Genomic DNA, 135,340 nt, shown 5'->3' on the forward strand with positions numbered 1-135,340 from the left:
TTCTATACAGTATAAATAATAAAACTCATACATTCATCATCTCACACAAGAAATAACACATTACAACTATAATTATATCCCTTTATCTACCTACTCCAGACCCAATTTGTCCTCTCTCCTTCTCACAAAGAAAATTTCTATCTTAAATTTAGGGGTTTGTCACTTTCATTAGTATCATACTTTTATTCTGTTTAGGCCATAAAAAATATGTAATACTGTTTTGCACATTGAAGCCATACAAATGGAATCCTATACTATGTATAGCTTGTACAACTTGCTTTTTATCGTTCTCTGTAATGTTTGTGAGACTCATCTATGTTGATATATGTACCATTTTATTCATTTTTGCTTCTAGAGAATATTCCATTGGAAGCATTATATCAGTACTTCATATTTTTAATGGTTTGTGTTGTCCTCCATTTGTTTTTACCTTTTCCACTTTCTAAATTTTTCACTGTACCAATGATCAGTGTACATTTTCATGCTATGTGGTTGAGTATTCCTAATATATGTACCCAGGACTGGAATTACTTGGCCATAGGATATATACAACTTCAACTCCGCTAGATATTGGTAAATTGATCTACAAAGTGGTTATCTCATAAATGAGATATTAAATGGGAAATTTTCTTTAGCAAATCCTAACTATCAGATCACTTAAATGAGAATCATAATGAATGGTATTCTCATGATATAAAACGTCACTGATGCTCCACTACTAAATTTGGATTTTACACTCTCTGAACCTTTTAAGGAAAGGCTGGAGTGTGGATATTTTTAAAAACACAAAAGCATTTTACAAATAAGTAGGATATTAATTTAAAGTAGCCATGGCCATAGGGATAACATTTATAGAACAGCTTTTGGTGATGAATTATGACTAAGGCAAGTAGGTACAGGATTAGAAATACCCATTCTGTGTATTGGGCATTAAATTTAATGATTGGAATAAACTCCACCAAATGCAAATGCTTTTCCTTTTTTTTTTTTTTTTAAACTCAGAGAGAAAGAAAGGGATAAAACCACCCATGAGTGAAAGTCTGGTTTGTATTGAGTGGTTTTCGAGTCTGATAGGCATCTACTCAGACGATGAAAGTTAAAAGTTAATGGCATGTTTAATTCTTTTTGATTAAAATTGATGTGTATTTCTGGAGTCCGGCAATTGTATACCTAAGTCATAGCACAAAACCAGCCCTCAGGTTCACGAGGGAGAAAATTGATCCCTTTGTTTGCTTTTTCATCCTCACTCCAAAAAAATTATTTGTGGAGAACCTTTTACCAATTGTTGTTTATGCAGGCACAGGGAGAGGCCTGAGGAGATCTCTGTGGATGCAGAAATTGATATTGAGAAGCACAGACATATTATTTTCTGGTGTGCCGTTATCTACTGTGGTGTCTCCGTGTCCTGGGAAATCTCTTTATTCGAGGGCTGATGTGCTTATTAGCTGATGGAGGAAAAGAAACAGGATAAAAATCTCCAGAAACCAAACGACACAACCATGAAGCTGCTTGTGAAAGCCAGCCTCTAAAGGACCTCCGGTGATTCTCGCCTCCTGCTAGTCACACCTTTACCAAGTCCCCTCCCGCAGCGAATAGGCTGACATGAACAACGAATAGTGCATTGAGAAGAAACATGTGTGACTCTCAGGACTAGCTTAAGTCTGTTCTCTTGGATCACTTGCTCTGAAGGAAGTCACCAGCCATTTTGTAAAGATCTTCCAACGGCCATGCAGAGAGACCCACCTGGCAAGCAACTGAGCCCTCCTATCAAGATCCAGCCTCGAGTGGCGCCTGGGTGGCTCAGTGGGTTAAGCCTCTGCCTTCGGCTCAGGTCATGGTCTCAGGGTCCTGGGATCGAGCCCCGCATTGGGCTCTCTCTCGGCGGTGAGCCTGCTTCCCCCTCTCTCTGCCTGCATCTCTGCCTACTTGTGATCTCTCTCTCTGCCAAATAAATAAATAAAATCTTAAAAAAAAAAGAGAGAGATCCAGCCTCGACAAGCTGGCCAGGTGAGCGAAGGGCCTTGGAAATGGAGTCTCCAGTTCCAGCTCCAGCTCCAGCCGAGTCTGTAGGGGACTGCAGCCCGGCTGACGTGACAGACCCCATGAGAGTCTCTGAGCCAGGATCATGCATTTAAGCGGGTCCTGAGTTCCTGACCCATAGAAACTGTACGAAATAGTAAATATTCATTGTCGTTTTAGGTTGTTAAGTTTTGAGACAATTTGTTATGCAGCAAGAGATAACAAATACAGCGCTGGAAAGAGGAAATGAGAGCAACTCTTTTTCTTCCTTTCTCCAAAACTTACTACATACTTCTGTTTATTTATTTATTTTTTTACTGAAAGAATTAAAACCATCCCCCTGCGAGGATAGGAGTGGGAGACATCTAAGGCACCATCCCTTAGGAAATAACCTAGCATAGCAAAAAGAAAAAATAGCAGCACTTATTCAACAAATATTTACTGAGCAGACTCTATGTCAGATACTGGGCTAAGTTAGATAACTTCAACTCTACACAAGAGAGCTATGAATGCTACCTCATGGGATTTACATTGTCTTAACCAAGAGGGACAATAATCAAGGAAATAAGTAATTCAAATGCTTCTAAATGCCCTGAGCCCAGTAAATGAAGTATTGCAATATGTTGAGGGGAGTAGGATAGGTCAGGCCTCTTCAAGGAGATGACTTCTAAGCTAAGATTTGAAGGACAGAAAGAAAACCATCATTGAAAGAAAGTTGGGAAGGGCAATCCAGGGAGAGAAAAGAGTGTATCCAAAGGTCCTGAAGTGCAAAGACGGGATGAATGGACTGAGGAAGGCCAGAATTAAGAGAATCCAATGTGTGAGGAGGCGAGTAGCAGGAGATGAGACAGGAGTTCATCCACGTGTTTTCAAAATTCTGGGAAAAACACATCGTTGTGAGGAGACCATAAAAACGATTTCACTCACATACAAGGCCTAATTCAGATAGTCGTTCTCCTTCCTTAAAGAAATATTTACAATTTGATAGAAGAAATGAGTTCAGGGGCATCTTTGTGGCTCATTTGGTTAAGTGTCTGCCTTTGGCTCAGGTCATGATTCCAGGGTCCTGGGATCAACCCTCAAGTCGGGTTCCTTGCTCAGCAGGGAGTCTGCTTCTCCCTCTCCTGCTCTCCCAGCTGTGCTGTCTTTCCCTATCAAATAAATAAAGAAATAAAATCTTTTAAAAAAAAAGAAACAAGTTCAAACCAAACATCAAACTCGAGCACTCTGAGCCTGCTGGTTCCTCATTTCTCCCAGTTCCAACCAAAGGTCTTTCAGGCTCCCTGCTCAGCGGGGGTCTGCTTCTCCATCTGCCTCTCTCTGCAAAAATAAAATAAATAAAATCTTTGGAAAGAGATACCTTGAATTTTTAGACTTGTAATATCGATGTGCGGCATTATGGGTTTTCTTTACAGACACACAATGGCAGAGTCTAGTCTCGAAGCTGGGAAAACATACAAAAATATGAATACATCTCAAAAAAGTACATTGTAGGAAACACCGCAAGCATATTGGATTTAACAATTATTCCAGACAATAAAGTTTACTTGGCAAGTTTCTGGCACTTCTCAGGGGATTATGTGACTGCTTTGGAGTTTAAAGACCCAGTGTCCTCAGTGTCCAGACTTAAAATTCTGTCTCTGTGTGCGACCTTTCAAACTTGTTTGCCAAAGAAAGAAACTGCAATGTAATGTCTTAAAATCACATTGTCACACTGCTGGCTGGCGAGGTGTTGAGGGACCTCATGCTATTTATTTAGTCCTGTCGTAATGCCCTTTCCAACCCCAAATTCATTCTTGCCTCCAGAAGATTATTGAGATGGAACTTGTGAAATATGCAGCCTATTTCAACAAACAGCAATCGCCTTCTTCCTCTGCGGTTTCCAGGGAAGGAACAAAACTCACTTTTTCAGCCAGGACACAGGCTGTTGTACACCGAAGCTGCAAAAATCCTAACTGACAAAAAGGCACCGAGGGCATTTTCATGCATACAGTGTGGATGTGTCAGAAGATGCATTTTATGAGGAGTTTAATCTGTGCATTTGAAAGACAATGGCAGGAACTGTCCCATGGGTCCTGCCTCCGGGGCAGACAGTGTTTTCATTCTGTAAAGAATCCCGCTTGATGAGAATCGATACGTGTTGTTGGTCTCGACTACAAATAGTTCATTACAAGCTGAGAAAAGGGCCTCTGCCACCCCATTTGCTTTCTGCCCTGCTGTAATGGTCTCAGCTCTCTCCTATGTCGGAAAAGCCCACAATTACTTGATATAAAAGAATGTATCGGGCAATTCAAAGGCTAGAAATCTCAGGCTGAGACTTATAATGACAGGAGAACAGGTGTCTTGCCTTTTTTTAAGTCCTGGTGTCGGTTTACAGAGGGACAAGCATGCCCTTTGTTCTGTCCGCGCCTCTAGAACTCCTCCAAATGCACGGACTGAGGCTGCTGGTCCCTAGAGAATGTCTAACGTGCCACAGTGTGGCTTCCCTGGAGACATGGATACTCTCCCGAGCCTGAATTAGAAAACCTTGACCAGGACTAGAAGAGACAAATGCATCGTCAGCCACGGGCTATTCCTGTCCCTGCAGTTGCTGCCCATCCTCAAAGTTGGGAGACAGCTACGCTCATGCTATCCGAGGCTCCTAAAACAAGCTTAAAACAGCACCCCTCTGACCCTTCAATTCCACTTAATGTCATGCATTCTAGTTTGGAGGATAGTATTACATCTGTCCCTGATTGAATTTTTTATTAAAGTATGACATACATTTGGAAGAAAGACAAATCCTAAGAATACAGCTTGATGAAATATTACAAAATGAATATATTTGTGTAAACACTGGCTTCTTCACTCTCCATCTCTAGCCCACGCTCTTCTCAGGAGTAATGCCATCAGTCAGATTCGCTGGATTTTGAACTTTATATGAATGGAATCATAGAATACATATTGTCTGGTTTTTTTTTGTTAAAGTTTTTATTTATTTGACAGCCAGAGATCACAAGTAGGCAAAGAGGGAAGCAGAGAGAGAGGGGAAAGCAGGCTCCCTGCTGAGCAGAGAGCCCAATGCGGGGCTCCATCCCAGGACCCTGGGATGCAGATCCGAGCCGAAGGCAGAGGCTTTAATCCACCGAGCCACCCAGGTGCCCCACATATTGTCTTTTGATCTGAGTTCTTTAACTCAGTACCAAATGACACTGATCCGTCTCATTATATATACTTGTATTTTGTCCATTCTTATTGCTGTGTAATATATTATCATATGAATATACCACACTTCACTTTTCCTTTCCACTGTTGGTGGACATGGGAGTTGTTTTGAGTTTTGTGCTATGAATAATGTTACTAAGGATGTTTAGGTACATCTTTATAGGTATACACAGACATTTTTGTAGGGTATATGCCTAGGAGTGGAATTACTAGCTTTTAAGGTATGCACACATTTAGAAATTGTTTTTAATGCTTTTGTCCTAAAAGATACTTTGTACTTTCTTTCCCAGAAAAATATCAACTCCCAGGGCATCCTCTGCCAGTTTCTTCCTGGAGCTCTACTCTCTGTCACAGAATGATAGCGGGCTACGGGGACGATCATTGCCCTTGGCCCTTCTCAGGAGATGACCAAGAGGCATTCCTGAACAAGAGTCTGACCAATCCATGAGTGTCCTCTTGGTGCCACAACCCCTTTCCTTGAGGTAACATCAATGCCCTATGCCCTTCCATGCCACCGTCTGGGATTTTCTGTCCCCTTCATACTCTCCTCTTGCCAGAATCACATACTACAGTATCAGAATTACACAATGAAGCAAGCTCTGAGCAATTTTAATCACTATAAATGTCCTTCCTTGAGAAACCCTATACCCCCTGCCCCTCCAAGGGAAGCAGCATGCTAACCATGTAAAGAATCACGCTGACTTCACTTCCACATGGCTCATCTTCTCTCTCAGAAGACAGGGTTCCAAAGCATGGGTCCTGGATTGCCCTGGAAGTGGCATGACCTCTAACAAGGCAATTCTAAGAGCAGAAGGAGGAAAGTAATACCTGTCTCCTACTTAGACAAGGATGGGATTTATTGAGTGTGAAAGAAATAACACTGCTTAAAAACTTAGTGATGAAAGAAGTATAAATATTTTAAAAATTATCTTTATTATCCACTTCAAGTCCCTTAGCTAGCTTGCACTTAAACACCTATCTATCCTAAGAGGAAACAGTTTATGACATTTCAGAACACTTTTGGAGTATCTCATAATTTCCAGTTGGTAAGTTATTTCTTTCTAATGAAATATTTTCACTCATCCCTATTAGTCTCATAATAAGAATAGCTGATGACTCTTCTCTTGCTATGACATTTTACATAATAAAAATTGCTTTTAAGCCATTGCTTTTCCTTCCTTTCAGTAAATAACACCAAAGCTTTCATCTTTTCAGAACAGGTTCTAGCAGTCCATTCCCTACTCATGGCCATACTCCTACTCATGGCCATACTCCAAACTCAAATTTTGGAGTTCCAAACTGTCTTAGGTCATTTAATTATTGGCCAACATCGGGACGCCTGGGTGGCTCAGTTGGTTAATTATTGGCCAACATAACTGGCCAATTTGCCAACACCAAAATACATAACATTCTTTCATTTATTTATTCATCCATTCAATAACTAGATCATTGTTTTAAGTTTACTGTGTGTAAACCTTGTGATTCAGTTTAGAACAAGACAGATGAGTCCCTCTCCTCTCCTCTCATGGAGCTCACTTCCTAAACGTATTGAGGGAAAAAAAGTAAAAATACACAACTTATTAAGACCATGAAAAAAATAAATCCAAATGCTGACCTCAAGAATGACTGGGACAGGAGCTACTTAAGATTGCATGATTGGGGAAAGGTCTTTCTGAAGAGGTTACTCTTGGACTGAAATCTAAATGATCTTGGGAGATGCCATGGAAAGGTGTGTGAAAAGTGTGTGATACAGCAATGACAGGACCGCATAGGGGACATCACTGAGACCACAGCATGATCTGCAGAGGGAAAGGAGATGTGTGGGGAGACTGGGGATCCAGTCTTGTTCGTCGCCATTAGGAGTACATCATGCATATCTCATAGGTAATAATTCCATTGGCAAATGGTCATATACCTAAGTTGTTCTCTGGATAATAAGCCCAAGAGTATGATCCTATCACTATTGTATGCATTACTCCACTTTGTGGTTCCTGGGATTCCCATGGTCTCTCTGCCATTGGCACTGCAACCTCCTTTTCTATCTTAAAGCCTCTCTTTTTCTGAAACATAATCTTCAGCTGAATCCTTTTTTACAAGCTAAAATTTAATTCTGCCATACCTGAAGAGCTGAGACATAATACACTTAGTTTTTCACATGTAACTAACCCCCCCCCCGCCCCCCAACCCGGCCAATAGGAAGCAGCAGTCAAGAGCTTAGGCTTTAGCTTACATCAAAACCAGGTTCTATTTCTGGAGGGTTTTTTGGACACTTTTAGTGTGTGTAACTAGCATATTACGCCTACCTTCCTGAGTTTTTTTATCTGTAAAATGGAAATTACTTTTTTAAAAAGATTTTATTTATTTATTTGAGGTAGAAAGTGAGTGATAGAGAAAGCAAGGGTGGGGAGGAGAGGCAGAGGGGGAGGGAGGGACAGGCACCTTCCCCCATGCCCCCACCAAGCAGGGATCCAGACCAGAGCTGAATTCTAGGACCCTGGGATCGTGGCCTGAGCCAAAGGCAAACACTTTACTAACTGAGCCACCCAGGCACCACTGAAAAATGGAAATTAAACACCTACCTCAGAGTTGTTGAAAGGATTGATGGAGATAATATACATTAACCCCCAAGAGATGGCCATTAATAATGATGCTATTCAAAAAGCAAAAAGCATAGAAATTTGTAGTAAAATGAGAAGTTAGATCTTACTCCATTTATTCTCTCATTTTGTGTTTAAGCCTCTGTGAAGCTAAATTAATTGTCAATGGTCACATAGTTAGTCAAAAGTTCACCAAATTTCCCTAGTCAATAGTCTAGTAGAGGAATAATTCAACCAGTCATAACTTGCTTTAGCTTTGAGATTGGACTTTATGAACTACATAATCATTATTTGAATAAATCACAAAAACATTCTGATACCTGATGTGGCAAATTATTTTTGGAATACTGTGTGGCTTAATAAATCTTATTTTTTAGGACTTGAGAGATTCAGACCCATGCATGAATTCTACTTTTTATTCTATTTGGTAAGTGGAAAAAGTCAATAAGAAGATATGGTTTTTATATAGAGTATATCTACAAAATGTGGATTGTAATTTGTAGACAAAGCTCCGAAAGAAAATAAATTGTAGGTTATAGCCTAGCTCTTGTAGGCAAATTATTGGGCATAGTGGATATGTCAACTAAGGATGAAAATCTAGAGAAGTAGCTGTTCTGGCATGGAATTATATGAAACCCACTTATTTCAAGTGCCTCTCATTGGCAAGTTTTCATATAGTTATCACACAGACATGAACTGAGCTGTGTCAGTGTGACAGAAGTTAAGTCTAAGTCCTAAACCTTAAGTGTAAGTTCAACAAGTAGACTTTTACGTGAACTCTGCTTGTTGTACTTCTATTTGACCTTTACCATTGGCTTTAAAATAATTTTATTGTAAAAAAGATCCTTATTGTTTATTTATTATGTAAGTAAACTGCAATCACAGAAGAAAAATGGGAAATAGAAATAAGCAAAGGAAATTCATCTATAATTTTACACTAAAAATAACTATTAATATCTTGCCATCTACACACACACATACACACACAGATTCTTCACATATCTAAGTTAATTCTTATTTTATCTAGAGAGATATATCAGTGAAATTGACACAAACTTTTTAAATGTAACATACTGAAAAGTGATTATTACAGATGAAAAAAAATTCATATGAAGAACTTCAAATTTTCACAATTATTGTTTATTACACCTAATTAATCAACAACCCCCTTTTTTCAGGAATGTATAAGGGAGTTATGGCAACAAATTCCATTCTAATTCAATAAGATTTAGTTCCAATATTTAGAGAAATACAAAACAAGTGTCTATGTTTTTTAAGAAATTATATCTGCAAGGAACACATAATAAATTCAGTTACTTGAGCAAAATTGGAGGTGAAAAACAGGGCTAAATACCCCTTAAAAGACACATGGTATCAGATTGGATAAAAAGCAAGACCCATCAATATGCTGTTGGTAAGAGACTTGTTTTAGACCCAAAGACACCGCCAAATTGAAAGTGAGAGGGTGGAAATCCATTTATCATATTAACAGACATCAAAAAAAAGCTGGGGTAGGAATCCTCATATTGGACGAATTATATTTTAAGCCAAAGACTGTAATAAAAGATGAGGAAAGACAATATATCATAATTAAAGAGTCTCTCCTACCAGAAGATCTAACAATTGTAAATATTTATGTCCCTAACATGGAAGCAGCCAATTACGTAAGCTAATAAACAACAAAATTAAAGAAACACATAGATAATAACACGAGAATAGTAGGAGACTTTAACAGCCCCCTCACTGCAATGGACAGATCATCTAAGCAGATCAAAAAGAACACAAGGGTTTTGAATGACACACTGGACTTCACAAATATATTCAGAGCATTCCATTCCAAAGAAGCAGTATACACATTCTTTTTGAGTGCACATGGAACATTCTCCAGAATAGATCACATCCTGGGTCACAAATCAGGTCTCTATCAGTACTAAAAAAGCAGGATCATTCTCTGCATATTTTCAGACCACAATGCTTTGAAACTTGAATGCAATCACAAGAGGAAATTTGGAAAGAATTCAAATACATAGAGGATAAAAAGCATCTTAGTAAAAAATGAATGGGTCAGCCAAGAAATTGAAGAAGAATTAAACAAATTCATGGAAACTAATGAAAATGAAAACATAACTGTTCAAAACCTTTGGGATGCAGCAAAGGTGATCCTAAGCAATACAAGCCTTTCTCATGAAACAAAAAAGTTCTCAAATACACAATCTAACCTTACAACTAAAGGAGCTGGAGAAAGAGCAGCAAATAAAGACTAAACCCAGCAGGAGAAGAGAAATAATAAAGACTAAAGCAGAAATCAGTGAAATAGAAACCAAAAGAATAGTAAAACAGATCAGCGAAACTAGGAGCTGGTTCTTTGAAAGAACTAATTAGATTAATAAACCCCTGGCCTGACTTATCAAATAGACAAGAGATCACAACCAAATAAATATAAATAATTATAAGCACATATTATGAGCAACTATATGACAACAAATTAGGCAATCCAGAAGAAAATGGATGCGTTCCTAAAGATCTATAAACTACCAAAACTGAACCAGGAAGAAGCAGAAAACCTGAACAGACCCATAACCAACAAGGAAATTGAAGCAGTAATCAAAAAATCTCCCAACAAACAAGGATGGGATGATTTCCCAGGGGAATTCAAACAAACATTTAAAGAAGAATTAATACCTATTCTTCTGAAGCTCTGTCACAAATTAGAAATGAAAGGAAAACTTCCAAACTCTTTCTATTAGCCAGCCTTACCTTGAAGCGAAAATCAGACACAGACCCCCAAAAAAAGAATTACAGTCCAATGTCCCTGATTAACATGGATGCAAAAATGCTCAGCAGGATACTTGCCACTAGGTCCCAACAGTACATTAAAAGGAGTATTCACCACCACCAAGTGGGACTTATTCCTGGGCTTCAACATCTGCGAACCAATCAATGTGTCATATCACATAAATAAAAGAAAGGACAAAACCACCTGAACCTCTCAATAGATGCAGAAAAAAACATTTGACAAAGTACAGCATCCTTTCTTGATTAAAACTCTTCACAGTTTAGGGATAGAGGGAACATACCTCAATATCATAAGAGCCATGTATGAAAAGCCCACAGCAAATATCATTCTCAATGGAGAATAACTGAGACACTTTCTTCTAAAGTCAGGAACATGACAGGGATGTCTCCTATCATCACTGTTGTTCAACATAATACTAGAAGTCCTAGCCTCAGCAATCAGACAACAAAAAAGAAAAAAATGTATCCAAATCAGCAAAGAAGTCAAACTCTCACTCTTCACAGATGACATGACACTCTATGTGGAAAACCCAAAAGATGCCACCTAAAATTTCTGGAACGCATGCAGCAATTCAGCAACGTGGCAGGATATAAAATCAATGCACATAAATCAGTTGCATTTCTATATACCAACAACAAAACAGAAGAACAAGAAATTCAGGAGTCAATCCTTTTTAAAGTTGCACCAAAAACTGTAAGATACCTGGGAATAAACTAACCAAAAAGGCAAAGAATCTGTGCTCAGAAAACTATAGAACACTCATAAAAGAAATTGAGGAAGACACAAAGAAATGGAAAAACTTTCCACACTCATGGATTGGAAGAACAAATATTGTTAAAATGTCTCTGCTACCTAGAGCAATCTATACATTCAATACCATCCCTATCAAAATACCATCAACTGTTTTCACAGAGCTAGAACAGATAATCCTAAAATTTGTATGGAACCAGGAAAGACTCCAGATAGCCAAAGAAATTTTGAAAAAGAAAACCAAAGCTGGTGGCATCACAATGCCAGACTGCAAGCTCTATTACAAAGCTGTCATCATCAAGACAGTATGGTACTGACACAAAAATAGACACATAGATCAATGGAACAGAATAAAGAACCCAGAAATGGACCCTCCACTTTATGGTCAACTAATCTTTGACAAAACAGGAAAGAATATCCAATGGAAAAAAGACAGTCTCAGTTGATGAGATGATGAGTCTCATTTGTTGAAATGGTATTGGGAAAATTGGACAGCCACATGTAGAAGAATGAAACTGGACTATTTTCTTACACCATACACAAAAATGGAATAAAATAAAAGTGATATATGGAAAACCCACAGCAAATAGCATTTTCAATGAATGAAAGACCTAAATGAAATGAATGAATGAAAATACCTAAATGAAATGAATGAAAGACCTAAATGTGAGACAGAAATCCATCAAAATCCTCGAGTAGAACACAGGCAACAACCTCTGTGACTTCGGCAGTGGCAACTTCTTGCTAGCCACGTCTCCAAAGGCAAGGGAAACAAAAGCAAAAATAAAAGTGAACTATTGGGATTTCATCAAGATAAAAAGTTTTTACACAGTGAAGGAAACAGTCAACAAAACCAAAAGTCAACTGACAGAATGGAGGAGGTATTTGCAAATGTCTTATCAGATAAAGGACGAGTATCCAAAATCTATAAAGAACTCACCAAACTCGACACCCAAAGAACAAATAATCCAATAAAAAAACAGGCAGAAGACATGAACAGACATTTCTCTAAAGGAATCATCCAAACGGACAAAGGACACATGAAAAAAAAATACTCAACATCCCTCAGTGTCAGGGAAATACAAATCAAAACCATGATGAAATACCACTTCACCCGAGTCAGAATGGCTAAAATTAACAGGTCAGGAAACAACACATGCTGGTGAGGATGGGGAGAAAGGGGATACCTCCCACACTATTGGTGGGAATGAAAACTGGTGCAGTCACTCTGAAAAACAGTATGGAATAGAACTACCCTATGACTCAGCAATTGCACCATTGGCTATTTACCCCAAAGATACAAATATAGTGATCCGAAGGGGCACCTGAACTCCAGTGTTTATAGCAGCAATGTCCACAATAGCCAAACTATGGAAAAAACCTAGATGTCCATCAGCAAATGAAAGAATAAAGAAGATGTGGTATATATTCACAATGGAATACTACTCAGCCATCAAAGAATGAAATCTTGCCATTTGCAACGATGTCGCTGAACTAGAGATATTATGCTAAGCAAAATGAGTCAGTCAGAGAAAGACAATTACCATATGATCTCACTCACATGTGTAATTTAAGAAACAAAATAGAGGATCACAGGGGAAGGGAGGGAAAAACAAGATGAAGTCAGAGAGGGAGATAAACCTTAAGAGATTGTTAATCAGAGGAAACAAACTGAGGGCTCCTGAGGGGGTGGAATGGGGTTTGGGGTAACTGGGTACTGGACATTAAGGAGGGCACGTGATATAATGAGCATTTTGTATTATATAAGACTGATGAATCACTCTACCTCTGAAGCCAATAATACATTATATGTTAATTAATTTAAACTTATAAAAGGAGGAAAAAAGAAATTTGAACTACAAAAAAAAGAAGAAAAAAGTTCACTAAGACCAGAGATGCTATTTTATCCTCTCTCTTATTTTTATCTTTTTTTTTTTTTTTTTTTTTTTTTGAGAGAGAGAGTGTGTGCATGCATAAGCAGGGGTGAGGGGAAAGGCAGAAGGAGAGGGAGAGAAAGATTCTTAGGCAGGTTCCATGCCCAGCATGGAGCCTGATGCAGGGCTCCATCTCATAACCCTCAGATCATGACGTGAGCTGAAATCAAGAGTTGGACACTTAACATACTGAGTCACCCAGAGGACCCTCTTTCTCTCTTAATAAAACAAAAAACAAAAAAGGGGCACCTGGGTGGTTCAGTGGGTTAAAGCCTCTGCCTTCACCTCAGGTCATGATCCCCGGATTCTGGGATAGAGCCCCTCATCGGGCTCTCTGCTCAGTCGGGAGCCTGCTTCCTCCTCTCTCTCTCTCTGCCTGCCTCTCTGCCTACTTGTGATCTCTGTCTGTCAAATAAATAAAATCTTTAAAAATTTAAAATAAATAAATAAAAATAATCAATAACAATTTGATTGTATTCCTGATTTGTATGCAGGACTCTACACAAGGTAGATGTAGTGTATATTAAACGCTTGGCATTCAATGAGTAGACACTTGGGAACTCTATTACACATTTGCATTAATATATATCTTTTTCAAAAATCATAAGTAAGATACTTTTTCACCCATCCCACATCTAAAGTAAGTAATCCCTCTTTAATAAAAACATCTTGCTCTAAACATAGCAACACATACAACAGGCCCTGTATACTGTATTATCACCAATACAGAAGCATAGAGCTAATCTATAGGCTCTGTCCAGCAATGATTCATCTTATACCTGAAAAATAGAAGTTCCAAGTCAACTCACAGCCCTGATATTGAAATAGAAATTTAAAAATTCTATTAAAATTTGTTGCCAGTTATTCACTTGTCATTTGACACACTTACTTTTCTTAAGTCTTGCTTTTCATTGTGGATTCAGATAAAACTCGTTTTATTTAAACAATTATGTGTCATTGTCCAAAATGATCTGTTGATCATAAACCCTGGGAAGCAAACATAACTCAGCCACAACGCTGAGTGTTGTGACGATTAAAGAAATCCAGGAGCGGCCGGGTGGCTCAATTGGTTAAGCGTCTGCCTTCGGCTCAGGCCATGATCCCAGAGTCCTGGGATTGAGCCCGACATCAGGCTCCCTGGTCAGCAGAGAGTCTGCTTCTCCCTCTCCTTCTGTCCGCCACTCCCGCTGCTTGTACTCCGAGACATTCTCTCTCTCTGTCAAATAAATAAATAAACTCTTTTAAAATAAATAAATAAAAGATAAAGAAATCCAGCCCAAAGTGGAGTTTACACTTTATTCACCTCTTTCTCTCTAAAACATCAAGAAAGTCCAAGAACTTAGTCCACTACAGCTCATTATAATTTCCTGTCATCTCTTACTCTATAGCACTTCAAAATGCCCAAGTCCACCATCTCTTGGTTTACCCCTGGAGACCTCCACCCTGTCCTGCCATCTTGGTTCTCCAACAGCACTTGTATCCCCCACAGGGAGCTCCCCAAAGCTCTCACCTTCCTTCCTAGTAACCCCCGAGCAGCGAGCAGTGTCGTTCTTTGTTAAATTGCATTCCTCACAGCAGCTGATCAGAAGATTTCCTAATTCATCAGAGGACAAATGCTGTGGGGTCAGGGGAAGCCGTGAATCTACATATATTACTATTTTCACATCACAATTGTCAGCATGCAAAACTCACCTCATTTGATAAATAATGAGAAGCTCTTAGCATGATCTAATTCTCCAGGGCTATACTTGGTTTCCAGGGAAAGATGTAGCTATGTGTGTGCACGCCCATGTGCATACCGATGAGACCATGTGTCTTGTAGGGTGTGTGTGTCAGTAAGCCTGTAAGTCCTTGTAGTGTGTTTGTGTGTGTGTCTATGTAAAGTATGTATCCCAGAGATGCACAAATTGGGCACAACTGAGAAAGCAAGGCGAGGAAGAGAGTGCCATTAAAGGGAGAGCATAACAATGACTGAGACTGTGAAAGTGAGGACCTGTACCTTCTCTTTCCAGATCCCAAGCCATTTGCAGATATCACCTTTCCACTGCAACACCCTTAGCCATGACCATTTTAGGAAACGTAGTGACATCATTTTCAAATTCATATCCTAAATCTTGACATCATGCTTCATTGTTCTGAGGCATAATAGGAGGTAGTCTTCCTAATCTTTCCCTACTGTCCCTGAATCTACAGTCAGGTTGGATCTTTCTGAAGTTCCCATAACTCCTTTTCTCACCTATCTGAACAGTAGCCAACACAGATAGGCATCATACATGCATATAGAATTACATAGATTTTTGTGAATATATTTATACATATGATACCAAACTATACATCATATTCTGCAACTTGTTATTTTCATGTCTTACAGATCTTTCCATACCAGAATATTTTGGCCAACCTCATTATTCCATAGAATTGTATAGGAAAAATACACACAAACCATGTCAGTTTTGGGGGTTTTTTTAAAATGTTTTATTTATTTATCTGACAGACTGAGATCACAAGCAGGTAGAGAGGCAGGCAGAGAGAGAAAGGAGGAAGCAGTCCACACGGAGCAGAGAGCCTGATATATGGCTTGATCCCAGGACCCTAGGACCATGACCTGAGCTGAAGGCAGAGGCTTTAACCCACTGAGCCACCCAGGTGCCCCCATACCGTCAGTTTAACCAAATTTATTGACAAGCATTCATGTTGTGAACTTCCTATTAGAAACAATACGGTACTACCATCCTTGTTCAGACTCTAGGTTCATAGGTGTGAATATTTATAGTCAGTGTTTCCTAAATCTAGCTTCACATTTAAAACGTGTAGAGAGCTTTCAAAAATACCACTGCCCATGCTCCCCAGCCCCTATCCCCACTAGACCTAGTTAAATCAGAATTTGGGAGTGAGCCCAGGCAGGGGTATTTAATAAAATCTCCCCAAGTAATTTTACTATGCAACCAAGGTGGAAAATCATTACTAATTATGAAGAATTGGAATTGCTGATTTGTAGGGTCTATACATTTTACTTTTCTTTTTTACATTCTACATTTTGAATGCATTTTGTAAATGGCTAAATAATACACCATTGCAAATTCTGTAATATCATTGCTTCTGCTCTAAGTAAAGTTCTCAGGAAATCTGAAAGTATAAAGCAAGTACCTTCCTTTACAGAGTCTCTTTCTAAGCTGAAATGGCAGCTTCTCTGAAATGCCTACATATAAAGTTAGTGTCCCCCCACCTCACGTCATTACTTTCAAAGCATTGGACTGGTTTTCTTTGTATTACAGGCATAGCTCCGAGATGTTCCTGGTTTGGTTCCAGACACCCAAATAAAGAAGACATCACTACAAGTGAGTCAAATGAATTTTTTCTGTCTCCTGGTGCATATGAAAGTTATGTTTACACTATACTATAGTCTATTAAGTTTCAATGGCCTAATGTCTAAAAAAAAATACACATCTTAATTGGAAAATACTTTATTGTTAAAAAACTGCTAACTATCATCAAAGCTTTCAGCAAGTTGTAATTAGTAAACACAGATCACCATAATAAATATAATCATGAAATATATTCTATTTAATATATAATATATAATACTAATATTACATATTATATATTATATATAAATATAATAAACATGAAAAGCTAAAAATATTGTGAGAATTATGAAAACATGACACAGAGACACAAAGTAAATGCTGTTGGAAAAAATGGTGCCAGTAGACTTGCTCAACACAGGGTTGCCCTAAACCTTCAATTTGTAAAAGAACAAAACAAAACAAAACAAAACACACAATATCTGTGAATCACAATAAAGCGAAGCACAGTAGATTGAGTATGTCTGTCCTTGTCACAATGTGCAATCATTTCCTGAGGTTGATCATGGTCTTCTATAGCCCCTAATCTCCAACAGAAGTGCAAGAGAACACTTCTGGGTGTCTTGTTCACCCAGTAATTCTAATGCCTATTATATAACAGGACCTAGAGTATAATCAATGTCAATATGTGGAGAATCAATCAGTCCCTGTGGTTGTCCAGTCAGTGGTTAAGCATGTTAGGCTGTGGAAAGGATCAGTAAAATGAAGGAGAAATACTGGTGGTTCTCATTCCCCAGACCTAGCATTTCCAAACATAAAACGAGTATTTCTTTTTCTCTTTATTTATCATTTAATTTAATTTTAGTTCCAGTATAGTTAACATAAAACAAGTATTTTACCTTAGCCAAAAGAACCTACAAACTCGCACTATCCTACAAGAAACAGATAAATGTGTGACAAGCCTTGACCATGTGGTTAAAAAAAAAAACAAAGAAATCAGAAGGTAGACTATGATGAGCCACCTTAGTAATAAAGGCCATCCTCCTGCTTTTTTGGAGAACATCTAAAAAAGCTTACACAGCAAGTATCACGGTTAAGCATGAGGAACGCTTGGAAGATCTGGGCATGGAGGGCATCAGCTGTCACTGAGAACAGGATTCCTTAGCTGTTCCCTTTCTTTCCCCTTATAAGTAAGCTTTGTCAAATAGTCCTATAAAAAAGGAGGGGCCAAGACAGCAATTTCCTTTTGATCGTGATTATCACATTAAATGGCTCAGGATCATAGTCTCAGAAGGCCTTTAAATTCTTCTTTCTCCACCTATCATTTCTGTGTATAACAAATAACACCTCACCAAACACCATAGACAGTATGTCCAATAGTACTAACCATTTTTTAAAAGGACTGTGAACATGTTTGACTTTCCTTCTATATCATACCTGACTAAAACACAAGGAATGTCGACTTAGTGGGAATGAGATCTTACATTTCTTATATTTGAAGTTTCAGGGTGACTTGTTTTTACAGTTTTTAGACTTTTTTTCATTAATATTTTAAAATTTTAGATGGTTCTAGATTTATGGAAAAGCTGAGGGAAGCTCCCATGCACTCCACACCCAGTTTTTCTACTGTTAGCAAGTGTATGGTACACTTGTCACAAGAAGCCAATATGGATACACTACTTTTTTAAAGGATTTGATTTTATTTATTTGACAGACAGATCACAAGTAGGGAGAGAGGCAGGCATTGAGAGAGGAGAAGCAGGCTTCCTGTTGAGCAGAGAGCCCAACATGGGGCTCGATCCCAGGACCCTGAGATCATGACCCGAGCCAAAGGCAGAAGATTTAACCCACTGAGCCACCCAGGTGCCCCTATTGATACACTATTAATAGCATAAAGAAAAGTCCATGCTTTATTCATATTTCTACCTAATGTTCCTTTTTTATTCCAGGCTTCCATCTAGGACACCACATTACATTTACCCATCATGTTACTTTAGGCACCTCTAGCCTAAAGGTTTCTCAATCTTTCCTTGTTTTTGATAATCTTGACAATTAAAAGTACTTGTCGGGAATTTTGCAGAATGCTTCTCAATTTAGACTTTATTGATGTTCTTCTAATGATTAGACTAGGTTATGGGTTTGGGGGAGAAACCTGTCAAACACTACCTCCACAACATGATCAAGGTTAATGACAATAGTAATATTATGTTAATACCATATACCCTTGTATAACAAATGAATGGCACCTGTACCTTTGTGAGCTCTACTCTTCAAACAAAAAGTGCAATGCCAACATATCTACTTCTGTGAATTCATAAATCCAAGATATATAATTGATAACACAAAGGGATTTAGATACATAGTAAGATCAAGCCATTTCCCTCTTCATACGAAATAAAGTATTTTTATTTCAATTTTTCTTTTTCCCTTTTTTTTGTTTTTGCTTTGTTTTGATTTTCTCAGAACACAAAAATCCCTTTTACATGTATATCTGTCATAGATTTTAAGGAATTTCTTACATGAAGCGAAGTATTAAAATAGACGTCAAATTAAGGTAAGAGCTTACCCATCACTCAGTAATTGAAGAAAAACCCCATTTATCTTTTGATAGTCCAAAGGAAAGCAAATTGGTGGATATATTTCTGCTATTTAAAAAAGTATTTCTATTATAAAACATAGCATTATTTTAAAAATTCTAATTATTTACATTTGAAACAAGCAATGTACTTAGAAAAATATGTTTGGATTCTTCCTGACTGTCCTATATGTGAGAAACAAGTACCAGTAGCTAATGTAGGTAATGACTGAGTCCTTGGTGTAAGGCAGCAAAGGAAAGAGCTAACAAAAACAGTTCTTCCGGGGTGCCTGGGTGGCTCAGTCGGTTAAACTGCTGCTTTTGGCTCAGGTCATAATCCCAGGGTCTTGGGATGGAACTCCAAGTCAAGCTCCCTGCTCAGTGGGGAGCCTGGTTCTCCCTCTGCTGTTCCCCCTGCTTGTGCTTTCTCCCTCTCCCTCTCTCTCTCTCAAGTAAATACATTTTTTAAAAAATCTTAACAACAACAACAAAAAAAGCTTCTTCTGGACATACGTGGATAATATAATACAGTACAGTCTAGTAAAGAGACTGTTCTTGGGGCCAGATGTAACTTAAATAAACTATTGATAATATGAGAGTCTAAATGTAACTTAGTTGTAATATATGGAGAGGAAGAGTGACCTTCTCCAAACTGGGGAATGCTTTTATATCAGACCAAAACAAAATGGAAAATGGATAATAAATCTATATCTTTAAACACAATATTCAACAACTAAAATATAAATATGTATTTACATATTTACACTTATATATGGATGTGTATATAGGTGTATGTGTGTGTGTGTATATATATACATCTATGTGTATATATAGATATACACCATATGCTCTTATATATCTAATTATCTAATGTATAAATATGCTCTTTTAAAATCCCAAACTAGCTACTGGGTTTTGGGGGGAGGTTTTGTTTTGGCTTATTTTGTATTTTTGGATTTTTTGTTTTTACTAATTAATAACTACTCATGAATTAAATACCCCACAAGATAAAAGAACAATGGTTAATCTTATGCGTCTTTAATATGAGAATCTAGCTTTGCAAACTGAGGAACCTAAAGACAGAAAAAGAAAAATTTTCAAGTTACTCACCAAAACTCACACCATATTGATAATTTAAGTCCTTTTCTCCTATATTTCTCTGACCGCTTAGATAAAAAGGATATCTTGTCTCCCTGGTATGGATAAAAAAAAAATTCAGGAGATCAGTAATTAGGCTTTATGCCATTTAGGAAGTAAAATAAGTAACAACTTTGATTGACAGTCATTTTACTATTAGAAAAGCTTTTTGGCAAGAAAGTAAATCTTGCTGTCATTCCATTCCATTTCATTTTATTTTTTTCATTATAGAAAGAAAATTAAGTTATATGAAGTAATTTTGAATTATTTTTCTTTAGCATACAGTTAATTACAATTAAAAAGAGAGAGAGAGAGAGAGAAGCAGAATTTGTACTCCCTAGAAGGGAAAGCACTTTACTATTTGATGGGCTTTCCTTATACGTCTGCCTTTTATTTTTAAACGCCACCACCACCTCTTTGCTGACCAACAACTTCTTGCAAATTATGGCAAGGGGTGGGGGTGGAGCATGAGCAAAGGAGCTGAGTGAAAGTTGGTGATACTCCCTGCCAAAATTCCAAGTTGAAATCAAATCCTTCAGTCAAGTTTCTTAGGCATGAAAAAAAGAAAAAGATTTACAACTTCAGCAGAACTGTAATTCTACCAAGAAAAAGTATCAGTCAATCTACTTTACTGTCACCAAAGGATCTGAACCTGACTTGGTCATACTTCTTTCTCCTTTATATATGGAGGTGGGCGGGGGGGGGGGGGGAGGCAAGAGGAGTTTAAAAAAAATTGATGAAGCCCTGACCCTTTAGATTCCATTTATAGTCTGAGCCCGAATGCCATCCCCCTTGACTAGCGAACTGTCCAATCCAGCTGCATGTGTCTAGATTCTATTAGGCACTAAGTGAAATATATATGCATGCCCTTACACCGTTTAACACTCTGGGTCCACCTTCAAAACACTGGGCTGTGGATCAACTGAAGCGCCACTCCTCTTCCAAGAATCATTTTGACAGGTTCTTTTGGAGGTGCTCCTTTTCCTTTTTTTTTTTTTTTTTTTTTAACCCATCGTTTTAAACAAAATGGCACCAAAGAAGGACGTGAAGAAACCTGCTGCTGCAGCCGCCCCAGCCCCTGCCCCGGCACCTGCCCCAGCCAAACCCAAAGAAGAAAAAATTGACCTCTCTGCCATTAAGGTAACTAAAGGGGTGAACAGTTTGGTCACTGAAACATCTTTCAACAGTCCGAAACTCTAGGAACTTGCAAAGGGGTATGTTTTTCACCAAGAGAGACAGCGTTACTACATGGGCTGGTAGATTGGAGGAGAAAAAAATCCTGATTAGAAAATAAACTCCAGCATATAACTTCAGTTAAATCCCTATGAATACGATATTGTCTACAGAACCTGTATTTGCTCTCATTTTTTGTTCTCTGGTTTTCTTTTGGTATTTTTCCCTAAATGGTCAGAGTGCAATTTAGGGATAGTAAGTGCAAAGGTGTTTTACCAATACTTAAACCAGCGTTTTGTTTCATTTTGTTTTGTTTGAAATAAAATCTCTGTGGAAACTAGATCCCTTACCTTAATACTGCATCAAAAGGACATTTTTCACCCCTGCTTGTTTCCAAAAGTTTAAAAACAGCTGATGACCCAGTTGTCCTGGCTGCATTTATTGGACAGCTGCTGTATTTCTTCTGAAAAAGAGAAGATTTTTGCAATTCAAGTTAATTCCCCCTTCAGCTTCGCTTAATAAAATTTGATACAACACTAAATTAGATCTCAGTGCAGACAATTATGCACTCAAGTGTTTCAGTGACTATAACTGTCATCTTGTTTATTTATATACAGTATTTAATTCAGAATGTGTGAGCTGCTTCTAAATGAAACTAACCCCCCCCCCAAATACTATAAAACTTGGTTATATGGGTTTAAGCTTATGTCTCTGAGCTCTTGTATACTGATCTTTAACTAAGGAGAATGTGATTGATTTTTGCATCCACACTTTGCTGTGATCAAAGTTCTCAAATGCCAAAAGATGATCTACTTTTGGGAAAATGACACAGTAGATGTGCCTGTTACCCCTCAGTGTTGTGATCTCTCAAATGTGCACCTTCTCATTCACTGGGGCTGGACTGGTGGATGACAGTTTGAAAATCTTTATCTAATGAATTCTGCCTTACATGGAAAACTAATGGGTAAAAGGACCTATTAGGTGATCTTCTCTCGAAAGCCAAACGTTCTGTACATAATAAATCTAAATTTTGCTAACTTAATACTGTTTAATTGTAAAACCAAAGCTGACCTATAAACAAATGTTTCATTGAGTATTTTAGTATAATCATGGATTTTTAAAAATACTTCTGACCTAAATATTGACTTGGATCATACTTAGATATATTTCATGACATTAAATACATTCATAATTTTTATAACATTCTAGTTAAGTATGAAATTTTATGTTCCAAAGTGGGAGTGGATTATCAAATATCTTATCTTGAGTTTGTAGGTACCTACAGTCACATTTGAAAAAAGTTGATCAGAGAATCTAATATTGGTTAGGAACTATTCCTAATGAATATCCACTTAGGAGAAGAAATGTATATCAGATCTTCTAATAAATGGTTTTCTACCTAAAAGGCTGCATATAATTCATTAAGAGGAAACCAAATTTTTCATCTCCAGCAATTCTAGTTAATGTATCTTTATAGATGCACACTGACTACAGTATACAGTGAACGTGATTACGGTCATGACAATAAGTCCAATCATCTGTATTATTTGACTCTCCACTCTATCCTAAGATTAGATACATGAATCAGCGTCAAAGCTGTTCCTCTGTATTTACTGTGATTTATAAGACAATATTACCTCTTTGCATCTAGGATTACAAGCATCTGTAATGGGAGAAAAATGTGCCTTCTTAAGAAGAAAAAGAAATTTCCCACTAATGAATATAGGCATTAACTTTCTTCCCTGAAGAAATACTAAATACTATATATATATTTAGTTTGGCAGTAAGAAGTCTCCAAGAAAAGACAAAATATCACTTTTTTAAATACAGAAACTAAACTGATTAGTTGTTCACAGTCAGCAGAGATGCTCTTTTAAAACTTGAAAAATGGGTTTATCCTTTAATCTGTATGCTGAATGAGTTCCAGCATGGCTAATGTAGCTAGCACAACTATACAAAAGAAGAAAACACTCTTAGAATGTCTCTGTAGTGATGAGACCAGTTCATTACAGAATGAGAGATGGGATGGATCCTGATAAGGATGCAAAGTAAAAGGAGCAGTTAAATGAATGTAGAAGAAACAGGAGGAATTTAACCTTTACCGTTCACTCATATGGTTCACCTAATATGGTTCACTCATATGGTTCATATTCACTCATATGGTTCACCTAATAGAGAGAAAACGAAAAGAACAAGATTGAAGTTAACATATTTTTGTAAAGGAATTTAAATGCCTTCAATGATTTGCATTCATCAATATGAATTCAGGGCACATTTATAGGTATTATAACCAAAGAATGTGGTACAACTTGAGAACCATATAAAATTTAATTTCATCCCAGTAGGTAACAAGGCTAATTAAAATGTACATTAAAACATTTCATATTATGATGCTTTTAATCACTTAATGATGTTTCTAGATATATTACCTCATATAAGATATAAACTTTTTTCAAGCAGAGAAAATGAATTTTAAAGAAATTAATAGAGCTGTTATATGTGTTCATTAACTTTCTGAAAACTCGATAAAGAAAAAAATTTAATTGGATTTTAAGCTTTCTTTTATAAATCATATAAGATTAGAAATTCAGCTGTCCTTTAGACTTTGAGTAATGCTGAAGTGTAGGGGTGACTATCTTTGCATAGGACTACAATCTCAGGAATAGTAATATTTAATTCCTCAATACTATTCCTAGCTCATATCTGTGCTCCATCATATATACCGTGTTTAATAGTCATATATTTAACCATAAACTCTGAACAATCTTTAATATTGTTAATTAGTTTTATCAATTTCTTTAATGTGCTTTCCTACCCATTTTCCTAGTTTGTTGGTTATTTAGAACATTTATTCAATTGTTCTAACACAAAAACTTTGATATTCATGGAAGGAATGCTTACCTGATGTCCCATGCCCATGGATGTTCTATGAGTATTTTCCAAAAACACAAAGACTGCTGATATTTGAACATTAGAGTTGCTGTCCTGGGTGGCTCTAAGCACTCTTCGCTTTCAGAGAGCTGACACTTCCAACCATTATGCCCAGGATAAAGAAAAATGCCTGACAAAATCGCCAGTGTAGGAATTAAAATCCACCATGAGTATAGTTGCAGGTGCAAACACAAGAATTAACACCTGCTGCCCAACACTTCAGCCGAGTGTTGAAATAATGAAAGAAAATAAGTAACGAGATGTCTGTGTGCCTAGTTTTTAAAAGATCTTCAATGTGTAAGTAAATGTTTTGCATGATGCATGTCTTAGGTGATATGTCAGGATTGCTATGAAGTGATGAGATCTGGAATCGTGTCTTTTCTTATGGTGCTTAAGTTCTAATTCTTGCTGTATTCACTGTAATTCAATCAGGTCATCTCTGACTAGATACTGCAGGCGATATTACAAAAAGTGGTAAAGGTACAGAATGCATTGACAGAAACTCGTCCAATAACAAATCTCAACAATTTACCATACAGTCGGGGAGATTTAAACTTTCAGTTTACTGGGTAATGTGGAAATAGAGCATTCCCACTAAATATATATGTTTACTGATGGATATCCAGTGGAGGCAAATATTCTGTATATATTGCAATACCTGACTTGTTCTGGTCCAGGTATAGGGTTGTTTGTGTTAATCTACAAATTCTTTTTTCTTGGCTCTAACAAGGCTAATACAAACCCAGTCCCACTTTGAAGAATTCTTGGGAAAATCAAGTGAGGTCATGGTCCATGAAAGGCTTTGAAAATTATAAAGTTATTTGTAATATAATAATAAATATTCACTGAGAATTAACTCTGCCTTATTACTTTCTTTAATCCTTAAAACATTATATTGAGGGGTACCTGGGTGGCTCAGTGGGTTAAGCCTCTGCCTTTAGCTCAGGTCATGATCCCAGGGTCCTGGGATCCAGTCCAGGACCATCAGGCTCTCTGCTCAGCGGGGAGCCTGCTTCCCCCTATCTCTCTCTGCCTGCTTCTCTGCCTTTTTGTGATCTCTCTGTGTCAAATTAATAAATAAAATCTTTTTTTAAAAAGCCAAACAAACATTATATTGAGGTTGTTTTTAGCCTCATTTTGCAAGAAATGAATGAATGAATAATGAATTTCAGTAGTAACTATAACTAGTAATAACTAGTAGGTGATGGAGCTAGGATTTAACCTCTCAGGCCAAATCCAGAGTCAACTGTAGTAATCATATCCTAAACCACCTCCTGTTTATGAAGAGAAAGTTACTATTAAGAATGCGTGAAGAAAGGGTGCTTGGGTGGCTCAGTTGGTTGAGTGACTGACTTTTGATTTCAGGTCAAGTTATGATCTCGGAATTCTGGGATTGAGCCCGCCAAAAGGCTCCACCCTCTGCAGGCAGTCTGCTTGAGGACTCTCTCCCTCTCCCTCTGCCTGTCCTCCCACTTGCATTCTTTCTCTCTCTCTCTCCAATAAATAAATAAATAAATAAATCTTTTAAAAAGGTTTGTGAAGTGGGGGTGCCTGGACAACCCAGTCGATTAAGTGTCCAACTCCTGCTTTCATCTCAGGTCATTATTTCAGGGTTGTGAGATCAAGCCCCGTGTCATGTTCCATGCTGGGCATGAAGCCTGCTTGGGATTCTCTCTCTCTCCCTTAGTTAAAAAAACCAAAAACAACAACAAAAACCCTAATGTGTAAAGAAGCCTTTTTTTATTCAGAAGGGTGTGAGGTAGAGTGGATCTCGCATCACCCTGCACCACCCTGTGTAGCCAGTGGAGGGAGTCACAGGCACATGTCAGAGCAAGTTCACCTAGACTTTGACCTTGGCAGTCCACTACTCTCCCGTTCTCCACAGCTCTCCCCTGCCTTTGCACATGTTGCTGACAGGTTGAGTGTTCTCTTTTACAGCTAGAAGGTGGGAAGATTAGGAACCCAGAAAGACTCCTAGTCACTTTGCTCCAGCTTCCTATAAAAGGTTGAACATGGAGCATGGATATTTAAAAAAAAAAAAAAAAGTTGTTATGAGAGTAGATTAGTTAGTAGTTGCCAGGGATGGAGTTGGGGGTGGGGGAAATGAGTGAAGGTGGTCAGAGGGTACAAACTTCCAGTTATAAGATGAATAGGTTCTGGAACCTAATATACAACATAGTGAGTATAGTTAACAATACCGTATCATATACTTTAAAGTTGCTAAGAGAGTAGATCTTTAAAGTTCTCACCACATAACACACACACAATTTTTTTTAATTTAAAAAAAAATGTGACATGATGAATATATCAACTATCTTTATTGTGGTGATCATTTCACAATATCAAAATCATCAGATATCAAATCACGTTGTACACCTTAAATTTACTGTTATGTCAATTATATCTCAATACAGCTGGAGAAAATAAAATAAAATACCAAAATAAAGTAAAAATACCAAAGCATTTTTAAATGATCTTAAATGTAATGAAACAGACTGAATTTTTAAAATAATTTTCATTTTTTAAATAAAATATACATCATACCAAAACTGGATCTCCAAATTTTGCCATCAGGCTAATATTTTAACAAAGGTTAAAGATTAAAGGGATCTTTGGTTAAAGGGATCAAAGGTTAAAGGTATGGGATCTCTATTTTGCTTACAGATAGATAGCATGATTGAAACTGGGAAGAAATATCAACCATATGTCATTTAGAGTAATATGTAGGAACATAATGCCACATGTATAACAATTAAATCTTAACCTTAACTAGCTAGAGGAAAAGAAGTAGAAAAATAATACATATTGTCAATTTCTGATTAGAAAGAATGGGCAAAAGCATTTATAAGTTGTCTCTAAGTTTTCTTTATGTAATTTTAAGAGTTTGTCTTTTTTGAGGCACCTGGGTGGCTCAATCAGTTAAGCGTCCAACTCTTGATCTCAATTTAGGTCTTGATCTCAAGGTCTTGAGCCCAAGCCCTGCACTGGGGATTGTGCAGGGGGGTTGTGCACTGGGGGTTCTAAGCTGGGTGTGTAGCTTACTTTAAAAAAAAAGAATTTGTCTTTTATACCCTGGCCTTTCAATAATATGAATTAATTTTTACTATAACTATAATGTGACAAATTGCAGTATCAATCCATTTGCATTGTGAATATGACCTCAGGAGCAAATAAAAAAAAATTATTTGAGACTACCACTAGTATCAAGTTTCCACTCTCAAACATCTATGATGTACAAGAAGAGAACAGGTGGAATGGAGTGGGAAAATGCTAAAGGACATTCTGTAACTCTCTAAAATTATATTTTGAATTACATGTAACTGGATAATGTCTTTGCAAAGTAAAATGCAGTTTAGAAAGGAACAGATACGCTCGCCAATTAATAGTGAATAGCCCTTTTAATTTTAAAGATAATGAAATCTTTGCAAGACAAGGAGACCACAAAGTGACAGTGCCAAATTTAGACTCTTGACATTTTAATGTTGCAAATGAACCCTCTGGCAAGTTGTCTTTAGAAGTCATTCCATAATTACCCAGCATTAAGCACCATCTGACTCATGGAAATTATGGAAAGGATTATATTTAGTCTGCTGATCCTACACTTCTGCTTCTCCTCATACTGAAATAGTTTTTGTATGAAAATAAGATCTGCTACAGTTTGTTTCTACATCAACTTCTACAGTTTGTTTCTCACTCCAAATCAGAATTTGGAGGGCAAAAATTGCAATATACAAGTAGTAGTGGCTTTAATTATACTAGTTAAAAATTTAAATTATATGGACGATAAATCTTTGCTTTTCTGGTCATAAGTTAATGATAGTGAGTCGAAGCCAGAGGACAAAAATATACACTAAAGATAAAACTATATCTTATACAACTTTATATTCCTCCTTCCACTGGGGCAAGTGAAGTCTTTATATCTAAAAAGTGCTCAATGGTACATTGTCTCTTGTTTATAAAACATCTGACTCACTTGAATATAGTGTTATGAAATTACATTTTAACTCCTTCTTATCTAAATTGCTTCAAAATAATGAAAAATATGAAGATGTATAGACTTAGGTCACATTTTAAAATTTTTATTAAAATTTACTTGGGCTTCGCATTAATTCTTGTAGGTGTGAATTGTGTTATTTTAATAATTCAGCCTTGGTCCAATGGGACCGAATTCAGTTGACTTGTCCACACTTTCTGAGCACAGAATTACTCACTTCCCCTTTCTGTTCAGATCAATGTATCCAAAACAGCCATCTATTCTCTCGTATAATAGATAGGCTGAGGTGGTATTGTATTCTTAATTTCTTATTGTTCTTAATTTCTCCTTTTTATATCATATTATAGTCACGAGCCTAAGTATATCTTTTGTTAAGGTAAGAAACAGAAATTCTATGAAAAATATGTATCTCCTTTAAACTAAATGAGTTATTCTGAGGCACAGAACTCTTTATTTCCAAAATAGTATTTCTGCTGGCCTTTTATGGTGAGTACTGGAAACTCTGAGATTAGAGTGAAAATTAATAATCTAAATTTTCTTTAGGATTTGTATACATCCTAGGTCTTTAAAGGCCTCTCTTCCTGGTATTAAATTAGAGAACATGCCTCAATGTTTTCTTACATGAATACTAGCCCTGGTGAGATTAACTTCTTTAACTTAGCCTTACCAATCATTAGCCTCATTCTGTCTTGCAGGCAAGATGAAGTTGTTTAAAGACTACAGTCTTTAAAGACTACAGTCTGTGTCCCTTCACTCAGTATTCAATGTCACAGATCTCCTAGATGCTAAAGCTTAACCTACAGCAATTTCAGAGCCTATTTGATTAAATTAATTTTAATATTTTCCCTATAAATTAATTCCTTCTATATACCAGAAGCTTTATCTTGTTTTTAATCAGTTAACCGGACATCATGATTACTAATAGAAAAACACTTCTCAAAGTGAGGAAAGATCTGTAAACATTGCAATAAAAAATCCTTTTCAGTACCACCAATAAACTACTATTTACCTAAATCCAATACCAAAGAGCATATGAGTCACAAACATGTGAAATGTAGTTATTATACTAACGGTCTAATATAGGTATCAAGCTAAATGGAAAACCCCATGAAAAAGCAAATCAAGTGTTGGCAAATTAGAATTTCTGATCATAAACTTTATATAAAATGGAAGGAAATATATATTACTTTATATAAAAGTAATAAAGGCACATATATCAATAATTCAAAATAAGCAATGGGTGTGTCTAGTATGTGCTTGGCAGTTCTAGGTGCTGGATGTGTAGTACTGGGGGAGATTATATGCACCTTCTGCAGAACGGAAGCTCTCTGAAGGAGATAAAGAAGTTTCTTCCCTCGAGGAACAGATATAATATCCTAGAGGAGAGCTCATGTTTGAAGGAGGAAGTTACTATACATGCATTCTAATGATTTTAATTTATTGCAAATCTGCTGAACTAATATAGGCAAGGTATTTTTTAGCTCTACGGGGAATAAAATATAAGAATAAGGCAGGGACAACACTCTAGATGGCAGGAACATATTGGGGTGGGCCCATGTCCAATTTGCATCACGGACAAAGATAAATGGCTTTCAGTAATAGCCTGGCTTTCCGGAAGTTTACAACCAGGAAGGTTAAACATCCTTCAGCTGGAAGAAAAGAGCTGAGTAAATAAAGAGAAAAAGTTCTTTCAAGAGGAAAGTCCTTTTTACCAGGACTTTGGAGAGTTAATTTCTAAGAAACAGAAATGAGAAGAGAGCATTCCAGATAGAAGAGCCTTGAGTCTAATTTTTAAAACTAAGTGATGGCACAGCAAACTGAGTCCAAAATCAGCTGACATTTTGTATTTATATCATGCCTTGTTCAAAGAGCTGATGACTTCATCACTACAACACCAAGAAAGGGATGCAAGAGAAACTTTTCATCCTTTGTGAGTGTACCAGAGATAAAGTAACATTTCCCATTTATTCTTTGAGCACAGCATTCATGTTTTTTATTTAAAACTATAGTTTATTCTCTAGGATGGACTACACTATAGCCTTTTGTACTGTTATCAATAACTTGCTTACATGTTTACTTTGATTTTCAATAGGTACAAAAAAATTTAAACTCTGATCTTCTCTATGGTAAAGATATACAGAGAAAGTAGAGTGAGATAATATGACAACTGCTTGCCACTTCTATTTTAATAATAGCATACCTTTACATCATATCCAGGTGGTTAGGAATAGCTTATTTATAGCATAAATACAACTTTTTAAAAATGACTTTCTAGTTTACTCCATAGATTTTATACAAATTGTCCATATTTATACAAATTCGAGGACACACTTTTCTACTCAAAAAAAAAAAAAAAAAAGGAAAGAAACAAAGAAAAGGAAATGAGCATTATGTAGGGCAAATTATAGGCATTCTGTAGGGCAACTTTGATGGATTTATTTTGTATTATTTGTAGTTATTAATTCTACTAAAGATCTGTATTAGTTCTCAATATTAATCATAGGACAATTCAAATTTAATGACACAATACATAAATGTAACTACAAGTCTAAAAAGAACACAAAGAAACATGGTCTGCTTTCATGCCTTGAATTTGAGCATCAAATATCGTGAGACTCCAGGATTGATGGAGGGAGGTGGGCAGGGGAGGGGCTAAATGGGTGATGGGCATTAAGGAGGGTATGAGCTCTAGGAATTACACGTTAAGTAATGAATCACTAAATTCTACACATGAAACCAATTTTAGCATATATGCTAACTAACCTGAATTTAAACAAAAACTTGAAGGAAAAAAATCATTAGACTCCAAGTTATACAATTATCAAAGTTGACAAATTTCTACTTTTGTTCTTCCCTTCCATTCCTCGTAATAACTTAAAGCACTTACATTTTTCTATTAACTTCCATTTCTCATAAACTCTCAAAATGTCTTTTTATGAAAATACATTTTCCTAGGCAGTAATATTTTTTAAGTCATGTTTTTAATCCTCATTTTGACCCAATGAGATTTTTTTCACTACTTGTAAACTTTGGACAAAAAGTAATATGAAAAGAAAAAAAAAAGAAAGTGATATGCATTTCAATATTGATTTCTTCCTAAATGGCTTGAGGGAAAGCTGCAAAGCATTCTTCTGCCCAGCAGGGAGAGACTTCATGCTTGTGGTGACCATTCCTATAAAAACAATTGCTGAGGGTGCCTGAATGGCTCAGTTGGTTGAGCAACTGCCTTCGGCTCAGCTCATGATCCTGGAGTCCTAGGATTGAGTCCCACGTCAGGTCCCCTGCTCAGTGGGGGTCTGCTTCTCCCTCTGACCCTCTCCCCTCTCATACTCGCTCTCTGTCATTCTCTCTCTCAAATAAATAAATAAAACCTTTAAAAATAAAAAATAAAATAATTGTTGAGATAGCACTTAAATCAAAATTTATCTCCAACATTCTTTATACTTATAACCTGCTTTAGTTATGAAGAACACTAATAAACATGTCGTCTGAACATTAGTGGACCTGCTAGGACTGATCTTCCTAGGACCACTTTTCACAGTACCATTCTAGGAAGAGAGTTGCCTCCTATTTTCAAATAAGCAGCCATGAAAACCCCTGACCAGCCAATTCCTTAGACATCTTTAAAATCCTCAAGTATAAGTTGACGTTTGACAGCCGCTGCTTTGGGTCTTTCTGGAGACCAAGGGTGGAGGAAAATACCCACCCCTCATGTAAAGAAAGCTAAAGGAGAATGGTGAAAATGGAGTCCTAAACCACTGCTGGCTTAGATACACTCTCAATGCCTCAGAACACAACTTCCAAAAGAGTGGTCTTTAATGAGAGCCTTCAAGAACAGACCACATTTTCACATGGGTGAACCCTAAGAAACACAAAGAATATGCATGGCCTTTTCAAGTCTTCTGCACTTGACCACAAAGGACAGATCTCCAGAGGATGTGCCTTCTGTAGTCATTGCCATCTGAAACCCCAAACCAGTCCCATCCCCAAAATTCCATTAAATACCAAAACTTGCTGACTTGTGGTTTGCAAAGCCCATAATTCACCAAAAGAAGGGGTCAGCCTGAGTGTGAGGGAAATTCTAAGCTCCTCTGCCACTGAACAAGGAAGAAGCTTCTTAAAAGAAGAGGCTCCAAGAGACCATCTCAGGGATGAAGACCATAAAAGTACTGACCGGCTTCGGTCTCATTATGGCTGTCCACTCCCAGGTTCTGGTTGCCTAAAAATAGCCCTCGGGGTGCAGAGCCCTCCTTCCTTTTGCCCTAAGAAAGCTAAAGAACTCTCCAAGAGGAGTGGCCGCTTGTCTCTGAAACCTGATGCTAGCTCTGAGGTCACACCTTTGCCAGCAATAAAGGCAGCCTCAGCAAAGGCGTCCCCACTCAGGGACTGGAGCGGCCCTCAACTCACTCTTCAGCTTCGCCGCTGTTCCGCAGCCCAGAGGCTCTGCCATGGTGGGTCCTAGGAGAAAACGGTTTGTCCGTTAGAGGAGGATATAATCGTGCATATGATCTTACTGAGTAGAAAGGCAGTCAAGGAACAGAATTGAGGAGAGAACATATTCGGTATTATAAGTCTATAGAATCTGCGTTTGGGTTTTTTGTTGTTGTTTTTTTTTTTTTTTTGAGGTGGGGTGAGGACAGAAGACATTAATTCGAGCTGTGATGCTAACTGAAAATCATACACCTTACTCTCCAAAGCAGTACTTTATGCTTCATTAACTTTTGCTATATCATGTAAGGTTTATTATATCTAGTTAGGGCGTGAGGGGAGGAGTGGGAAGTGGAAACTCCTAGTATAGCAAAATAGTGTACCTTTAAAAACAGTCTGATGAAGGTAGCTAAAATTAAGTAACCTACTTCCGACACATCAAGCAAAAATCTACTAGTCAAATAGAAGAAAGACTTAAGGAAATCTTTTTAATGCAGTGTATCTGTATTTCTGAATGCATTATCTGTATTAGACATATCTTAAATACATCACAGGCTACTATATTATTCCAGGAAGTTATCTGACTTAGCATTTGTTGAATCATTGATTCATTGATTAAGTTACAGAGAGATGTTCCCTAACTATCTTTTGCAATAGTGGTTTTCCTAGATTTGAAAGTATCCTAAGGCAACCTTCTTATTCTATGACACCTACATGTCTTCCTAAAAATCTCAGAACAGAGAGCACTCATTCTTCTGTCAATGCATTCGAAAGAGTACTAGTTGTTTCTTTCTTTCTCCCTCTCTCTCGCCACTGCAGTCCTTCAGTGCTGACCAGATTGCTGGTAAGTGAATTGAGCTTCTCTACTCCACATGTAGGCAGAACACTGCCTAGTTTCTGAAATACTTATAAGTCCAAGGCATGTTACTGCGTGGCTCAACCTGTTAGTGTCTAAGCTATGCCTGAAGTCTGAAAAGTCGGCTTACTTTTGGAGCTTACTTTGAAGATTACTCAGGGAATGAGCCTGGATACACTTAAAAACCAGGACATTTTTGTTTGGTTAAAATATTCTTTGTGGTTAATTTCTTTCTAACAGATCGAGTTCTCTAAGGAACAGCAGGATGGTAAGTTTAAAAGATACAGTTGTTAATATGTGCACACTCATAAAGATGGCATGTGAGAAAACTGACTCCTTTGGGATGAGATTAGCTCTTCCTAATTATCCCCACTGGTGTTGCCACTCTAAATATAAATGCTCTCGATCATTCTAAGTTTTCTCAATGTGAACCCCTTGCTTATAATCAGTAATCAAAGGTTTAAGCCAAAAAAAGACAGATACCATAAATTAGGTCCTTGTGTTCACTGATTTCTAAATAAAACCATTTTGATACAGTAGCCAATACCATATATATTACCCCGAAAAATGTTGTAGGTTATGAATGGCTAATCTGTTCATCAAATCCCTAAAGAAAGATTTGGCAGGTCTGAATTGTTCAATTTAGAAAATAATATTCATTGTGAAACTGCCCAATTACCAAACCTACAAAATTTCATGGGCATGATAGTGAGTTGAGAGAAGCAGATGAAGTAGATAAAAATAAAAATGAATTCAGAAACAAAGACAGAGGAGTAGTTTATCATAAAGCTGCAAGGAACATTGGACATCTCCTGGTCCATCTTTAAAGATCAAGACAGGCTCTCGAAGAGCTGATAAGCTGATAAGCTAATACCCAAAGTATTAGTAACAGGATTGGCATTTGGTATAAGTTTAAACTAATGAGAAATTTCATAAAAACAGTTACTAGCTGGAAGACCTCAAACTCTTAAGATTCAAGAGAATCTGAGTGGTTTCCCTAACATTTTCACTTTTTTCTCCTTCAGGCCTTTGGATCCAAGAGATCCCGTGCCCCACAGGATGTGTTAATTCTCTAGAAGTGTAGGGGAGAATGTTTTGTTGAGCCAAAGTGGCCCAAATTTGAAGAAATGGAGACAAAAATACATCTCTAGAAGGGAGGGGGAGAAAAAATTTAGTTAAATGATAGCATCTAAATTAGGATATTAGTCATAAAAATTACTATGTGTATATATATATATATATGTTGTGATATATAATATATAAAAATTATAAATATAGGTGTTTGATAAGTATGTATAGAAATACTCAGTTCTCTACCTAAAAAAATTCCACATTTTTAGTTTGTTTCAATGTCTATAATATTCATGTTTGGACATCAATTAAGGAAAAAAGGGATATTTGCTGTAGTAGAGACTCACATTTATCTACATCATAGGTGATAGTCTCATGTCAAGAGATTAGGTGATTTGATGGCTCAGAACTCAAGAGCATTTGAAATTATACTACAAAGGGCTTTTTTTTTATATTGAAACCAGTGGTAATTTTAGTATAGTTTGTTTGACTCTTACTGCATTTTTAACTAGTAATGCTGCTACATTATCAGCTACTGCAACCCAGTCCTCTTAAATATCTCAATTATAGTGCCATTTTGACTACGAAACTATGGTGGGACAAAGCAACAGAAGACTTAAAAACCCTTGCAGGGACAGAAGGACTCACCATTGACCATTAAACCTATAACTACATATATGAACTAGGTTTTAGGTAGAGAGGTTCAGGAAATGTTGGTGTGGTAGACTGGTTTTCTCTTGTGCCAGGAAAACAAAAGGAAGCATTTAAAATGTATATGTAAACACAATGCTTTCAGAAATGAATGAAAATTTCCTCTGTTTCCTTCCTTGTTCAGTCCTTAAAGAATTTCACTCATGGCTGCTCTATTTGAAAGTATCACAGATCCCAAGGAAAGGGAAAAAAAAAAGAAAAAAATATCCCATTCTAAATGTTTATGTCCTGTGCTATCCCGTAGAGTTGCCACTTGGCCACATGTGGTCATTTAAATTTAAATTTTTGTTAATTAGAAATAAATACATTTAAGAATCTATTTTCTCCGTTGTGCTGGTCATATTTTAGTGCTCAGGAGCCACAGGTGGTTTTTGGGAAACCCACATCTAGAACATTTTGATTGTCATAAAAAGATCTAGAACAGTGTTGGTCTAGCCAGGGACTGTCAAGTTTTTTTTTGTAAAAGGCCTACTTGTCAAATGGTAGACTTTATTGGGAATACAGTCTCTGTGAAAACAACTCAATTCCATAAAAACAGCCATAAACAATACATAAGAGAATGGGATGTTTTCCAACCAGCTTTATTTTACAAAAGCAGGTGACCAGCCCCTAGGTAGTAGTTTGCTAATCCATTATTCTAAAATCTTCAAGAGAATAAGTCTTAAAAATCTGAGGTAGGAAGAGCAATTATCTTTCTGTCGTAGGTGTTTAAATCAATGAAGGGTTAATGTCAGAGAGATTCTGTTACAGCCCATAAAATCCTATTTCTATATCTGCATCTGACCAGGGTAATAGTGAGCCCGCTGAGCAATCTGCATGGAAGCCTGGAGCCAGTAACAAGAATAGTTCAGTTTCACATGTCCCTTAGAAAGATGAAAAATAATATTTGAGTAATGAACCCACCATGTCTACAGCATGCTTTTTAGTTTAGGGGGATGATCTTTTATAGTCAAATTGCATAGAATCTGAAGGGGAAATTTTAGCAAACAACAACGACACAATCTATAGTTGATTGTGAATATAATGTCTGTGCAACCTTAGATCAAGGGATGGACAGATGCTAAAACAGGGTGCTGAGAAATCTATCTAGATGGATCTTTGGATCTGAGGCCACTAATGGCCTAAATACATTGCTTTCAGCTCTACCAGTTCCTTCACAAATGGTTTTTTGAGTGTTGCTGGGATTAACTCCAACAAGTTGCCATCAGTACTCTTGGGTTCCCCAGAAAACTGAATTATATTAAGTTAGGAATTCAAGTTGAAATGTCATTTCTGGACCCTTAATCCATGGTAATATCCTTTTCTGTCTCTTTGGTATATACATCTTAATTCTTGGTTAACATAATTGTGAAAGGCCAAAATTGTTCCATCAACAGAGAAGGACAAAAATTAGGGAAAGTTAGCATTAGAGTAATTGTGATAAAAATAGACAACAGTAAAAATATGTACTTACATGTACACACATATAAGTACTATGAGACCTAGAAAAATCTGAATGAAATTCGTGGAGTCTATCAATGTGAACATTCTGGTAGTGATAGTACACTACAACTTTGCAAAATGTTACTACTGGGGGAAACTAGACAGTATTTAAGAGATCTCTGCATTTTTTCTTAAAATTGCATGTGAATTTATAATTGCCTGCACAAAATTTTAATTAAAAAATATATAATTAAATTCTAAAGTTAATATAGCAACACGTTGTCATATGTATTATCTGAAAAAAGAGTAAAGTTTAAAGAGATTATCATCATGATAGATCCAAACAAATATTTCCCCTTCTGAAGTGATTATACTAGGAGCCTATTAAAGTCATACACTGGTTAAATGACCCTCTAAAACTTAGAAGTTTGTTTCTCTTTTCTAATTTTTTTTTCCTGAAAAATGAAGTTACTCCTGAAGATAACTAGCAAGGGGAGAGTCTAGGAAATTTGTATTTTAAGAGGAGGTTTTCCTAAATAATTTGCAAAATCTGGGTTAACCTCCTATAACACAATCCTGATAAAACATTTGTTTTCTTTAGATTTTATTAACTTTTTTTTTTAAGTTGGAAATGGTTTTAAATGGTTTTAAAGCAGTCCCAAAAAGAAATGTCAAAAAGGATGGTCAATGGCAGTTTGAGCTAGGAAAAGGGAGAGTCCAAAGATAACTTGAATCATTACAAAAGTTGGAAAACAGAGGAGAATATGAACTGGATCCTTGATGAAGTTAGGGTAATTTATAGTTCCAAAGGAGAAAAAAAAGCATCCTAATGCTTCTTGCTTCTTGCAGAATTCAAGGAGGCCTTCCTCCTGTTTGACAGAACAGGTGAATGTAAGATCACCTTAAGCCAGGTCGGTGATGTCCTTCGAGCTCTGGGCACAAATCCCACCAATGCGGAGGTCAAGAAGGTGCTGGGAAACCCCAGCAATGAAGGTAACGAGATTTTCCACGCAGCTGGGAAGCAAGCTCATGTACACACATGAGAGAAAGAGAGAGAGAGAGACAGTGTGTGTGTGTGTGTGTGTGTGTGTGTGTGTGTGTATGTGTATGTGCCCATGCACATGTATGTAAGAGAAAGAAAAATTTATTGAGAAATAAGGTCCACAGAAGAGACTTTAATTTGCTCATGATGGTAAGTGTGTTTCTTGGCTGTCTAGAGTCTCAGTTTTTTCCTCAGAGAATAAGTTAACCTTCCTTTGAAAATTTGTAAGCATGATAAAATTTTGTGCTAATGGAATAATACCTAAAGCTAACATTGTCATCATCATCATCCTACCTATGTTCTTCATTGAAAGATTAATGACTGAAATAAGATCCAAATCTGCACATTTTTTTTCAAACCTTCAAAGTCAAAAACACATTTTGACAAAGATGTTAAATATCGCTAAAACACAACACACTTTGTAAGCAACTCAGTAAATTACAAAGACACGATGACAAAAGCCATGGAAATAAAATCTCAGTGCTCTCAGGAGGTTGAAAATACCTGCTGACCTGGCCCCGTGCTCTGTCTGTGACCCTCTTAAAAGTAACTTAGCTCTTTTAATTAAGCATCGACAGGATGCCGTGGTAATTAAGAGTATTTTCTATTTCCCGAGAATTACAAGAAGACTTAAAAATCTAAGTCCAAACCTGCATTCAGTATTCCCAAGTAAATCCTGGGACGAAAAGAGAGTGAGATATATAAGTGGTAACACTGTAGCAGTCATTTGCTTGATACAGTAAACCAGTTATTAGTCTTCAAAAAAAATGTTCTGATTCCAATGGTTCATGGCAAAGTGTAAGCGTTTATTGGAGAATACCACCCTGAATAAAAAGGATGAGACAACACTGAAATTTTTTCAAGTAGATATTTGGGCTGTTTATCTTTGCCATGAGGGAAAAAAAGAGGGGAAAGCAAAAGGCAAATAATCTCATTTTCCCCTTGATAACTGAAAAGACTTCTCCCTCGTTACCAAAATTTGGGGAGAGGAATTTGATTTCAAAGAAACCCACCTCTTAAATCAATCTGCTGGAATTTTTCTTTAAAGGGAAATGTCCAGGTAAATCACGCAAAAGTTAGCTGTGAGCATGAGATAAAGCGAGAACAACAGCCAGATCTTATTCTGTAGACGCCACTTCCTAACTTACCAAAACATCCATCTTTTTAGAGTTATTAAGTAATTGTTCATTTATTCAGTGGCCATATTTGATCTTTTTAATATCATTCCATTTTTATTCTATGAGGAAAGACTAATAAAAGGGAATTTTGGTTTTAGGGTAACTTAACTTTATCCATTCACATCCATCTGGATAGTCTGCTGGATACTTTTGCTGTGAACACAATTTACTTACCATACTGAAGAAAACCTTGCCATCCCCAGACCTCTAAACTGCAAAGAAGTCAGGAAATCACAAGGAATTTGACATGCATACTCCCCTCATAGCCCTCTTGTTAATGTTATTTAAAACTTAAAGAAATTGAAGGCTCTACAAAAGCTCAGGAAAAAAGGAGGCATATATTTTAAAGTTAAGTTTTACTGTATTTAATGCTTATGGATTTGTTATGTCAGTATATATTTTCCATTCTTTCCCTACTATTTATAGAAAATATTAAATTGACAATACTAATAAAAAGTAGCTAACACTTATTCAGCACTCAGTTTGTCCCAGGTATTATAATAAATTTTGCAGGTATGATCTCATTTAGTGCTCACACTAAAACTATGAGGAATCTCTATTTTACAGATGAAAAAGTTGAGGTACAAAAGGATGAAGAAATCTGCCCATGGTCACATAGTTGTAAATGGTGGGTTGGGGATAAAAGCTTCAGCATGAGGACTCCAGAGCTCATGCTATTATCTATTATGCATTTTTTGTCATCAGCAATTTACCAACCAAAATTTAAGCTATATGAAGATATTTTAGATCCTCTAGAATGAACTTTCAAGTTTAATTTGTGATCCAGAAGTGACATTTTATGGTAGCTAATACCTCTCCAAATTGCAATTTCTTCCAGAGATGAATGCCAAGAAAATTGAGTTTGAACAATTTCTGCCCATGATGCAAGCTATTTCCAACAACAAGGACCAGGGCACTTATGAAGACTTTGTTGAGGGTCTGCGTGTCTTTGACAAAGAAGGCAATGGCACAGTCATGGGTGCTGAACTCCGCCATGTTTTAGCCACATTGGGTAAGGAAAATTTATTTCAGTGGACTAAATAGGGCAGAATATATAGGAAAGGGCATGACATAGGGGATCAAGCTCTAACAAAATAGGTAGGGGCCAAAGCTACAAGATGAAAAAGAACAGTCCAAAATTAATGACCATGTCCATTGGCCTCAGTGTCAATGAGTTTGTTTTGGGGAAATGGTTAGCTTAAGATACTAGAAATGAATAAGTAAAGTAAAGCATCTTAGTTTTTATAGAATAGAGTTTAGATGACCAAGGATAATATGTATTTAATTTATTCACTTAAAAACAATCCACTGACAATGTACTAAGTACCAGAGGAACAGAATGGGCTTGATTTCTATCCTCCAAGAGCTTATTCATAGCCTCTAGGAACCCAAAACTGATCACTTATGATGGAATTTAGAAAATAGCCTCTGACCTTTTTTCTGAAAAAAGAGTTTTATTTCCTCAGGTGAAAAAATGAAAGAGGAGGAAGTGGAAGCTCTGATGGCAGGTCAGGAGGACTCCAATGGCTGCATCAACTATGAAGGTACGATTTCGCATGCTCAGTGCTTATAGCAACTCTCAGCTGATTGTGTTGCTGATAGACTCCTTCTGATCTTGAAACAACTTCCTTGTCTCTGCCTCTTTTATTGAACATACCCATGTTCTTTTTTTTAATCATCAATTACACAATAACTCTAAGAAGATATCCTCTAAGAATCTGACTATATACCTAAGATTTTTATTCCAGTGGGCTTTGACTCTCCTATGCATTGTGATACAGCTTAAAATGTGTTTTCACATGTATTTTTTCTTGTTAGGTCTTTATAAAATCTCTGTAAAATAGACAGGGTTTGGTTCAGAATAAAGTATAATAGAATATTAAAGTTGGAGAGATCTCAAAATCCTTTACAGTAAACAATTATGAAAATGAGGAAATTGAGGGCTAAAGAGGTCTACTTACTGAGTGAAGGCCAAATTGTTAATGAAAGGGCTGGGACTAAAATGTCACTAATCTCCTTGTCTGGTTTTGCTTAAATCAAAGTCATCTCGTGGCCGACCATCTATGTCCTGCTACCGAATTACAGCAGGTTCACCGAGAGGGTCTGAAAAACAACACACCCACAAAATAAAGATGCAAAATAAAATTACATGATACAATTTATGAATTTTTAAATTTCCAATAAATTGAGAAACTTATTTATCCTCCCCAAAAGACTAACCTGGCCACTTTTCAACAAAGCTATGCTGATAGCTTTGATGTAAATGTAGACTTATGAAGTCTAATGACTTGGGAAAAAGTAAGAAAAGAAAAGCAGAGAGAAGAGGAGGGAAGGAAAGGAGCGAGGGGGGGAAGAAGAGGAAAACAGTCAGCTAAGCACATCTTCACTGCCGATCTTGATTAAACTTTACTTTTTCCCATAAATAACATTTTACATTTGGTTATTGCTATAAATACATAAAAGAAGAATCATCCAATAAATATTGTTTAGACAAGTGAAGAGTCATCTAGAAAATAAAATCAGACCTGGATCTCATATCAGAATAAATTTCAAACGGTTCAAAAATTTAAATGTAAGAGCTAAAAGCATAAAAGCCATAGACAAATTATTTTATAACTTTTGGAGTGGGAAGGTGTTTCAAACACTGATAAGAACCCAGAAGGCATTACAAGTTTTGATAAATGCAACCACATAATTTTTTTAAGTTCCATATGGCAAAAGCCACCAGAAGCAAAGTCAAAAGACAAATAGCAAACCATAAAAAAAAGCAATCAGGATCAGCAAAAGCTCATTATCTTAATTAAAAAAAAGCTATTGTAGATTAATAAAAAGACTACAGCCCAATAGAAAAATTAACAAGTACATAAACAATTTGCAGAAAAAGAAATAAAAATATCTATAAATATAATATGCTAAACTTCACTGCTATAAAAAAATGCAGATTTCTACATGGAGATACCATTTTTCAAAAAGAGAATTGCCAAAGATTAAAAGTTTGACAACACTTTGGGTTGAGGAGAGGGTGTAAAAGCAGGTTATTTCATGCATTCCTGTTGGGAATATCTATCATTAAAATCCCGATATGCCAGGCGCCTGGGAGGCTCAGTGGGTTAAAGCCTCTGCCTTCGGCTCAGGTCATGATCCCAGGATCCTGGGATAGAGCCCCGCATCGGGCTCTCTGCTCTGCAGGAAGCCTGCTTCCTCCCTCTCTCTCTCCCTCTGCCTGCCTCTCTGCCTACTTGTGATCTGTCAAAATAAAATAAAATAAAATCTTAAAGTAAATAAATAAATAAATAAAATCCCGATATGGTGGTATAGTATTAATAATTCTAGCAAATCTACATCATGCAATGTGGTTTTTAGATGTGCTTGCACTCAAGTGAGATGAGTGGTTATTCATTATTATAATAACTGTGTATTATTCATATATATGTGGTTATTCATTACTGTGTGGGTAAATATTCGAACAATTTAATGTCCACCAATGTAGGATATATCAAAGAGATATTGGTATACCAACAAAATGAAATTCCCTACAGTGCCCACCCCCCCCCACCCCCCACCCCCCCCCCCCCGAAAATGATAGTCTTGTTTACGGTCATTCAGTTAGAAAGCAAATGCAAAAGAGTTTGTAGAGTATGCCACCATTAGGGTGAAAAAGAGCTTTAGAAACGGATATTTGTATTTTCTTATACATGCATATTAGCCTCACCCACTTTGCTGTAAAGAGAAACTAGGTAGATGGGAGATACTGGTGAGGAACATTTCATTTTTGGTATAAGCCCTTTCATACTCTTAAAATAAATTTTATCCATGAGAATGTACTACTTCTTCAAAAAATGAAGTTTACAAAGTCAGGGGAAAGGCTATGAACCCAGGATGAAGAATAGTGAACTGCACTGAGCTTAAAACAATAAATGCTCCTGTTACAGCTAAGAAAAATTAAGATTGAACTTACTTGCTAAATCTCTCTTTTATTAAACTTGATGGTCGTTAACTTAAACTGTCTGTATTATGCCCACAGCTTTTGTCAAGCATATCATGTCCAATTAAATGGAGCTTTCAAGGTAAATACCCTTTTGTTTTTTATTATATAAAGCTTTCTCAATATTGTGTTTTTAAAAAATTCAACAGCTTCACTTTATGTGCTGGAAACATAATTAGTACTAGTTTTTAGTTAAAATTTATTTACATTAACCAGAAAATATCAACTCCTTTCAATTCATTTCATCTCCTGAAATTGGTTATTTGGAAATAGAGTATTTTGGGGGCACCTGGGTGGCTCAGTCGGTTAAGTGTATGCTTCGACTCGGGTCATGATACTGGGGTCCTGGGACCGATCCCCACGTCAGGTTGCCTGCTCAACAAGGAGACTGCTATTCCCCCTGCTCTCTTGCTGGTGCTCTCAAACAAAACAAACTTAAAAAAAAAAAAAAAAAGGAAATAGAACATCTTTGTATGAGTATAAAAGCAAAAATTTCTAAGATCTTTGCTGCTGTCTTAGTTTTGATTGTACTGTAATTTTGCAGTGGAAATTCAACAAGCCAGAGACTAGTTAATGAAGTTAGCAGGAACATCACACTAATAAAAGTATGACCCTAATTTCTTTGAATAATTGATATAGTTTTTAACAATTACTGCTCTAGAAAACCAGGTTATCACAGCTTGAAATTAAGCACTTGCATCTAGGTTGTTACAAGTATGAAATGGCTTACCATCGAAGTGCTGGTTCGTTTGTGCTTTTTCTTCTTTTGCACTTCACTTTATTTCCTCCTCAGCTTTCTCTCTGAAAATATGCAATCAACATTTAACTCAATTTCCCTTTTCCTTTCCAGATCAAGCATTGTTTATGAAGACTGGCTGGAACCTTATTGCAATAACACCCATGACTTACTGTCCAGAACTGCTTACCATCATTCAGAAAACAAAGCAACGTGGACCGTTCTAGACTGAAGACTCCCTGTACTTTTATACATTTCACGTTCCTCTCTGAATTGTATTCATACCACACAAATCAAGGGTCTCCTGCTCTACACGAGGATAAATACTGACAACCTCAAATTCAAGCACTACTCTTCATTTTCTACTTGGGGTCAATGAACAGCCTTAAAATACGAAATTAATAAATAATTTTGGTCAGTCTGGAATGCTCAAGTTGCATTGTGTTTTTTTATCTTCCTGCTTAGAGAAAGTAATTTTTAAATTTTCAATTATTTTGTTACTGTACAGAATATGGATGAATTGTAAACTTTTAGAGGAAAAAATCACTGCAGTCTACATACCAATAACAAACTGAATACTCATCATCGTCACCATCACTGAAAAAGTGAGATAGAGAACTGAGCAAAGTCAGACAGGATCAGAGACATCTTAATATGAATTATCCAGGTAATTTAAGATTAAAGCAGATTTTTTCAGTTTTGTGTAAATCGTCATATAGGTGGGTTAACCTTATCACTTTTAGTGACAATCTGGCCTATTCATAAGAAAAAGGCCTACTAAGCTATTGCTTCTTCTCACCGAATGTCCTCAAGGTTAAAATTTAAATACCTTTCAGCAGTTATTAAAAACAACAACAACAACAACAAAAAAAAACTTCTGCAGATAAAATTATTACTCAGGAACTCAAGATCCTGTCTAGTAATATTCTCTCTTTTCTGCTAGGATCCCTGCTACCTTGCATATCCATATCCCTGAATTTTGGTTCAATCTCCCAATACATGTCCTAAATGGTAAGACCAATGGTTAGGAAAGTTCAGAGGGTAAACTTACTTTGCCATCTCATAATGCTAACATGTATCACTTTTTCTTTAGAATAGAGGCAGAATTTGCAATAACCAACTATGCAGAAGAGAGGAAGTAATAAATAGTTCTTTCACTCTCCAAAAAGACTTCTATAATGTATAGGATTATAAAATCTCTGAAAAATACCTGCCTGCCTATCCATTTTTGGAAGCTGAAACCTTTTCCTGTTGTTGGGCGCTTTAAGTCAATGTGCTCCTACCATCTTTAGTGAACATCACTCAGATTCCAGCAGGCAACAGTTTCAAATTGACCCATGTTTTTGTAGCCAAGATAATGTGGAGACATCACAACCCCCCTTTTAAGGAAAATTCATCATGGCCTTAAGATCCTTAAGGTCATGCTTGCCTAAGAATAGGATTTGGAAATTTTGCATGGCACTGTCCAGTACGACTTGCAGTAAAAACAGAAATGTATATATATATGTACATTGTCCTATTTGGTAAGCACTAGCCACATGTGCCTACTGAGTACTTGAAGTGTGGCTAGTATGACTGTGAAATTAAACTTTTAATTGATTTCAGTAGCTAAATGTGCCTCATGAGGATCATGTTGAAAAGCATTAGGTTTCAATATATATCTATATTTGGTTGTTATATCAGGCAATACAAAATGTTTTTTTAAAAATGATGAATGTTAAAAAAATAAAAAATAAAAAATAAAAATGATGAATGTTCACCATGTAGAAAAGTTGACTGGTATAAATAGACCAATCATGAAAGATTCATTTTTGTTTTGGAATATGTAGCTAAATTTCACATCATCTATTTCTTTAACATTTTTCAATTAGAAAATGTGATGTCTAAAAGGTACTAACTTTTTAGTCTCAAGCTTCTGCTTTAATGCTTTTCCCTCAAGACCTTATAAAACTGTTTTAACTCCCAGTGGAATAACATCTTGTACACTATCATGGGACTTAACCTTATTAAATTACCATGTGTGAAATGCCCATAACTCAAGTAGTAGCAGGTGCAAAATAGAGTAGCAGGCAGAAGAGTGACAGTAATTTTAACATCTACACCAGCTGGCAAAAACGACAGGTGCTTAATTCTTCAGTCTTTAAAAATAACTTTTGAAAGCCCACGCTGCATAAGCAAATATTTTCAAGTTTTTTTTCTAACTACCTTCAAGTTACCTCCCTGAAAAAATGTAATATACATTTTGGGCTTCAGAGTATATTTGAAACTAAAAGCACAGGAACTTAATTTATTCTCCTCTATGAATAAAATAAATAATGATTATTAAATTGGGAATAAAAATTGATATTTTAGACTTCATGGTAATATTTCTCAAGAAACATTATACCAAAAAGAACTCTTAGTATATCTTTTTCTAACTATATTTACATGTCTCTTTCTATACTGGCAAATGTAACTTGGAACTTAATAGAAGGGAGAAAGAATATTTTCCTTACAATTCTAAATCCAGTGAAAACCACTGATCTATAGATTTATTTGTCAAACCACGCTATACCCTAAAAGAGAAGAGGAGATTAAACAGCAAGTATCTGGAGTCCAGACTAGAGAGTTTTGCTCCTTTAAATTACCAGGATAACTGAAACTAAGCAAGAACAAAATGATGGAGTAATTCAGGCAATGATCTCAATTTTTCAGTGTGATGAGTTAAGCCCTGAGCACATAGAGATAGACATGAGAAGGCACAAATCTCAGACTTCTCAGGGACACATCTTGAGGTTGCCCAGAACTACTCCAAAAAGAACAGTAGAAATACTCCTCATCTTGAACTTTTGGAAAAACAATAGCAGTAAGTTCCTTTGTCAGTAATCACATAGGTGGCAAAGAGAAATTCTGGTAGCAAATAAGTTGGGCTTTTCTTCCCACCCTCAAAAAGGCAAAGATTATCCTTTCCTCCAACCAGAAGGAGAAAATCAACTCTTCTCACAATATTCATTGTGTAGGGTGACAATAAGTATAACCCTATTACAAGAGTAGTAGTCAATTATCAATAATGCCTGGTGGTACCTTTAAAAATAAAAACATGAATTTAAAAGTGAAAAGCAGAAATATATTTGGGGGATGTATTTTTTTTTAAGATTTTTATTTATTTATTTTACAGAGAGAAATCACAAGTAGATGGAGAGGCAGGCAGAGAGAGAGAGAGGGAAGCAGGCTCCCTGCTGAGCAGAGAGCCCAATTCGGGGCTCGATCCTAGGAACCTGAGATCATGACCTGAGCCGAAGGCAGCGGCTTAACCCACTGAGCCACCCAGGGACCCCATTGGGGGATGTATTTTTAGACTTAAAAAATATATATATAAAGGACAACCCCTACCTTGTATAAAAATGTACTTAATGGTAATCATTTGATGACAACTGGTGAGGTTCATTTGAACTGGACTTCAGCAGAAATGTCCAAAGAGCAAACACGGGCTTACTCTTGCTTGTTTTTCCACCCTCATCAGTTAGATGTTCTTAGGAAGAATTCAAGCATGCCATAAAGGACAGGTGCTTTAGAGTCAAGGCTTAGGTTGAAACCTACCATGCCTATTCCTGTAGCAGCAATAGCTGTGTGATCATGTGGCAATTGCTTAAACTCTGCAAGACTCAAGTTTGTCTTCTACAAAATGTCTTTTTTTTTTAATTTACTTTTTTTTGAAATGTAATTGATATATAACATTGTATGAGTTTCAAGTGTACAACATGATTTGGTATCTGTATATATCGCTAAATAAATAGCAAGTATGTTATAATGTGTGCTACATAATAATAATAATATACCTATGATATTTATGTCTATATAAAAATACTTATATATTTATTCAGTAAACTTATTATTAAGTTTACTTAATATCATTTACCTCGCATAATTACAAACTGTTTTTCTTATGATGAGAACTTTTGTATTTTTAAGATTTTATTTATTTATGAGCGAGTGGGTGAGAGAGCAGGAGCAGACACAGGGAGAGGAAGAAGCAGACTCTAACCCCAGAACCATAGGATCATGACCGGAGCCAAAAGCAAAGCCCCATCTGCCTGGGCCACCCAGCTACCCCAAAATGATGTTTAAAAGGATTATTTTATGAATTAAAATAAATTAAGAATGTGACTTATTTGGCACGAGGCAAGCACTTGAGTATTTTTCTTTTTTTAGCCAGCTTTTTTTTTTTCTTTTAAGATTTTATTTATTCATTTAACAGGCAGAGATCACAAGTAGGTGGAGAGGCAGGCAGAGAGAGATGGCGGGGAGGAAGCAGGCTCCCTGCTGAGCAGAGAGCCTGATGTGGGGCTTGATCCCAGGACCCTGGGACCACGACCTGAGCCAAAGGCAGCGGCTTAACCCACTGAGCCACCCAGGTGCCCCAGCACTTGAGCATTTTTCTTCTCAGTTTCTTTAGTACTATCCCCTGGGTTTATATGAAGTATTGGGTTAAATCTTTAATAACTCTCTCTTGCCTAGAGGATAAAATTCCAAGATTATCAAGATACACAAGACCTCTGAAGAACTTTTTTCAGTTTTGTCTCCTGGTAGTACCTCTTAATTACTCTTCCTCACAATCACGCTGAATGGTATAGTGCCTAAGAGCTCAAACCTTTCTGTCACATCCTAGATGGCTAACTTTGATGATATCCTACATAAACTAGAATTCTCAGGAGGCCCTGCTGTGAGAATGAAATGAGGCAACATAGAGTGACAATGTAAGAGCTACTTATTGTAAAATCTCTATAAATGAAATGGTGGCTATTATTCTAATGCTCACCTCTTGAAACTGTTATGAAAGTTGTTATTTAGAAAACTTATTTTACATCCTCTAAGAGTTTGCTCCCTTATCACCTCTTTCACTGACCTTTCCTCACTTCATCCACCCACAAATACCCACCAATGTGTGGCCTACAGCCCCCTGTATCTATTATGGTATGTATAACATAGCAAAATTATTTGTTTGCATCACAACATATCCGTATCCCCACAGTGTACAACAGTGCCTGACACGTGGTTGGCACTATTTAGTATTTTTAAAAGCATGAATAAATAATTGAATGAAACTGTATCTAATGTCTTCCATTCCCTTAATCTTGAAGCTAAAAACCATGTCCTATTGGCATTTGTATCCTGAATGTTTAGGTGAGTAATAAAACTCAATAGGTACTCAATTCACTAAAAGTTAAGTGAATGTATTAATGAATTAATGAACATAAGAATGTATTAATAAACAAAAATGCCTATAATTATAGACAAGATAACCCTGAAGTATATAACCACATTCTAGAATCAGACAGCAAATGGGTACAAACTCCTTTCAATTGGTAGTGTTTATATGAAACACTTTTTTTAACCAATATTATGTAGCCCAGGTACAACAGTAAAGAATGCAGTGATGGATTAGGATTAAAAAAATTGTTGTGGGCGCCTGGGCGGCTCAGTAGGTTGCCTTTGGCTCAGGTCAGGATCCCAGGGTCCTGGGATCAAGTACTACAATGGGCTTCCTGCTCAGCAGAGGATCTGCTTCTCCCTCTGCCTGCCTTCTCCCTGCTCGTGCTCTCTCTCTCTCAAAAGTAAATAAAATTGTAAAAAAAAAAAAAAAAAAAAAGTTATAACAACAACAAAAAAGAGTTGTTGTGAGGTCTGCCATAAGATAGGATGGGCAAGTAGTGACACGCGTGCCGTGAATTTGCTCCTCCTGAGAGTCTACAGAATTTTCTGCATCAAACAGTCCATTTCAATGTCAAATATCAGGTCAACACTAAACTGATCACATTTTAAAATTGTTCATGTGGGCCCTGTTCCATTTAGGCACATGAATGAACAAAACATACACACACAGCAGTCCTCGTGGATTTACATTCTGTTGGTGGGAAAATTGGTAATTAAACAAATATATAAGTAAATAATATAGGAAGTTAGAAGGCTATAATGCTATAGAGAAATTGCAAGTAGGGAAGAGGGAACGGGGAGCACAAAGGGAAAGGGAGGGTGGGGGACAAAAAGACCAGGAAAGACCAAAGAAAAACTCAGAATAGGTTAACCCAAAGATTTCATGTTTTTAATTCCAAAAGGGTTTCTTCACCATTGACAACTAATCCGAATTACTGCTGTATTTTTCCCTTGCCAATATATGAGTTCAGAATTTATCTGTCAAATTCCTTAAGACATAACCCCTGAACATCTCATGGCAAATAAAACCTACCCATATTTAATCCAGAATATTAGTGCATCTCTGCAGTTGATTTTGGTCTCAATATTCCAAATTCAAGTTCTATAAGTTTTAGCAAATAAAACACAATAAAACTTTACACTACAAACTATCCACACACACTCAAAAGGTTGAGAAAGAGATGCTATTGATGGTTATGTAGCCAGGCATAATAACGAGATTTTCGTTTGTTTGCATGTTATCTTTACTCGATGTAGGCATTCTTGACTTTTCATAGCAAGAGTATATTGCTTTTGTGATTAGTAATTAAAAACAAAATAAATGTTTCTTTTAATTTTGAAATCATATAATGGTAGTAGAACCAATGTGAAAAGGAAGACAGAGCAACAAAAACTTTTTTTTTTTTTTTAAGATTTTACTTATTTGTCAGAGAGAAAGAGAGAGAGAGCACAGGCAGGGGGAGCAGCAGGCAGAAGGAGAAGCAGGCTCCCTGTTGAGCAAGGAGCCCAATGCAAGACTCCATTCCAGAACCTTGGGATCATGACCTGAGCCAATGGCAGCTGCTTAACCAACTAAGCCATCCAAGTGTCTCAACAAAAACACCTTTAAAACACAGTTTACTTGCAAAAATTTTACAAGGAAGTTTAGGGTTTGTCATTGCTCTTGTTTTGGAAAGGGTATCCATATAAAAATTCAATATTTAATAAAAATTTCCACATAACTACCAAATTACTCAGTTTTCATTTTTGTTGTTTTCAGTAAACACACACACACACACATACACACAGCAATTTTCTCCTAAAATTTCGAAAAGATAGGGAGGTAGCTATTTCTGTTAGGAAGTACTTTGCAAAACGGCTCAAGTTTTCATTTCTTTTGAGAACTATTGTTAAATAAGGGGCTCCAGGCTTGTTGGTTTCTCGCTTAGCTTTTGCTCTCATAATATGATGTGTGCACTATCCGAGATGAAGGTATAGTGGCAGACTGCTTTCACATAAAACCATTTGATTTGCCTTTTGCCTTGGCGGTCAGGAAGCTCAGAACAAACTTAATGTATTTTACAATTCTCCCCATACAATGATTTTTTTTCTCTTCTTTACACCTTCTTAAACTTTACTTTTAACTGCCCTTTCGAAAATGCTTTTATTTTAAGCCATATCAATCTGTTTGGAAAGCTTGGTAGCATAAACTATAATAACCATATTGATAGACTTCATGGTTTCATCTTTCCAGATATAAACTTTATTTACTATCCATGAAAATCAACTTCCTGGATCAAATAAAAAGATGATAAAATGGCTCATAAGGTTTCTGGACATCAAGCATTTTCTACCAAATAATATTTCAATGAGTAATGTATAGCTAAATCAGAAAGAGATTTAATTTCCCTTGAAATTCACATGGCTTTAGGCTGAGTTTAACACATATTATTTGCTGAGTTTGCTAAACCCAGATAAAGAGAGAATTACTTAAAGTTTTCTAAACAACCAAAATTCTCATTTTTTTTCTGTTCCAACTGAAAAAAAAATCAAAATTGACAAGGTTCAAAAAAATATAAGAGAAATTATGAAGACCTCCCCAGGAGAGTAATAATGACAATAAAATGGACTCTCTTACTGTGAGTGGCCTTACTTCAGAGACCAAACTGGCACTTGATAGTCCCTTCATAACAACCTATATGGAACCAGGATTGAAATAAAATCCCATGCCATCTTTCCTTGATTGTGGCATCATCATCTCCTCTGTATGTTATTTCTCTTTCAAACTATGCTGAGCTTGAATACAAATTAAAAAAAAAGAAAAATCTGTACCTAATACAAACTTGTTTCCAGACTCGTAGATAGGCTCAGAAGCCAATTTTCTTTGAGTCAAATTTCTGTACTTTATATTAGAGAGGTTGTAGAAAACAAGAAACAATTACCCCCATTGACCAAAACAACATCTTCTTGACTCTTAAAGGGAGAGAGATTAAGAATTCATATATTTTTTTCTTTGAAAAAAGAAATGTTTTCATTTTTCTTTTTGAAAACTTGTCTTGGACAATGGATTTTCTTTTTTTCTAATTTCATGACAGTGTAAAACCTGTAACTGATTTTTTTTCTCTTTTCCATGATCTGTGGGACACGTTTGCAGCCCCCTTCCAGCAACTGTGCCAGAAAGACTGTGACAAGAATTTCTGTGTATGAGTCTTTGAGGTTCACCTTTTGTACAACTTAATGTTTTACAGTATTCAGTGACAGCTTTAACCACTTCTCATATGCTGAACTAATGGGATGGGTGTCTGGGGGAGGTTGTTTTGGTTTGGTTTGGTTTTTAGCCACTAGTTAAGTAGCTGCTTCCTCCTGTCTCTTTGTGTCATTTCCTGCCAACTAACATTTTACCCTTGGCCAGCAACACTATCTGAATTTGTACAGTAGACAGCCTGCACCTCTGTCTTTCTGGAACTATTTGAATACTTACTGCATTTTGTACATACTATAAAAGAGAGTTCAAAACTGAAAACTGGAAGTGTTTATGATGTTGATAGAAAGCACAGACTCCATAAATTTAAAACAAATCAACAAAGATGGAAATTAGTAAGTATATCAAAGGAGCAAATCAGTCTCAATTCCATACTCATGTGTTGGTTGACTAGATATTTGATTATAAAGTAAAAGAACATGTTGAAATACTGGAAACTGGTATAATGCAAATACTGTGACTAAAAGACAAGGAACATTCCTTTTATTATGAAGCTCTTTGAGTCCATACTTGCAATACAGCTTTTGCACACACTTTATAATGACTTGATCTCTTTTGCTTCACCTATTTTGCTTTTGTTTTCCCTGTACCTAGTTTGTTTTGCTTTGTTTTGTTTTGTTCTGTTTTTTCCTTTGATAGCCTATTCGGTTTACTACACTTGCTTTGGTAAGCTTCATCATCCTTTCTGGAGTGAGGTAGAATATACAATTATAAATTAAATATTTATTGAATAAATGATGGTTTGCATACTGCTCTATAAAGTACTAAGAAAAGTTATTTGTGCTTGTTTTATTCTTTGGGCAGGCTGTTGCATTAGAAGGTTATGGGCTAAAAAGCCAGAAAGATTTAGATATGAAATTATACAAAACTTAAGATATGAAATTATAAGAAGCTGGATTTCTGTTTCCTTTTCTATAAAAACAGGGAAGAAACTACCTTGCAAGGACTGGTAAGGATTCTATGATCTTTCCTGCATGTGGCATATACAGTAATTATTCCATAAGCTACTATTCGGATGATCATGTGGAGGTTATGGCTCTATGCTGTAAATTTTGCCTCAGGTAATACATATATATATATGATAGGTAATATACTCTATCATATAAATATGACCAGAGGGCAATATATTTCACAGCAACCATCTCTAATTTCTCTGATTAACTTTTCTTTAAATATTTGTGGTGAATGCTCTCCAAAAGCTCTCTTTGGAATTGAATATAAAACGTGTTAGGGCATGGGAATGCCTGGGTGGTTCAGTCGGTTAAGCACCTGCCTTGGACTCAGGCATGATCCCAGGGTCCTGGGATTGAGTCCCACATGGGGCTCCTTGCTCAGTAGGGAGCCTGCTTCTCCCTCTGCCTGCCATTGCCCCTGCTTGTACTTTCTCTCTCTCTGACAAGTAAATAAAATCTTTAAAAGCAAAACATTTTAGAGCATGAACTACTGTGGCTTTTACCTTAGTCGCTCACCCATATTTAGGGAGTCACCTGGTTGGCTTCCATCCTGAAGATACATGTTACTATATTGACAGGGATAAAATAATTTTGGAAAGGAAAATATAAGAATTGGCCTCTTAAATACCTATAAAGGCATTACAATGGCCTGTCTGAAACAGGAAGAATTAAAGTTGGTATCTAGTGACTCGGAGTGGTATGGAGCGACAGAGCCAAGCTGAGTTTGCAGAAAGAGCCCCCCCGCAGCTCTCTGACAATGTCACTGCAATGACCCAAGCCTTTGAAGTGGAGGAGAGTGGAAGTGGGATTAGCATGTTTCAAAAAGCAGGATAAAAGCTCTCCTCCTCCAAGGAAAAAGTCCCAATTTACTTAATTACTGACACTGATTATCTCACCTTGCAAGCTCTAATTATGTAAAGCAAATGCATTGGTGGTTCTCTTTGAATAGTGCTATTTTGGAACAGGACGACCATTAAATAATTTATAACTGGAGATGGTCTCTGTTAGGAAGTCTCTGATCCAATGCACATTGCCTCAGACAGGGGATAAAGTCAACAAATGAAGGGACTATTTTTCACAACTTCCAATTTCCTCGTTCATTTAACTAGGCCACTCATGTTTTATGTAATGAGATGAAGAAGACTATATTTAGTGGGATTTTTCTTAGGAAGAGTGCTATATATGCCTTTAAGAAGTGTTTTAATATACTGACTAAAAGTAACAGGAATGTTCTTATTGCATAAGAGGGACTGAAAACCCTACCACAGGTGGAGGATTTGATGCAGGAGGGAAGTTCTGCAACAGAGAGACTCAAGAAGAGTGGTGAGACTGAAGGAAGCCGTCTCCCACTTCCACCCCATCAAGGCCAGCCCACCCAAAAGCATGGTTATTTTTGGATTTTTTTAATTCTTTTTTTTTTTAAGATTTTATTTACTTATTTGACAGACAGAGATCACAAGTAGGCAGAGAGGCAGGCAGACAGAGAGGAGGAAGCAGGCTCCCTGCTGAGCAGAGAGCCCGATGCAGGGCTTGATCCCAGGACCCTGAGATCATGACTGGAGCCAAAGGTAAAGGCTTTAACCCACTGATCCACCCAGGCGCCCCAATTTTGGGATTTTTTAGGATAACAATTGTTGGACTATTTAGGATAACGATTCCTTGTTATCCTACTTACTTCCTAGAACAAGATGATGATGGCTGTTTGGTTATGCCATTGTCTTTTTACTACAGCATGCCATCTCTCTCCAAAATTAATTACTAAACCAAATACCAAAAGAACTTTTCTAAGTGATTTTCTCACCTCCCAAAAAGTCATTTTCCTCTTCGTTGAATTTGACCAGTCAGTTAAATTCTAAAGCCTATTATTCGTGCATCACTTATGCAATGAACCCCCCCATCACCTCCTTGTCAATTTGCACCTGTTCAGCTAGCTTGCTTTTATTAAAGTTATTTATGGGGTGTGGAAGATCGTTCCCTCTCATATTAGGAATTAATTATAGGATCAGTTGGATGTGGCTTGTACAAAAGTACCAAGCCTATCAAATTTTCTTTCTCAGAAAAGAAAAATATTATATTCCTGTAGGAATGAAACTGGGCCAGATATTTTTTTCTAACATTCTTTTAATGTTTGACCTCAAGCAAAATATTAAGGATGAGCTACATTAAGGAATGTATCTCTAATGTTTTATTTGTGTAACCTGAGTTACTCCAGGCTTCTCACCAGATTGTGGGAACAGATGGGCAAGCAGCAATAGCAAAAACCCAGATATCACTAATGTTTCCTCCTCCCTAACTTCCTACCTTGTTAAGGCAATACCTCTAAGGTCCTACATGGGGTACTGCCTAACTCTGCCCCCAGGAAGTGTTTCTGAAAGTTTCCAGGCCTTTTTCATAGATGTGCATGCAAGTCCTTCTTGCTGAACTTTACCACTGCCTTTCTGAGCACCTAGTGCAAAGCACCATGGACCTTAGCTTGGTGGCACCTGCTAAATACTACCAAATCTGTTGTGTACTTGCCATTTTCCACAGGTACCTACTGGGCACTAATCTGTCTGTTGGACGCCTATAATTTGCCACTGTGCCTCTGCTGCATTTGGCCCTGCCTGCTGGGCACCACCATCCCTTGCCCTCACTGAGTCACTGAAGTCTCCTAATTGTCAATGCAACACAGTTTTCTATTTAAAAGGACAGTGTCACTCTCTCCTTATATTAAGTTCTATTTACGAGTCCCTACACATTGCTGCCAATATGGTCAATACTCAATAGTCTAAATGAAATTAGTTCTTATTAAGGCAAAATTTTATCACCTCCCCCAAATAGGGCCTGTATGGGGGACTATATAAGAGAATACAATTTTTGCCAAATGAAGAGTCAACTAAGGGTTGTTAGTGCAGACATTTCCGACCAAACTATTGGTGAGGGACTATATCTCCCTGGAAGAGTCCCACAAAGGCTATATTATCTTGCAGAGCTGCTGAGCTTTGTACTCCTGGGGCTACATCTGACCAAAGGAGGTACCTCTTCCTAGTTTGTACAATAATGCTACAAGGGCTGGCAGCAGCCTAGGGCACGTGCATCTATTTATAGTGGGGTTGGGGCAAGGAACCAAACCAAGTGACAGATACTGCACAGTTTCAGAATCACCCTTCCCTCCACCTTCTTAAAACCAAGAATCATGGCTTTCTTACTTAGTTGAATGCATTGTACACAACTACATTTTTCTTCGATGACTGATCTTGGAAGGCCCCTAGGTCCTTGTGCAAAGGAGCTTCTAGAAAGGCCTCTCACCCAATTTTACCAGATATGATCAGACATAGATTAGTATCCCTTAGACAGAAGCCACAATCCTATCATCACTAAATAGTCCTGTATGTTGTCTTAATGCTTGATGTAATTTTTCATGAAATAATATTTGACAGTTCAAATAATAACTTGATCCATAAATTGAAGTAAGAATAAATAATCAATATTGCCAGATATTAGCTACATTGCCAGAGTCCACATTCACCTTGGGTTTGCATTTTTCTGCCCTTAAGATGTGCCAGTCGTGGACACAGGGCTGGTACCAAGTATAGAGATACAACCTGTTCCTCCACAAGTCTTTAAGCAACATTTGGTGACTTGAGAAACACGTTGATTTTGTAAGAAGAGAACAAAATTCATCAAAAGGCTTGGGCTCTAATTCTAGCATTGCCACTGGTTCTGGCCATGGCCAGTTTTCTAAGCCACAGAATGATGGTAAAGTCAATTCTGCTTATTTCACGTGGTTGTTATGAAAAAAAAAATGAAAATATTTGAGAAACTATAAAAGCACTGGATAAATGGAAATCATTGTTATCATCTGCTATCCACAAGGACCTAGAAAACATTTTATGACAGGCTCTTCATGTAATGATGCTTACTAAAAGGAGATATTGTTTAAATATACAAATAGAGAAAAAAAGACATATATACATATACCTGCTCATTACTGCATCACATTTTCAAGGAGTACTTTGCTACAATTAAATTTCAAAGGATAATTATTGCTTTTATTTAAAAATTATTATATACTTGCTAACGTCAGTAATATGCATGTGTATAAACAATTCATCTCCTAACTTTATGATACATATGAAAGAAAACCAAAGGGGCAGTGCCAAGCCCTGAGCCCGTATCAACTAGCTATATGAATTTGAGCAGGATGCCATGAGTGTTATAATTTAAAGAAACAATCAATCAAATACTTGAGCACAGTTTTGCCAACAGATAAAGTAATATATTACCTTAGAAAAATCTGGGTTCTGTCCTAAGACTTGCTGTAGATATCTTTCTCATTTCTCCTCTAGGTGATTAGAGAAACAAAGGAGACAGAAATTATTCTAAAAAGAGGTACTGTGGTAGTTGAAAGAGGGTTGAACAGGGAGGCAGGCTGTTTGTGCACGAGAAGTGGTAACAAAGTACAATTAAAAAAACTGGAAAACTAAAACAGAGAGGGACACAGATGAACAAAAGTCGGATTAAGTGGAAGAGTACTCCTCACTTACTTCTAAGGACATTTAAAAAATAGTTATTTTAATGGGGTGCTTGAGAGGCTCCGTCGGTTGAGTTTTGGTTTCTGCTCAGGCCATGACCTCAGGGTCATGATCTGGAGGTCATGAGTTACAGCCCCAAGCCCAGCCCCATGCTCAGTGCTGATTCCGCTGGGATCAGCCTCTCCCTCTCCCATCTCCCTCTGCTTCTGCTCCTCCCCCAGCTCACTCGCTTTCTCTCCAATAAATAAATAAAATCTTAAAAGAATATATTTATCCAAAAAAAAGAATATATTTATCTTATTTACTCATGTATGAAAATAACTCTTTTTGCTCTTTTATGTAAATCTTTTTGTATTTCTTACATATTAGCTCTGAACGTCCACAGAGTCAAGGCAAAAGGAAAACAACGGACTACAGCGCTATCGTCCCCTACTAAAAGGAAGCATAAACAATTCTTCTGGTAAACACAATAGAGTTTATGGAACCCACTCCCAAGGAAAATTATATCTAGAATGTAGGGGGGGGGGAGCTAGATAATGATGACCTAATAAGACAAATATGTGCAAAGTATTAAAAGCAGTTTCCTAGTCTGTTAATCGTTGGGAAGTCAATTGGAATACCAGTCAATTGTTGGTGTTAAACAAGGCATGAAAATAGAAAGGAGTTCTTTGTGTTTCTTTTCAATTGGATACTATTCTTCTTTTACAAATCATTATTCATTTCTAAGTTATGCAACCACTGTTTCCTATGATATTATTGGGGGGTGTGTGTGTGTGTGTTTCTTTGGAGACCTACCAGGACTTTTGTAAATTATTTATTTTTGTGGATTCACCTTAAGTTGCAAATAAATATACAGGAAGTGTCATGAATCTTTCATTCTTTCTCCCCCAATATTGACATCTTGTCTACATACTACACGATAACAAAACTAGGAAATTGACATTAGTGCATTCCACAGAGCATATTCAGATGTCCCCTGTTATACATGCACTCCTTCGTGTGTGTGTGTGTGTGTGTGCATGTGGCTTTATGCAGTTTTATCACATGTGTAGCTTTATGTAACTACCACCATGAACAAAATAGAAAACTATTTCATAACCACAAAACTTCCTCTTGCTACTCCTTTATAACCACACATTTGTCCCCCTATATTTCCAATCCTCAATCTCTATAATTGTGTTATTTCAAGAATGTCATAAAAATGGAATCATACAAGATTGGCTCTTTTCACTCAGAATAATTTCCTTGAGGTCCATCTTGTTATGTGTATCAAATTGAGTTTAAAATCCAAATGAAGTCATCATTTTTCAGATGTCTCCTTTGAAAGTCAGTCCATGTAATTATAAATGTTTATCCTCATTTGGTAGAAAAAAATTTTTTAGATGAGGCAACTATTTTTCAGACGTGATTCTATTATTTCTGTCTTATTTTAAGTAATACAGTTCTTTATCTATTCAGATAATTATGCTCAGAACATCTGACTAGCTAAAAAAAAAAAAATCTTATCCTTATATAAGCTTTCTAGATCAATTGGTTCAATGTCTTACATTACAGTTTATTAGCGGATTCAGCTAAACTTTCTATTGCCAAAACTCTGTGCTTTGTAAGGAAAATACAGGTTACCTCACAAATATTTCATCTGAAGTTAATGTAGCAATGATGGACAGCAACATTCTTAAAATAGTTTGTGGCAGAATGAACAACTGTTAATCTCTTAAAAGAAAATGCTCTGAACAGTTTGGGGGGTGGGGGTGGTGAGAAAGTATATCCTCAATCTCTAAGCTCCCTTCATCTTCTTGCTGTAACCGAAATTTAACCTTCCCCTGAGAACTCTATTTCCCTGCAAATAGTACCTATTTTCTTTCCACCCTGAAAGGTCTAGAGATGAGGTGAGCCACTTCCAGAACATTCCCTCTCTACCCTAGAACACTCCAGCTTTAAAATTCTTCTTATCAAGCTACATCAGCTGCTGTCTCTCCTTGGTGGAGTCATCTACAGATACCTAGGTCACTTCCTCTTACAAGTGTTGAGGATTCATATATCCATCCAAATGATCCTTCTAACATTTTGACCTCATAGTATCATGGTCCTTTCCAAGCCAAAGATCTTGTCCTCCAACCCTGTCTCAGCCACCTACTCACATGGTCATGCCCTCAGACATTGCTATTACCAATCACTTATACACCCTCCACAATCTCAAATTCCAACTTCCTAGCACTCCTTAACTTTCTACCTCACCCTCATTGGTTGTTTGACCCTCACAACTCTGCAATCCATAGATCATATTTCCATTTGATTTTCCATGGTCTCTCATCTTTTCATGTCCTCACTTCACACTTTATCTGGTTCAGCTTCCATGATCTGTAATTTTTTTTAAAGATTTATTTATTTTAAAGCCACATGCACACACACACACACACACACACACACGAGCAAGGGCAGAGGGAGGGGCAGGGAAAGAGGAGCAGAGAGCATCTTCAAGCAGACTCCCCACTGAGCGTAGAGTCCAACGTGGGGCTCAACCCCAGGACCCTGAGATCATGACACTCAACCAACAGAGCCACTCAGGTGTCCCTCCATGATTTATAATTATAATTACACCCCTGCAGACCTCAATTTCTGCCCCTTTTTTGTTGTCTATTGTACTCACATGGCCAAACCTCAACGTTGGTGAAATACATCGCGCAGCCTACTTTGTAACGCCTTGCACAGTAACACCTTGCACAGTTGAGAGCGGCTGGGGAAAAAAGTGTGGTGACTGGGCTCAATTTAAATTCATCCCTTACATGACCTTGGTTTAGCAAAGCTATTACATTCCCCTCAGACGTTTACTTTCTCACTCTTTTAAATGATTATTTCACACTTTTTCCTCTCCTCTCAAATCTGGAACACTTCCTATCTCATCTCATGCTTAGAGGATGCCCGTGCTTCCTATTTCACTGACAGAATAGAATAAACCAGAAGAGAGCTTCCATAAGCTCTCCCCACCGTTTTACCAGCCTGCATGCATCTGTGCGCATACACTCTGCCTTCTCTCCAGTTACTATGGAAAAGCTGGCTGTGGCCCCTTATTCACTCCTACATGGATTCTATCTCCTCTTGCCTCCTCAAGGACATAGCTTCTTCAATCCCTCCGCAACTGGCATTATTAATATTCACTTTCCACTTGATCATTTCCATCAATGTATACACTTGTAATATCTCCCATGTTCTAAAAAAGTCTTGATCCCACTCTCCTCTCCAGGTCTTCCCCCCATTCTCTGCTGCCTTTTACAGAGAACTTATAAAGCATTGCTTCCACTCATTGTCTTTAATTTCTCACCTTTAATTCTCTCTTTGGAACCCACTATGCTTTTACTGCCACCACCTCACTAAAACTGCTCTGATCAAAGAAACTATTTACCCTCACTTCATAATTGAATTTTCAGTTCTCAATTTAACTGATAGATCAGTTGCATCTGACAAAATTGATTACTATTCCTCCTGGAAACACTTACTTCAGGACTCTGCACACTGGTGGTTTTCCTTCTATCTCCTGAAAGTTCACATGTTCTCATAAACTTAATCATTGGTTTTTCTTCACTCACTTCCTAGGGGATCCCACCCAGTCTATAAACTTTAAATACCATCTATATGCTAATAATTCCCAAACTGGTTCTCTAGGCTAGTTCTCTCCCCTGAACTCCAGGCTTATCTATCTAAGTTCTGGTTAACCTCTTCATGTGGATATTTCAGAATAACCTCAAACATGACATACCCAAAAATAAAATTCTGATTTTCCCCTCCAAAGCCTCTTCCTCACACAGTATTCCCCAGTGGAAAACCCTGGAGTCACCCCTCATTGGTCTTTTTCTCTCACTTGTCCTATCCAGTCTATTAACAAATCTTGCCAACTCTATCTTCAGAATAGATGCAAATTCTGACCTCTTTCCACACCACCTTTAAAGCTAGCACCTTGATTTTCAAGTTATCATAACTCAAATGGATTATAGCAACAGTCTCTGAATTCTTTTACCAACTTCCATTCTTACCCATCTTATAATCTGTTCTCCACAACATAGTCACAATTATCTTTTTGTTTTTTAATGTAAGTGAAATTATCTTACCCCCCTGCTTAAAGCTCTCCAATTCATTTCCAGCTAACTTGGAATAAAAGAAGACGACCTTACAATATCTTATAAGGTCTTACATTGTCTATGTCCCTCTTCATCCCTTAATCATTTTCCTTTTTCCTTTTTGTTCACATTCTTTTCTTGCTATTCCAGTCCGCATTATAATTACACCCCTGTAGACCTGTTCACTTTCCACCCCTCTTTTGTTGTCTATTGTACTCATATGGCCAAACCTCTACGTTGGTACATTACATTCTGTACATTCTTACCATGTTTCCTGAATAAGCACATAGGGTCTTGACATTTGTTATTCCCCTACCTAGACAGCTCTTCACTGATTACATTCTCGGCTCACTACCTTACTTCCCCTGAATCTGCTCAGATGAGCCCTATCACCACCACCACCTTGACCACTTATCCTTTTTGTTTTGCTTCATTTATCCCTTTAAATCTTACCATCTTCAGATATATCATCATTTGTTTATTAATTCTCTCAGCACCTGCCTCCTCCAGAAGAATTTAAGCTTCCTAAGAGCAGGGACTGTTTTCTGCACCTTGAACAGTACCTAGCACAAAGCAGGTGGTCACTATTTACTGAAAAATATTTGTTGTTTACTTATGATACAAAAAATATAATAGCCACCCAAGTTATCTTTAAATATAAAAGAAATGTGTTTTATTGCTCTTTTGAGTTAGAATTTGTTTGGGTTTTAAGGAACTTTAAAAGAAATTTTAAGAGTTAAAAGTTGTAAAATTTTTCAGGTACCTGGTTAGCTCAGTTGGTTAACCGTCTGCCTTCAGCTCAGGTCATGATAGCAGGGTCCTGGGATCAAGCCCTACACCACGCTCCTTGCTCAGGAAGGAGTCTCCCTCTCCTTTTCTTCTCCCCCTTCTTGTCCATGCATATGCACTCTCTCTCTCTTTTTCTCCCAAATAAATAAATCTTTTTTTAAAAAGATTTTTAAATGGTATTCATTGACATTCAAGGGAATTTATTTGGACATTATCCTCAACACAAAGAACTAGAGGAAAGATATTTAATATCCCAGATTGATTTTTTAAATTTATTATGAAACAATTTCAAGCCTACAGGAAAGTTGCAAAAATTGTACAAAGAACTCCCATGTATATTTCACTATATTTATACTTGTCAACATTTTTCTACATTTACTTCATCCTTCTCTCCCACGAATGCACAGAAGGGACCAAGCTGCAGATATACTCCTTCATTCCTGAACACTTCGGTGTACGTGCTGGATTCTTAACACCTACTAATTTCAAATAGAAATAATAAATGAGCTAAAAATATCACTAATGGGGACCCCTGGGTGGCTCAGCCATTAAGCGTCTGCCTGGGGCTCAGGTCATGATCCCAGGGTCCTGGGATGGAGCTGCGCATTGGGCTCCCTGCTCAGTGGGAATCTTGTTTCCCCCCCTCTCTCTTCCCCTGCTTGTGTTCCCTCTCTCACTGTGTCTCTCTCTAACAAGTAAATAAATAAAATCTCTTTTAAAAATCCCGGTAATTGACTACATGGAATACTACAAGACCACAATGTAATTCTTTCTAAATTTATGAATTCAGATTATTAAAATAACACATATACTGCATTATTGTGACTCAGTTTCTTCATGAGCAATGTACACTCTTTACTTTATTCTTCTTATTAAAAAGTATAGAAATACCGAATAATATGAACTAACTTGATGAGCTTGAGCAATAAAAGGACATGTTCTGTACAAAATACTTGAAATGGAGCTATTGGTCTTATATATTCCTATTGCTACCAGAAAAATAAGTACAGATAATATATTTTGGATGCAATAGGGGGTGACCACAAGGTTCTAGGGAAGAAACAACAACAACAACAACAGCAATCCTTACAGCCATTTCCAAGTAGGGGAGATTATGCTGTACAGAGGCAAAGGGGATCAAAGAGAAGGAAGCATTTGAGCTGAACTGAGTGGCTTGGGTTCCAATAAATAAGAAAAGGAGAGGAGGCCACACCTCACAGAACACATAGCAAGACCAAGGGCCAGATACCTGCACCCCAGTGTTTGTAGCAGCAACGTCCATAGTAGCCAAACTATGGTAAACTATGGTGTCCATCGACAGATGAATGGATAAAGAAGGTGCACACACAATGGAATACTACTCAGCCATCAAAAAATTGGTATCTTACCATTTGCAATAATGTGGATAAAACTAGAGGGCATTCTGCTAAGTGGAAGAAGACAATCAGAGAAATTAATTATCATATGATCTCACTCATATGTGAAATTTAAGAAACAAAGCAGAGGATCATAGGGAAGACAGGAACAAATAAAACAAGATGAAGCCAGAGGGGGAGAAAAACCGTAAGAGACTCTTAATCACAGGGTTGCTGGAGGGGCCAAGGGTAGGGAAAGGGATAACTGGGTGATGGACATTAAGGAGACCCATAAAGTAATGAGCACTGGGTGTTACAAACAGCTGACGAATCAATGACTTCCACCTCTGAAACTAAAAATACATTATATGTTAATTAATTGAATTTAAATTAAAAAATAAAATAAAAAGAATAAACTGCTTAAGAGAAAAGAAAAAAAAAAAAGAACAAGGGCCCAGGGTTTAAAAAAAAAAAAAAAAAAAAGTGAAGTGTGTACCCAGGGAGCTGCAAAGAGACCCGTCTGATTGGAACAGATGTGAACCGAAAGACAGCAGCACAAGAAAATGCTGGTGAGGGAGGCAGGGCCTTACTGAAGAAGACCCTACATATTGGCCTATTGGTTTTAAACCCACTGAAAGTATTTGAGTAGAGAAGTAAAATGAAAACCACTGAAGGTATTCAAACATAAAATGCTCCGAGTTGGGCTCTAAAATATTTTCAGAACAAGAAGACGTTGAAAAGCAATTCAGAGAGTACCAGCTATACTAGAACCATTGGGAAGGCAAAAGTATTAAAGTCTTGATCAAATGAATGAGAATAAATCAGTTATTAGCTTAACCTTTTAGGCTCAGATATCTAAAAAATGGTTAACAGTATTGTAATAAATCAGGAACCCCCTTACAGGGTAATCTTTATGAGAAAGGAGAGCAAGTCATCTTCATTCAACAATGCCTGTATGCCTTGTGTCTAGTATCCATGGTCTTTGGTGATCATTCTGTCCATATGTCTTCGAAAGGTGAACAGATTAATTTAGGGGAATAAATTAAAGGATCACTTTAGGGCAAAATAAATTTTTCAGAGCACATAGAAGTAACCACCAGACAATTAGAAATAAGGAACTGAGGGGCGCCTGGGTGGCCTAGTGGTTTAAGCCTCGGCCTTTGGCGCAGGTCATGATCTCAGGGTCCTGGGACTGAGAAAATCTGGCATATGGCTCTCTGCTCAGCAGGGAGCCTGCTTCCCTTTCTCTCTGCCTGCCTCTCTGCCTACTTGTGATCTCTCTCTCTGTCAAATGAATAAATAAAATCTTTAAAAAAAAAATAGAAAAGAAAGAATTGAATCTTGGGAGTGTGTCCAACTGAATTGATCTAAAACTTATTAGATGTTTTTAAATATACTTAGCTCTAGGAATTAAAACATAGTAAGATACTGTTTCTCACCTTCAACATGTTAATGGTTTATTAGACTAGAAATCCAAATTTTAGATCAGAACTTCAAGGAAAGGAATGCACAGAAAAAAGACAGAACTTGTTTTTTTTTTGTTTTTTTTTTTAAGATTTTATTTATTTATTTGTCAGAGAGAGATCACAAGTAGGCAGAGAGGCAGGCAGAGAGAAAGGGAAGCAGGCTCCCTGCTGAGCAAGGAGCCCGACGTGGGACTCGATCCCAGGACGCCGGGATCATGACCTGAGCTGAAGGCAGCTGCCCAACCAACTGAGCCACCCAGGCATCCCTGTTTTTGTTTTTTTAAGATTTTCTTTTGTAAGCTCTACCCCCAACATGGGGCTCAAACTCATGACTCCAAGATCAAGAGTCATATGCTCTACTGACTGAGTTACCCAAGCATCCAAGTTAGAAGTTTTAGGCCAGAAGATTTAAGAGCACCTATTCCGTGGGTGAAAAGAAAAAGAAGAACCTAAATAAGAAGCAGACAAAGACTTTTCAGAGGTCAGGAAGGAGAATGGAGTGAACGTAATGTCATAGAAGCCACCAAAAGTGAAAGTTTCAATGTGTGTGGTACTGTTGAGAAGGCAGCTTACCAATAAGAAGGCTGCTGGGGAGCCAGAAAATGTTAGCAGGAAAAATGGATGCTAGAAGAAGAAGGTTAAGAAACTAAAGACATAAAATTAAGTTACACTTTTAAGAAGCTTGAAAATGAAAGAAAAGACATGGAAGAAAAGGACCATTAATTTAAAAATCAAGGGAAAATCATTGCCATGTAAAACATGCAAAACTGTTTCCCAGCACAGAAGGGATTAGGTACAGAAAAATTGGCCATCACCTTCCTTTTTGCTATTGCGCTTTTTGCATGTTTCCCTTGTTGTCCAAATCACACCACAGAATGATTAGGTCTGTATTTTTGTCTCCCCTTCTTGACTGCACTCCTTGACTTTCCTGGTCTCCTTTATAGCCCCCGCTCCTGGCACACAGGGGACACTCAAAAGTCTGTCGAGCTTGAACTGAAAATTTAAAACCCAAGATGATCACTCAAGGAGCATGGGCCTGAAGGAAGTAGGAGAGTTCGAAGTTGAGGAGAAAGCATTGGAGGAGTAAAAAGGACATGTCTGTCTTCGAGACAAGGGAAGACAACCGGATCCGCGAAGCAGAGGCACAGGGGAGAGGGATTTATAGAGAGGAGGGAAACTGAGGAAGTCCCATCAGATGAACAAGACTTGGTTAAGTAGGATAGCTCTGCCGAAAGGTTCAGGAGGGAAATCTGAGGAAAATGGAACCATTTGTGCAAAGGCTAGAGAAAATGGGATGAGAATTAATAAAAGTTCCAAGCTAGAAATGCTAGTTTCACAAATACAACCTCACTAATAGTACTTAGTTAAGTAACTCTCAATCCTAAATGCATATTAGAATCACCTAGAAACATTTAAAAAATAATAACTTATATTCCTGCCTGCAGAAATTCTAATGAAGAAATCTGGATAAGACCCTGGCATTTTTAAAACCCTCCAATATCAATAACGTACAGCCAAAGATCGCTCTGGCTTGGTTGAACTTCAGTATTTAAATAGAAAGCACTTAGCATCAATTATTGGTACTGTCTGGATTTCAAAGAGAGGAGAAAACAACAGGATACAGGTAACGCCATGTCTATAAAGAGAGTGACTGGATAATTCTACATACTAAAGTTCACGGACCCTCTATTATGAAAGAAATTATCAATAACGGTGTTGATTTCTCTCTACAGACTCACAAGACTTCTATGATGGCAAGTCATCTTCTTTTTTTTTTTTTTAAGATTTTATTTATTTATTTGACAGAGAGAAATCACAAGTAGATGGAGAGGCAGGCAGAGAGAGAGAGAGAGGGAAGCAGGCTCCCCGCTGAGCAGGGAGCCCGATGTGGGACTCGATCTCAGGACTCTGAGATCATTACCTGAGCCGAAGGCAGAGGCTTAACCCACTGAGCCACCCAGGTGCCCGGCAAGTCATCTTTAATGGTATTTCTCTGCGTCTCTGTCTCTGTCTTTCTGCCTTTCTCTCTGTCTCTCTCTTTCAAGTTATAGGCAGGAGCCACACTGCTGATCTGAATCTGGTTTGTTATTTTATGCAAATTAAAATGCAAAACTTAACCTCTTCCTATAGAGCACCAGATAGCTCAGGTCCAGCAATGGAAAGATGTGGGTTTATTGGTATTTTTACTACCATCACTGACACAAATAAGATCACTTTACACAGCCCTGCTCTAGAAAGCTATAATCACATCATCAGTGAGTGGAAATGAGCCTGCATTTACTTGACAAACTGGTTAGAGAAGATTGAATGCACACTGTTAAGGATAATATATCTGGCGAAGAAAGGAAGACACTCTAATAAAACACCAGACTCTACCTAGTTCTGACATAATGGGAATAGTTAATGTCCACCATAAAGAGAAACATGCAACCTGTTTCTGGAAATTTTTATTTCTTTTATTTTGTTTCAATTACGTACTTAATAAGCAACAAAGGAACGTCCGACACAATCTAATGGTTAGTATTTTTTTCAAAACTACAGTTGAACGTCCGACACAATCTAATGGTTAGTATTTTTTTCAAAACTACAGTTGACCCTTGAATAATGTGGAACTTTGAGGCACTGACCCACCCCCCCATACAGTCAAAAATCTTCAGATAATTTTGACTCCCCCCATACTAAATTAGTAGATTCCTATTGACTAGAAGACTTAACCACTAACAAAACAGTTGATTAACACATATTTTAAATGTTATATGTATTATCTACTGTATTTTTATAATAAAGTAAGCTAGATAAAAGGAGATGTTAAGAAAATCATAAGGAAAATACACTTATAGCACTGCACTGTATTTTTTGGGAAAAATCCACATGTAGGTGGACCTATGCAGTCCAAATCTGTGTTGCTCAAGAGTCAACCATATGAAGCAAATTTCTTCCATCCAAATATAGCAGGAAGAATAATAGCTTGTATTTTTTAGCTTCCTATCACATGCCAGATGCTGAGCTAAACGTTATTTCCTCTAATCCTTCCAATATCACCAAGAGATAACAGCTCTTATTACTCCTGCTTTACAGAAGAGAAAATTAAGTATCAGAAAGAAAAACTTGCCCATAATTACACAGCCTGTAGATGGTAAAATCAGGATGGAACCCAAATCTTTTGGCAAGCCCAAGTATATAACGATTATGTTACATTACACCTCAGAAATTAAAGTGAAAGCAATTACATGCAAGTCTCTGGATTGCTCTCCAGTGTGCTTTCTCCAATGTCTTCCCTCGTGTGTTCTCACAAACTTTTTGAAATGAAAATGCACCTGGCTAAGAAAGGGTCTTTTGCACAGAACAAGAGAATGTGGATACTATGGAAGGTTTTGTTGTTACTGACTTTCTTTTCTCCCTCTCTCTTTTTTTTTTTTTTTAAAGAATGCATCTCCATCCACTTGCGTAACAAGCAGGAATTTTGAGACAAAGCCTGAGAAGTAGTCAATATAAGCATATTGAAGGACAAAGACAACATTAAACTACTTTAAAATGGCTCTACTCTTTCGATTTATGTTACTCTATTGCCACCTTCTGGTTGTATTCTAAAATGCATTTTAGAAATGTTAATCTGGTTGTGCAGCCAGTGGGTACAGCTGCTTACTTAACAGAAATCCCTATTGGCAAACCCGACAGGAATGATTAGCTCTGAGTCTGGGCTCCTACACATTCTAGTGCTCTATACCAGCTTGTGTATAGCTGATGAAGTCCCAGAACCTAAGTCAGGTTCGGTGGGGTGAGGAGGTTCGGAGCTGACGACTAAAGAAAGAATTCTTAAAACGTCGTTGGTGCAAAAGGTGATTTATTAGAGCACGGGGACAGGGCCCATGGGCAGGCGGAGATGTGGCTGCCCCGGGTTGTGAGGAGTGGTTGGTTATATACACAGGAGTTGGGTAGGTGAGGACAAAGGGGTGTTCAGAAGGGCTATTGGGGCAAAGAATACTATCAGGATATTGAAGGCTTAGTTGCTATCAAGTAAAGACAATTGGAAGTCTGGTGGAATGTTACATTCCTGCTATCAAGCATCGTTGTTAATGAGATTTAGGTTTAGAAGAAATTTAACTTTTACTTTTCCTTCTACCTCCGCCTCCTTCGGGTTTTTTATTTAGGGGAGGGTGACATTAGGCTTGAGGAACTGAGTTCTGTGTCTTTGGAAATTGGGCTATTGATAAGGTAACTTCTTTGTTGTAATCTCAAGGACATTTGCAAACCAAGGGAGACTCCCATCTTGCAGGATTGTGATCTCAGCAAGTTAACTATTTATCATTTTATGGCAGTCAGGGGTGCCTGAGGAATGCTACACATATGGAGGGGAGCGGATGAAGGGGGGGTGCAAGGCGCCAGCTTTTGCTTTGTCCTCAGCCAGCCTCCTGCTCCCTCATCATAGCCACCAACAGTTCAGTTGGCTTCCCCGTGCCCTAGTAGACTTCTCTGCTCACCGTCTTCCAAGGGAATTCCCCCCTGGGGCTGGAAAGGGCTGCAAGTCTCTCTGATGCAAGCCACCCATGTTCTCTGTGGCTCACCCCTTTCTCAAGTTCAGTTTACTCAGTCTTACGTCCAGGGTTCTTCAAAAGCTCTAAACACAAATACATTTGCTTTTTTGCTTGTTTGTTTATCCAGGTTTCCTCATTAGAGATAAAACAAGGGTCTTGCCCACACATATCCTATTTGAATGCTTTCTGGTCTTCCCCCCCACCACCAGGATTTTATGTATTTATTTGACAGAAAGAGAGGGAGAGAGAGAGCATGCATGTGTACACATGAGCAGTGCGGGGGGGCAGGGGGCACAGGGGGAGGAGGGAGAGAATTTCAAGCACACTAAGCACTGAATGTGGAGCCACTCAGGGTTCAAAACAGGGTTCAACCCCATCACCCTGAGATCATGACCTGAGCAGAAATCAAGAGTCTAGCACCTAACTGACTCAGCCACCCAGACACCCCTTCATGTCTTCTTTTTGAAATGAAATGAAATACCTCTAGTTCTTCCCAGTAATCAATATACTGGTTTGGGGACTGAGATGGGATAGTATCAATCCTTACTTTATTGAACATTTTTTTCATTCACCAATGTTTGTTGAGTTTGTGAAAGATCTTTTAATATACATAGAGAAGTTAAGAAGAAAAATTTTGGAATATATTAAGCATTCTTACACCAAAGGATAATATTGAGAATGAGGCCCAGGACTTCATTATAAGGGTGTCAGAGGTACAGAGGAGATTATATATATACTCAGTCCTGGTAAATCTAACTATTCCCTGATTAGAAAGGACTGAGACTCTGAAGCATGAGATAAGAACTTTGGTTTGATGCACTCAAAAATACTGCATCCGGGAGAGCCTGGGTGGCTCAGTTGGTTGAGCATTGGATTCTTGGTTTCAGCTCATGTCATGGTCTCATGGGTCCTGGGAATGAGCCTTGCACAGAGCTCTGGGCTCAGTGGGGAGTCGGAAAGATTCTCTCCCACTGTCCATCCTCCTGCTCTCTCCCTCTCTCAAATAAATGGGTAAGTCTTAAAAACAACAACAGCAACAAAAACACTGAAGCCCAAATCCTCCTGAACCCTCGTGGCCCACAGAAGTGGCCCACTCTTCAGGTAAAGACTCTAATACTTAATGAAAAAGAGGCACTTCTGTAGGCCTGACTCACGGCCTCCAGATCATCTGTTCTCTCTCTCCCCTGTTTCCTCCTTACTTCACCCCTTATAGCTTCCAGTCCTGCAGTAAATCAGTGGGGAGTTTACAACCCAAGAGAATGAATCTTTCCTGTGTACAGAGAATATTAATCCCAAAAACTATCATTTAAATAATGTCACATGTTTTTTAAGAGTAGAATGACTCACGGAACCAGTCTTACAGACTTAGAATCCACACCAGAGAAAATCTTAACAGTTCAAGGTAGACATGACAAGAAAGACAGATTTTTCCATAAACTATTTCATGGCTATTTCATGATTGTAAAGGGACCATATTTCCAACCACTTAATGAGCTATTATCTTCTATCAATATTCAAGTAAGATGTTACTTCCACATCTAATCTATTAATGCTGTGGTCTGAATGTTTGTGGCCTCCTCTCTCCACAAAATTCATATATTGAAATCCCAACCCAAAGTGATGGTATTAGGAGATGGGGCCTTTGGGAAGTGCTTTGGTCATAAGGGTCATAAGAGAGTCCAGAAGGATCTCTCGTCCCTTCCACCGCATGAGGAAAAAACGAAAAGTCTGTAACCTGGAAGAGAGACTTCAGTGACTGTCCTGGCACTCCCCTCTTGGACTTCTAACTTCCAGAAGTGTGAGAAATACATTTCTGTTGTTTATAAGCTACCCGGTCCATGGTATTCTGTTAGGGCAGACTGAACGGACTAAGATAGTTTGCAAACCTTGTCAACTCTATCTCTAATATATATATATATATAGCGAGAGAGAGAGAATCCATTTATTTCCTTCCGGGTGGCCATCGTCTCTCACCTACAAGAGCACAGTAACCCCATAACAGGGATCCACAGATCCACTCACCAATCCCTTCACCACAAATGTAAACCCATCATTCCACTCCCCTGCTTCAAATCCCTCCCTGGCCTCTTTTTTTTTTTTTTTTTTTTAAGATTTTTTTTTTTTTTTTTTTTTTTTTTTGACAGACAGAGATCATGAGTATGCAGAGAGGCAGGCAGAGAGAGAGAGGAGGAAGCAGGCTTCCCGCTGAGCAGAGATTCCCGATGTGGGGCTCGATCCCAGGACCCTGGGATCATGACCTGAGCCGAAGGCAGAGGCTTTAACCCACTGAGCCACCCAGGCGCCCCTCCCTGGCCTCTTTTTGATGCTAAAATAAAATCTCAAATCCTTATCCCCGTTCCAATGCCCTGCCCGACTTGGCCACAGACCTCTGCCCCCTCCGCACACCTCACACTACCCTCCCACACACTCAGTTACACTGACTTCCAAACAAGCCAAATCTTCAAGCTGTTCTCCCTCCAGGCCTGCCCTCCAGGCTTTGTTCCTGCTCTTCTCTCTACCTGGAAGGCACAGATGATCCACAAAATGAAAAACCATCTGCTGCTCTATTTTGTGTTCTCATATATCTTTTTACGTTAGCCAAGAAATACTGTACACATTGAGAATTCACTCCTCCAGACTCGTGGGAAAGATAAGAAAGAAAAACAGGAGGGGGGAGGAGTAGCGGAGATAGTGCTGAATCACAGCCCGCTAATGAGCGTGTATTTTAGTCCTGGGTTGGCAAGGGAAGGAACAAGAAAATAAGCCCCTACCCCTCCAGCCTCCTCTTTTTCCCACTAGAGAGAGACTTAAGGGCCATGAACGACATGGAACCTCCCTTCAGGCTAAATTGCTAACCAATACATGACTGTGTTCCCTCATTTATAAGTTTACACATTTTAAAGCTGTCATATTTAATGTCACTTTCTTGCTAAAATCAAGAGTGTGGCCACTGGTGAAGAAAAAAAAATAGAATTAGAACACTGGTATAATTGCAATGATTCTGATTGGAGCAGGAAACTGAATGAGGCATGAATGGGTTTATTCACAAGCATCCACCTCCTAGAACTACATTACAGGAAAATGCGTTACCTACCCCTAATTATTGGATCTTTATCATTCTGGTGGTTTTCAAAACAAGAATTCTCTAGCTTCATAGTCAGGAACAAAAATCTGCATTATTTTCTTTTTACAGCTGTAATTGTTGTTTTACTCTTTGATTCAAGTCAAAAGAAAGATCATACAAGTGCGGAGCATGAAATAAGAGGGCACTTTTTTTTTTTAAGATTTTATTTATTTATTTGACAAAGAGAGATCACAAGCAGAGAGGCAGGCAGAGAGAGGGAGAGAGGAGGAAGCAGGCTCCCTGCTTAGCAGAGAGCCCAACGCGATGGCTCAATCCCAGGACCCTAGGATCATGACCTGAGCCGAAGGCAGAGTCTTTAACCCACTGAGCCACCCAGGCGCCTCATGAGGGCATATTTCTATCCTGGCCAGCTCACTGAGTTCCCACTGAAAATGAACGAGTCAAGTACCATCAGGATTTAACAGAATTCTAAATTTTCATATATATTAAGCAGTTTCTCCCGAGAAAAAGAAACAGGAGTACATCTATCTCATCAATGAGAAATAGGCTCACATGATTATGGAATAGAAGGAAAAGTTAACAAGCACCCACTGTGGGTATTCAGCATTTATTCACTTATGCAGTAAGTATTCATTGAACATTTACCCTGTCCAAGACAAACGTGCCAGTGGATGAGACAAGACAATGCTGCACTCATCAGAGTTCTATTAAAAAAGAATCTTTAGAAGTATAATGGCTACCGTTTCTTTGCTATTGCTTATGCATCAGATGCTATGATAAAGGTTTTATTCACATGCATTTCTCATTTACTCTTCACAAATGTAAATTAATCCTCCTAATTTAAAAATTACATATGGAGGGAATGCAGTAGGCTGAATAATGGCTTCCCAAAGATGTTCCTGTCGTGTAAAAAAAAAAAAAAAAAAGATGTTTCTGTCGTAATTCTCAGAACGTGTGCATATGTTAATAGATGTGGTAAAATGGGACCTTGCAACAAATGATTAAGAACAGTGGATTCTGGATTCCAGGTGAGCCCAGTGTAATCACAAAGGTCCTTCCTTATAAGAAGTTAGGAGAAGGATCAATCATTAGTAGATGTGAAGACAGAATCAGAGTGGAGTGGTTGAAGAGGCCTCGAACCAAGAAATGAAGGTAATTTCCAAAGGATGAAACAGCCAAGGAAAGAGATTCCTTCCTAGAGGCTCCAGTGGAAACCCAGGCCTGCCAACACCCTTGACGTTAGCCCAGTGAAACTTGTTTGTCTTTGGACCACTAGAAGTGTAAGATGATAAATCTGTGCTGTGTTAAGCCACTAACTCTAATTAACCACTAATTAACCTAGTCATTTGTTATGCCAGAAAAAGAAGACAAATACAGGAAGACAGAACTTGTAGGAGGTGGTTCTCGATTTGGGCTTCACCTTCCAGTGATTGATTCATGAAATCTTCTATGGAAGCAGGTTATTTTGAAAATGTCTCTCAACTGCCTCCAATATTCACTCACACTTTGCCGGGGTCCAGCCTTGGCAGGTCCAGGTGTCCCCGAAGGAGGGGTGGTGTCGGCGAGATGAATGGGAGAGCCACCAGTGAGTTCTGGTCAGTAGTCGGGCATTTCCATGTTATCCTGATTTTGGAGCTTCTTATATAGGCGGTTTGATTGAGGCAGGGGGTTACAAGCACTCATCAGATAATTTCTCTTTGTTTAGCACATGTTATTTTAGTTAAGTCATAATGGGTACAGACTGGCCCTAGCGATGGGGGACAGGGTCTTGCTTCTTGAGTAATTATGTCCCTCAGAAAGCCACGGGAAGTAGCACAAATATGTGCTTTTTGGTAACTTATTCTGGGGTCTGCAGGAAAACAGGATATAGGTTAATGAAAAAGAGGAGCTACAGGGATGAACTAGATGGTAAAGAACTGTAGGAAAACAAGGTATAGGTTAATGGAAAACGAGAAGCTATCTGAAGAAACTACGTATATAGGAGAGAAGTAGGAACGAGAAGGCATTACCTTTGCAGGAGGCAGGGTGTATTTTAAAGACTCAGCTTGTGAAAGCCTTGGACAAACATCAGCCTAGGGAGGAAACTGTCTATTGTGGTACACATCTAAGATTCTCTATAGTCCTAGGTACAGAATAATTCACCTCCTTGGAGCTGCTCCGGCCCACAAGCCTGAGAGATATTTGCGGCAGATTAGCAAGGCGCTCTTTGTTTGTGAGAGATAAGGGATCAGAGGAACAGGTAAGAGACTAACAGACCATGCTTATGTGCAGGGCTATCCGGCCCTCAGCAGGATGAGGCCCGCATCAGCTCAAACCTTAACCTAGGCCCTCAAGGCTCCCAACAGCACTTGAGTAAATGCTTTTGGTAGGTAAAGGAGAGCTCAGCATTCTCTCTTAAAATTTCATGCAGGACGTAGAACTTTCAGGAAAAACCAACATTCCATTGCATCCTGCTGACCTTTGTTGTTTGTTTTTTTTTTACGATTTTATTTGTTAGAAAGCACAAGCAGTGGGAGCGGCAGGCAGAGGCAGAGGGAGAAGCAGGCTCCCAGCTAAGCAGGGAGCCTGATGCAGGGCTCATTCCCAGGACCCTGGGATCAATGACCCAAGCTGAAGGCAGAAACCGACTGAGCCACCCTGGTGTCCCTACATCCTGGTGATTATTTATAACTTCCTAAGTTGTTATACCGCCCTACCAACCACAGTTAAAACATCGTAGCTACGTATACTGAGGATAAAGTCAAAATCATAAAAAGTATAATTTTCTGAAGAGGTTTTTACCTCTATGTAGACTTACCTCTTCACTTTGGATGGAGGTACTTCGCCCATACAGGTTTCCCCCACTTTTTGTGTATGCATCATGTCGCTTGACTCTTACGAAAGATCTAACATCAGTACTTGTTTTCACTAATTGAAAGAAATTGGAAAGGGATTTTCATTTTTATGACGAAAGGGGAAAAGCTAAAACAGGATTGTTTGTTTTTCAGGGAGCTGTGATTGAGCAGGTACACATCCCATGCAGCTAGAGAGCTCCCCAGTCTACTTCCCCAGTGACCACACAGCAGCTCACCATCAAGCAGCTAGAGATCTGAACTGTGTCTGTGAGCATCTGTACTTTACCATAAATTATTTTGTGCATCCTTTAGCAAGATGTGTTCTAAGGTATCAGAAAAGCCTAAGAGAGGTTATTTTTGGGGTTGAGGGATGCTCAAAATTTTTTGCATATAAATTAATAGTTATTGCTTCTATGTTGTTCATAGGAATATACTATTTTTGAATAGTGGGGGAAACCTGTATTCTCTAAGACTTTTTGACTTTTCTGCATTTTATCTTTTGTACATATCTAAAACTCTCACTTGGTCTTTTTGTATATATTTTTGCATATATTTTTATATTTAATTACAAAAATTAACCTCTCCTCATCTGTATAGATCCCTCTATACTCCACCACTGTATATCTCAAAATCCTTATGAATCCACTCATTCTTCCTTTATTAGCTTACTTATTCACTTGGACTCAAGGAAATCATTGAATGTTTAGTACATGCAAGACTCCCCTCTACACATTCTTTGTACTCGTGGAGATCAACAATTACCTAGTCCTTACCATCAAGAAACTTATTTCCTGTATGATTTATCAGCAATTTGTAAAAACCTTTATAACTGCACCTTTTACATAAGATTACCACTGTTTATGTCTGCATCTCTCCTAGGACAGCTCTTGTGGGCAGGGGCAGGTCACAGTCATCTTTCTATCTGTGAAATTCAATAAATGTGTTCTTTCATATGTTCCTAATTGACTGAATGAACCTAAACTGAATGAACCCTAGTAAGGAAACCTACACACAGAAAACACACAGAAAATATGTAAACACACAGAAAATCTGCTCCACAAATCAAAGAGAATATGGAAAAAATCATATTCAATTGGGAAGATTTTACCAGATAGAGATGGTAGATATGGCAGCATCAGGGCTATAAGGTCACTAACTTTCTTTTTTCCACCCTGCTGACCTGACCACAAAGGAAAACAGTATTTTCTAGTCTTCTCAATCTTGATGGGGTCACATGAGGCCATGTGGAGTCATGTGATTAGTTATGGCCCATGAGACATGAGTCAAAGGAATGTAAGCTACTCTCAGGCTCAACAGCTAAAGTCAGTCTCCTCTTAGATTTTCTGCTCTCCCCCCTTGTTTTTCTTCTTTCTCAACAACCCCCGAAATCACAAATCTAAGAAACTGGTGTTCTAAAAAGGAAAGATCTGGGTACCTAAATGTCTGCATGTATTCAACTGCTTACTTCTCTACCACTTTTATTAAGAATTGTGACATAAGCAAACATTAAACTTTAATTGTATTGAGTTCTTGAAATTTGGAATTGTTTATTACAGTGGTTAGGCTCCAGCTCATACAGCGTAACAAAGGCTTTCCAGGTAAAGGGAACCATGGAAACAAAAGCAGAAAGGCAGGAAAAGCTATCAAATGGTTGCAGAGTATAAGAAAGAAAAGAGTCTCTCTCTCTCTCTCAAAAATAAATTTTAAAAAAATCTTAAAAAAAAAAAAGAAAAAGAGAGAGAGAGCGAGAGAGAGAAAAGTGCTCCTGGGTGGCTCTGTTGGTTAAGTTTCTGCCTTAACTCAGGTCATGATCCCTGGATCCATCGGGCACCCTGCTCAGTGGGGAGTCTAATTCTCCCTCTGCCCCTCTCCCCACTTGTGATCTCTCTCCCCCCTCTCCCTCTCTCTCCCCCAAAACAAACAAACAAAAAAACCCACAACACCTTAAAAACAAAAGAGAAAGAAGAGTCAGAAGAAATCAACCCTAACAAAAAACAGAGTCCGATGCCAGGAGGGCTTTGATTGATGAAGTAATCTGAAAGAAAATGAAGAGCAATAATTTTCTAAAAGTGATACAATCAAAATAGTATTTTAGGAAGTATAACTTAGCATAAGTGCAATCTGGATAAAACTTTAAGTTCTTTTGATGGCATGAAATTATGACTGAAGTTAGGTTTTCAGAAAAGAGAATTTACTGACTCTATAGCTAAAAAGTCAAGCATAGCTAGACTGAGTAGTTCAACAGGACTCTGGACTCTGGACTCTCTCTCCCTAGATTACTCAGCTTTCTCCTATAATGGTTTTACTTGCAAGACATGATGTTCGCCAGCAACTCCAATCTTACTTTCTATTAGCATCAAGTCCAGCAGAATGAGATTCTCTTTCCCAACTCAGGAGTGAGTTTATTTTTAGAGAACATGATTAACATTTGCATTTCAAAATAATGCCATGCTCGAGTCCAGAGCACATGCTCTGGGCTGCAGAACCGAAACTGTTGGGGAGGAAATTTCTTCCTTTTTCCCTTCTATGTTCTTTGGCTGATCTAATAATTGAACTGACATAAGACAGACCAACAGGAGAAAAATTTAATTTCATACATATGGAAGCTTATAAAAATGAGACTCAAAGAAGTAACCAAAGCAGGCAGCTTTTATACCTTTTAGACAAACAATGAACTTGTGAAGTATTGACAAGATAAAGAAGTTGGAGTTGGGGTTAGCACATTAATGAAGCAATAACACGGCTTATTCATATAGCTTTCTCAGACCTAAATTTCCTACCTCTGACAATAAGGATGTGTTCTGCATAGAGCAATTTATTTGTTGCAAATTACTATTGAAATTGTTATCTAGGGCACCTGGCTTAGTTGGTTAAGCATCCGCCTTTGGCTCAGGTTATGATCCCAGGAGCCTGGGGCTCTCTGCTTTGTAGGGAGTCTACTTCTCCCTCTGCCCCTGCCCCAACCTATTCTCTCTCTCTCTCTCTCAGATAAATAAATAAAATCTTAAAAAAAAAAAATCAATATGCCAAAGCCTAATTTGGGGGCAGCCTGCTCTGAACCCCCATCACAACCCTATTATACCCATTATACTATACTCATAGCTATGAGTATAATGGGTATAATGTTGTGTAACAAAGAACTACAGAACTTCAGAAGCCTACAAATAAGCATTATTACTCACATGCCTGGGGTCTGCTGGGAGTGGGCTTTAGGAAGGCTCTGATCCTTCTCAAGGGCTTTCATGGCACAACAGGAGAGCAAAAGAGGAATCAGAAACACTGAAATCTTCTTGAGGCTTTGATTCACTTTCTCCTAATTCTATTGGCCAAAGAAAACCACATGGGTTGGGGACATAACATTTCAACTTTTTATAGGAGAAACTCTATAAACTAAAAGGTGTAATATAAAGAAGGATGAAGAACTGAAACCACTGACACAACCAATCTACCACACCCATGAATATCCCATGGGCAGAGAGGGAGAAAGATGATATTCCAAGGAAAACATGAATGTTATTAACGGAAGAAGTGTGGATAGATTCTCGTTAGCAAAGTCAACAGATGACCACTTCTGTCATGATAAAATACAAACTCACACAGAGTTTTTGATTGTGGGAATGTAAAGAAAGCAATGTTTGAAAAATGTTAGAAGTAGAATCATTAGTTATTTGAGGACTATATTTAGAAGTGAGAGAAGTTGGCCCACAGATTCATACCAAAGTAAACTAGAGAACATGACACATCAGACTTGGGAAGGTTGCACAGGAAGGGACTGAAGGAAGTGGTAAGTTTGGTTTTAAGCCTATGTACTGACTGGTGAAGAAAAAGAAAAGAAAATTGAAGTGGAAAAGGGATAAATGGAAGACGTTCATCTAGCTGAGTCTGAAATATAAAAAGTCCAGAATTTTCAGAAGGTGTACTTTGAATTTAATCTCAGGTCTGTATAGCCAACTCTTCATCATTTTTATTCCAAAGATACCTTCTGGTATCTTAGAAGATGAGTTTCTAGAAAAATCATTAGCATTTTATTTCTATTAACAAGAACAAGTATGTTCCACCAGTATCATAATATCTTGAAGGGCCCAAAATCATGTGATGTTTCCAGGATAGCAGTAAGAAAATATTTAATTCAATTCAGTTCAGTGTTTGTGTCGTGTTTATTTTGTTACTGTCTGATTCCCTTTAAATGAGAAATTAGGGTAGAGATTTTATTGTGAATCTCTATTAACCAGGATTTTTTTTTAACCAGAACATCTCTAAACTATGACCATCAAGATAAGTGGCAATCTACCACCTTTTTAAAAATAGATGTCTTTAGTTAGGATAGCTTTCTGCATTTTACAGTTAATACCCTAAACCATATCTTGTATCAGATTTTCTTTACTCTCTTCTGCAGGTGTGATTACAGTCTCTTCTTTTTAGTTCTTCAAAGCAGTAGATCAACTTTCTTCTAGAGAATTCATCATTACAGGTAGTTCAGAGAGATTAAGAGGAAGAACATGAGAAGCAGAATCACACAAGCTGGGATACTTGCTAGTTATGTGACTTTAGGGGAATGACTTAATCTTTCTGTGCCCTGGTTGCATCAAAATACTTCTGCCTTTCATGTCTCATCAAAGAGATATCAAACCCAGATGCCTTCTTTTTTTTTTTTTTTTAAAGATTTTATTTATTTATCAGAGAGAGAGAGGGGGAGAGAGCGAGCACAGGCAGACAGAATGGCAGGCAGAGGCAGAGGGAGAAGCAGGCTCCCTGCTGAGCAAGGAGGCCAGTGTGGGACTCGATCCCAGCAGGCTGGGATCATGACCTGAGCCGAAGGCAGCTGCTTAACCAACTGAGCCACCCAGGCGTCCCCCCAGATGCCTTCTTAATCAGCAAAGTGAAAATCAGAAAAATATCTTCATTGGTAAAATCAATGACTTGCTCATCATTGTAATTATTAATCAAATATCACTGGGAAAATTAGTGGTGTTACAGATATGTATTGGCTAAAATATATCAGAGGTGCTTCCCACACTAAACAAAGAGCTAGCTTTTTTTATTTCATAGTTTGAACAGTTTTGTCCTTGCTTGCAAATACATGTCTAATAAATGTCTGTATAAGTGGTAAAATTTTGTCTGAGGTTTGCTTTTATTATAATCTGCCATCAAAGTGTGAGGAAATAGACAAGATTCACCCACCTCAAACTCTTCCATGTTCACTGTTATCTGACAAAAAGAATCTTAAGGATTGTATGTGGCCAAATAGATTAAAGTCCATTTGCAACAGTAGTTACATTGAGTAAATATTTTTTAAAATAAAGTATAAGCAATTAGTTTCTAGTTTCAAAAGTCATAAAATGAAGAAGCCATGTTTAGTAACCCCCAATAATACTAATTTTAGATGGTGAGCCAGTATTTGCTGCTATTGTAATTTTAAGGGACTTTACTGGCCAGCAATTTAAATATATTATTTGTGATCAAAGTTCAGTACAACAGGTAGTGTAAATTATTTTTGTTTTTAGGAACCAAGCAAAAAATACATATGGCTAACTTCATCCCTTGACTACATTCTTGTTTAAGTTCTAAAATCTGGGGGTGCCTGGGTGGCTCATGCAGTTAAGCATCTGCCTTTGGCTCAGGTCATGAACCTGGGATCCTGTGATTAAGCCCCACGTTGGACTCATTACTCAGCGGGGAGTCTGCTTCTCCTCTTCCTCTCTCCCTTCTTACGCTCTCTCTCTCTCTCAAATGAGTAAATAAAATGTTTTTAAAAAATAAATTCTAAAATTTGGAATCACAAGAGTAGGGTAAAAACGTAATGGAATGAGTTTTTGCACAACTCCCAGAGACCAGGAAAATTGCCTTCCATAATAGGAAAAAAGTTCAGAGGAATTAAAAAAGAAAGAACTCTTATTTTTCCCCACAGGAGTTTAATTATTAAACTCTGGGGATGTTTTTCATACAATTTTAACTTGGCAATTAGTACATTAGGAGATAGGCAACCTCTAAAGTAATTTTATACAGCATTGGATCAAGGTATGTATGTCTTATGTACATTAAATAAACATTGAGAAACACAGACCTCATTTAATTGAGTGAACCTTCAAATCTAGTTACCTTCATATTTACATCTTGCTTTATATATCATGAAGATACTTTGCTAAATATCCCTGAAGGTAAATACTTAAAATTGAGACACTGGGACAATATTTATCAGTTCTCTGACCAACAGTTTCAGCAGGTAATGTGCTAGAATTTTCATTAGCTGCAAACTAATGTAGCATTAGATAACCTGTATTTCCCCTAGAAGTAGCTAGGTGAAAATTTCACAATGCAAATGTAATTTGCATCTAGGCCATAGGTTCTAAAAATTCCATTTTGAAAGACAAACAGTTGAATGTTAGGAGGCTTCAGCTATCCTCCAAATGAGAAGGTTAAGAAGAAAATATTTTAAATGTTTTAAGGATAATTGTGTTTACTATAAACCAGCTGATTTGCAAACATTTCATTTAGCTTCACCAACAATCCTCTGCAGCATCATTATTTCAGTTGAGAAAACAGATCTGGGAGAAGCAACCTGCCCAGGGTTCTACAGATAATATTTTCCAGAGTAGAGAGAGCCCATTCGCTCTTCTATAGTTTCTCTTTACTTAACATACTCTCTATCTCTCTCTCTTCTGTCTTCCCCTCAAGGTCTCCTCTTCCCAATCTCCTTTTCAAAATTAAAGTTCAGGATAATTAAAATCGTAGGTAATTATCTCATGAACAGGTACATGACTTATCTCCACTGCACAATCAGCATCTAATTTACATGTTTTGGTTTACTATTTACTTCCACAGCGTTAAGAAACATGTTTTGTTCATTTTCCTCAATGAATGACTGAATGGACAAGCAGACAAATGGAAAAGAAAGTCTAGAAATACATCCAAATATAAAGGGAATGCAAATGATACAGATGGCATCAGTAGAAAAGATTATTATTCCTGTGAAAATGTTTAGTCACCTGAGGGGGGGGAAATGTATCATTATGCCAAAATATGTTTTTAAGAGATATCAAAGATTTACATATGAAGAAAATGAATCTATAAAAATTCTAATAAAAACCATGGAAGAAATTTTCTGTGGTTACAGATTGGGCAATTCTTCTCTATTCCTTTAAGACACAGCAGTTCTTTGCCAGTTAATAAAATGGCATTACACTCTTTTTTGGGGAAAATGTATGTTTATGTATATATGTACCTAGAGTAAAGGGAGTGGGGGTGAGCAGGTAAGTAAAACTGTGAGAAAGGGGTGATAATTTCTTGAACAGCAGACAGACGCCTCTCTTAGTCTGAAGGGAACAATGAACAGACATGGTAGTAAACTTGAGAAGGGACATGGAAAGTTGAAGGAGTTCCCAGAAGATGAAGGTTAAGTGCAGGACTGCCAATTTCATAAAAATAAATAACATTTTTAAGGGGCGCCTGGTGGCTCAGTCAGTTAAGCACCTGCATTTGGCTCAGGTCATGGGATGGAGCCCCATGTCGGGCTCGGCAGGGAGTCGACTTGTCCCTCTCCCTCTGTCCCACTTCTGCTTATGCTCTCTTGCTCTCTCTCAAATAAATAAATAAAATCTTTAAGTAAATACATAAGTAAGCAAATAAATAAATAAATAGATAATATATCTCTTGATATAAATGCATAATTCATGGTCCAGATGGTTCAGTCCGTAAGCTGGCACTCATCAATATTAGTTTGTAATTCTAGATTAATTTGACTAAATATTTTCAATTAAGTTTCCTAGCCTCTAAGAAGTGTATGCTAGAGAAGCAATCTTCCCAGTTTAAGATGAGTCTTTAGCAGAGATGCTCTCAGTTGTGATATTCAGGTTTCTATAGGAATTATGCCAGATTTATCTACTCAAAGCTTTAAAAAATTGTCAAATTTAGACTTGGTCTAGTTACTATAGCAAAGGGTGTGTGTGTGTGTGTGTGTATACACATACATACCGGTGATTCATCACTTACATATAATACCCAGAACTCAACCCAACAAGGACCCTTCTTGATGCCCATCACCCATTTAGCCCATCCCTTCACTCACCTCCCTCAACTCTCTGTTCTCTGTATTTAAGAGCCTAAACGGTTTGCCTCCCTCTCTGTTTTTATCTTACTTTATTTTTCCTTCTCTTCCACCATATTCACCTGTTTTGTTTTTTAAATTCTATATGAGTGAAATCATCTATTTGTCTTTTTCTAATTTATTTATTTCACTTAGCATAAAACACTAGTTCCATCTACATTGTTGCAAAAGGCAAGATTTCATTCTTTTTGATCACTGAGCAATATTCCATTGTGTGGGTATATATATGTGTGTGTGTGTGTGTGTGTGTGTGTGTGTGTGTGTGCACGCGCACGCATGCATGTGCTCGCGCCGTATTTTCTTTATCCATTCATCTGTTGATGGACATCTGGGCTCTTTCCATAATTTGGCTAATGTTGATAGTGCTGCTATAAACATTTGGGTGCATGCACACCTTTGAATCAGAATTTTTTATTTTTTTAAAAGGTTTTATTTATTTATTTGACAGAGAGAGAGATCACAAGCAGGCGGAGAGGCAGGTATAGAGAGAGAGAGAGGAGGAAGCAGGCTCCCCACGGAGCAGTGAGCCCGACGCGGAGCTCAATCCCAGGACCCTGGAATCATGACCTAAGCCGAAAGCAGAGGCTTTAACCCACTGAGCCACCCAGGCGCCCCTGAATCAGCATTTAAAAAAATTTTTTTTATATTTGAGAGAGAGAGAAAACATGAGCAGGGAGAGAAGCAGAGGGAGAAGCAGGCCAAGTAGGGAGCCTAATGGGGGGCTCAATCCCAGGATCATGGGACCATAACCCGAGCCAAAGATGGTCACCAACCAATTGAGCCACCCAGGTACCCCTGAATCAACATTTTTGTATCCTTTGGATAAATACCTAGTAGTGGAATTGCTGGATTGTAGGGTAGCTCTATTTTTAACTTTTTGAGGAACTTCCAAACTGTTTTCCAGATTGGCTACACTAGTTTGCATTCTCACCAACAGTCAAAAAAGTTCCCCTTTCTCTCTGTCCTTGCCAAATCGAATTCCTGAGTTGTTAATTTTGGACATTCTAACAAGTGTAAGTTGGTATCTCATTGTGTGGTTTTTTAAAAAAGATTTATTTATTTGACAGAGAGAGAGCAGGGACAAGGGCAGAAGGAGAGGAAGAGAAGAGAATCCTTAAGCAGATTCCCTCCTGAGCACAAAGCCCAATGCAGGGCTCAATCCCAGGACCCTGAGATCATGACCTGAGCCAAAATCAAAAGTCAGATGCTCAACTGAGCTACTCATGTGCCCCTCTCGCTGAAGTTTTGATTTGCATTTCCCTTACGATGAGTGATGCCGGGCATCTTTTCATGTGTCTGTTAGCCATCTGAATGTGTTCTTTGGAAAATGTCTATTCACATCTTCTGCCCATTCCTTAACTGGATTATTTGTTTTTTGGGGGGGTGTTGAGTTTGAAAAGTTCTTTAAAGTTTCATTTATTTATTTTAGAGAGAGAGAAGAGAGAGCTTGAGCAGGGGGAAGGCAGAGGGAGAGAATCCTGATTCTCAGACAAATCAGCAGACTTCCCGATGAGACTGAGGCAGGGCTCAATCCCCGGATCCTGAGATCATGACCTGAGGTGAAATCAAAAGCAGGATGCTTAACTGACTGAGCCACCCAGGAGCCCCAAGTTTGATAAGTTTTTTATAAATTTTTGATACTAGACCTTTATCAGATATGTCATTTGCAAATATCTTCTCCTGTTCTATTCCTTGGCTTTAGTTTTGTTGATTGTTTCCTTTGCAGTGTAGAGGCTTTTTATCTTAATGAAGTACCAATAGTTCATCTTTGCTTCTGTTTCCCTTGCCTCTAGAGACCTGATAGTAAGAAGTTCCTGCAACCGAGGTCAAATAGGTTGCTGCCTGATCTCTCCTCTAGGATTTTGATGGCTTCCTGTCTTACATTTAGGTCTTTCATCCACTTTGAATTTATTTTTGTGTATGGTGTAAGAAAGTGGTCCAATTTCTTTTTCCTGTATGTCGCTGTCCAGTTTTCCCAATACCATTTGTTGAAAAAAACGGTCTTTTCCCCATTGGATGTTCTCTCCTGCTTCGTCAAAGATTGGTTGACGATACAGTTGTGGGTCCATCTTCTGTGTTCTCCAATCTGTTCCATTGGTATATTTGTCTGTTTTTGTGCCAGTACTATACTATCTCGATGACTACAGCTTTATAATAGAGCTTGAAGTCCAGATCCTTCCAGATTTGCTTTACTTTTTCAACATTATTTTGGCTATTTGGGGTCTTTTCTGGTTCCATACAAATTTTAGAATTGTTTGTCCCAGCTCTGTGAAAAATGCTGGCGTTATTTTGATAGGGATTGCACTGAATGTGTAGATTGCTTTGGGTAGTATAGACATTTTTAACAATATTTGTTCTTCCAATCCATGAGCATGGAACACTTTTCCATTTCTTTGTGTTTTTCAATTTCTTTCATAAACGTTCTATAGGTTTCAGCATACAGATCTCTTACCTCTTTGGATAGTTTATTCCTAGGTATCATGGTTTTTGGAGTAATTGTAAATGCAATCAATTCCTTGATTTCTCTTTTTGCTGCTTCATTATTAATGTATATAAATGCAGCAGATTTCTGTACATTGATTTTATATCCTGTGACTGCTGATTCATGTGTCAGTTCCAGCAATTTTTTTAGTGGAATCTTTTCAAGTTTTCTATATAGACTATCATGTCATCTGCAAACAGTGAAAGTTTGGCTTCTTCCTTGCCAGTTTGGATGTCTTTTATTTCTTCTTGTTGTCTGATTACTGAGGCTAGACTTACAGTACCATGTTGAACAACAGTGGTGAAAGTGGACATCCATGTCATGTTCCTTCCTGATCTTATGGGGAAAGCTCTCAGTTTTTCCGTTGAGAATGATATTAGATGTTGGTCTTTTGTTTATGGCCTTTGTGATGTTGAGGCATATTCCTTCTATCCCAACTTTCTTGAGGGGTTTTATCAAGAAAGGATGCTGTATCTTGTCAAATCCTTTTTCTGCATCTATTGAGGGGATCATATGGTTCTTATCCTTTCTTTTATTAATGTTGTGTATCACATTGATCAATTTGAGGGTACTGAACCACCCCAGCAGCCCAAGAATAAATCCCACTTGATCATGGTGAATAATCCTTTTAATGTATGGTTGGATTTGATTAGCTACTGTCTTGATGAGAACTTTTGCACCCATGTTCATTGGAGACATTGATCTGTAATTCTTTTTAGTGGGGTCTTTGTCTGGCTTTGGGATCAAGATAATACTGGTTTCAAAGAGTGAGTTTGGAAGTTTCCTTTCCATTTGTATTTTTTGGAACAGATTCAGAAGAATAGGTCTTAACTCTTAAGTGTTTGGTAGAATTCCTCTGGGAAGCCATCGGTCTTGGAGTCTTGTTTGTTAGGAGATCTTTGATTACTGATACAATTTCTTTGCTGGTTATGGGTCTTTTTAAATTTTCTATTTCTTCTTGTTTCAGTTTTGGTAGGATTTTATCCATTTCTTCCAGACTGTCCAATTTATTGGCATATAATTGTTCATAATATCCTCTTATAATTGTTTGTATTTCTGCAATGTTGGTTGTGATCTCTCCTCTTTCATTCATGATTTTATTTATTTGGGTTCTTTCTCTTTTCTTTTTGATAGGTCTGGCTAAGTGTCTATCACTTTTGTTAATTCTTTCAAAGAACCAGCTCCCAGTTTTGTTAATCTCTTCTTTTTTTTTTTTTTTTTAATTTCCATATCACTTATTTCTGCTCTGATCTTTATTATTTCCCTTCTTCTGCTGGCTTTAGGCTTTATTTGCTGCCATTTTCCCAACTCCTGTAGGTGTAAAGTTAGGTTGTGTAGTTGAGCCTTTTCTTGATTCTTGAGGAGGGTCTGTATTGCTATATACTTCTCTCTTGTGACCTTTTTTGCTGCCACAGGTTTTGGACTGTTGTGTTTTCATTTGCTTCCATGTATCTTTTATTTCTTAATCCTGGTTAACCCATTCCTTCTTTAGTAGGATGTTCTTTAGCCTCCATATATTTGTAGACTTCCCAATTTTTTTTCTTGTGGTTGACTTCAAGTTTCATAACTTTGTGGTCTGAAAATATGCATGGATGATCTAATCTTTTTGTATTTTTTGAGGCCTGATTTGTGACCTAGTATGTGATCTATTCTGGAGAATGTTCCATGTGTACTCAAGAAGAATATGTTTTCTGTTGCTTTAGGATGGAATGTTCTGTCTGTTAAGTTCATCTGGTCCAATATGCCATTCAAAGCCTTGTTTATCTTCTGCTTAGATGATCAGTCCATTGCTGTGAGTAGGGTGTTAAATTCCCTGCTATTATTGTATAATTACCAATAAGTTTCTTTTTTTTTTTTTTTTAAGATTTCATTTAGTTAATTAACAGAGATCACAAGTAGGCAGAGAAGCAGGAAGAGAGAGGAAGGCAAGCAGGCTTCCTGCTGAGCAGAGAGTCCGATGCGGGGCTCGATCCCAGGACCCTGTGATCATGACATGGGCTGAAGGCAGTGGCTTAACTCACTGAGCCACCGAGGCACCCACCAATAAGTTTCTTTAAGTTAGTTAATTGATTTATATATTTGGCTGCTCCCAAGTTGGGGGCATAAATATTTACAATTGTTAAATCCCTTTATTATGATACAGTGCTCTTCTTCATCAATTAGTAGTCTTTGGTTTAAAATCTAGTTTGCCCAATATAAGTATGGCTGTCCCTGCTTTCTTTTGCTGTCCATTAACATGAAAGATGGTTCTCCAGTCCCTACCAGTTTTTGAGGGAGAGAGCAAGAGAGAGAGCATGGGGATCGAGAGGGACAGAGGGAGAGAGAATCTTGAGCAGTCTGCAGTATGCAGCCTGACACAGGGCTTGATCTCCCGACCTGGGCCGAAATCAAGAGCTGGATGATTAACAGACTGAGACACTCAGGTGCCCCTCACCCCCTCACTTACTTACTTTCTCTCTTTGTTTTTTTTTTCTCCAAATAGATTAACTTTTTAAAAATTAGATTAACTTAGGTATATTCACAAAATGGAATGTTATACAATAGAAAAATGAATGGATTACAACTGCATCGAACATGAGTGGTTCTTAGAAACATAGTAACAATTATAAAAAGAACTGATAATAAAAATGTTTATATACGCATGTATAATAATTTTATTTTAAAATTTTTTTATTATTAACATATTATATATTATGTTTCAGGGGTGCAGGTCTGTGATTTATCAGTCTTACACAATACACAGTGCTCACCTCAACATATACTCTCCCCAGTGTCCATCACCCACCTACTTCATCCCTCCCACTGTCCTCCACTCCAGCAACCCTCAGTTTGTTTCCTGAGATTAAAATTTTCTTATGGTTTGTCTCCCTCCCTGGTTTCTTCTTGTTTCATTTTTTCCTCTCTTCCCCCAGAATCTTCTGCCTTGTTTCTCAAATTCCTCATATCAGTGAGATCATATGATAGTTGTCTTTTCTCTAATTGACTTATTTCGCTTAGCACAATACCTTCTAGTTCCATCCATGTCATTGCAAATAGTAGAATTTCATTTTTTATGGCTGCCTAATATTCTATTATATATATATATGTATATATATCACACACACACACACACATATACACCACATCTTCTTTTTTTTTTTTTTTAAAGATTTTATTTATTTAATTGACAGAGAGAGATCACAAGTAGGCAGAGAGGCAGGCAGAGAGAGAGAGGAGGAAGCAGACTCCCTGCTGAGCAGAGAGCCCGATGCGGGACTCGATCCCAGGATCCTGAGATCATGACCTGAGCCGAAGGCAGCGGCTTAACCCACTGAGCCACCCAGGCGCCCTACACCACATCTTCTTTATCCATTCATCTGTCAATGGACATTTGGGTTCTTTCCATAATTTGGCTGTTGTGGACATTGCTGCTGTAAAAGTTAGAGTGCAGGTGCTCCATCTCCTCACTTTCAATCTGGAGATGTCTTTGGGTCTAAAATGAGTCTCGTATAAGTGGCATATCGATCGATCCTGTCTTTTTTACCCATTCTGACATCTTTTGTCTTTTGATTGGAGCATTTAGTCCATTTACATTCAGAGTAATGAACTTAGTGTCATTGTATTACCTGTAAAGTCACTGTTCTTATAGATTATCTCTGTTCCTTGACTTTGTTGCTTTGGTCTCTCTTTCCTGCTGAAAGAGTCCCCTTTAATATTTCTCATAGAGTTGTTTTAGTGTTCACAAACACCTTAATTTTTGCTTGTCTTGGAAATGATTTCTCTCCCCTTCTATTCTAAATGACAGCTTTGCTGGATAAAGTGTTCTTGGCTGCATATTTTTCCCATTTAGCACATTGAATATATCCTGCCACTTGAGTCTGGCCTGCTAAGGTTCTGTGGACAAGTCTACTGCTAACCTATGTGTCTACCCTTATAGTTTAATGAACTCTTGTCCTGAGCTGCTTTCAGAATTCTCTCTTTATCTTTGTATTTCCTAAGATTTACTATGATATATCTTGGTGTTGACCTGTTTTTGTTGATTTTGAGGGGCATTCTCTATACCTCTTGGACTTAAATGCTTATTTCCTCCCCTAGATTAGGGAAGTTCTCAGCTTTAATTGTTCAAATAGACCTTCTGCCCCTTTTTCCTGCTCTTTTTCTGGGACTCCTATGATACAAATATTACTGGGCTTTGTGAAATTGCTGAGTTCCCTAAGTCTCTTCTTTTCAGCTTCATTCTTTTCCATAATTTTATCTTCTGTATTACCTATTTGATCCTCTGTTTCCTCCATTCCCATTGTGATGACATCTAGCTGATTTTGCTTGTTAGTTAGAGCATATTTTACTTTGGCCTGACTAGTTTTTAGATCTTTTATCCCTATAGCCAGGGCTTCTCTGATGTCTTCTATGCCTCTTTCAAGCCCAGCTACTATTCTTTTGACTGTTATCCTAAATTCTTGTTCAGATATATTGCTTATATCTGTTTTGAGCAAATCCCTGGCTGTTATTTCTTCTTATCTTTTGGGAAGAATTTCTCCATCTTGTCATTATGTCTAAGTTTCTGTCTTTTGCATATTATGAAACCTTGTTATATTCCCTACTCTTGAGAGTAATACTACTTAAGAAGGAGTCAGATGAAGTCTAGAGCCTGGCATTTCGAGAAGTGTTTCTGGCATATGCTGTGTGTGCTCTGTTGTTTGGATTACTCTTTCCCAAAAGTTAATCCTTTAGTACAAAGTTCTTCCTTGTTTGCAGTGGGGAGTGTCTGGATCTTGAACTACTTGTGCTTCAGTTTATTTATTAAGATAAGCCAGGGCATAAAAAACACCTGATTCAAAGAAAATGAAAAGGAACAAAAATGCAAACAAATGGACAAAGAACTATAAGCCTGATTCCAGAGAATAAGAAAGAAGGGGGGGGGGGAGCTTGATCCAAAAAACAAGAAAAGGAAACAAACCAACAAACAAAAAAACTACAAGACTGATTAGAAAAAAAAGAAGAAGAAGAAGAAGAGGAAAATAAGATAAACTGAAAGTATAAAAGATTAAAAATTAAAAATTTTTTAATTCACAAAAAAGGAAACCTATTTCCACCAGAACTGAAGCTGACACTTTGGAGCACTCTCTGATCAGTAGACTTGTTATATGTTGGGGGCCTGTATAGGTCTTCTGAGGGACAGGCCTGCTGCTCTGGCTCAGTCAGACCTGTCCCAGGAAAGATAGACCTGATGAGCACAAGGGGCTGGGGTTTGGTACAAATGACTCCAGCCTCCACGGGAGGTGCTGTGTTTCTCTTTGAAGTCCAAGCCTGCTGATGGCCAAGGAGTGAAAAATGTCCTCTCCACCTTGGGTAAAGGAACTCATGGCTACTGCCCTCATAGAAAAGCAAACAATCTCCTCTCCTGTGTCCAAAGCTTTTGTCAGATCCCTGCCCTCAACTCATCTGTGTCCACCCAATGACACACTCAGTGCCACAATTAGTTTTCTCTGGCCAGTGGCCAGGATTCAAAACTTCAAATCTTAAACGGCATGGCAAGGTGCAGACCCACTCCTCTTTCCCAGAGAAGAGACTTGAAGTGCATCCAGCACCATTCTGGACCAGAAAAACAGTCACATGGTGTGTGGTATGCAGGGTGGCTGAAGTCCATTGTGATGCACAGCAAAAAGCTCTGACCAGGTTATCCTCCCTCAGTGCATACCTTTGGCCCCTGCTGTTGAAAGCTGCTCAATGGCTACTGGCAGCCCTCATGTCACTGGAGAGGCAAAATACACTCTTCCAAATGTACTCCAGGAAGGGGAATGTTTTCTCCCAATGAGACCCAGAGGATCCCCTCACGGCATCTTATTGTTTGAACCCTATGCAGTGCTCTCTCTCCTGCTCTCTCACCCACTGACTTCATTTTGCAAAAAGGGATCACTCCCCTTCACAGCACCATGGCTTCTCTCACCCCCAATTCACAGCTCTGAACCTTGCATCTGCCATGTTCTCTCCTTCCAACAGTGCAGACTGTTTTCTTAATCCTCAGATCTATTTCCTAGTTGTTCAAAATGATCTGATGCTGATCCAGCTGTGTTCAAGGAACAAGGCAAGCTCAGGGTCTCCCTACTACTCTGCCCTCTTAACACTTAAGCCCTCCTGTTTTTCACAAAGGACATATATATGCTTAAAAGGGGGGGGGGGCGTCTGGGGGACTCAGTCCTTAAGTGTCTGCCTTCAGCTCAGATCATGATCCCAGAGTCCTGGGATGGAGCTCTGCGTTGGGCTCCCTGCTCAGTGGGAAGGCTGCTTCTTCCTCTCCCATTCCCCATTTGTGTTCCCTCTCTCACTGTGTCTCTCTCTGTCAAATAAATAAAATATATTTTTTAAAAGGGACATATAGGGGGCACCTGGGTGGCTCAGTGGATTAAAAAAGGGACATAGATTCAGACATATATTCTTAGAGAAATCTTACTATAAGGGCTTATCTTACTCTCAAAAAAATCATCTATGCAGAGGAATTATTCCATATTACACAAGCAAAATGGCTTAACAATCTTCCTTCTGATACTGTCCAGGCTTCCTATAACAGCATTACCTACTCTTAGATTTATATAGTCTAAGACTATAATATATTAAAATGTGTATAAAACTTCTCTACTTAATTAGATCACTTCCACTTTTCATGAGAGGACTTACTTCTTCTAATGACCTCCCTATAAAATAAAGAACAGAGCAGCTCTAGAATATAAATTTTATGATCTTTTTCACATTGAGCAATGATTTGTTTAAAAATGTCTATCACTAATATTGTTATTATGAATGTGGCCCAAAGGGGATAAATTTAGAAGCAAGATTTCCAAGCTTGAAATTTAAACAAATACACTCTTAATCCTGACAATTAGATTTTCTGCAAAAAGTGTTTTGGCTAAAGATACTTAAATTACTTTTTTTTTTTTTAAAGAAAATGTTCCAAAATGTAAAATACCAACTGATTTTTCCCTCTTTAAGGGAAAAAAAAAAAAAAAATATATATATATATATATATATATTTCAGGCTAATTTAGAAAACAAATTCCAAAGGCACCTGGGTGACTGAGTCTGTTAATCTTCCAGCTCTCAGTTTTGCCTCAGGTCATGGTCTCATGGGTTGTGGGACTGAGCCTGCATGGGGCTCCAAAGGGAGTCTGCTTGTGATTCTCTCCCTCTGCTCTCTCCCTCTGAGATTTTATCTTGTGTAATGTTGTGCCCTCAACATTCTTCTGAGGAACTCGAAACAAGTATCTACAGAATAAGAACTGAGAATGAATAAACTTTACTCACCTGGGCCTGGCTTCTATTTCCTACCACATCAAATTTAATCTCCTTGATATATAAATAATATATAATTTATATATTTTTAAATTTATATATATAATTTATGTATATATTATTTATATTATTATAAAATATTATATTTATATATTATATTATATTGATATATATTATTTATATGATAATAAAAATACTGACCAACAGTAACTGAACTGAACTGGACAAAAGTAACAAAACTGAATGGTTACAATGCAGCAAACCTCTGTGGAATACCCTTTACATAAAACCAGAACTTTTTTTTTTTTTTTTGGTGCTAATTTTTTATTTTATTTTTTTTTCATATTTTTCACTTCAAATGTAAAGGTGAATTTTTTTTTAATATAATTTTTTATTTTTTATAAACATATATTTTTATCCCCAGGGGTACAGGTCTGTGAATCACCAGGTTTACACACTTCACAGCACTCACCAAAACACATACCCTCCCCAATGTCCATAATCCCACCCCCTTCTCCCAAACCCCCTCCCCCCAGCAACCCTCAGTTTGTTTTGTGAGATTAAGAGTCACTTATGGTTTGTCTCCCTCCCAATCCCATCTTCTTTCATTTATTCTTCTCGTACCCACTTAAGCCCCCATGTTGCATCACCACTTCCTCATATCAGGGAGATCATATGATAGTTGTCTTTCTTCGCTTGACTTATTTCGCTAAGCATAATACGCTCTAGTTCCATCCATGTTGTCGCAAATGGCAAGATTTCATTTCTTTTGATGGCTGCATAGTATTCCATTGTGTATATATACCACATCTTCTTGATCCATTCATCTGTGGATGGACATCTAGGTTCTTTCCATAGTTTGGTTACTGTGGACATTGCTGCTATAAACATTCGAGTACACGTGCCCCTTTGGATCACTACGTTTGTATCTTTAGGGTAAATACCCAATAGTGCAATTGCTGGGTCATAGGGCAGTTCTATTTTCAACATTTTGAGGAACCTCCATGCTGTTTTCCAGAGAGGTTGCACCAGCTTGCATTCCCACCAACAGTGTAGGAGGGTTCCCCTTTCTCCGCATCCTCGCCAGCATCTGTCATTTCCTGACTTGTTGATTTTAGCCATTCTGACTGGTGTGAGGTGATATCTCATTGTGGTTTTGATTTGTATTTCCCTGATGCCGAGTGATATGGAGCACTTTTTCATGTGTCTGTTGGCCATCTGGATGTCTTCTTTGCAGAAATGTCTGTTCATGTCCTCTGCCCATTTCTTGATTGGATTATTTGTTCTTTGGGTGTTGAGTTTGCTAAGTTCTTTATAGATTCTGGACACTAGTCCTTTATCTGATATGTCGTTTGCAAATATCTTCTCCCATTCTGTCAGTTGTCTTTTGATTTTGTTAACTGTTTCCTTTGCTGTGCAAAAGCTTTTGATCTTGATGAAATCCCAATAGTTCATTTTTGCCCTTGCTTCCCTTGCCTTTTGCGTTGTTCCTAGGAAGATGTTGCTGCGGCTGAGGTCGAAGAGGTTGCTGCCTGTGTTCTCCTCAAGGATTTTGATGGATTCCTTTCGCACATTGAGGTCCTTCATCCATTTTGAGTCTATTTTTGTGTGTGGTGTAAGGAAATGGTCCAATTTCATTTTTCTGCATGTGGCTGTCCAATTTTCCCAGCACCATTTATTGAAGAGGCTGTCTTTTTTCCATTGGACATTCTTTCCTGCTTTGTCGAAGATGAGTTGACCATAGATTTGAGGGTCTATTTCTGGGCTCTCTATTCTGTTCCATTGATCTATGGGTCTGTTTTTGTGCCAGTACCATGCTGTCTTGATGATGACAGCTTTGTAATAGAGCTTGAAGTCCGGGATTGTGATGCCACCAACGTTGGCTTTCTTTTTCAATATCCCTTTAGCTATTCGAGGTCTTTTCTGGTTCCATATAAATGTTAGAATTATTTGTTCCATTTCTTTGAAAAAGATGGATGGTACTTTGATAGGAATTGCATTAAATGTGTAGATTGCTTTAGGTAACATAGACATTTTCACAATATTTATTCTTCCAATCCAGGAGCATGGAACATTTTTCCATTTCTTTGTGTCTTCCTCAATTTCTTTCATGAGTACTTTATAGTTTTCTGAGTATAGATTCTGTGTCTCTTTGGTTAGGTTTATTCCTAGGTATCTTATGGTTTTGGGTGCAATTGTAAATGGGATTGACTCCTTAATTTCCCTTTCTTCTGTCTTGCTGTTGGTGTAGAGAAATGCAACTGATTTCTCTGCATTGATTTTATATCCTGACACTTTACTGAATTCCTGTATAAGTTCTAGCAGTTTTGGAGTGGAGTCTTTTGGGTTTTCCACATATAGTATCATATCATCTGCGAAGAGTGATAATTTGACTTCTTCTTTGCCGATTTGGATGCCTTTAATTTCCTTTTGTTGTCTGATTGCTGAGGCTAGGACCTCTAGTACTATGTTGAATAGCAGTGGTGATAATGGACATCCCTGCCGTGTTCCTGACCTTAGCGGAAAAGCTTTCAGTTTTTCTCCATTGAGAATGATATTTGCGGTGGGTTTTTCATAGATGGCTTTGATGATATTGAGGTATGTGCCCTCTATCCCTACACTTTGAAGAGTTTTGATCAGGAAGGGATGCTGTACTTTGTCAAATGCTTTTTCAGCATCTATGGAGAGTATCATATGGTTCTTGTTCTTACTTTTATTGATGTGTTGTATCACATTGACTGATTTGCGGATGTTGAACCAACCTTGCAGGCCTGGAATAAATCCCACTTGGTCGTGGTGAATAATCTTTTTAATGTACTGTTGAATCCTATTGGCTAGTATTTTGTTGAGTATTTTCGCATCTGTGTTCATCAAGGATATCGGTCTATAGCTCTCTTTTTTGGTGGGATCCTTGCCTGGTTTTGGGATCAAGGTGATGCTGGCCTCATAAAATGAGTTTGGAAGTTTTCCTTCCATTTCTATTTTTTGGAACAGTTTCAGGAGAATAGGAATTAGTTCTTCTTTAAATGTTTGGTAGAATTCCCCCGGGAAGCCGTCTGGCCCTGGGCTTTTGTTTGTTTGGAGATTTTTAATGACTGTTTCAATCTCCTTACTGGTTATGGGTCTGTTCAGGCTTTCTATTTCTTCCTGGTTCAGTTGTGGTAGTTTAAATGTTTCTAGGAATGCATCCATTTCTTCCAGATTGTCAAATTTATTGCCGTAGAGTTGCTCATAGTATGTTCTGATAATTGTTTGTATTTCTTTGGTGTTAGTTGTGATCTCTCCTCTTTCATTCATGATTTTATTTATTTGGGTCCTTTCTCTTTTCTTTTTGATAAGTCAGGCCAGGGGTTTATCAATTTTATTAATTCTTTCAAAGAACCAGCTCCTACTTTCGTTGATTTTTTCTATTGTTTTTATGGTTTCTATTTCATTGATTTCTGCTCTGATCTTTATGATTTCTCTTCTCCTGCTAGGCTTAGGGTTTTTTTCTTGTTCTTTTTCCAGCTCCTTTAGGTGTAGGGTTAGATTGTGTACCTGAGACCTTTCTTGTTTCTTGAGAAAGGCTTGTACCGCTATATATTTTCCTCTCAGGACTGCCTTTGTTGTGTCCCACAGATTTTGAACCGTTGTATTTTCATTATCATTTGTTTCCATGATTTTTTTCAATTCTTCTTTAATTTCCCGGTTGACCCATTCATTCTTTAGAAGGATGCTGTTTAGTCTCCATGTATTTTGGTTCTTTTCAAACTTCCTTTTGTGGTTGAGTTCTAGCTTTAGAGCATTGTGGTCTGAAAATATGCAGGGAATGATCCCAATCTTGATACCGGTTGAGTCCTGATTTAGGACCGAGGATGTGATCTATTCTGGAGAATGTCCCATGTGCACTAGAGAAGAATGTGTATTCTGTTGCTTTGGGATGAAATGTTCTGAATATATCTGTGATGTCCATCTGGTCCAGTGTGTCGTTTAAGGCCTTTATTTCCTTGCTGATCTTTTGCTTGGATGATCTGTCCATTTCAGTGAGGGGAGTGTTAAAGTCCCCTACTATTATTGTATTATTGTTGATGTGTTTCTTTGATTTTGTTATTAATTGGTTTATATAGTTGGCTGCTCCCACGTTGGGGGCATAGATATTTAAAATTGTTAAATCTTCTTGTTGGACAGACCCTTTGAGTATGATATAGTGTCCTTCCTCATCTCTTATTATAGTCTTTGGCTTAAAATCTAATTGATCTGATATAAGGATTGCCACTCCTGCTTTCTTCTGATGTCCATTAGCATGGTAAATTCTTTTCCACCCCCTCACTTTAAATCTGGAGGTGTCTTCGGGCTTAAAATGTGTTTCTTGGAGGCAACATATAGATGGGTTTTGTTTTTTTATCCATTCTGATACCCTGTGTCTTTTGACAGGGGCATTTAGCCCATTCACATTCAGGGTAACTATTGAGAGATATGAATTTAGGGCCATTGTATTGCCTGTAAGGTGGCTGTTACTGTATATGGTCTCTGTTCCTTTCTGATCTACCACTTGTAGGATCTCTCTTTGTTTAGAGGACCCCTTTCAAGATTTCCTGTAGAGCTGGTTTGGTGTTTGCAAATTCTTTCAGTTGTTGTTTGTCCTGGAAGCTTTTAATCTCTCCTTCTATTTTCAATGATAGCCTAGCTGGGTATAGTATTCTTGGCTGCATGTTTTTCTCATTTAGTGCTCTGAAAATATCATGCCAGCTCTTTCTGGCCTGCCAGGTCTCTGTGGATAAGTCAGCTGCCAATCTAATATTTTTACCATTGTATGTTACAGACTTCTTTTCCCGGGCTGCTTTCAGGATTTTCTCTTTGTCACTGAGACTTGTAAATTTTACTATTAGGTGACGGGGTGTGGGCCTATTCTTATTGATTTTGAGGGGCGTTCTCTGAACCTCCTGAATTTTGATACTTGTTCCCTTTGCCATATTGGGGAAATTCTCCCCAATAATTCTCTCTAGTATACCTTCTGCTCCCCTCTCTCTTTCTTCTTCTTCTGGAATCCCAATTATTCTAATGTTGTTTCGTCTTATGGTGTCACTTATCTCTCGAATTCTCCCCTCGTGGTCCAGTAGCTGTTTGTCCCTCTTTTGCTCAGCTTCTTTATTCTCTGTCATTTGGTCTTCTATATCACTAATTCTTTCTTCTGCTTCATTTATCCTAGCAGTGAGAGCCTCCATTTTTGATTGCACCTCATTAATAGCTTTTTTGATTTCAACTTGGTTAGATTTTAGTTCTTTTATTTCTCCAGAAAGGGCTTTTATATCTCTCGAGAGGGTTTCTCTAATATCTTCCATGCCTTTTTCGAGCCCGTCTAGAACCTTGAGAATTGTCATTCTGAACTCTAGGTCTGACATATTACCAATGTCTGTATTGATTAGGTCCCTAGCCTTCGGTACTGCCTCTTGTTCTTTTTTTTGTGTTGAATTTTTCCGTCTTGTCATTTTGTCCAGATAAGAGTAAATGAAGGGGCAAGTAAAATACTAAAAGGGTGGCAACAACCCCAGGAAAATATGCTTTAACCAAATTAGAAGAGATCCAAAATCGTGAGGCGGGAGAAAGGGGATAAAAAGTGGTTCAAAAAGGAAACAATAAAAAAAAAAAGAAAAAAGAGGAAAAAAAAAGAATTTTTTAAAAAAAGAAAACACCTAAGAAAAATATAAAAAAGAAAAAAAATATATGTATTAGATAAACTAGTAAAAAATCGTTAAAAAAGAAAAAGGTAACAGTTAAAAAAAAAAATTTTACCCGAAGGCAAAAAAAAAAAAAAAAAAAAAAAAAGAAAAAGAAAAAAATTAAATTAAATTAACCGCAAGACTAAAAAAAATCACAGGGAAAAAGCCATGAGTCCGTGCTTTGCTTTCTCCTCCTCTAGAATTCTGCTGCTCTCCTTGGTATTGAAACCGCACTCTTTGGTAGGTGAACTTGGTCTCGGCTGGATTTCTTGTTGATCTTCTGGGGGAGGGGCCTGTTGTAGTGATTCTCAAGTGTCTTTGCCCCAGGCGGAATTGCACCCCTTTTACCCGGGGCCGGGGTGAGTAATCCGCTTGGGTTTGCTTTCAGGAGCTTTTGTTCCCTGAGCGCTTTCCGTAGAGTTCCGGAGGACGGGAATACAAATGGCGGCCTCCTGGTCTCCGGCCCGGAGGAGCCGAGAGCCGGGGCCCCACTCCTCAGTGCGCCCTCAGAGAACAGCGCCCAGTTACTCCCGTCTGCCTGACCTCCGGCCGCGCTCCGAGCTCACCGAGCCTGCGACCGGTTCAAGGTCACCCCGAGCTGCGAGCTTACTGTCGGCTCTGTCTCTGTAGCCGGCTTTCCCGTTCCAATACCCGCAAGCTCTGCGACACTCAGACACCCCCGATCCTTCTGTGACCCTGCGGGACCTGAGGCCACGCTGACCCCGTGTGGGCTTTGCCCCGGGTAGCCTCTGGAGCGATGTCCCTCAGCGGAACAGACTTTTAAAAGTCCTGATTTTGTGCGCGGTTGCTCCGCCGCTTGCCGGGAGCCGGCCCCTCCCCCCAGGGTCTATCTTCCCGTCGCTTTGGATTCACTTCTCCGCCGGTCCTACCTTTCAGAAAGTGGTTGTTTTTCTGTTTCCAGAATTGCTGTTCTTCTTCTCTTTGATCTGCTGATGGATTTGCAGGTGTTTGCAATCTTTAGATAAGCTATCTAGCTGATCTCCGGCTAGCTGAAGTAGTCTTGGCCTGCTACTTCTCTGCCATCTTGACTCCTCCCAACACCAGAACATTTAATCTCCACAATGACAGCAGACAACCCGTAAGGAACAGAGATTTAGGATTAAACCCAGGTAGTCTCATGCCTAAATCTATACAATAAGCCCTATGTCCCAGGTTCCTCCCAGCTATTACCTATCTGCTGAACCTGAATTCCTACTTCTTCCCAAGATATATTCCCCAGTTGGACTGGTTTCTTTACTGTTAAGTATTCTTAATTTTGTTCTAAGCTCCTCTAATAGCCTTCCTAATTTTGTTCTAAGCTCCCTTCTGTTAACTCCCATACCTCCAAATTCAAAGTATATGCCCTAACTGAAATATTCCCTGATTACTCCGGCCCTAATTTACATTTCAATTATGTCTGACATGAGATTAGTTAATAAAAGCATGCCATGGAGAACTCTCAAGTAAAAAATGTGACTTATTCCTGCCAGGGAGCTATAAATTACTCCAAGCATTCATGAAACATTTAGTAATTTGACTAAATTAGCTCTGTATTTAGAATCACCTTTATTCTTATTCCGCAAAATCAAACATATTAACTTTATGAAACATTCTAACTTTCCAATGGAGAAACCTGTTGGACACCATCTTAACCAAGTTAAGATATTAAAATTAAGGTGGTTCATGGGACGCCTGGTGGCTCAGTTGGTTAAGCAGCTGCCTTCGGCTCAGGTCATGATCCCAGCATGCTGGGATCCAGTCCCACATCGGCCTCCTTGCTCAGCAGGGAGCCTGCTTCTCCCTCTGCCTCTGCCTGCCATTCTGTCTGCCTGTGCTCGCTCTCTCCCCCTCTCTCTCTCTGATAAATAAAATCTTTAAAAAATAAAATAAAATAAATAAAATTAAGGTGGTTCAAATTATCCTCACCAAAAATGGGACAAACTAGCATCAGGGATGGTCTGATGCAATATATTGAGAAGGACGTCACACTACTTATATACCCATTCTGCCGTGAGGAAAACTCAAAAACCAAACTAAGTTATTTCTAAAAAATACTTGGCTTTTGCTCTTTAAAAAAAAAAAATGTTAATGTCAAGATTTATCAGACAAAAGGAGCTGTGCCAGGTTAAAGGGTATTAGGGAGAGAAGATAACAAAGTATTCTGCATTGGACTTGTCAAAAGTTCAGAAATAGCCAAAGCAAAACCAGTGACTCACTGAAGTAATTAGTAGAGGTTTTTTCTGCGCACACAAAGAACAGTTCACAAATGGGAAATATTTGAACCAAAACATGGAATGAGGCCCAGCGGTATATCGTTATAAAGCAGCTTAACAGTAGACACCCCACAACCAGTGTCACTTTCCAGTTTCAGTTGCCTGTGGTCATCCCTGAAGTCCAGAATCAGACCATTCTCCTTCTGACATTTCCTCAGAAGGTCAATAGTAGCCTAACTCTACATCACAATGCCGCCTGTCACTCACCTTACCACATCTCATTACATAGGAATTTTAGCATTTCACAACTCATTGACTTCACTGCCTGCTTGCTTCAGATAGCTCCCCCATAGTTCTGCCCTGGCACCTTCCCTTCCTCTTGATAGGAAAATGAATTTTTATCTTTTTCAAGTCTTCTGCATCTGAAATTTCACTATTAGAGCCAATTATTTGTGTTAAAAAAAAAACAACCAGAATTTTTGTCAAATTGATTATCAAAGGCCATTATTAAAAGTCACCATCATCTGAAAATGTAAGTATATTAAGTGGAGGAGAATAAAAACAGCTAACACTTACAGAAAGTCGTATGCAAAGCCTTGAGCAATGGTGTCCTAGTCTGGGTCACAGATGTGGTCCTGGTGGGGTGGAGGCTGCAGAACTTGCCAAGGCGAGGTGGGGGATGAGAGGTGGCTCCTCATCACTAACTGGACTTCTTGGTCAAGGACATGAAAATAAAGTTCTCGGGGTGGCTCAGTCGGTTAAGTGTCTGCCTTCAGCTCAGGTCATGATCCTAGCATGCTGGAATCGAGCCCCACATCGGGCTCCCTGCTTTTTGGGGAGTCTGCTTCTTGCTCTTCCTCTCTCTCCGTCCCTCTCCTCAGCTTGTGTTCTCTTTCTGTGTCAAATAAACAAATAAAATCTTGGAAAAAAAAAAAAAGAAGCAGACAAAGTTCTTGGAGTTCTATTCTTCTCCCTGCCATTAAGGAGTCTGAGATCATCAACTTTTTGGGGGAGGTATGTCTCTCTTTTGGAGGGAGGTATAGATTGGGCCCATACAAAAGGAAACCTGTGCTGGCCGGTAGATTGAGTTCAAGACATTTGTCACTCTCCGGAAATACAACAGCCAAAGTTGGTTCTGGGTGTGCTCCAAGGAGAACCTGCCTCTGCCATGTGCAGGGCCCACCTCTCCATGGACACAGGGCACTGAGGTTCCCAGGAGATCATCAAGCCCCACACCATCTCTTGAAACACAACAGGCCTCTGTCTCTGTGCTGGCATGCCTCACCCCTGCCCGCAGAAGCTCGAACATCATCTGGACCCAAGAAGCTGCTGAGGATAACTGCTATCGACAACCGCTACACCTAGACCAAATGTTGCACTGCCACCCAGGGCAACTTTGCCAAGGCGGCCTTTTATGCCATCTCCAAATCTATAGCTATCTCACCAACACGCCCGTAGTAAGAGACCCTGTTTACCATGTCTCCATATCAGTTCTCTAGACTGCCTAGTAAAGACCCACAGCACAGTCTCTGTGCAGAGGATCCAAAATCCAGCTGTTGCCACCACACAATGTTTTTATACAAGGAAATTAAAGTGAATCAACAAGCTTGTAAAGCAAAACAAAACAAACACTGGTGGGATGTGCTAACTATCCAGAACCCTGGACCTCATCATCAAATATTACCGCTGCTGCAATTAGTCTCACACCACACTGAGGCACACTGCCTCCGTAGTATTTTATTATTATCATAATAACTAACATTATTATCATTTTTATTTCATTTATTATTATTGTTTTTCAGGGGCTCAGCAAGACCCTGAAGAAAAAGGTCTCTTATCGCCCCATACTGGCAGGTAACTTGATCAGCCGATGATCATTTGGAAAAAACAATAGTCTGAAGCTAGTAAGTACCCTGGCACAGCCTCCTCATGGTGGAGGTCCCTAAGACACCCCCCCACCCCCCACCCCCCAGGCATCGAGTCTAGAATTTTGGCAAGCCTGCACGGAGCCCTGAGCTCTCCCTGTCTGCTAATATCGTTCACACGCTTCTGTTTGGAATGAACGCCCCCCCCCCTCTTTTTTTTTAATTCTTGATATTCTGCAATCAGTTAATGAGGGCTTGATTTCTAACGCAAAACCTCGTTTTCGGGCCTTTTTATCTCCTTCACTATTAAAATGGTCTCAATGCCCTGCCTTACCTCCTTAGAATTCCACGCCAACTACTTGAGTTCAAAATCCTTCACAGATTCCCTAGCCCTAAAATACCAAGTCCATACATTTCAGATTCGCTACCCCTAAAATACCAAGTCCATACATTTCAACAGCTCAGACTATCACTCCGTTGAAATGTCAATTATCAAGCCGTATTTGGTAAGTTGAGGGAAAAAGGGAAAGGGCAAGACGGGAATCCCGACCAGAGAGGACTCGGTTGGCGGCGGCCCCAGAGAGGAGTGTTGCAGTCCCCGACACGCTCCACCCGCCCGCCCGCCCGCGAGGAGGCGGGCTCCGGAGGTCGAAGCTGTCATCAGACTTCGACTCCTCAAAGGCTCGCGGGACGCTTTTCGCGGGGCACGACCCAGCAGGCCGGTCCCGCGGAGAACCGAGCCGCCCGCCCCCGGCGCCGGGGTCTCCGAGAGTCGCGTGCGTCGCCCCGCCGCCCTCCGCCGTCGTCCCCGCCATGGCTGCACGCTTGTTCCGCGGCTCCCTACGCCGGTGGGGCTGCCGCTGCGCCCTGCCCTCGCGGCCGGCCGCCAGGTGAGTGCGGGCCGGGGGGCTCCAGCGGATCTGCCCGCGCGGGCTGCGGGACTGTGACTGTGCGGGAGGAGAGGGGAGGGGAGCGGAGGGAGACGCGGGGAGGGGAAGGAGGGGTGGCAGGGAAGGGGCTGAGGGACTGGGGAGGGTCGCGGGGGGCCTGGAACGCTGCGGGCCGCGTCGGCGCGGTGCGTGAGGGGCGGCGACCTGGGCGGTGGGCGCGGGAGGCTGCGGGGGTGGGAGGCTGCGGGGGTGGAGCTGGGCCTCGACCTGCGGCGCGCGGAGTCGGGGTGGGACCGACGTCGACCGGGGCGAATGTGGGCTTCGGGTGTGTCCCGGGGGTCGCGGGAAAACCCAAAGCGGGGTTCGCCGAAGGCTCATTCTCGGCCCGCGTCTGGCGTGTGGGATTCTAGCACCCGCCGTGGGGGTGCGGGGGGTGGGGCGCCGCGCCTGGCGAGGGACTCGGGCGGCTGCCTCTGGCCCTAGAACCTTGGCGAAGGGCGGCGGAGCAGTGGCCCAGGCGCTTGCAGGTTAGTGAGTCTGGGGCTGGGGCTCCGCGTCGCAGACCTGGAGAAAGAAAGGGTCGGGCGTCCGCGATGAAGCCTGCTGGCCAGAGTGCCCCCGAGAAGGCAGCGCAGGACTGCAAAGACCTGACGTCCGCCCCACCAGACAGTGCCACTGAGACTTATTTCGTAAATGCTTTAATCAATTAAATCAGAAGAGTAGATAGTTGGTCAGTGGCTCTGTGATTATTAAGGTGGTGTTTATGAGATCAAAAGCTTTAGATACGGACACATAAAATCCATCGGATGAACTGGAAGCGTCCAGGATTCACTATTTAGGGAGTAGGACATGAATGGTAAGTTAGCTCATTACAACATTGGTGGAACTCTCAGGTGCTGTGGGAGTGGAAAAATAACCTCTTCCTCCTGAGGACCGTTGGGAAGACTTCACTGAGGAGGTGACTTGGCTTTAGGACGCACTTATTTTTCTGAGCTCTTCCCCCAGAGTTTCGTAAAACTGTGACTTTCAATTTTTTGTTATCGGGACTCTTTCACTCTCCTAAAGTTAGAGGACCCCCAAAGATATTTGTGTGTGTGTGTGTGTGTGTATGTGAGGGTTGTACCTACCTATATTGATAGCAGTGGATAACTACAAAACAAATTTTACAAATGTTTAGTTAATTAAAAGTAACAATAGAGGGTGCCTGGGTGGCTCAGAGGGTTAAAGCCTCCGGCTTTGGCTCAGGTCATGATCCCAGAATCCTGGCACCGAGACCCACATCAGGCTCTTCTGCTCAGCGGGGAGCCTGCTTCTTCCTCCTCTCTCTCTGTCTACCTGCCTCTCTGCCTACTTGTGATCTGTATCTGTCAAATAAAATCCTTTTTTTTTTAGGTAACCATAGAGATTGCGGTAAGTGAAGTAAATCAAAGAGAAGGATACTGTACGATTTCATTTATACATGGAATCTTAAAACAACAAATGAAAAAAAGAACTCAGATACAGAGAAAAAATTGTGGTAGGGGGGAGGGTGTGGAAATGGGTGAAGGGGGTCAAAAGGTACCAGCTGCCAGCTCTAAAATAAGTCATGGGAGTTTAATGTACAGCATGGTGACTGTAATTAGTACTGTATATATGTTTCAAATTTGCTAAAAGAATAGACCTTAAAGGTTGTCATCACAAGAAAAAAAATTATGTGGTGATGGATATTAACTAGATTTATTGTGTTGATTATTTCACCATATATAAAAATACTGAATCATGTACATCTGAAACTATATATATCAATTATATCCTGACAATAAGTAAAAGTAACAATAATAAACCCATGATGTGTTACCATAAATATCATTTTTAAGAAGAGTAGCTTTAAAAAAAAAAAAAAAAAGAAAAGAGACATCATTTACATTTTCTGGCTTCGTAGAAGACATCTCAGTTCTCATATGTTTCTGCATTACGTGTATTGGGATAAATTATTATGGCTGAAGTACAGAAAGAAAATCTCATAAATTCTGCAAAAGGAGGACATGAGGGACCCTCTGAATAGGTCAGGGACTACAGTTTGATTATAGCAGGCTTCTTAATGTGCAAGTGAATTATTCAGGGAATTTGTTGAAATACAAATTCTGATTCAGTAGATCTGGGGTGAGGTCTGAGTTGGTGTATTTATAACCAATTCCCAACTATCACTGAAGGTGCTGGTGGAGACTGTCTCCCTTTTATAATGTAAATGATTAAAAAAAAATAATAGAACTTGGCCTGTTAAATTAGAAGTTTATTTTTGTTCAGTACAGATTTCCTGGTCTTTATAAGGAAAAAAAGGGCCAATGTATTCAATAAAATTTTCTTGGTCTTCAGGAAGTGGATGGTCCAACATACTGACTGTAAACTGTCTTGATTTTCTTCTACGTGCTCTCTCTTAAACACTTTTGACTGACCTAAAATATCTTTATTTTTCCTGGCACTTCTTTCACTCTCTAGCATCTTGGTTTATTTTACTTCGAGATATTCCAAAGGTTTCCTTAAGATAATATGGGATATAAAATTTTACAATAGAGGGAGACTGGTATATAAATCCCACCCTGTTATTTGCTAATTATGTTGACAAATGATTCTGTGTTTCAGAGCACCCGTTTCCTAGTCTCAGCACATTTTTGTCCTGAGGGATAATTTCAAGTATGGAAAAGCTATGTGGACAAATATGTGCGTTATAGTTTTATTAATACTAGCAGGAAATTGGAACCAAACATTTTACTTCTTGCTGTTCTTGGTCGCTTGGAAGAATGAAGAGGTAGACCAGACCTGCGGAGTCGTGGGCAGCAAAGCAAGGTTTCCTGACCATTAGTGAAGTTTATTGAGTGATGGTACAATGCTGCTACTGGAGTTTCTGATTCTAGGGGGTTTTATGGGCTTGTTGGAGGGCTGTTGTAATCTGATTAAGTCTCCCTGCACCTGGCATCATCAGGTTTTTTTGTCACATGGGAAAGAGTGGAGGCTTCCTTCTGAAGTATTGCGAAATCCTTTCAAGTGTGGTTTCCTCTTAGGGCGGAGTTCCCTAGTCCCTGCTGCCTTTCTTCCAACTCTCCTTCATCAATTTCAGTTACGGGATAAAGTAAACTTTGGATGTCTGTTTGATAAAACAGTGTAGTGATAGGCAAGACCCCTGCACGTGTTGGTGCTGTTACCTCTGACTTCATCTATTACTGTTTTCACTCAATCCACTTTGGGCCTCCTTGCCCTTTCTAGCATATACCAGGTACCATCCTGCCTGACACCTTTTGCTTGAATTGTTTTCTTGTCCTAAAATTCTTCTACTCCCAAAATCTGCTTGGCTCTCCACCTTGAGGTGTTTGTTCAGATCTCATTTTTCTAACTTAACCTACCTTGATTGCAGGATTTCCCTCCTGCAGGCATGTCCCAGCCTTGTCCCAGACACACTCTGAACCTTGCTCCACTTTTCTTTTCCATAGAACTTACCACCTTCTCTTTTATTCTATAATTTGCTTCTTTATTATTTATCATTATTCCGTCTCCCCTTCTAGAAATGGGAGCCCCAAAACAAGAATCTTTATTTATTTTGTACACTCTTGTAGTCCAAGGTACCTGAACAGTTCTGGTGCATAATGAGTACTCAGAAAGTATGTGTTGACCAAATGAATGAATGAGCCATTAAAAATAATGATTTGAATGACTGAGTAGTAACCATGAAGGCAAAAGGCAGACTTATATATAAAAATTGTAGCACTACCTGTTCACAACCAAAGATTACCATTTGAAAAGCTTCTCAGTTATATTAATAAACTTCACTAAAAGTTGCATATGAAAGATAAATCTAAAGCAAAATGACAGAAAATGCATATTAAGTGTATAACTTAGCTTATGCTGTCATAACAAAATACCGTAGACTGGATGGATTGACCAACAAACTTATTTCTCATAATTCTAAAGGTTGGGTAATGGAAGATCACAGTGCTAACTCTCTCTTCTTTTTATAAGGCCACAATTCTCTCAGATTAGGACCCTCCTTATGACCTCATTTAACTAATTACCTTCTCAAAGCCCCATTTCCGAATATAATCACAGTGAGAGTTAGAGATTAACATGTATTTGGAGTGACACAATTCAGTCCATAGTATTAAATAAAAATACATAAGCTAAAACAAAGTAATCCATTTCTGGCGGCAGGATTGGGGGGGTGGGGGGGGGAAGGGGAGGTTGAGACAACCTAATTGCCGGTAAGCAAAACTGCCTTTTAAACAAAAACACTAAGGAGAGGAGGGGGAAGGAAGGAGAAAAGAAAAAAGAACTAGAGGAAAACAACAACAACAACAACAACAACAACAAACAACAACAAAAAAAAACCACCTTCCATCTAAGGAGGCTCTAGAGAAACTCCAAACAGAATTTCATGCAAAACAGAAAAACAACCTTTACTAAAATTTGGATATAGCATAAAAAGCTTTTAGATATGAGTTTGAAAATATGCAAAGTGATACACAGATTTTCACACTCTTTTAGGAGTGCCTCAAGGGGGAAATAAACCTGAAAACCACTGACCTAAAGGAACTACAGAGCAGTCTTATCTTAAGGTTAATAGCGGGGACAAGGAGAAGGAAGGGTACGTTTCTGAAGATCTTGAATAATTCTGTGTTAATCCTTACAGAGATTCATGGACTTTTTAAAAAATTTTCACCAGGTTGCCCTTAATATGGCTATAACATCCCCATAGTTTATATCTTACATACCTGCCATTTCAAACTGTATGATTCTGAATGAAATATTAATTTGGGTTCTAGAAAAAATGTTAATACTATCTTAAACATCGTAGTAACATGAAAACATCAGTATTATTCTATGGTGGTATTTGAGTTTTACATAATTTAATTCACATCATGTGACAACACTGTTTTACCTCAGTTCAGACCTGTGGTTAGTCACTGACACTATGTCCTCACTATGGGTTTGAAAGTGAAGAGTGAGTTCAATAAAGACAAACTACTTGATTTCATCTAGATGAGGTAGATCCTATCAAAAGTGGTAATATTCAAATTTGAGCAGATCTATCAAATTTCAGAGCCTTTCTACCTACTTCTGTAGGGTGTCTGGGTCGGGGCGGGGGGTAGAAATCAGTGTTATGTGTTCAGTAGAAATAACCTTCCATGCTGTTTAGTGGCATTAATTTGGATATGAAGAGTAACAAATCACTTAATTTTCTTAATGTATATGTATATTTTTTAGATATTCTCATTCTGGAGGAGAGGAACGTCTAGAAACTCCTTCTGCTAAAAAATTAACAGATATAGGAACTAGAAGAATCTTTTCTTCAGAACATGACATTTTCCGGAAAAGTGTAAGGAAGTTTTTTCAAGAAGAAGTGATTCCTTACCACGCAGAGTAAGTGGCACGTTTTATTTTAAAGGAATATGCGTAAGGGGAACAATAAGAACCACTTCTTAGATAGTGCTGCAAGTTGTTCTACAGAAAATATACTGTGTTAATTGCTCTATTAACCTTTCGCTCTCTTAACTATAATGCTATAATACTTAACTGTGTAACCATAAACTTAAGGATTCTTAAGAATCCTGAGACTCTTAAGCTAGTCCAAAGCTATTTAAATAAATTTTTAAATATACAATTGAAAATAAGACTATTTTTCAAATTCGCAACTCATTCTAAGAGTGTTAGTACTCTTAAATGTCAATTAAGTAGCTAAATAGTTAATTACATATTTTTTTCCTGCTTCATTAATGAATTAAAATATATAAAAGCTTAGCTGGCCAGCATAATGCAAATCTTGGTTGGCAATTGGCCACCTTAAAGTATTTTTATTACTGGGTGGGCTGTTTATTGATTAACTGATTAGTTATTGATCCTGCTTTGTTGACCAAAAACCCATCATTTCTATGAAAATAGAATTTTGCTCTATTTCCAAAATTCACTCACTGTCAGCACTTTATTACAATTAAAATGTTTTTTTTAAACACTGTTGGGGCATACCTAGGTGGCTCAGTTGGTTGAGCAGCCCACTCTTGATTTCTGCTCTAGTCTTGATCTCAGGATCAAGCCCTGCCCGCCCCCCCCATCAGGCTCTATGCTGAGCTTGGAGCCTGCTTAAGACTCTCTCTCTCACCCAACATCCTCCCCCACCCTGCCCCTTATATGCTCTTTCTTTAAAAAAATAAATAAATAAATACCTTCCATTGAGACTTGATTAATGCTTTCTCAGTAAAAATGACCAAAACTAGCTAAACTTAATGTTAGCACTAGTCTTTGGTGAAAAGCAACTTTCTTTAAAAACAAAAGAAGGGCACCTGGGTAGTTCAGTCAGTTAAGCTTCAGACTCTTGATTTCTGCTCAGGTCATCATCTCAGGGTCCTTGGATCAAGCCCCACGTCGGGCTGCTGCTGAGCATGGATCCTGCTTAAGATTCTCTCTCTCTCTCTCGGTCCATCTGCCTCTCCCTCTGCTCTACTCGCGTGTGCACACTCTCTAAATAAATAAATATCTTTAAGAAAGAAAGTCGGAAAAAGTTTTGCTCTAGGAGATTCTTTTTTGTTTATTGCCTTACTGATTTGAAACTTTGTTCCAGAAAAATTGTTGGTGAGGGTTTGAAGTAAAAATGATAGAAGTTGACAAATTTTAGGTTACTGATAAAACGATTTCCCAAGGTTCTTTAGGCAATGATTACATCAAAATATACATGGCAATCAAACTCTTTTCATTTAAAATTTCTTGAGGTATCTGTGTATAGCTTTAATCAGCATCTTCAAAAATATACCTCTTACCATAGCTAAATACCACTTAAAAAAATAAAAACAAAAGTTCTCAGATTCTTTATCTCTGACTTGCCATCTCTTTCCTCATTATCATTTTTTCCCCATTCTCATTTTTAAAGAGGAAAAGCAGAGGTTGCACAATCTTACGCAACTCTCTAATCTTTTCAGTTCATTTGACAGCTTAGCTGCAAGATGTTTCTGTTTTTCTGTTGTTCCTCCTTAAACTTAAGATTGCCTGCTCCTGTCACCTTTTTTCTTTGCTCATCCTGGTAAATTCAGCACTTTAAGGAAATATACAGAGGCCGTTGCCTTTATAGGAGAGTTGGGCAAATTCCCATGACAACGTGGCACAACTAAGATTCCGTCCTAAGGGTACCAGTTGAGAGAAACTGTACCCAGTGGATGTAATTTGCAGGTCCGATGAATAGTCAAGGGAGGAGAGACAGGCAGGTGAGAAGAAGTAAGGAAGACAGCAAGGAGGAGGAATGATAAAAGAGTCAGATGCAAATAGGAAGTGATGGCCAATGTCAACAATAATTGCCTCAAATGAAGGGAACATTCCTGAACAATATCATTCATAAGTTCAAACTATGACCATTAAAGTAACGGGAAAGAAGTTTTTCTGATTTTAAAATGTTGCTGTTGGGGCACCTGGGTGGCTCAGTGGGTTAAAGCCTCTGCCCTCAGCCCAGGTCATGATCCCAGGGTTCTGGGATCGAGCCCGGCATCGGGCTCTCTGCTCAGTGCAGAGCCTGCTTCTCTCTCTCTCTCTCTGCCTGCCTCTCTGCCTACTTGTGTTCTCTGTCAAATAAATAAATAAAATCTTTTTAAAAATAAATAAATAAATAAATAAAAATGTTGCTGTTTGCAGATGGGAGAAAGCTGGAGAAGTGAGTAGGGAGCTTTGGGAAAAAGCTGGAAAACAAGGACTGCTCGGTATCAATATTGCAGAGCGTCATGGTGGTGTTGGTGGGGACCTTTATTCAGCAGCTGTTGTTTGGGAGGAACAGTAAGTATGCAGACCTTGGAAGTGGAGTCTTATTTGTTGCTCACTTTCCTGAGAAGAGGGTGAATTATGCTTTCTAATCTTAAATATTGAGAACAGTGTAAAATGTGAATGAATAAACCCTTCATATGCTCTTGTGCATTTTTTTTTAATGTGGGAAGATAGGAAAATGCCCTTTCAATTGTTAAAATAGGTACTGTTGAAAATTAAAGAGAGCCCTTCATTTTTAATTGCTTCATGTTTACTTTTCTTCTTTTAAAAAGCTATTTGGGAAAAAAAACAGTAGAAAAATAATTCCATCAAATATACTTAAAGTTTAAGAAGAAATCTGTATGAGAAGAAATACAGATTTCAGTTGATGAATGGGCACAGAATTTGACCCAACAGTTCATCAAAACAAAATTCAAATAGGTTCTTTTGGATGAAAAAAGTTCATCCTTATACCAATCAAATGCTAATTAAATTAACCTGGAGGTGTCATTTTGAGTGTTTGCAAAAGTCAGTGAAAATTCAAAATCATAATATGCATTGCTGACAAGGTTGAAAATGAGATACTTGTGGTATTAGTGGCATTATCAATTAGGACAGCCAATACTTTGGAGATTAAAAATGTGGATACATATAAAAAATGGAAAATATTTCTGCTTTTTGATCTAGGATGCCACTTTGGGGAATTTATCTTAGGGAAATAATTTTGTAGAAAAAAGAGGAGCTGTGTGCAGAAATCATCATCATGTTAGATCATAGTCTTCCAAATACGGAAGTAATCTAAATATCTGGTAGTGGGAGAATGAATAAGTAAATTCTATCACATAAACAATTTTGAATATTTTATAACTATTTCAGATTATTCTTTGATAGCTAGGTTAGAAAGAATGGCTGTTTCGTGTCACATAGTTTAAAAAAAAAAACAAAAAACAGTTAAGTACAAATTCACACCATGACTGCAACTATGTTAGAAGATCTCCTTATGGAAAAGGTAATTTGCCAGAATGAAAATAGTTGCTATGTTAGGGTAATACAACTGTAGGTGATTAGTACTTTTAAATATTTTATCTTTTAATTCATTAGACAAGTATTCATGGAACTCTATTAGAGTACTATTAATTGTGTTAGAGTCAAAAATTAAAAGATTAATAAAAGCAAAGAGAACATTTTCAGGAACTTCCTACATTTGTGCAGAGACAGGCTATTACCATATAATGTGATAAGACTTAATAATTTTTGTTGTTTATTGTTTGTTATTATTTCATTAAAAATAAAAAAAACTGAAAGCAGAACAAAATAATTATTTTGTGCTCTAAATTTTCTTCTTCTTTTTTCTCTTTAAGAGCGTATTCGAATTGTACAGGCCCAGGTTTTACTCTTCATTCAGATATTATCATGCCCTATATTGTAAACTATGGCTCAGAAGAACAGATTAAACGGTTCATCCCGCAGATGACCAGTGGGAAATGTATTGGTGCCTTAGCAATGACAGAGCCTGGGGCGGGAAGGTAAAGCAGCATTCATTTGGTTTTAAATTTCTGGAAGCACTGCCCAACAGCAAATATTTTCTTACGATTCACTTCATACAAACCTTTGAACAATACGGAAGGAGGAGTACAAATGTGAACACAAGCAACCTTAAGTAACTTCAAACTCCAGTAGGAAAATAAGACCTTATCATATGTGAGTAATAATAAAACATTTATAATATATGCCACTTTGAGATATTGATATGAGGTAATAGCCTACCAAATAAAAGGGTAGGATATGAGTTGAATTTGGAGCATGGTGAATTTGCATGTGAGGTGACATTCACATGGAAATGTCCAGAAAGCTTTTCGAAATAGGTATTTGGAACTCTGGAGGTGGATGGGGGTGCAAAGAATTGACGCAATGGGAACGAGTAAGATCATTTATTCAGTCATTCGAAGGTTACTGACTAAGTGCCTTTAATGTGCCAGTAGTGAACAAAACAGACATGTTTGTTGTGCTTACTGAGGAGAATGACAAGAAATACATAAATAGTAGATCCCTAATTATAAATTATGATTAAGTACTATGACGGGAACATGGTCCTGTGCTAGAGACTAATGGAGCATGTATGTTTGTTGGAAAAGGGAAAAATGAATTTAGATATGAATGTCAGAGAAGACCTATAAAACATGGTTATATGTAAACTGAGGTGTGACAGCTTTGTAATATAACTTAAAGTTTGGAATTGTAATACTTCCAGTTTTGTTTTTCTTTTTCAAGATTGCTTTGGCTATTCTGGGTCTTTTGTGAATCTGTACAAATTTTGGGATTGTTTGTTCTAGTTCTGTGAAAATTGCTATTGGTATTTTGATAAGGATTATACTAAGTCTGTAGAAAATTCTTTAGATAGCTAGTATAGACATTTTAGCAATATCTGTTCTTCCATTTCATGAGCATGGAATGTCTGTCCATTTCTTTGTGTTGTCTTGAATTTCTTTCATCAGATTACAGGTCTTTTACTTCTTTGGTTAAGTTTATTCCTATTTTATTATTTTTGATATGGTTGTACATAGGATTATTAATTTCTCTTTCTGCTGCTTCATTATCAGTGTATAGGAATACAGTAGATTTCTGTACATGGATTTTGTATCCTGCAAATTTACTGAATTCATTTATCAGTTTGAGTAGATTTTTGGTGGTCTTTCAGGTTTTCTGTATATAGTATCCTGAAATTGGCAAATAGTGAAAGTTTTACTTCTTCCTTGCCAATTTGGATGCGTTTTCTTTCTTTTTGTTGTTTGGTAGCTGTGGCTAGGACTTCCAGTAATATGTTGAGTAAAAGTGGTGACAGTAGATAACCTTGTGTTGTTCCTGATAGGGGAAAGCTCTCGTTTTCCCCCATTAAGTATGTTCACTTTAGATTTTTCATATAAGGCCTTTATTATGTTGAGATATGTTCCCTCCGGACCTACTTTGTTGAGAGTTTTTATCATAAATGGATGTTTTGTGAAATGCTTTTTCTGCATCTGTTGAGGTGATCGTATGTTTTTTATCCTTTCTCTTATTGATGTGACATAGCACATTGATTGATTTCTGAATACTGAACCACCCTTGTATCCTGGGAAGAAATCCCACCTGATTATGGTGAATTATTTTTTTTTAATGTATTGGATTTGTTTTTAAGATCTTTATTTATTCATTAGAGAGAGAGAGAGAGAGAGAGAGAGAATGATTCGTGGGGAAAGGCAGAGGGAGAAGCAGACGTCCCACTGAGCAGAGAGCCAAATATGGGGCTTGATCCCAGAACCTGGAGTTAATGACTTGAGCCAGAGGCAGACGCTTAATCATCGGAGCCACCCATTCATTTTGAAAGTATCTTGTTGAGGATTTTTACATCTATTTTTATCAGAGATACTGGCCTGTTGTAGTTCTCTCTCTTTTTTTGTGAAGGTGGTGGGGGGTGTCTATCTAGTTTTGGTATCAAGGTAATACTGGCTTTATAGAATGAATTGAGAAGTGTTCATTTCTCTTTTATTTTTTGGAATAGTTTGAGAATAATAGGTTTTAACTCTTCTTTCAATGTTTTATAGAATTTGCCTGTGAAGCTGACTGGTTTTGGACTTTGGTTTGTTGGGAGTTTTCATTATTGATTCAATTTCTCTGCTGGTAGCTGGTCTGTTCAAATTTTCTTTATTTTCCTTCTTCAGTTTTGGTAGGTTCTATGTTTCTAGGAATTTATTCATTTCTTCTAGCTTATCTTCTTTGTTGGTATATAATTTTTCATAATATTCTCTTACAATTTTTTGTTTCTGTGGTGTTGGTTGTTATTTTTCATTTCATTTATGATTTTGATTATTTGGGTCATCTTTTTTATTTTATTTTATTTTATTTTATTTTGATGAGTCTGGCTGGAGGTTTATCAATTTTGTTGAATTTTTCAAAGAATTAGCTCTTGATTTCATTCATCTGTTGTGTTTTTTATTTTTAGTTCCTGTATCATTTATTTCTGCTCAATTCTTCCTTCCTTCTGCTCTTTCGGGCTTTTGAGTGTTTTTCTTTTTCTGGCTCCTTTAGGTGTAAGGTTAGGTTGTCTATTTGAAATTATTCTTGCTTTTTCCAGTAGAGTACTGCTATAAATTTCCCTCTTAGAACCACTTTTGCTGTGTTCCAAAGATTTTGGACTGTTGTGTTTTTATTTTCATTTGTGTCCATGTACTTTTTGATTTCCTCTTTGATTTCTTGGTTGACCCATTCATTGTTTAGTAGCATGTTATTAACCTCCGTGAATTTGTGCTTTTTCTAGATTTTTATCCGCATGGTTGATTTCCAGTTTCATAGTGTTATAGTCAAAAAAGATGTTTGAGGGGCGCCTGGGTGGCTCAGTGGGTTAAGCTTCTGCCTTCGGCTCAGGTCATGATCTCAGGGTCCTGAGATCAAGCCCCGCATTGGGCTCTCTGCTCAGAAGGGAGCCTGCTTCCCCTCCTCTCTCTCTCTCTCTCTGCCTGCCTCTTAGCCTACTTGTGATCTCTCTCTCTGTCAAATAAATAAATAAAATCTTTAAAAAAAAAAAAAAGATGTTTGAACTTTTTGAATTTGCTGACATTTGTTTTATGGCCTAATATGTGATCTGTTCTGGAGAATGATGGCTGCCTTACATCCAAGGTATTCTGATACCAGCTGTATGATTGTGGGCAAAATCTCTGTGCCCAAATGTCTGTATCAGTGATACTTACTTAATAGGGTTATGGTGAGGGTCTGAATTCTTGGTAATACTACATAGTATATTTTAAGACCATTTTTCATATTTCATATTTACCATTTAAAAGTTTTTTTTTAAACCACAAACTGAGTTGTGTCATTACCTTTATTACCTTTGATATGCCCCTATGCAGAAGAATTACTTCAATAAGCCATGTGTAGACCTTAGGAACTAATATTTCATATTGACTTACGATGAAAATTATGTTAGAATACAATAGCATGCAGCTTTAAAATGTTCTTTATAATCATCTCTCCTTTTACTGAAAACCAAATTAAAAATTTTAGGTCATTTAACTCATCTTTCAAACAGGTGGCCTTGTTTCCAATGTCTGGTGTCCCCAGGATCACCTCCAGGTTCAGTGATTTGCTAGAAGTCACAGGATTCAGCTTCTAATTGTATTCACTGTAATTTTTTTCAGTGAAAGAATACAAAACAGAATCAGTAAAACTAAAAGCCTCATGGACTGAAATTCATAGAAAACCAGGAGCAGCTTCCAAGAGCTCTCTTTTAATGGAGTTCCACAGGGCGTGTTTAATTCCTTTAGTGACAAGTTCTGAGAATACTTATGAAATGTTATCCACCGGGGTAGGTCATTAGACACTCAGTACCCAGAATTTTATTGGAAGTTGATCACATAGATAGTTTGTCCAGCATGTGGCAAAAGTTGAGATGCCAAAAAGCAAACAAGTGTTTAACATAAATCATTATTTGTTCAAACAGTTTAGGTACATAGTGCATTACTCTTCTCTGATCTGGGAATGGTAGGAACCCTCCTGCCAAATTCATAGATACCAACCAAAAGCCAAACTTATAATCAGGCCTTTTGAAGGATAGCAGCCTGAGACCTATTTATTTATTTGTCAGACGGAGAGAGAGAGCACAAGCAGGGGGTGAGTCAGGCAGAAGGAGAAGCAGGCTCCCTGGTGAGCAAGGAGCCTAACACGGAACTCTATCCTAGGACCCCGGGATCATGACCTCAGCTGGAGGCAGAAGCCTAACCGTCCAAGCCATCCAAGTGTCCCATTTGAGTGCCTGTTATATTCAAATATATTCAGTATGCTATGTGAAGGGCATATAAGCTTGATCTACAGCATGTCCTCAGAAGGTTTGAGTCTGATAAGTGGGGTAGGCAAGAAAGAGAAGATCTTTCTAATTAGTCACTGAAATACAAGATAAATGCTGTAAGAGAATGTGTTCTTCTCCTATGATTTCCATAACAAATTACCCCAAACTTGGTGGCTTAAAAAGACAGAAATTCATTCTTTCACAGTTCTAAAGTCCTGGTGTCCAAAATTAGTATAAATCGGCCCAAATCAAAGTATCAGTAGGGCTACACTTCCTCTAGATGTTCTAGGGCAGAATCCATTCCTTGCCTCTTCCATTTCCTGGTGTCTGACACCATTCCTGGCCTTGTCATCTTATTATTCTAACCTGCTTCTGTGGTGACATTGCTCCTCCTCCTCTGTGTGTTTAATCTCTTTCGGCCTCTCTTTCACAGGGAAATTTGCGTTTAAGGTCCCTCCATCAGATAACCCAAGATAATCTCCCCATCTTGAGATCCTTAAATTAATCTCTTCTGCAAAACCCTTTTTCTATATAAGGTAACACTTCACAGGTTCCAAGGATTAGGATAAGTGATGTAGATTCTTTATACATGATGTTATTTTTGTAGGATATTTACAAAAAATTGGAAACTACCCAAATAAATTGTTTTTAAAAAATCTTGATAAATCTATACAATGTAATTCTATGATGATGATATAAATGATCTTATGGAAAAGCATTAGATCTTATCTGGAGGTCAAAAGCATATAATTTTATAAAAATACATACATGTGTGTACCTGTTTCCATTGAAAAAATGATGGAAGGTTGTATTTTTAGAAATGTTTATTCCAGGAGATAAAATTGTTTTCAATTTTTTTGGGGGGGGGTCTGGAATATTGTCTGTGCCTCTCATATTTCAATTGTGAACATTTGTTTATTTTATATTAAAAATAATCTATTCTGCTTTTAGAGCAGGCTTGTTAGAGGAAGCATTTGAGACATAGTCTTTTAAATAGCTAAGTTTTACACTTGATCTTAGCCGAAAGGCCGAGAAGTGATTGATTAGCTAAGTTTTGATCAGCAGAGATAGGGGAAGGACCCAAGGTGAATGAAGGCCGGCAAGTACTTGGTGGCAAATAATCTCAAATATAGTGGGCTTTAAAATGTCATCGGAGTCTAATGTGGAGGTCTTGAATGCTACTTGGAATTTTTATGCTCTATAAAAGCTGGCTAGTTTATGTAATCTTAATCATATACATTTGTATAATTGGTTTAGAAAATGATACATCAGATGTGATTTTTCAGTGCATTTGTATGAAATTTCTAATATTAGAAGTCAGTTTCTATCATGGTATAAACAGTTTGAATTATCACATTATAGACATACTTATGTAAGATCTGTTTGAAAATGCAGTTTTTAACCAACTAATGAATTTCTTTTCATTATTCTTCACTTTTTTTCCCCAATTGTAGTGATTTGCAAGGAATAAGAACAAATGCCAAAAAGGATGGAAGTGACTGGATCCTCAATGGAAGCAAGGTGTGTAAAGAGAGGCTTCCACAGCCCTTCTCTCCTCAGTCATGCCAAGAGTGCCTGTCTTAATGCTTACTCATTGTTGATTCTCTCAGATCTATGGACTCAGGAGAAGAATTTTTATTCAAGTTTTGTCTTGTAGGAATTTTGCAACATTTGTATTACACGAGATCTGTGCCTCTTCTATGTTCCGTTTGTCATACTGTCCTCAGTAATACGGCAAATGTTTTAGCTTCCAAATAGCCCTTCTCAAGCCACAAAAGAGAGGGGAAAGGCTTGTATTGTCCAAATATGAGACAAACAATGATTAATAAACTTGATATTCATGAAAAATTGGAGATAAGATTTTCTTTTTTTTTTTTTTTTAAAGATTTTATTTATTTGTTTGACAGAGAGAGATCACAAGTAGGCAGAGAGACAGGCAGAGAGAGAGGAGGAAGCAGGCTCCCTGCTGAGCAGAGAGCCCAATGCGGGGCTCGATCCCAGAACCCTGGGATCATGGCCTGAGCCAAAGGCAGAAGCTTTAACCCACTGAGCCACCCAGGTGCCCCAGAGATAAGATTTTCTTACAAATACCAAGAAGAGTTTCAAAAGGTTTTCGTCAAGAAAGAATTTGATAGAATTCTTTGATAGAATTTGAGAGTTCTTCAATCTGAGAGTCACATCAACCCAGATAAAAATGGAAAGCCCTCCAATTAAGGTTACAGACAGGCTTAGGAGTAAATACATCCCTTAGAATCTAATATTACTGACGGCAGAGGATTTTGTTTCCCTAAAGCTGTGTCTGGTATAAACTTAGTAAATATTTATTGCTGATTGAGAGTTAAGTGAAGGAAAGATGTTTATCTTTTACATTAAGGAGGTCTTTCCGAAAATTGTTTCAAAGCCTGTTGGAGAACTAAATATGTTTGTTTTCTTTGAAATTTTTGAAAAAAATTCTAATTCATTTTAGATTAATAACTCGCACTTACAAAATCACAAGTTTAAGTGTTATACTGTCAAATCACTGTAAGATTTTGTAAACACTCTTGATTTCTCTACTTACACTGTCAAGGACTAAGAACAGTTTGTGGGCTCACATTGGTCAGAGCAACACATTTGGAGTAGCGCAGTTCTAAAGACCATTCCATAATCTAGTTTCATAGTTGTTATACTGAAAAACAGTATCTGTGGTGTCAGATAAATTCAGAAAATGTGTGCAACTTCTCGTCCTTTGATATGCTGATATGCATTGTGAACCCCTAAAAGTCGGATACAGTATGTCTTATGCCCTAGGAAATTCTCTTCATAGATTATCTTGAGTCACTGGTGTTTTCCCAAACATACTTTAAGAATTTTAGTCTAAATTATTCATCCTAAGAAAGATAATAAATATGTTCTGATTCTAGTATATGATCACTTACCTCTGCCCATAGAGGGCCACAGAAGACTAGGATATTTGGTCAAAAGTGAAATGGGAATCCTTTTTCCTATGACTCCAGGTTTCTTTTCTTTTCTTTTTTTTTTTTAAAGATTTTATTTATTTATTTATTTGACAGAGATCACAAGTAGGCAGAGAGAGAGGGGGAAGCAGGCTCCCTGCAGGGCTCGATCCCAGGACCCTGGGATCATGACCTGAGCTGAAAGCAGAGGCTATAACCCACTGAGCCACCCAGATGCCCCTGACTCCAGCTTTCTAAGCAGGTCTTCTGTGTGAACCACCCAAGATAACACCACTGACTGCTTCCAGATCTCTATTAGACATAACAAAAAATTGAAAGGAAGCAAAAGTAAAGGAATAAGTAAGTAAATATAGTACATCAATAAGATGACCCAATATGCATCTATTAAAGCATCAATATGAAGTTTTTAATGGTATAGAAAATAATTACATTAAGTGAAGAGATCATATTAACATTTAAGTGAAAATGCCTATAAATTTCAACTATGTTAAAAGAAAAAAGACCAGAAAGGAAATTCATAATGCTATTTGTATGATGGACTCATGGAGGATTATTTTTTTTCCTTTTCTTTATCACAATGCACTATCTATATAACATCTACAATTACAATTTTAATATAATGATATCTACAATTTCTGTTATACCAGAAAATAAAATATGAAAATAAAAAAATAAAAAATGATGGTACTCATTAGGGATACCACCAGCCCTATTAAAAATGTTGACTGTTATGATTAGGAAAGAAATTGAGAAAGTCTTTCTTACAGAGAGAATTCTGTTATAATTTTATAAGAAAAGGAGATCAGTCATGGTGGAAATACTTATATTCTGTCAGACTGTTGCAGAAATGGTTCAGAATCTATTAATACTTTTCCACAATTATGGCCAAGAAAAACTGTTGAAGAACTCCATTCAATTTTACCAAATTGAAATCAGCATTAAGTGAACAGTTTTGCCCTGTAAACAGTTCCTTCTTTCCTTTCATTCCATTGTTTGTCTTTATGTATAGTAATGTCTGTGGGTATATGTCTGAGGCCTCGATTTAGAGCATACAGGCACTAATCAAAACAAAAAAAGGCACTGTGGGCAATTCAGCTGTGGCAACTACACAGATGGCCATTATTATCTTAAAAAGATATGATACTGGGAGACCTGAAAGGTTTTTGAACAAGTGGTGTAATGGAGCAACACTGTAGAAAAAGTAGTTTTGCCATGATGTATAGAATTTATTTTCAGGAATACATCTTTCTCATTTAGTCAACAAATATCCTTGAAGGCCTTCTGTATGCCAAATGCTATTCTAGGCACTAATGGTAAGTATATGAGTAGGAAATAGTCCCTTCCCTCAAGGATGTCCTTATACAGATAGATGTACAAAGAGGGTCTTTGATTATTGTGTCAACATATAACCATGTCCCCCTTCACTTGCTATCGTGTAGACAAGGCTCATATCAGTAGCTTATTTCCCATTATTTGTATGTATAGCACTGTGGATTTTAGAATATAATTGTTCTTTAATAGTATAGTGTCATTTAAAACAGATTCCCTTTTCTCATCTGCAGCTTCTTTCTAAAATCCAGTTTATTGGGCACCAGGGTAGCTCAGTTGGTTAAGCGACTGCCTTCAGCTCAGGTCATGATCCTAGAGTCCTAGGATTGAGTTCCACATTGGGGGAGGCAGGACTGGGGTGTCCCTGTTCAGTGGGGGTCTGTTTCACTCTGTGCCCCTCACCTGTCTTGTGCTCTTCCTGTCTCATTCTTTCTCTCTCAAATAAATAAAGTTTGTCATTTTATCATTTTTATAGATAATTCTGTTTTAATTTGGAAAGGACATAATAAGCTCTGTTCTTTATTATTTACAGTATTAGTTGTAGAATGAAAATGCACTGGGTTCATTCTTTGAAGTATTGGGTTGTTTTCCTTGTGCTCTTTAATAGCCTTCCATAGGTTTTAACACTGCAGATCCTTGGCTAGTGTACAAAGAGAGGCATAAAGTGTCTGATTTAGTCTTCTTGAATATACTTTTTTTTAATATACTTTCTTCCAATCATAACTTATACATGGATCTGATTCATTGTGGAACATCACAGTATATTTGGGATTTGCAGGTATTCATCTCCAATGGGTGGCTGAGTGACATTGTGATTGTAGTGGCAGTCACCAATCGTGAAGCTCTCTCTCCTGCCCATGGCATTAGCCTTTTTCTGGTGGAAAATGGAATGAAAGGATTTATCAAGGGAAAAAAGCTACAAAAAATGGGACAAAAAGCCCAGGTAAGTCATACTATAAATTATTAATTATAAATAATTGAGCTTACTCCATTATGACTTAATAGAACTGTGTAGTTCTATAATTTTGATGTATGTATATCAAATCATATCTTCTTATGCAAAATTCCTAAAATATACTTTTCAGAAATGTTAAGAGAGATTTATTCCATTTCTCTAACTGTATCTCTTTCTGTTATTCAGCAGCAGAAGTGAATCAAGGTATTTTGAATATCTGTTTCATTAATGGGAAAATTAATTGTATGTTGATAGACCTACTAAACTGATTGAAGAAAATTTATGAAATAAGAGGAGAAAATTTTTTTTATTATTTGGTAACTATCTGGTAGTTTTTCATCATCAAAAAAGAAAAACATGTTTTACTTTGCATTAGAAACCTTTAGCTCTTAGTACATCTAGAACTGGACAAGATTGGAGCTAGAATGACAGTATGTTGTGAGAAAGCCACCAGTTTTTGGAATCTGGTGAATCTGGGTTTACATACCTGGTTTACCACTTCCACATTGTAATATTAACCACTTCAACTTGGCTTCTAGTTTTTGTTCTTCTTTTTGTTTTCTTAAATGAAAATAATCATTACCTCATTGGTTTGTTGGGAGACTTGAGTGAAATAATTCTGTACTTAATTTTGTGATCCTTTAGGATACTGCAGAATTATTCTTTGAAGATGTCCGGTTGCCAGCTAGTGCCCTAATTGGAGAAGAGAATAAAGGCTTCTATTACCTCATGAAAGAGCTTCCAATGGTCAGAATTATTAAAGATTCCATCTTTTGATTAGATAATGAAGTCAAATGCTATAACATAGAACTATGGAAATTCACATATATAAAACTTATGATATAGTCAGTCATTTGAGTATAGCTTAAAGTTATAAAAAACAACAACAACAAAAAACACCTGAGTTTTGTAGGCTAGATAAGTAAATAACTAAACTCAGGGATATCCGATCAAAGCTTATAGGTGAGTGGGGAGATTATATATTTCATGACTATGATACCCTCTTAGAATGATTTTAGCTTCTTAACTATAAGTCAAGAATTCTTAGCTCCTTATAAGGAATGGTCAGCCAAAACATTTGGCAGGATTTTTTGTAATACCTGAGAATCAAAGGAGAAAGTTGTTGAGTTCACACCCCATAAGGTCAGCCCTCACCTCTGTGTTTTTGGTGTGTGCTAGCTGAGCATCACTGAGTCTCACATACTAGCATATGAGCATAGGTGCATATGCCTACTAACTGCCTCAGCCTGGGCTAAACATGAAATTGGGGACAAGGCTAGAAACACTGCCATAGAAATAGAATAAAGAAATCACCAGCAAGATGGATTTAAACTGGCTGTGGATACTTTTGCACTAATAGAATTTAACCTGTACCCTTTGAGATGTTGATTTTCACAGACCAATTAGGACATTAATGTGCAGAGATCAATAAAAATCAACAATTTCATATTTCTCTTCTCATTGATGAGTGATGAGAAGGAATGAAATAAATTATGTATATATCTATAGATAGTAAGTACAGTCATTTATAAAAATAAAGGATTTGTTTTAGAGAATTATTATGGAGATGTCAAAATATTCTTATAAATCTCTGTGGGAGCATTTTCTTGTAGAAGTAAGAGATTAATTTTTAGGAGTTTCATAAAGACTATGAGATTTATTATCATTGAAATCATGTGAAAAACATTTGTGGAATTAGAATGATGCTTAAGACCTAATTTTGGGTTCTAGGAAAGGCTAGTGATTGCTGACTTAGCAGTTTCAGCCTGTGAATTCATGTTTGAAGAAACCAGGACTTACGTTAAAGAAAGAAAAATTTTTGGGAAAACAGTTGCACAAATGCAGGTAAGCTTGTCATCATAGTTTAGTATTAAGTGACATGAATCTAAATACAAATATGGAGTAATTCTCATAGAGGTAGTATTGGAATCCATGGAGGTGGGTGAGGCTGTTGAGGGAAAAAGTAGAGAATAAGACAAGAAGAGGTTCTAGGACAGAGTCCTGTGAAAAATATAGGATTTACAGGTAGAGTAGGAGGAGACGAACCTGCAAAGACAACAGAGAATGAATGGCTAGAAAGAAAAAAGCAAATTAAGCAAGTAGTGTTCCAGAAGCTAAGAGGAAAGATTTCAAGTAAGCAGGAGTGGGGCCAATGACACTTAGAGGGAAACTAAGATGAAGGTCAAGAGTGCCCATTGGAAGATGAATGGATAAAGATGTGATAGACAGATAGTGGAATGAATGTCTCACACACACACACACACACACACACACACACACACACACAGGAATATTATGCAGCCATCAAAAAGATGAGATCTTGCCATTTGCAATGACATGGGTGGGACTAGAGGGTACTATGCTAAGTGAAATAAATCAATCAGAGAAATAATTATCATATGATATCACTGATATGTGGAATTTAAGAAATAAGGCAGAGGATTATAGGGGATGCGAGGAAAAAATGAAAGAAGATGAAAGTAGAGAGGGAGACAAACCATAAGAGATGCTTAATCATAGGAAACAAAGGGAGGGCTGCTGGCGGGGGGGGATGGAGGGATGGTGTCACTGGGTGATGGGCATTGGGGAGGAGATGTGTTGTAATGAGCACTGGGTATTCTATAAGACAGATGAATCACAGACCTGTACCCGTGAAACAAATAATATATTCTATGTTAATTGAATTTAAATTAAAAATAATAATTAATTTAAAAAGACTGTCCACTGGACATAGTGGTAGGGAAGTTATTTCTTAGGAGCCATTAATGGACTGGAGTGCAATGGTGCCAGACCAGCGTGGGTAGAAGAATAAATGGAAATGAGGATGTAAAGATACTCAGAGCAGACAACTCTTTCCTGAGTTCAGTTGTGAATGGTAGTTAAAAGAAGGATGGTTACTAGGGAGTAAGAAGAGAATGGGGGGGGGGGCAGAATTTTGGGATCAAGTGACATATTTGGAGATTATTAAGTTTTTGTTATTATTATGTTGAAAATGCTGGAAGCGCATTTTAATACCTAGAGAAAGGATTTAGTTAAGAGAGAAAGATTGTAGATATGAAGAGGATAATCAATTGGGTCTGATATTTGAGAAAGTATTAGGATGTGGATGCCAAAGCACATGGAAAGATAAGCCTTCCCACCCCCACAGCAGAGATGTTTCCTCCATTGATAGAAAGGACAGGTAGGGGTTCATTCAGATACTTACCTCTGTTGGTAGAAGATCAAAAAAGCTCTTTTATGAAGGCTTTCATTTCCCTTAAGTAATATAGGGCAACTCAGTTCTTGAAGATCAGCTGAGTAAATGGGGCATGGAAGTGTCCATGGAGAGGAAGATTTGAAATACCCCTTCAAACTGAGAGACTGAACTAACTTGAAAAATATAGTAAGGCTGCTGGCAGTGTTGAGGACTCTGGTGAGGTTAATGATCATGGGTTTTTAGTGGTACCTTCTGCTTCTTTGTGTATTAGATTTACTAGAAGGGTTTAGTTATCCAGGATCAAGCACAGAGTAGGTGGATGATTGTTTAAGGCTGCGTTTTGCAAGGAAGTTAAAGGTATTTGCCAAAGAACTCAACATATGGTGCCCATAATCACTGACCATGCCAATCAAATATTAGACCCTAGTTTCTTCTTAAATGAACAGTTTATAAACAAGGAAGTCATAAAATTGATTGAACATTTTATCAGCAAAAAATCTGGAATTGGAAATCCACTTAAAGAATTTGAAGTGGAGACAAACCATAAGTGACTCTTAATCTCACAAAACAAACTGAGGGTTGCTGGGGGGAGGGGGTTTGGGAGAAGGGGGTGGGATTATGGACATTGGGGAGGGTATGTGCTTTGGTGAGTGCTGTGAAGTGTGTAAACCTGGTGATTCACAGACCTGTACCCCTGGGGATAAAAATATATGTTTATAAAAAATAAAAAATTAAAAAAAAAAAAGAAATCAGAAAAAAAAAAAAGAATTTGAAGTGGAATGACCTATTAGATGATGGGCTTTGTAAAGGGCAAGGCAAAAATGAAACACTGGTAGGCTTTTAGGACCAGCATTACAGAAATTGACTTCAGGCGTGATTAAGTCCTAGGCTCAACTACTTGGATCTCTGTGGTCTCGTCAGGTTGTATGATCACTCTCCAAAGCATTTTCTTATTTGCAAAATGTGAAAAATATCTGTCACCTGTCTTGTAGAATTGCTGTGAGGATTAGATGGTTCACCCAGAGTGCTCAGAATATTGCCTGGCAAAGTAAACACTCCCTAAAGTTTACTATTTTCCCCTTACCAAGTGTCTTCCTCCATTCTGTTCCAATGAAGGGAAACTTTTCATCAAATTCTGGCTCCTGGTCTGGACCTACCTCAGGCCATTTTGAGAATTATTTGCTACCTGTGTGTTTATCAAGTGAACATTTTCCAAGGCGCCTGGGTGGCTCAGTTGGTTAAGCATCTGCCTTCGGCTCAGGTCATGATCCCAGGGTTCTTAAATCTAGCCCCACATTTGGCTGTCCCGCTCAGCTGTGAGTCTTCTTCTTTCTCTGCCTCTGATCGCTTTCACTCTTTCTCAAATAAATAAATAAAATCTTCACTTGATCTGAGAAAAGAAAAAAGTCAACTTTTTCCATTCTGAAAACACTTCTTTATATTCTTTCTTATTGACATAACAGATCTAAGAATAGTTGGTCTGAATCTGAATCTAAAATGAGACACTTTAGAAAACAATTTATTAAAATGGTATGGTTTGACTTGCCTAAATTGTGATTTCCTTTAAAGTAAGGATTTTATATTTTATATTCCTTTTCATTTATGTATCATTAATTCACACATTGCAGTGATTCTTAGTGTTTGTCCTCTTCCCGCAGGCATTTAGAACTGTCAGGAAGTAGAGTACACACCAAGTACCATGGTGTTTGGTATTTGATATTTTGGAGGCCAGTATTGTTAAATGTCCTGTAATTCAGAGATAGATTAGGAGAGCAACTAATTGTCTCACTCAAAATGCCAATAATCTCCCTTTGAGAAATAGTGATATACATAATTTATTCCTTTTTGTGTCTCTGAACAAATATGTACTGACTGCCTTATAAAGGTTGTATACTGAAATATAATATGATAGGTATGGTTCTAAAAATACATATTATGGATTCCTCCCAATGTGAAATATTACTCTGTGACTTTCTGAACTCTACCCAAAGTACTTTATAGGCATACCTAGAAAATACTGCCAGTTCTCTTCCAGGATATTGCAATTAAGCAAGCCTAATGAAGTTTTTGGTTTCCCAGTACATATCTTTACACTATACTGTGTCTATTAAGTGTGCAATAGCATTGTGTCTAAAAGGTGTACTACGTGTGGGACAGCTAGGTGGCACAGTCAGTTAGTTAAGCATCTGACTCTTGGTTTTGGCTAAGGTCTGATCTTAGGGTCATGAGATCTAACCCTGTGTGGGGTTCTAGACTCAGTGTGGAGTCTGCTTAAGACTCTTTCTCCCTCGCCCTCTGCTCCTTCCCCCTGCATATGCGCTCTCTCCCTCTCTCTCTCTCTCTCTTTCTCTCTCAAATAAATAAATAAATCTTAAAAAAAAAAAAAAGGTGTGCATACCTTTATTAAAAAATACTTCATTGGGGTGCCTGGGTGGCTCAGTTAGTTAAGCGTCTGTCTTTGGCTCAGATCATGATCCCCGGGCCCTGAGATCGAGTCCCACATCAGGCTCCCTGCTCAGGGGGGAGCCTGCTTCTCCCTCTGCCTGCCATTCCTCCTGCTTGTGCTCTCTCACACCCGCTCGCTCTCTCTGTCAAATACATAAATAAAATCTTTAAAAATATATATTGCTAAAAATGCTAGCCATCATGTAGCCTTCAGCAAGTGGTAATCTATTTGCTGATGGAGCGTTTTGCCTCAGTGTTGATGGCTGCTGACTGGTCAGGGTGGTAGTTGCTGAAGGCTATGCCTTTTTTTAAGACAACAATGAACTGTATGTGTTGTGAGCACTGTGCATTGTGTAAGACTGATGAATCACAGACCGGTACCCCTGAAACAAATAATACATTATATGTTAACAACAATAATAAAAAATAATAATAATTTTTTTAAAAGACAATTAACTTTGCCACATCAATGGACTCTTCCTTTTACGAATGATTTCTCTGTAGCATATAATACATTTTGCCTACATTTTACCCACAGCAGAACTTCTTTCAAAATTGTAAGCAGTCCTCTCAAACCCTGCTGCTATTTTATCAACTAAGTTTATGTAAAAATCTGTATCTTTTGTTGTCATTTCCACAGTCTTCTCGGCATCTTTACCAGTAGATTCCATCTCCAGAGCAACCACTTTTTTCATTCATCCATAAGAAGCAACTCCTCATCTGTTAAGGTTTATTGTAGGATAGCGCCAGTGCAGTCCTATCTTCAGGCTCCACTTCTGATTCTAGTTCTCTTGCTGTTCCCACCACATCCACAGTCACTTTGTCCACTGAAGTCCTGAATCCTTCAAAGTCATCCAGGAAGATTGGAATCAACTTCTTCAAAAACTCCCACTCATGTTGATATTTCAGCCTCTTCCTATGATTCTTGAATGTTCTTAATGACCTTTGGAGTGGTGGATTCTTTGGAGAGGGTTTTCACTTTACTTTGCCCAGATCCAGCAGAGGAAATCACTGTCTATGGCAGCTACAGCTTTATGAAATGTATTCCTTAAATAACACAACTTGAAAGTCAGAATTTCTCCTTAATCCATGGGCTGCATGGATGCATCCATGGATGTTGTATTAATAAGCATGAAAACCACATGAATCTCATTGTGCATCTCAGTCAGAATTTGGGTGATCAGGTACATTGTCAATAAGCAGTAATATTTGAAAGGAATTTTTTTCTTCTGAGTTCAACAGTAGGCTTAACATATTCAATAAAATCAACCATGTTGTACAAAGATGAGATTTTATCCAGGCTTTGTTGTTCCAGTTCTAGAACACAGGCAGAGTAGGTCTAGCATAATTCTTAAGGTCCCTAGGATTTTCAGAATGGCCAGTGAGCACTGGCTTCAACTTAAAGTCACCAGCTGCATTAGCCCCTAGCAGGAAAGTCAGCCTGTCCTTTGAAGTTGGAAGCTAGGCGTTGACTTCTCCTTTCTAGCCATGAAGGTTGTATGTAGATGGCATCTTCTTGCAATATAAGGCTGGTTCATCTGCATTGAAAATCTCTTGTGTAGTGTGGCCACCTTTGTTAATGACCTTAGCTGGAATTTCCGGGTAACCTGCTATAGCTACTGCATCCGCACTGGCCAATTCCACTTACCAGTCTATGTTATGGAGATGGCTTCTTTCCTTAAACTTCATGAATCAACCTCTGCCAACTTCAGACTTCTTCAGATTCCTTACCTTTCTCAGTTTTCATAGAATTAAGGAGAATTAGGGCCTTGCTCTGGATTAGGTTTTGGCGTAAGGAAATGTTGTGGATGGTTTGATAATCTATCCAGACACATAAAACTTTCTCCATATCAGCAATAAGGCTGTTTACTTTTTTTTTTTTTTTTTTTTTTAATCATTCACATGTTCACTGGAGGAGCACTTTTAATTTCCTTCAAGAACTTTTCCTTTGCATTCACAGCTTGGCTAACTGGCACAAGAAGTAAAGCTTTCTGCCTGGCTTGGCTTTTTTCATACCTTCCTCAGGAAGTTTAATCATTTCTAGCTTTTGATTTAAAATGAGAGGCATGTGACTCCTCCTTTCAGTTGGATTTTAGAGGCCATTGTAGGGTTATTAGTGGGTCTCATTTCAGTACTTTTGTGTCTCTGGGAATAGGGAGAGGGACAGAGATAGGGGAAGGACTGGTCAGTGGAGCAATCAGAACACACATTTATCGATTAAGCTTACCATCTTTTATGGGCGTGGTTCGTGGTGCCTCAAAACAAGAAGAATAGTAATACCAAAGATCGCTGATTACCATAACAAATACAGTGATAATAAGAAAGTTGGAAATATTGTGAGAATTACCAAAATATGAAACAAAGACACCAAATGAGCAAATGCTGTTGGAAAAAATGGCACAGATAGACTTTCTCAACACAGGTCACCATAGACCTTCAATTTGTTTAAAAAAAAAAAATGCAACTTCTACAAAGTGCAGTAAAGCAAAGAGCAAGAAAATAAGGTATGTCTGTAATAGCATTTGCTTCTGAAATCCAGCCACCACCAATTTCATGCCTTTAGCCCTGTTATGGTTACTATAAAAAGTGAACCTGGTGGAGCCTGGGAGGGCATAGTTGGTTAAGTGTTTGATTCTGGATTTCAACTCAGGATCTTGAGCTCAAGCCCTGAGTCAGGCTCCGTGCTGAGCGCAGAGCTTGCTTAAGACTCCCCCTCTCTCGCTGGCCCTCCCCACCCTGTACACACACTCTCTCTCTCTCTGAAATAAATAAATCCTTTTTAAAAATTCAATCAATAGGGATGTCTGGGTGGCACAGTCAGTTAAGCATCTGCCTTCGGCTCCGATCATGGTCCTGGGGTCCTGGGATGGAGCCCCACATCAGACTCCTTACTCAGCGGGGAACCTGCTTCTCTCTCTGCCTGCTGCTCACCCTGTTTGTGCTCTCCCTCTCTCTCTCCAACATAATATATAAATAAAATATTTTTAAGAATTAAAAAATTCAAAGTGAAGCAAATTATTTCCATCTCCTTGGAAATCTACATCTCCTTTTATGGAACTCATATTAAATTACAACAAAGATGACTATGATATTACCCAGATTGTCTGTAATTCAGAATGTTAAGTCTGATTGGACATTGGACCTTGAAGGAATAGGAAATTGGCATAATATTTTCCCATAGAAAAAACAAAGTTTGTAATATATGTATTTTATTAATATATATGCTAAATAAATACATATATTTTGATAGAAAAAATAAAGATCGTTTCAATCTTTTTAAAAGGATTTGAAAAGGCTTTTATTGCCTCCTTTCAAAGGTAGTTTACCAAAATGTCACTAGATGGCAGTAGCATCACTTCCACCAGTATACCAGGACTACCTGTAGTATGGTTTTCTAAGTAAATATGTGTATGTTCTTAGATTTCTGAGACATTTCTTTTCTTTAAGATTTCATTTATTTATTTGACAGAGACAGAGAGACAGTGAGAGAGGGAACACAAGCAGGGGGAGTTTGAGGGAGAGAAGCAGACCCCAGTTGAGCAAGCAGCCCTGTGCCAGGCTGGATCCCCAGGCCCTGGGATCATGACCTGAGCCAAAGGCAGATGCTTAACGACCAAGTCACCCAGGCACCTCCCAGATTTCTGAAATATTTCATCTAATCTTTCTGTTTTATTGAAATAAGTATCTTTGAATAATATTTTTGTGTTCAGTCTTGGAATGTATTCAAAGAAGATGAACAACTAATATATTGCCTATAGCTCCTATCCTGGAGCCGGGTACACTATTGTTCTAGTTATTAAAATGAAATAGAAGACCTTTAAACATCATATTATTCCTAGCCAAGTGTCATCTTATGATCATTTAACTATTCAGTTTCCTTATTTTCTCTATGTTATTCTTGAATTTTGAACATTGGGGCCTCTCTGCCATTTAGCTATATTCCACCAAAAAATCATATTCTTTTTAGGATGGAGACCTATCATACTTCAGTGGCAATTATAGGATTTTCATTTCCTTTCATTCATACTCTGTGCTGTTTAAATGGAATATGGCCTAGGTAACCTCTCCAAAGTGTATTCCAGGTTCCATAATTCTATGATTCAAAGGGTTATGTCGTTCAGAACTCTGAAAGATACTCTGATTTACTCATTAAGTTTTGAGGATTTTCTTTTTAAATGCTAGCTGCAGTATTATCTATTGGCAATTATTAATGAATGCTTGAAAATACTGCTACAAGTGTGTTGATCAATTACAAGAAGCACCTTGCTAATAATGTGTGGTATAGTTATTAGCCACCACCCATTACAGAATAATTTCTGAAAGCCTGAGGCAATGTCTGCAATGAAGAGCCAGGACAATGTGATGCCAAGAATATACAAGTATTTAATCTCTTTGTCCCCCAGAGAGTAAATTATGTATTCTTGGAGGCATTCATTTCTTCAAACCTGTGGACTTCACTAAATGGATTAAAGCAAGAGTTCTAAATGAGCACACCCTGATCTGAAATTTAACTTCAGCTTCTGGAAGCTCCCAGCATTCCTAGAGAAATAGCTCTCAGGTGGGGAATTGGGCTTAGAGATCCTGATTCTCTCACATTGTAAATAGAGCATAAATTCTCAAGTGTGCCATTACAGTGGAGAAAGAGCAAAAGTATCTTAAGAATTGTCAGATTGTCAGGGTACCTGCGTGGCTGAGTCAGTTGGGTCTCTGACTTTTGATTTTGGCTTGGGTCATGATCTCAGGGTCAGTGGGATCAAGCCCCACATTGGGCTCTGCTCATAGTAGCAAGTCTGCTTGGGATTCTTTCCCCGTCCCTCTGTCCCTTACCCCTGCATGAGCACATGCATTCTCTCTCTCTCAAATAAAAATAAATTTAAAAAGAAAAAAAAAAGAATTGTCAGATTCTTACTTATTTTCCATTGAAAATAAGTGTCATTGAATTAAACCAGGAATAGGCTTAGAGGGAATATATACTCATCTGTTTTCAATGTATAGAACATTTTTTCCCCCATCTTTAAGTTTTCTGTGAGTAATCTTGGATGTGTGGTGTAGAAGTAGGAAACTTTGTGTTGATTAGATGGTAGAGGTTTGGTGTAATTAAATATACATGAATAGAAAGGGAGATAAACAAAGTAAGGGAAAGAGTAAGAGGGGAAGAAGGTTTTGATGTGTCCCAGCGTGTTCTGAATCAGAAGCCAGGATACTGAGGTGGGAAAAGTGTGATGCCAACCTTCCTACTGCTTGGTTTTGGAACCATTAGGTGCCAGTCATATTGTCTGTTTCTAGAATAGGGTGGAGTAAGGCCAAGAGAAAGGCAGTCAGTTGGGTTTTTCATTGAAATGGTAGTTCCGTTCATACACCTCTGAGGAATCTCTTCCTCGTAGTGCCTGTTCCTCCTGACACTCAGATCTTGCCTGGTCCTGGGTCTTAATTATGTTCCTTTTCTACTCTTTTCTGGAAATAAAAAGCACCCCAATTGTCCCCATCACAATGATGCTAAAAGGCTCGCTTTTGTAGTTTGAGAATTGCCATAGCCAATAGGAATGGCAGAGCCAACATTCTCTTGAGAATCTAGTCCCTAAAGCCTTCCTTCTGGGGACTCAGTCATGGCTTTGAACTTACCAGTGCATAGGTAGGGCACATTAATTTCTAGTTTGAGTTTAACTGCGCCACCTCTGTCATTAACTTCCATGCCTTTTAATAGTCACAGCAAAGATCTCACTCATTAATTCTATAGAATGATCAAAACTCTGTTCTATCTGAATTTCCACAAGGAAGACAGAGCCAGCTGACCATAGCTGGGCCTTGAACCTAAGAGGTCAACTTGAATGGGGTGTATTTCAGGGGGTTACCCAAAGTGGAAGGCTAATATGTCAAATCCAAGCCAGTTTCCTGAAGGAAGTTCAAGAGTTGGTACACCAAGGAGACCAGATGTGAACTCAGAATTCAAAGTATGAGAGCCAAGAATCTGGAATAAAGACAATTTGATTGAAGTGAAAGCAGTCAAAAATACTTGGGAACAGAGAGAATGACTTCAAAGGCTACTATAGGTTGTCTGTGGCCAGCAGGAGAAAGTATAATATATCACATTGGCCATTCCAGACCATTCAGTTCAAGTTAGAGACTAGCTATATGTAGGGATATCCATAGAGATATATATACATAGTGGAAAGATGTGGAAGAAGTTGGAGGCTACTGGACTTTGATCTCTTGCATGCTCTGATGCTTTTATTCTACATTCTGTAGATGCAGATTAAATACTTTGCAATATAAAATAATGTCTAGGGCGCCTGGGTGGCTCAGTTGGTTGGACGACTGCATTCAGCTCGGGTCATGATCCTGGAGTCCTGGGATCGAGTCCCACATCGGGTTCCCAGCTCCATGGGAAGTCTGCTTCTCCCTCTGACCTTCTCCTCACTCATGTTCTCTCTCACTGTATCTCTCTCA

At 38.0% G+C, this 135,340-nt stretch overlaps 2 protein-coding genes and 2 long non-coding RNA genes across 9 annotated transcripts; 2 read left to right on the forward strand and 2 right to left on the reverse strand.

Annotated features, from left to right (window-relative positions):
- Positions 1–1,400: 1,400 nt before the first annotated feature.
- On the reverse strand, positions 1,401–22,392 carry LOC309844552. Of its 3 annotated transcripts, XR_014300754.1 has the most exons (6): positions 21,842–22,391; positions 20,292–20,374; positions 14,812–14,895; positions 14,081–14,517; positions 10,775–13,077; positions 8,945–9,982 (listed from the first exon to the last, which is right to left on the reverse strand). It is a non-coding gene; the product is annotated as an uncharacterized lncRNA (long non-coding RNA). The 3 variants fall into 3 exon arrangements; XR_014300753.1 differs by lacking the exons at positions 8,945–9,982; positions 10,775–13,077; positions 14,081–14,517; positions 14,812–14,895 and adding exons at positions 1,401–3,170; positions 3,380–3,463; XR_014300752.1 differs by lacking the exons at positions 8,945–9,982; positions 10,775–13,077; positions 14,081–14,517; positions 14,812–14,895 and adding an exon at positions 1,401–3,339 and having other exon boundaries at positions 21,842–22,392.
- MYL1 (myosin light chain 1) lies at positions 21,293–44,271 on the forward strand. Of its 2 annotated transcripts, none has more exons than XM_082691581.1 (7): positions 21,293–21,458; positions 33,941–33,968; positions 37,754–37,897; positions 39,963–40,136; positions 40,591–40,668; positions 43,149–43,191; positions 43,960–44,271. In XM_082691581.1, exons 1-6 carry the CDS (start codon positions 21,345–21,347, stop codon positions 43,175–43,177), a joined length of 567 nt encoding a protein of 188 aa, XP_082547707.1. In that variant the 5' UTR covers positions 21,293–21,344; the 3' UTR covers positions 43,178–43,191; positions 43,960–44,271. The 2 variants fall into 2 exon arrangements, with proteins under 2 accessions (XP_082547707.1, XP_082547706.1); XM_082691580.1 differs by lacking the exons at positions 21,293–21,458; positions 33,941–33,968 and adding exons at positions 32,800–32,867; positions 33,664–33,688.
- On the reverse strand, positions 26,724–67,520 carry LOC309844553. 3 transcript variants are annotated; one of them, XR_014300755.1, is made up of 5 exons: positions 67,421–67,520; positions 48,236–48,338; positions 43,840–43,910; positions 41,086–41,227; positions 26,724–32,874 (listed from the first exon to the last, which is right to left on the reverse strand). It is a non-coding gene; the product is annotated as an uncharacterized lncRNA (long non-coding RNA). The 3 variants fall into 3 exon arrangements; XR_014300756.1 differs by lacking the exon at positions 48,236–48,338 and having other exon boundaries at positions 67,421–67,513; XR_014300757.1 differs by lacking the exons at positions 48,236–48,338; positions 67,421–67,520 and adding an exon at positions 44,036–44,067.
- Positions 67,521–104,178: 36,658 nt separating this feature from the next.
- On the forward strand, positions 104,179–125,115 carry ACADL (acyl-CoA dehydrogenase long chain; the record flags this gene model as incomplete). Its single annotated transcript, XM_082690085.1, has 8 exons — positions 104,179–104,444; positions 109,680–109,835; positions 112,089–112,226; positions 113,555–113,719; positions 119,466–119,532; positions 123,076–123,240; positions 123,898–123,999; positions 124,984–125,115. The coding sequence occupies exons 1-8, from the start codon at positions 104,368–104,370 to the stop codon at positions 125,113–125,115; spliced, it is 1,002 nt and encodes a 333-aa protein (XP_082546211.1). The 5' UTR covers positions 104,179–104,367.
- Positions 125,116–135,340: the final 10,225 nt, after the last annotated feature.

Source organism: Mustela nivalis, assembly GCF_964662115.1.
Source record: "Mustela nivalis genome assembly, chromosome: 11".
Classification (NCBI taxonomy): Eukaryota; Metazoa; Chordata; class Mammalia; order Carnivora; family Mustelidae; genus Mustela; species Mustela nivalis.

Excerpts from the sequence above, each read along its gene's own strand:
- MYL1 (XM_082691581.1), top strand. The coding sequence starts at position 21,345 with ATGGCACCAAAGAAGGACGTGAAGAAACCTGCTGCTGCAGCCGCCCCA. Across the intron at positions 33,969-37,753 it reads CTCTAAGGAACAGCAGGATG|AATTCAAGGAGGCCTTCCTC; the intron begins GTAAGTTTAAAA and ends TGCTTCTTGCAG. Across the intron at positions 37,898-39,962 it reads GGGAAACCCCAGCAATGAAG|AGATGAATGCCAAGAAAATT; the intron begins GTAACGAGATTT and ends AATTTCTTCCAG.